This window comes from Miniopterus schreibersii, assembly GCF_964146895.1.
Source record: "Miniopterus schreibersii genome assembly, chromosome: 4".
NCBI classification, from domain to species: Eukaryota; Metazoa; Chordata; class Mammalia; order Chiroptera; family Miniopteridae; genus Miniopterus; species Miniopterus schreibersii.
Window position 1 is genome coordinate 64991603 of NC_138105.1, and position 130394 is coordinate 65121996.

A 130394-nucleotide genomic window follows, 5' to 3' on the forward strand; every position below is an offset into this window, starting at 1 on the left:
TGCACAGAGCCAACATACATATATAGTACATATACAACATATTCACACACATATGTACACATATACAATGTATACACACAGATATAGAAATACATAGCTGGCACAGAGCCATGCTCAATTGTCATAGTCAGGTGGCTGTGTTAGTGAGGATGTCCAAACAGAATCCATGGAATGTGTGCCTGCATGTACACACATATATAGGTATGTAATACATATCCATACCTATACGTAAGTATGGGTCTGTAATATACAGTATGTATACACACATATAATATATACATACATATATACTATATATACCTGTATATTTACAAAGGTGCTGATGTATAGTATATGTACACACATACAAATGTATAGGTGTGTATACAGTATGTTTATATGTATAATATACAACACATATATAATACATATATACACATACACACTATATATGCACACACATAAATATGTGTGTATATTCGCCATGTATACACATGTACACACACTATTACACACATACATATAGAGTTTTACGTCAAGGCGTTGGCTCACCTGACTGTGCTACCATCAAGTCAGAAATCTCCAGCGCAGGGCCCCTGGAACAACCTAGGGAAGAGCTGATGTTGCAACTGGAGTCCTCAGGCCTTTGGAAGCAGAGTTCCCTCTTTCTAGGAAACTTCATTTTCAGACCTTCAACTCCTTGGACGAGGTCCACCCACATTGTGGCTGTCACAAACTTCTTTACACAAAGTCGGCTGATTTAAGTGTTAATCTCATCAGAAAAATACCTAGGGGGCCCATCTGGGATAAAGTTTTCCGAGCTTGGGGCCCAGCACAGCAGACACTAAGATTAACCATCCCGTGGCATTTATGTCACTTGCTTTATCTTCCCCCATGACCACTGTCAGTTAAACCGGCAGCTGTGTGGGCAGGGGACTTTCTCTCTTGCCAGCACTGAGTGCCCAGGGTCTGGGCCTAGCAGATGCTCAATAAGCTGCATTCTTGTTGAGGGAGTTCTATATGCTTCGAGCTGGAGCGGAGGCCTGGACTCCGACCATCGCATGCAATAAAGAATTGTGGCTTTATTTTGTGTGTGTGTGGGGGGGGGGTGTCCCCGTCTTTCAAGGGCGGGGCTCGAACCTGTCACCTCAGGCCTCCCTGGGTCCCCCAGGGTACCCGCATCATTGGGGCGGGCGAGGACAGCGGAGGACGCGCGTGCGTGCGTTCATGCGGGAGAGTCCACGGGGAGGGACGAGAGGGGAGGCGCGCGCGGCGCGGCGGGCGGGGCAGCGGGAGCGCGCCACTGCCTCGCGCCGGGCACCCCCGCGCGAGCGTGGCGAGTGGTTCGGCCCGGTTCCCGGCTCATTGTGTTCGCCTCACGCCGGCCCAAGATGGCGGCGGCGCTGGAGGCCCCCGTCCTGTGACCACAAAGAGGGAGCCGGGGGCTGGTCGGGAGCGCGGCGGCGGCGGCGGCCGAGGCCCACGCCGGGCCCCCTCCCCTCAGCCTCCCGCCCACCTGTACTCTCCGGCCCCGCCCCCGCCGGCGGCGACCCGCCCCTCCCCCAACCGCCCGACTAGCATGGTGCGGCGGCCGCGCGCGCCGACATGGGGGAGAAGCTGGAGCTGAGGCTCAAGTCGCCCGTGGGGGCCGAGCCCGCCGTCTACCCGTGGCCGCTGCCGGTCTACGTGAGTACCGCTCTCTCCTCCCCTTCCTCCGCCCCTCCCCCCCGGACCCCCGCCCTCCGCGGATCGCGTTGGGGGCCCACTGAGCAACGGCACGACTCGATTTCAGAAACCCTCTTGGGGACCCCCCTTCCTGCCTGCCGAGGGTCTCCACGGCCGGACCCCGCGCCTCCAAGAGACTCCCGAGCCCCGGTTGCCGTTGCCTGTGCGGGGCTAAGACCCCGGTACCCCGGGCTCGGGCGGCCGGCGAACTTGCCTTCCCGTGTTTCGTGTTCTGACATTCAGGGTTTCTTTCTTTCGTTCGTGTTTTTGTTTTTTTAGTAGTTTATTCTTTGAACTGTCAGTTGGCTCAGCTTTATTTTTATTTTTGAGGGCATCTTTTCCTTCTCCCTCCCCCTAGTTTTTTAAATTTTTTATTTATTTTTTTACTTTTTTAGGCAGTTTGCCCCCCTTATCTTGAGTGGCAGGACTAGCCGGACCAGAATGAGGCATTCTGTCCAGTAATCTTAAGTGGGTGGGCTGGCCAGCCCATTGGAAACGAGGCATTCTATCTCCCCAGTCGTGAGTGGGTGGGCTAGCCGGACCCTTGGAAATGAGGCAGTCTGTCCAGTAATCTTGAGTGGGTGAGCCGGCCGGACCCTTGAAAACGAAGCTTTCTGTCCCCAATCTCAAGTGCCCTTGGAAAATGACAGGCCGAGCGGAAATTTACAGAGTTGTCCCCTGGGTGATTCTAGAAATGCAGGGCGCGGGGTGGGCGTCTCGGCCTCTTGCCCTTGAGTGCAGCGTGATGTGTGTCGGTGTCCCTACGTCCACGCTCCGGCCGGACAGTGTGCCGTTGGGAGGGAAAGCGCAGCAGGCGCCATCGGCGGGCGCCTTTGGGGCGCCCTTTCGCGCGCAAGTCTTGGGGGGCGAAAGGGGGAGGCGGGGGCGGGGCCTCCAGGGGACACAGCGGGGAAGCCCGCGCGCCCCGCCCCTGGAACGCCCTCAGTGTGTGTCAGTTTTTGGAAACGTCGTGCCCGTGGCGGGTTGGGACCCAGGGACTGCCCTGGAGCTGGTGTCCTCAGAAGGGTTTCATGGTTTCCAGGCTGCCTTGCGCATGGGCGCTTTGGAGTTTTGCTCATCCAGCCCGACTCTGGCTTTTCCGGTTGGGCAACTCCCGTGTGCATGGTGTGGGCGACCTGAGCAGTGGGCCAGGCTGGAGATGTCCAAAGCGACAGGAAACAGAGTGGGAGAACCTTCAGAACTCCAACTGTTACACCAGTCCCTGTGGCTGCCCAGTGCATTATTTAAAATTTAATTATTTATCTTTAGTGGCATGTAGTATAATTCACTTTTTTTTTAAGGGTACAGTTATAGGGGTTTTTGACAGACTCATGGCAGTAAGGCTGCAGAACAATCGTCATTACTCAGTGTCCCTTCTGCTGCCCTTTGCTGCCAACTGTCCTCACCTCTGGCAATCACTGACCTCCAATCTGTCCCTATAGTTTTGCCTTTTCCAGAAAGTTAGGTTAATGGACTCAACAGTCTAGAGCCTTTGGATTCTGGCTGCTTCTGCTCAGCAAAACATACCTGAGACTCATCCATGTTGTAGTGGGTATAAAAAGTAACTCCTTGTTCTTGCTGTGTATCCCAGTTTTCCATTGATCCATTAGGCTGCTGGTGGCAGGACACTTGGGATATTTCCAGTTTGGGGGGATTACAAATAAAGCTGCTGTGAACATCCTCGGACAGGTTTTTATGTGAACTTGAGTTTCATTTGGGAAATGCTTAGGGGGGGCCTGTGCTGAGTATATAATTAACAACATATGTGCACCTTACAAAGTGGTATTTTTGAGCATGGGAAGAGTTAAAACCACTGTGACCCAGCTTCCAGGCATTTTTATACTAAGGTGAAAATTTACTCAGAGACACTCATGTTGTTTCTGTCACCTGCTTTTATTCCCGTAGAGCAAGGCCATAGGTATTTGTAACCCTAAGGCCTCCTGGGTTAGAACCTGGCTTTCTAGTGGTGGTTAGTTCTGAACTACAGAGCATCTTTCCCTTGCCGACCCTGGCCTCACTTGACAGGGGATGGCGGTGTGCTGCCCACCTGGCCTGGTGTGCTGCCTGATGTCAGCAGGTCCCTTTATGGTGTGGCTGTCCCACTGCCAGGCCAGCCCAGTGAAATTCTCAGCTAGCTGCCAGGGCTTGCAACAACCTTACTTTGCAGTGACGTCTCTCAATCTTTCATTTCCCCACTGAGGAATTTTGCTTTTCAAATGAGGGGGCAGTACTTACAGAGTTCATATTTTATGATGACTCGATGATAAATACATGAAGAAAATGGGCTACTTCAGAAACTTCAGCTCGTGAAAGGTCAGATTACTCATGTGACCACACATTTGAAATGACTGAGCTTACTTGTTCACTGATTCATTCCTTCTTAGCACCTCCTGAAAATTTGTAGCATTCCCAGGGGCCACAGAGGACAGTAGACAATGTTCTTATTCTCAAGAAACTTACATATGAAGGAAGGTGGGTGACGCATAAACACAAAAGTTAGCAGAGTTATAGTGCCCATGTATATAGGGTCAGCTGAGGTTCCATCGGGAGGAGTTGCCACTCTTGCCCTGGAGGAGGTGTGGGTGGCTTCTCTGAAGAGGGGCATCAGTAGGAGGAAATGCAAACAGCCACAAGAGCCACACTCAGAAGTGTCCAGCCTCAGAAACCGGCTTTTGTGCAATTGGCAAACATGAAGGGGAGGCTGGGCACATTCTGTTCCTTCAGTGACTGAGTTTCTGATACCCACTTGCAGTTCACAGTGGCATCATTTCTAAAGCAGGATGGCCTTTCTTTGGTTCGGGAAACTAGGTCTCAACTCAGAAGGGAGTAAATGGCATCTTGGGTTGCTGATGGCAGGACAAGAATCTTAGAGAGGAAGACATGCAGGGGTCCTTTACCTGGGTGACTTCGCAAGGCTGTAGGTGGGGGAACAGCCTCAGGGTGACTATCTCCACCCTCAGCTTCCTACCCAGAGCCCACAGCTTTCTGATGAGTGCCCTCTGAGCAGTCATGCCCTTAATGCTGGCAGTGAGTAATAGCTGAGTGGGCAGGCCAAGTGAGCCAGCCATCCTGTGACTCAGAAGATATTTTCTGATCTGACCTCTGCCTGTGTGAGTGCTGCCTAATCTCAATTCAGGTAGAAGGCAGTTTAACCCTTCCATGGCTTCATGTGGATGAAGTAGCTGATTTAAAAAGGGAAGGGATGATCAAAAAAAGTCTAGTGTTCTATATGTAGCTGTTAGTTTTCATACTCTGGTCTCTAAAATCCACATGTCTACTGCAAACTCTGGTCCTGATGGGTGGGAGTTGGAGGGAGTTGGAGGGGCCCCGGAAACTTTGGACATTCAGTAGAGAGGAGGAGGCAGCTACAGGGCACCCACCCACCCAGTCTCCCTCTGGGAACTCCATCCTTTTCTTTTTAAAAAAATATTTTTATTGATTTTTTGAGAGGGAGAGGATGAGAGAAACTGATTTGAGAGTGAAACATCGATTGGCTGCCTCCTACACGCCCCGTACCAGGGATCAAGCCCTGACCAGGACACATGCCCTCACCAGGAATTGAACCAGCGACCTCTTGGTGCATGGGTTGATGCTCAACCACTGAGCACACCGGCTAGGCTGTCCTTTTTTTTCTTAATTAAACTTTTTGTTTTGAGATAATCATGGATTCTTGTGCGGCCATAAGAAATAACACACAGACATCCCATGTTCTCTTTACCCAGTTTCCCTCAATAATGATGTCTTACAAAACTAGAGAATAATATGTAATTATATTCATCTAATTCCAGAAACCCTGTCTCTATCAGCAGCCACTCCCACCTGCCTCCCCAGCCCCCAGCAACCTCTAACCCCATTCCCATCTCTGGACTTGCCTATTCTGGACATTTCACATAAATGGAATATGGCTTCTCTCAATGAGCATCATGTTCCAGTTTTATCCACGTAGCGAGTGTTGGTGCTTCACTCCTTTTCATGGCTGAGTAATATCCCCTTCAAAGACAGGCCAAGTTGTGGGTTTTTGAGGCCCTGGTGAGGCATTCATTTGGCCCTCATCCTGGGGGTGGGGATGACTCCAAATAAACTGGTGTGCTAATAGTGACCACTTGCTGGAGATAGAAATATTTGGAATTTTGGGGGGCACAATATAGCTTGGCTTTTCAGATCCTGGAGTCTGTGCCCACCACTTGGTGGCAGGGCCTGGACCAGTTCTCCTGGTCAGAGAGGCCTCATCAGTCCTTGTGCTGTCTCTCTTCCCCTCATATACTTGGCTTCAGGCTGGAGTGGTCTGTGGTGATAAAACATTTTCTCTGATGAGGGCAAGAAAATTCTGGGGATGAAATTTTGCTCATTGTGTCCCACGGTCCCACCAGTGTCATTTCATGACAACCACTCTGTGAAAACCTCCATTATCTGGTTGCTGGGCACTTGGAGAGGAGCTTCTTTAGAGGCTGGGCACCTTGGACTGTTACTGATGGGCTAGTTTTTATTAAAGCAACTGAAGGTTTTTTTGTGTTTTTTTTAACTGTTTCATAAATGTGTATGTTTTGTATACAAACATATGAAGAACAGAAAAGGGAAGCCCATTTTAAGTTTTCAGAGTTATAGAAGACTTTAAGGAATACACTAATCTTGGAGTTTATATGATAGCTAGATGAAGGGGTGATAAATAGGTATTTTTGGAGTAACTGAAGTTTTCTTATTAAACCACTTTTGGTCTAAGCTCTGTCCCCTGGGGCTATAGGTGGCACTTCTCCTCCTGTGGAGATCTAACTCCCTTTTCTATACCTTTCCTGACCTGAGAAAAATCCTGCCCAGAGCACAGGGCATTCCATGCCTGGTCTCAGCTCTGCAAGGACCCAGGCCCTCCATGGACCTCGTGTTCAGGGTCAAACCTAAAAATGCTCCCACCAATTACAGAGGTGGAATGAGGTACATGAGGTGACCCCTGGTGGGACTAGCACATTTGCCATATGTGCGATTTCAGCATTTCTTGTAGCCACATTAAAAATGTCAAAAGAAGCAGGTGAGAGAAGTTTTCATAATATATTTTATTTAACTATGACCAAAATCCTATCATTTCAACATGTAATTAAAAAGTTAAGAACAACTTTTTTTGGTATGTATTCTAAGTCTTTGAAATTAGTGTGTTTTGTACTTTGAGCACAGCATGGCCAAGACCAGCCCATTTCAAGTGCCTCATAACCCTGGGTCACCTGTGACTGCCATGGGGATGGCATGCCTCTAGATCTCTCTTCCTCATGTGGGCTTCTTCCTCCTGACCACAGAGCTTAGCATGCAGGACTGTGAGACTGTGTTTGCACAGTGGGTGCCACTACCTGAATGAGGTCCAGCGGCCTAGCTGCTCACTTGCTCAACAGGGTGGGCGTTCATGAAAATTAGTGGTGCTGGGATGGTGTTGGGTGGAGCTTCCTTGTCCCATGGATTTAGGGGATGTGGGGACTGCAGGGCTGGTGGGCAGGGTGTGTATAGATGTAGCTCTGTTCTCCAGCCAGCCTTGTTTGTCACCTGGCTTGTATAGGTCAGAGTTGGCATTGGGCATCGGTTGCTGGGGCAGTGTGGCTCAGCAGGAGATGAGCCCTCCATCCTGGTAAGTCACTGCTGGCCGTTCTCTCAGCTCTGTCTTTTGTCTGAGCAGAAGACATTCCCTGACAGTGGGAGGAAGTGCAGGTCATGGCTGGACCAGCCCAGTGACAGTGCTGACTCAGCACCTTCCTCCCCCCAAAGAGCAGCATCAGCTACCCCTTTTTATCCCCTTTTGCAACATGACACTGTGTTGGGGGCCATGTAAGCATAGTTTTTAAAACTAGTGAGCTCAAAAGCAGTGATTGGGTGAACTGAACTTTTTCTGCAGCTTTGGAGAATGCATTCACAGCGATTGAGATCTCTTACCTCACTGTCCCTTCTCTCCTTGTGCTGCCCCCTGTCCCAGATGGTAGACCCAGGGCCCTGGTATTCATTGCTCTGTGAGCGTGAGCACTGTAAGCCTGGGGATCATCTCCACGGGGCAGATCTCTCCCTGGGTGGGTATGTGAGAGCAGAGGTCTGGCAGCAGGACTGGGACAGACAGGAGGGCTTTCCAAACAAATGCATCCCCACAGGGTCCAGTGTACATATGGGAGAACTATGTGCAGGGGCTGTATGACCTGTCAGATCCATTTCTAGAAGCAGCACTATTGGATTCAAACTCCAGTCCTACCTGCAAACCTCTCTGCAGAAGGGTCTCGATTGGTTAACGCTCTGCAGTTGTTGCCTTGAACTTGCTAACCATTTTTGAATGAGGCACCTGCATTTTCCTCTTGACTTGCCCCCCGCAAATCTGGCCACCCTTGGCCCATCTGACCCACCATCTTTGCCCTGGGCACCATGGCAGCCTGGGTTTTGATCCCAAAGACCTGACCTCTAACTGCCCATCCTACATCCCATCAGTACCTGCTCTCTGCCTGTTCCTCCTCTGCTACGGCCATTTGCCAGTTGTTTTTTGCTCTTAATTTGTTGGGCCATGTGGCCTCTGTTTTTGGGGTCCTCCTTATTTTGAACTAGTTAGAGTGCTATCTATCATGATCAATTCTTGAATTGACCATATAAAGAATAAACTATAAACTTACTACTTTTGCTCCCCCCTGAGCAGCAGAGGGCCTCAGGCCCAATTAATGCACTTAGCCTAATCTGTGAGCCTGCTGCCCAACACGGAGGGTACCTGCACACCCGGAAGTGGGGAGTGGAGTGATGAAGAAAAGGGCCAGTGTGAGACAGACCCCTGCAGGGCTTGGCGTGTACACCCCCCCCCCCCCTCGCCTCATCCCATCTCACTCCTCCAGCCAGATCTCTGCTCATCAAAACCCTACCATTAAAACACCCAGAGAGTCCCGCTGGCATGGCTCAGTGGTTGAGCATCAACCTAGGATCCAGGAGATCACGGTTCTATTCCCAGTCAGGGCATGTGCTCGGGTTGAGGGCTTGATCCCCAGTAGGGGGTGTGCAGGAGGCAACCAATCAATGACTTTCATCAGTGATGTTTTTTTTTGTTGTTGTTTTTTTAATATATCTTTGTTGATTTCAGAGAGAGGAAAGGAGAGGGAGAGAGAGAGAGAGAAACATCAATGATGAGAGAGTCATTGATCGGCTGCAGCCCACAACCCGGGCATGTGCCCTGACCGGGAATCGAACCCTGATCTTCTGGATCCTAGGTCGATGCTTAACCGCTGAGCCACGCCCGGCCAGGCCATCAGTGATGTTTCTATCTCTCTCTCTCCCTCTCCCTTCCTCTCTCTGAAATCAATAAAGACATATTTAAAAAACACCTAGAGATGCCAAGGTTGTAGGTTTGATTCCGGTCGGGGCACATAGAAGAATCAGCCAATGAATGCATAAATAAGTGCAACAACAAATCACTCTTTCTCTCTCTCCCTTCCTCTCTCTCTCTCAAATCAATAAATTAAAAAACAAAACAAAAAACAGCCAGAGACCTCTCCTGCATGTGCTTTCAGCCCTCTAACATCTCATCTGTCCCCTTTGTTCTCCATGTTTTAAAATTTTCTTCACACATCATATTCTTCATGTCTGTTCATAGCATTGGTCTACCCTGATGCTTGCCCCAGCTGGTCCCATTGTGTCCACGTAGCACCCATGAGTTGGCCTCCTATGCAGCGGCTGCTCATGGGCCAGCCAGCAATGGCCTATCCTGAGTCCAAGTACGTGATCTTCACCAGGAACCACTTTGTTTAACTTGCTTTGGCTTCAGGGACCATGTGTGATGGAAGCGACCTGGCACCCCTACCCCAGGGCACCAGTGTCGTGTGGAGCCACCGGAAAAGAAGGCAGCACCCAGAGAGAGCAGGAAGTGGGTGCCCTCACTGCAGGACACTGTGCTTTCACCCCTCCTTTAACATCTCTCCTGCTAGGGTAGTCCGCCTGATTGTCTTGGGGGTATTTTCAATCAGTTATCTTCACTTCCCTAGGGAGAGAAAGGAGAACGCTTTTCCCACCTTCCAGTATAAGCTTTTCCTCCATCAAAGGGGGTTCCCTAGGAACTTGTTAGGAGTGTGATTTCTGGACCTCCAGGCCTATTAAATCTGACACTTGGGGGGGGGGGCACAGGCATCTCACTCATGAGTCCTGCACAGTATTTAAAAATTTAATGTTGAGAGTATTACAGATGTGCCCCATTTTTCCTCCTTTGCCCCCTTCCACCCATCTCCTACCCCATCCCAGGCCTTCACCTGTCTATTGTCTGTGTCCATACGTTATGCCTAATTTGTACTTCTAAATGCCTTCACCTTTTTCACCCATCTTCCCAACCCGCCTCCCATCTGGCAGCCGTCAAAATGTTATTTGTATCCATGAGTCTGTTTCTGTTCTGCTTGTTGGTTTATTTTGATTTTTAGATTTAGTTGTTGATAGATATGTATTTATTGCTATTTCAGTGTTCATATTCTGGATCTTTTTTTTCCTTCTTCTTAAAGAAGACCCTTTAACATTTCATGTAACGCTAGTTTGGTGGTGATGAACTTTAGCTTTTCCTTATCTGGGAAGCTCTTTATCTGACCTTCAATTCTAAATGATAGCTTTGCTGGGTAGAGTAATCTTGGTTGTAGGTCCTTGCTTTTCATCACTTTGAATATTTCTTGCCACTCCCTTCTGGCCTGCAAAAGTTTCTGTTGAGAAATCAACTGACAGTCATATGGGTGCTCCCTTGTAGGTAACTAACTGCTTCTCTCTTGCTGCTTTTAAGATTTTCTCTTTGTCTTTAACCTTTGGCGTTTTAATTATGATATATCGTGGTATGGGCCTTTTTGGGTTCATCTTGTTTGGGACTCTCTGTGCTTCCTGGACTTGTATGTCTGTTTCTTTCCCCAGGTAGGGGAAGTTTTCTGTCATTATTTTTTCAAATAGGTTTTCAATTTCTTGCTCCCTCTTTTCTTCTTATGCCACTCACTCCCATGATGCAAATGTTGGTACACTTGAAGTTGTACCAGAAACTCCTAACACTATCTTCATTTTTTTGGATTCTTTTTTCTGTTCTGATTGGGTATTATTTGCTTCCTTATATTCCAAATTCTTGATTTGATTCTCGGCATCCTCTACTGTTGATCCCCTGTAAGTTATTATTTTTAAATCCTTACCCGAGGATATTTTTTCCATTACTTTTCAGAAAGAGTGGAAGGGGGAGAGAGAGAGAAACAACAATGTGAGAGAGACACATCAATTGATTGTTTCCTTCATGCGCCCCAACTGGGGCCAGGAATTGAGCCTGCAACCGAGGTATGTGCCCTTGGCCGGAATTGAACCTGGGACCCTTCAGTCCGCAGGCTGATGCTCTAACCACTGAGCAAAACCATCTAGGGCTTTAAATTATTCTTTATTTCACTTAGTGTATCCTTTATATCTGACTGGTCTTTTTTTATATTGTTGAAATTCTCACTGAGTTTCTTGAAGTTATCATTAAGTTTCTTGAGCATCCTTGTAACCATTGTTTTGAACTCTGTATCTGCTAGTCCTTTTGCTTCCATTTTATTTAGTTCTTTTTCTGGAGCTTTCTCGTTTTTTCATTTGTGACGTGTTTCTTTGTCTCCACATTTTGGCTGCTTCCCTGTGTTTGTTTCTATGTATTAGATAGATCTGCTATGTCTCCAGGACTTGGTAGAGTTGCCTTGTGTAGTAGGTGTCCTGTAGGGCCCAGTGGCTCAGCCTTCCCAGTCACCTGAGCTGAGCATTCCAGGTGCACCCCTGTATGAGCTGCGTGCACTGTCCTATTGTAGTTGAGCCTTGATTGATGTCGGCGTTACTGGGAGGGATTGACCCCAGGCCAATCTGTTGTGAAGATAGGCTGTGACTACCGTGGATGAGCTGCTGTGCTGGAGCCAACCCTGTAGAGGAGGACTTGCGTCAGTCGGGCTTTGGTGCTCACCGAGTCTGCCCTTTGAGTGTGTCACTCGTGGAGGTGGTAGGGTTGTAATCTGGCATGGCAAAGATGACCACCAGGTGCACTGACTCTGGGGCCTTCTAAGAGGTGCAAAGTCAGCCTCTGCCTGTGCCCTGCCCGGGGCCACACAGCATGAGCTACAAAGCAGTCTAGAGATGGCTGCTACTTGTGTTGATCTTGGAGGTGCCCAGGAGAGACCAAGCTGTAAACCATGGCAGGCTGCCACTAGGCCAGCCGTGGGGCCACTTATTGAGAGAGATGGGCACACTAATGCCAGCTGCTTCTTGTTTGAGAAATTTTAGGAAAGTCCGAAGCATGAGGCAAGAGAGGCCAGTTGTATGGAAATAGCTTGGATGAGCCTGCAAGTAGAGAGGGGCGGGGTCTCAGGGAATCACCAGTGTGTGGCAAAAAGTGTGAGCCAGGTTGATGGAGATTCAGATATGGAGCCTACCTCTCAGCTCTCTGGCAGAGAGGGCTCAGCAAAGGAACACTGACCTCTGCCAGCACTTCTGTCTGGGAGAAAGCTGCCCTTCCATCTCTCGCCCTGATTATAGACAAGTTAGCTCTTCCCTAAATGTCTTAATTTCGTTTCAAGCTGCCGCCCCAGTGCTGGAGCTCAGAGGGAGTGAGTCCACGCACGGGCCCTTTAAGGGGAATTGCCTGGGACTCCAGCAGCCTCTGTGTAACTCAGCCACAATCCCTGATGGTTTTTACAGCCAGAAGTTGTGGGGACTTCTCTTTCTGGTACTGGAACCCTGGGCTGGGGCGCCTGGTGTGGGGCTGTGACCCATCACTCCCCAGGGAAACCCCCACAGCCAAGATATCCCTCCCAATTTTAAATCGCCGCATGTGGGTGTGGGACCAGTTGGTTTTGAGATTCCACCCCTCATCTCTGCCTCTCCTACCAGTATCAAAGTGCTTCTTCTTTAATTCCCTAGTTGTAGGACTTCTGTTCAGCTAGATTTCAGGTTTCTGAATGATGGTTGTTCTGTATTTTAGTTGTAATTTTGATGTGGTTGTGGGAGGGGTCTAGTACTGTGTTTACTTCTGCACAAGATTTTGATGCTGGTCACCATGTGAGGACCCTGGGTTCCTACTCTCTATCTGTAAGTGATCCTGCAGAACCTGGGGCACTTCCCGAGTATCATTTTCCTGTTGCCAACGGGAATGAGGAGAGTGAACTTGGCAATGGGTCCAATGCAGCAGTGTGTCTATAGTGCCCACTGTGGGCCCCTAGTGTACACGCCCCTTTGTTGATCTCTTGTTTCTGCCTCTTGTCTTGTATACTCTGGGCACACAGACTCCAGAAGTCATGTGGACTTGGGATGAACGGGATATAAATGCTTAGAATGGTGGGCTCATGCCCTTGCAGGGGGATCTGAGAGACCCTCCTATTCAAACTTCTCAGAGGGAGTTGAGGGGACAAGCTGGTGGCAGAGCTGGAGCCATATCCCCACCTGTGAGTTCTTGTCGTGGGTGCTGTTCTCAAATTTGTCCTCCTGGTTAAGGAGGAAGTCGGCACCTGCTGAAAGTGACAGCTGGGTTCCCCACACCCACCCGCCCTCCCTCTGTGAATGGCCCCCTCCACATAATCCCTGAGCACGTGAGCGTAAGCGTCTGGAAGAATAAGCTACAGGCCTGCCGCCTGAGTTGGGGAGGTGAGTGGCACCATAAGGGACAGTTTGGTGTTATCTCGGGGCATGATGACTGCCTCCTATGCAGTATGCAGTTTAAGATGGAACAGTTGCACTTACTGTGGACCTTTTCATGTGATCCTCAAAGTGGGGGACCTAGTGAACCCCGGGTACCCACCACTCAGCTTTCCCAGCTGCCAGCATTTCACTAGACAGATTTTTATTGGAAGGACCTCTCTCAGCTGCTTCTTTTGGGTGCTTTGGTACAAGTAGTGAGAAGAGTGTGGGGTCAGTCTCTAATGCAGCAAATAGGACTTCTTGTCATGGGCCACGCTGGGCTGGGAACACGGGCAGTGAAGGAGGCAACGTGGGGGTGTCCCTGTGTAATGAGGAGAGGACTGGGCTGTCAATGAAATGCAGGAGGGAATATGAGGAGGTGTCCTTGCATAATGAGACAACGGCTGGGCCATCAATCGGGGTCAAGGGTTCCTGTGATGGAAAAGGGAGTGTGAGGGGGTGTTCCTGCATAACAAGATGAGGACTGGACTAGCAATGCAGGGTTCCTTGGGACTGTTCCCAGTCTGACCTTTCCTGGTTGGGGCCTGACATCCCTCTACTCTGAAGGTCTGTGGAGAAGTAACTAGAGGCCATGGCCAGGGCGTCATGAGAACTTCTGAATCATTGATAGTGACCAGGGCTTCCAAAGTTACACTTCTCAGGACTGTGGGTAGAAACTGGCCTGGCCCTAAGGATCACTCTGACACCTTAGAGGGCGCAGTAGTCAGCTTCTTTCTCGCTTTATTTTGGTTTTAAAGCTGAGAAAGCACATGTTCATCCCATCACAGAAGAGACCAAATTCCAGGCCCCTGTGCCTTTGCAGGCCTGTGTGCATATTTGGGCCAATACTGTTAATGCAGTGAAGGCCGTGGCCTGGTAATAACTGCCAACTGCATTGCACTCTTGGCGATTGTGAATCATGCTGCTGTGAACATTCATGTAAGACTTTCTGTGTAGACATATATTCTTATCCTGTCTCTGCCTTGTTTAAGTGATACCAGTTTAAGTAGTAGTTGTTGCTTGATTCTTAGTAAATGGGAGGACATTATTCTGAGCACTAGACGGATGGTTTTTCCTGTGCCTTAAAAAATAAGGCATTACACAAAAGGCCACGTAGTATGTGATCCCATTTATGTGAAATGTCCAGAACAGGCAAATCCACGGAGGCAGGAAGTGGGTTAGTGATTGTCAGGGGCTGGGAGGGGGCTGGGAAATGACTGCTGATGGGGATGGGGCTCTCTTTTGTGGTGATGGAATATTCTGGAATTAGTGCAGTGGTTGCACAACACTGAACGTACTAAGAACCACTGAACTGTGTACTTGAAACAAGTGAGCTCCGTTCTATCTGAATTATATCTCAATAGAGCTATTATTTTAAAAAATAAGGCTTAAGACTCAAAAGTATGTAAAGAGCTGTTTTGATTTTGTTATTGAATGTGAAGCATTACCCGTGGTTTCTGTCCTCCTGTTGTAAAGCAGTGGAAATGGTGGCCTGGGCTAAGAGGCGTTGTTACTGTCATGGAGCGGCTGTTGGTAGGCCTCTCCCTCTGAGCCCATCCTCTTTGCTGACCCCCTGCACTCACTACCGTACTAATTCTCACCATGATGTGGAAAATGTAGTGCTTATGTGAGAGAAGGACAGAGTCAGAGGGGACCACTCGGTGCATCCTGATCCTAGTTTCTTTGAGGTTTTGGGTTAGCTTGCTGTCCACACCCTAGTGAAAGGCCTGGAGTGGTCCCTGAGCTTCCTTTTGAGGAAGAATACATGATGAACCCCAACACAGTGGGCACAGTCCTGGCCAGCAGTAGAAGTGGGAGGTGTCTTCGTCCAGGTGGGAGAATGGCCACATGTGTTCTCATGGTGGTTATTATTTGCATTTCCCATTTTACAGATGGGGAAATGGAGATCCAGGAGGTTCAGTAACTCAAAGCCAGGCCTGTAGCATACAGGCAGTGGGAGTGCCTGGGAGAAGTGCCAGTGGGCACTGGCAGGTTGGGGACAGGAGGGTCAGGGGCATAAACTTCATCCCTCCCCTTCCCCACTGCCTGCTGGGGAGAGAGCACTCCAGGAACAGGCCCTCCCCTAGGCCAGCATGTCCCAAGTGGGCAGGCGTCCCAGGACAGCACGCTAGTGCCTCAGCAGGGCTCTCTGGGAGGTCCTGCCTGGGTGAGGGGCTTGGGAGCTTAGTGGGTATGGAAATGCAGAGATGGGAAAGCCCAGGGGCTGCAGTGCCCCCATATGTAGTCCCTGGGCCCTGAGATGGCCAAGCAGCCATCAGTGGAGTGTAGAGGGACTGCTCACTCAGCTCTAAACCCTGTCATTTTATCTTTCAGGACAAACACCATGATGCTGCTCATGAAATCATCGAGACCATCCGGTGAGTGTGGCACCTGCAGGGGTGGGTCTAGCTCGGGACCAGGGCCTGTTCCTGTCTTTCTAGCGCACCCACCTTCCCCCAGCCCAGTCTCTCTTGTGCTCCCTGTCAGCATCTTGAGAAGACTTGAGAAGTGGGTATCAGAGCTTGGTCAGAGGAGTCCAGATTGTCTGGGTGTCGCCTGGACAGGTCCTGGTGCCTCTATGAGCTTTGGCTTCCCATGGAAGGTGATGGACAAGGGAACTCCCCCTCCCTTTTCCCCTTGTTTTACTCTCTCTTCTATCTCTGTCTCCTTCCTATTGGATTTGGTGCTGATTCAGCTACTGACCCTTAGTAAGCTGATTTTTCCTCTGTACCCTCAGCAGCCCTCCAAGAGCTCAGTCTGTGAGAGTGCAGGGAAGAACACAGGGTGTGTCAGTGATGACCTTGACAGAACCAAGAGGAAAGCGCTCTTCGCTCTGTGTCTAGCAGGCCTTCTCCCAATGTGGAACTTGAGGGTCTGGAGCCAGAAGGGAGGCCCCCTCCACTCTGTCTCTAATGGGCCTTTTCCCCATGCTGGATTGAGGGTCTGGAATAAACTTGAACGATGACAGTGGCTCCTTTCTGCTTTGAATATCCCATGCTTGGAAACCCTGTTCTTTTGTCAGTTCCCTCGGTAAACCCGCATATATATTTACTCGCATCTCACTGTGTTGTTCCTTAACGTCCTTAGTCATGTAGCCACTACCTGGGCCACGCACCATGATATCCACATGAGCCTGCAGTGGCCCGTGGCAGGGCCAGGCTGTGTTGACTGTGGAAGAGTCAGAATGGGCGTCTCCACCCTGCCACCTGGGAGATGGTGACCTAACAGGTCCTGCAGCTCCCCCCGCTGATTTGGTTTGCTTTGGGGGCTGATCAGAGCCTCCTTGCAAGATTGTTTCAAGGATTGAGTGGAATGATTTGTGTGGATCTAGTAGGGTGGGCCTGATCTGGCACCATTGTTGAGATTTGGGATTTTTTTTTTTTTAATATATCTTTATCGATTTCAGAGAGAGGAAAGGAGAGGGAGGGAGAGAGAGAGATGGAGACATCAATGATGAGAAGAGACATCAATGATGAGAGAGTCATTGATCGAGCCCACAACCCGGGCATGTGCCCTGACCGGCAATCGAACCCCGATCGCCTGGATCCTAGGTCCACACTCAACCGCTGAGCCACGCCCGGCCAGGCTACTTTTTTTCCTAATGTAATCTGTAAACCACTCGGTGGAGCAGTGTTACTGGTTGCTTGGTTTTGGTTTATTTATTTAAAATATGTTTTTACTGATTTTAGAGAGAGAGGAAAGGAAAAGGAGAGAGAGAGAGAAAAATGTCGATGAGAAAGAGAAACATTGATCTGCTGCCTCCTGCACACCCTCCACTGGACATTGAGCCCACAACCCAGGCATGTGCCCTGACTGGGAATCAAGCTGGTGACCACACTGGCAAGGGCTGATTTATTTATTTTTAAGAGGCTGCTGGTTAGGTGGTGGGAGTGTTGTAGTTGAGAGAAGGAGGGCTCTGAGAAGGCAGCCTGGTTCTCATCTACTCCCCAAGGATACTCTGTGGTGGCCGGCCTTTCCACTGGGTTTTCCTCTTTGAAGTAGGGTATCTTCCTGTCCTGCAGTGTGGGGTGTCAGCCCAGTTCGAAGCTGTGGAGCCAGCCTTTTGTTTGAAATCTCCATTTGGCCTGATACTCTTCTGGGCTGGCAGTGGCTGCTGACCTCCAGGCCTGAGCCTCATGTTCTGGGTCTCAGAACAACTTGACCTTCTTCCCTCTTTGTCCACACTGATGAGTTTTGTTCATTGGCAGAGATAGGCAGTTACCTCATTTTGGTTTTTTTCTCTCCTTTTACTTTTTATAATGGAGGACTTCAACATATACAGAGGTAGTTGAGGGTGCTGTTTCCCATATCACTACTTTTAAAAATGCAACTGAGATACAATTAAAGCACATAAACTGCACACGTGTGAAGTGTGCAGTCTGAGTGGGGTGGCTATACATATGTCTATGCAGATCAGTCACAGCAACAGACATCTCTATCCCCAACAGTTCCTCATGTCCCCTGTAATCCATCTACCCCTTCACTCTTGTCCCTGGCAACCCTGATCTCCTTTCTGGCACCATGGGTTAGTTTGCATTTTCTAAAATTTTACCTACATGGAATCATATAGCACATACTGAGCACACAGTTTTGAGATTCTCTGGTTGTGTGTACCGGTAGCTTTTCCTTTTTATTACTGAGCAGTGTGCCATTGTAGGAGGGACCACAGTTTCTTCATCCTGTTCACCTGTCCACCACAAGATGGATGTGTTTGAATTGTTTCCAACTTTGGCTGCCCACTGAGGGGTCATCCATTTTGTCCCGTGTTCCTGTGACTTGCCCTCACCCATTCTGAGCAGAGCCTCACTTTCTGGAACCACAGGATACTCCAGAGTCATCCTGAGTTTCCCACATTGTATCCTTAGAATTAGCTACTTCTCCAGGGAGCTCTGCTTTATTTTGCTGTTTATTGAGTTGTTTGTCTCCCCTAAGTTGTAAAAATTCTTGACATATTCTGGCAGTGAGTGCCTGGTGAGGTGTAGTGTAGCTGACTGTGGTTTTAATGGCACTTCAGTGAGTGGAAGCTTTTAACTGAGTTCATTCTTTGATGGTTAGTTGTCTGGGTCACATCCAGGAAATCTTTGCCTCTCGAGTTGCAAAGATACCGCCTTTCATTTTCTTAAAGAAGCTCTGTGGTTTTAGCTTTTACGTTCAGGTTTAAAATCAGTTGTGAATTAATCTTGGCTCATGTCAAATGGTTTTTATGATTATGGGGGTGAAGAGTCAATTTTTTTCTATCTTACACTTGGTGTTCCAGCCTCATTTGTTGAAAAGACTCTATTTTCCCCATTAAGCTGCCTTGGTGCTTTTATCAAAATTTTGTGTTTATATGTTTGTCTCTCTGGATTTTGTGTTCAGTGTCACTGCTCTATTTGTTTACCTCTGTCCAGTACCACATACTCCTGGTTACTGCAGATTTATAGTAAGTCCCGAAAGAAGATAGTGTAAGTCCTTCAACAGTGCTGTTATTTTTAAAGATTATTTTGGCTGTTCTAGGTTCTCTGCCTTGTGTCAATTTTAGAATCAGTTTGTCTGTTTCTCCAAAAAAGCCTGCTGGGCTTTTTATAGGGATTACTTTGAGGTGGAGTCTAGTTTGAGGAGGAGGTTTAACAATATTGAGCCTTGGATCCCATGAACATTGTTTGTTTATCTTGCCTTTAACTTTTCTCAGCATGTTTTTGTATTTTCAGTAGAGCTCTTATAAATCTTTCATTAAAATGATTTCTAAGTATTTATGTGTTTTTTTTAAGGATTTTCTTAATAGATTTTATTTTTAGAGAGGGAGGAAGAGGGAGAGAGAGAGAAAGATTGATGTGAGAGAGCTACATCAATCAGTTGCCTCCCGTAGGTGCCCCAACCTGGGATTGAACCTGCAACCCAGGTATATGCCCTTCCTGGAATCGAACCCAAGACCTTCCGGTGCATGGGATGACTCTCCAACTAGCAGCGACACTGGCCAGAGCCTAAGTGTTTATGTTTTAATGTTATTTTAAGTGACATTTAAAATTTCTCTTTTTTTTAAATTCTTTGTTGCTGGTATATATAAATATAGCTCATCTTTGCATGTTGACCATGTGTCCTGAGACCATGCTGAATCCATGTCTTGAGTATGAGAAGCTTTTCTGTAAATTCTGTAGGCTGAACTACTCACTGAATCATGTGTCTGTGAATAGAGATATTTTTGCTTCTTCCTTTCCAGTAAAGACCGTCCATTTGTTTATCTTGCCATGTGGCACTGGCCAGGACCTCTATCTATCTAGTACAGTGTTGACGGGAAGTGGGGCCCACAGGCTTCCTCACCTGTCTCCACCCTACTGGGAGTGTGAGTCTTGCACCCAGTTTGGTGTTAGCTGCAGGATTATGATCTCCTGCCCAAAACCACGTGTGCTGCTAACTAGAGGATTCCCCGTCAGAAGGTGCTCACTGGGAGTAAAGAGGCTCGTTCTGTAAGCAAAGGAGGATAGAGCACTAGTGTAGCCCAGAGACAATGTCTCAGGGACCCTTGGGTCTGGGGAGCAGTCAGGAGGTGACACGTGGACTGCCTAGCCGGCCCTGGTGACTATGAGTTTGTAATGGGTCTTGAGGGGAGGGCACCCAGACTTCTGAGATAGGAGTGTGGTCTGTGCATGTGTTTGGGGGGTCCCGGGGTGGAGGGCATGATAAAGAAAACTGCTAGCTGGATTCAGCCGCTGTTACGAGAAGTAATACTTCATTCAGGGTGAGGAAGTCTTGCTAGATGACACAGGGACCCAGGGGGAGAGCTGTTCCTTATTCCTTCTCAGGTCTCCTTGCGTCCCCCACCCCACCTGCCATCCCCTGCAGAGCCCAGAACGGAGCCAGCAGGCAAAGTGGAGCTGAGGATGGTTTCTTGCCCAGAGACAATAGCCTCAAATCTGAGCCCATGACTTTTATCGGGCTGAGGATAGCTCTCCTCATTTCTAATTTCCTGCGAGTTTCATCATGAGTAGGGATTCAATTCTGTCATGCGCACTTTCTGCATCTGTTGAGATGACCGTACTATTTTTTTCTCCTTTATTCTATTAATGAGGTGAATTGCAGTGATTAATTTTAGTGTTAAAGAGCTCTTCATTCCTGGAATAAACCTCCATTGATAAAGGTGTGTTGCTGAATTCATTTGACTATTATTTGTGAAGGATTTTTGTGTCTGTTGACAAGGGATACTGGTCTGTATATTTTCTTCTTGTAATATCTTTACAATGCTTTGTCTTCCTCTGGTTTTGGCATCAGGCTAATGTAAGCCTCATAAAACTGGAAACATTTTGGTAGAATTGGTGCTCTTTCTTCTCAAACATCTGATATGATTCACCAGTGAAGCCATCTGGCCTAGCGTTTTCTCTGTGGGAAAGTGTTTGATTAGGAAATCAGGTTCTTTAATTGGATAGGGCTATTTAGATGTTCTGTTTCTTCTCATTGACAGTTTGGTAATTTGTGTCTTTCAAGGAATTTGTTCATTTCCTCTAAGTTAGTTGAGTTTATTGGCACACCATTTTTCATCATACTCCTGATTTGCCTTTTATTCTCTGTATGATCTGTAGTGATGACTCCTCTTTTGTGATGTTTTGTTTTTAAAGATTGTATCAGGATCCAGTAAGGGTTATATCTTGGGATTGGCTGACATATTTTTCTCTTTTAATCTGTAGGTTCTCCCTTCATCTTCTTTTTTCTTGCAATGTGTCTATTGAAGAAGCCCTATTGTCCTCGGTTAGTTAATTCTTCAATAATAGTTCTCTTTCATTTCTGATCAACACATTGCTTTTCAAGCTGTCTGGTTTGAGCTGATTGATTTCTTTCACTCTGTAACATGTAAATCCACGTAGCTCCCAAGCCAACATTGTCTGAACTTGAAGCTACATAAAATTTGCATAATTCGGTCTGGCTAGCGTGGCTCAGTGGTTGGGCATCGACTTATAAACCAGGAGATTACGGGTTTGATTCCCTGTGAGGGCACATGCCCAGGTTGCAGGCTTGATTCCCAGTAGGGGCATGCAGGAAGCAGCCAATCAATGACTATCCCATCATTGAAGTTTCTAGCTCTTTCTCCCTCTCCCTTCCTCTCTCTGAAATCAATTAAAAAAATTTATTTTATTTTATTTTTTTTTGCTTAACTCAGCCTCATCCTAACTTGACAGCATTTATTTTGAAGCAGTGTCTTCCTTTTCTTTCACAATGTGAGTTGAGTAATGAGGATGTTTTCTTTTTATATTTGGGAGTAAACATTGTGTTTAAGAAAGTTGAGAGTGAAATGTTGAGCCTGAATAATCAACTTCATTGTTGTTTTTGCTTTTGGATTTCAGGTGGGTCTGTGAAGAAATCCCAGACCTCAAGCTCGCTATGGAGAATTATGTCCTAATCGACTACGACACCAAAAGGTAAGTGGGCTTCTCTCTGAGTTGCTTCTCTGCTGGCTGAACACACGATGGGGACACAGCCTATAATTAGTTCTTCTACAATGGTGCAGGCTGATCTGAAATTTCCTTTCAGAGTTGGCTGTAGTCTCTGTAGAGCTATTTTGGTAGGAAATTTTTATCAGATATTGGAAGAGGCTGTCAGAGTGAGGACATAATTGAGAATGCCACATTGTGGCAACAGGATTTGGTCTGTGTGAAATCACCCCAAGTTAGTAGTCGATGTTTTCATAGCAGGCCACTCCAGCAGCAAACCTTTCTACCCAGGAGCTGCTGGTGGCCTGGCCTCTGGAACCCTGGGCCCTGGTCAGTCCTGGTCCAACTCTTAGTAACTGTGCCCAGCCCTTTGGCCTCATTCAGCAGTTTCCTGCAGGCACATCCTGATCTCAGAGGAGAGTCCTGTGGGTGGAGAAGGGAGAGGCCAGCTCTGGAATGTCTGCCTGGAATTTTTTTATTTTTCTTTGAGAAAGAAAGATGACATTCTAGGCTCATGTCCATTTTAGCTCTTGGCAGGCTCAAAATTGGCACCAGCAGAGGTTGGTGCCGTCTGTGGGCTTAGATAGCTCACTCTTGACGAAGAACATGGCCCAGAGAAGCCTAGGAGCTCCCACACAGGACCCAGCACTCAGGCATTCCTCACTTGATCTCACTTTTGTGTTTGGAGACCTTCTTGGTTCGTGAGAAATGCTGACCCTGATTCTGTCCTCTCACTTCTCGCCTTCCTCCCCATCTAATAATTGTTACCTGGCGTTGTAAAAAGAAGGGAACAGGCCCTAGCCAGTGTGGCTCAGTTGCTTGGAGTGTCATCCTGTACACCGAAAGGTGTTGGGTTCAGTTCCTGGTCGGGGCTCATACCCAGGTGGTGGGTTTGATCCCCAGTCGGGGTGCATACGGGAGGCAATCAATTGATGTTTCTCTCTTTCTCTTTCTCTCTGTCTCTCTCTCTCGCTCCCCCCCTCTCTAAAATCAGTGAAAACATATCCTTGGGTGAGGATTGGAAAAAATAAAATAAAAGGGAACTGCACTCTCCTCACCCTGGGCACCAGCCATGCTGTGGACCCTGTGACATAGTCATCTTGCCCCTGGGGTGAGGATATGTAGGGGCGCTGGTCCTTGCATGTCAGTCCACGTAGTCGGTGCAACACATCTTTTATAAGGGGGCATCTGCTGTGTGTGGGACCTACAGCAGCTGAAGTTTTAGAGGCACTTTTGCTACAGGATGCTCGCAGTGGGTGTTTGATGTTCTTCCCTTCATGTTTAGTTTGCTTAGAAAAGACTGGAAGGATGTCAGAGTTGGCAGAGAGCAGTGGGGTCAGTCTGATGGCATCCCTCAAGGGACTGGTGTGATCTTGGGGTCAGGCGAGCAATGGGACCGTTTCTCTCTTAAGCAAGGGGAGAGCAGGGCCAGCCCATGGGACTGATCTTAGCCTGTTGGGGTGGCTTCCCATCTGGGGCTAGGGTGCATGGATAGCCCAAGTGCTCTGAGCTCTCGTGTCCACTCATCCTTGCAGAAGAATGTCTCCTGTGAGTGGTCTCCGTTGTCGAGTTGAAGGGGTAATGTGAAAGTTGGAGCACAGGAACTAAAATGCGGAGTAGTGAATAGTGCAGTGGCTTCTCCTTGTGGCCACAGAAAGTTTGAACCAGAGCCCTGGATCTGCTGCTAAGTCATCCTCCCATCTGCTAGGTGGACTCAGGGCCAGAAGGCCAGGAGGGCCTCTGTCCACTGTGAGCCTGCTCACCCCCTCATACCCTTTGTCACTTCCATCCTGTGTGTGCAGTTAGTTCTCTGGAATGTGCTGTAGCTCATCTCTCCTAGGTTACTGACTCATTGCATCAGCCTGCTCTGATGTTTCTGGTCACTGTCACTGTCCTTTGTGAGAACTCTTCAGGCTTTGGTGGTGACTGCTCTGTCCTGCCCTTGAACTCTCTAGCTTTTTCAATGGCATCTGCCATCCAAGGAAGTTGTGAACTTGTCATGTGGGCACTGGTCTTAGTTGAATTTGTTACTTCTGTTAGGAAGGAAAGTGCCTGTAAACTCGGTAAATTTAGGGCTGAGAACAAGGGGTGGGATGGGTATCTAAGATGCATGTGGGGAGTAGTGGTTCTGTGTCCTGTGTGCAGAGGAGCCCATTACTCAGCTGGTGTCACTGAGCATCTCCCAGGTGTAGAGAGAGCCCAGGGATGCTCCTTTCATACAGCACAGAAACTTGTTGCATGTCTCTCCCACTATGGCACTGTGAACATCAGGGCTGGGTCACTTTCTGTGGGGCCATCTTGGGCACTGTGGGGTACTGAGCAGCATCCCTGGCTCCCACTTACTCAGTGACAGGAGCACCCCCAGTTATGACAACCACAGGTGTCCCCAGATATCACCCAGTATTCCCGGGGGGTATGACCACCCCAGGTGAGAACCCTGGATTAGGGGATTTCATTGAAAATTAACACCGGAAATAAAATTGATCATGTTTGGGAGAATTTAGTTTCTTAAAAAAGTCACCCAAACTTTCTCATTAGGTTTCTAACACATGCTGTTTATATTTTTGAAAGTGTTGGAAACTTTTTAAAAGTTTTAGTAAACAGAAGTGATACTAGTGTGAAGGAGGGAAGTGCTGCCCTCCTTTTTGTCTAGTCAGGGTGTTGGGTGTGGTCCAGCAGAACCAGTTGCCCTTTATGCCTGCAGGTGCTCTCAGCACCCATTCAAGTCAGGGCCCAGGGCAGGAGGCCTGTGAGATCCAGCCAAGGAAAGAAAGCCCACCTGGCTGGGTTGGGAGTGAGGGCCTGCTCTGGGTCCCACTCCCCATGGGGCTCTAGGAATGGCTGTGTGGACCCCTTTTCTGACCTAAGGCCTGCTGGGCACACCGTTGACCTTGGGTTTCGCCTGTGAGCACAAGATACAGCCTTGTAGCCATGACTACCTCAGCTCAAAACTCTTGGCCCAGCCTTGTTACCCATGTGGGGTACTTCTCAGTGCCCCGTGACCTCTGGGTGGGAGCCAATCTCTGCCTGACCCTGTGACATCTGTCCACGTGCCATCCCCTCCTGGTGTCCTGTTCTGAGCTTGGCAGTAACCAGTGCCTTCCTATTGCCTTTTTCAGCTTTGAAAGCATGCAGAGGCTCTGTGACAAGTACAACCGGGCCATTGACAGCATCCACCAGTTGGTAGGTGGCCTTGCCCTTCCCTCAGGCCTTCTCTTCATCTAGACCCCAACTGTGGTTCTCAACCCCATTGTCCTTCACGTTATCAGATCCCAAGAGGGGAAGGCTGAGGCTGAGGGGCTCCGGCTCTCTGCAGCTCTGGGCCTATTTCTTTTCCCAGGAAGATTTTCAGAAAGACAGCCATTCTGAGGTCAGGGCCTGGGGTCAACAGGCTAACAACTCTGTTGTTTAATGAGGCAGCATAGCAGCACCAGGGCCCAGGCAGTGAGCATTGTGTGCACTGTAGGCCTCGCTGCTTGCCAGTACTCTCACACATGCACACACACACACATGCATGCATGTACACACCTATACACATATTTGTCTACACACACAGGCTCATACACACACTCGCATACACACATGCACACTTTCTTCAATAGGGAGCAGTAACCTGGTATTGGGGTGTGAAGGTCATAGGGTACATTTTCCCGTGTGACACGTTCCAGTGCTTTCCTTGATTTCCACAGTGGAAGGGAACCACACAGCCCATGAAGCTGAACACGCGGCCATCCAATGGGCTCCTGCGGCACATCCTGCAGCAGGTTTACAACCACTCAGTGACAGACCCTGAGAAACTCAACAACTATGAGCCCTTCTCCCCGGAGGTATACGGGGAGACCTCCTTTGACCTGGTCGCACAGATGATTGACGAGATCAAGATGACGGAGGACGACCTGTTCGTGGACCTGGGAAGTGGTGAGTGTGGGACAGGTTCCCCTGGGCCATGCTCCAAGTCCCCACACTTCCATGAAAAGTTCAGAGTGTGGGGTTGCTGGAGGGGGCAGGCCCTGCCTCAGACCCACTGCCCCAGCTGACCTTCCTGCAGAGCCCCTTGCTTCCCCATAGATGGAGGAAACAGCTTCATCCCAACAAGTTCCAATTAAGCCCTTTCTCTCCTGATTCTCAACACCTGTGGGTGGGGGGGGTCCCAGCTCTCTCCAGCCCCAACAGCCCCCTACTTCTTTTTTAGGGGACATCCTTAGCACCATTGGAGGCTCCTGGGTGCAGGGCCTGTCTTAGCAGGACATCCAGAGGGGCCTGACAGGTGTGCTGAGGATGAGCTTTTAAAAAAAATTTTTTAATCCTCTCCCATGAATATTTCTTCCATTGCTTTTCAGAGAGAGTGGGAGAGAGAGAAAAAGAGAGACATCTATGTGAGAGGGACACATCAATTGGTTGCCTCCCATACATGCCCTGACCAGGGCCAGGTATCAAGCCTGCAACCGAGGTATGTGTGTCCTCGATGCTTCGGGACAAGATGACTTTTTAGTGGCGTCATCCTTAGCTTAAGCCCCTTTCAAGCACACAATTCATATTTTAATTGGAATGCACGTGGTTCAAAAGCCAGTTATTATTCTCTCATATTGAAAGAGTGATGATTTTTGAAAACCACCAGTTTTGTGCCTGGCTCTCACCACCTTCCCTGCCCCTGGTAGAGACCCTCACAACCTCAATCTGTGGGCCTTTACTTACCTGTTTCTAAACAGTGTGCTTATTTTTATTATTTGAATACATTCTCTTCAAAATGGAAAATTGAGGGGCTCCTAACAAACACATTATTTGAAATGCAAAGCTGACCTCGTGGGAGGAGAGGTTTCTGGCTAAGGTCCATGGTGCTGTGCACTGGAAGGCAGTGCCCCTCTTTCCTGGACTTGGATGACCTGTCTGTCAGCTGTTTGGCCTGCTTGTTGGGCTGTGCAGCGATGCCACCAATGACAGTGGTTTGGAGACTCCATTTCTGTTCTGTGGGGGGCTCTCCTGCCACCTCCAATCCTGCTTTAAATCCAGTTGATGACAAGCACTGATGGTGTTCTCAAGACGATATCAGATCTGGTGAGCCTTGCTGTGCTGTGGTGGCAGTGTAGTGTGGATTTGAGGTAGATAGGAGCCTTACCCTGAGGCATCAGTCTCGTGGGGCTGTGTCTGTATCTAGATGGTTCAGGCTACATCTGGTCTTAGACCAAGAACAAGTCCAGTTGTGGGAGCCAAAATGTGACAGCCATCTTCTAGTGAGCGCTCATGCCTTCATAGAGAGTCTGGGGCTCTTCCTGTTACCCTCCTGGCCACTGCCCATCTGGCCTCCCCCCCATTCCCCATCACCGTGCTGTATCTGTGACGGCCCCTCCCCCCACCTCTCTGAAGGAGTGGGCCAGGTCGTGCTACAGGTTGCCGCGGCCACCAACTGCAAACATCACTACGGAGTCGAGAAAGCTGATATCCCAGCCAAGTACGCGGAGGTGAGCTACTTTGGGGACTCGGCCATGTGTTTGTACCTCTTTTTCTTTCTCACATTTGTTTGCCCCCATCCACAGGTGGCAGGGGAGGTGTGTATGGGGACATGGGGAGGGTGGGTCATCCAGGCAGGGGCTCTGGGGGCTCCTTGGTGTCCATCATGAGTTTGGGCCCCTATTGGTATGTTTCTGTTCCTCTAATAGCTACAGCCTCCTTGCTCCCAGGGTGGGGTCAGCTGGTAACACGGGAGTGGATGGGTCTAAGCATCATCTTGTCCCACAGAAAGTTTATGGTTTGGACTATGGTGGCCTCTAGTTCCCTGGAGGTTGGGAACTATCACAGGCCCCCCAGTCTGCCATCCATGGGACCCCCAGAATCCTCCTGGAGCTGTTGCTCATGGGTTGTATGGGTGGAGGGGGCAGACTTGCAGTCTCAGCTTGAGCCGTCAGAGCAGGAGAGGGACCAAGGGGTGGATGGGTTTCAAGGAGCCACAGGCTGCCCGCCAAAGTGTGTGGAGGGGGCCTCCTCTGCCTCCTTGGCTGTCCTGGGTTTCTGATAGGCTGTCTGATTTTGTTCCCTTGCAGACCATGGACCGAGAGTTCAGGAAGTGGATGAAATGGTATGGAAAAAAGCATGCAGAATACACAGTGAGTGCCATCGCTCCATGCCCCCTCAGCTAATGAGTCCCCTCTGCTTCTTCCTCCTTCTGGACCCGCCGTTCATCTCCTCCTGTGGGATCCAGCTCATCCCCACTGGGCCGCTCCTTCTCACCCATCCTTGCCCTGGCCTGGCCTGAGCTGGGCATGTGGTGTTGCTGAAAGAAGGCATGCTTAACTCCCTCCAGGAGGCCCTTGGATGGGGCAGCTGACACGACCCGGAAGTTCTCCCTCTTTTTCACCCTTTCTTGGCCATGCTCATCTTCCTTTTTCAGGGGCCACCTTGGGGGAGGTGGTTCTAGCTCCTCCTCCACGCTCTCAGAGAACAGAGGTGGCATGTTGTGGCATCTTTCTCAGCCCTTTGGCTGCACAAAGGTAATCGCTTGCACTCTGTGTGTCTCCAGGCATTGATAAGTTTTCAGGGAGCACTTGGGGCTCCTTCTGAGGCAGCCCCTCCTTCCATGTCATGCATATGTGTGTATAGTGTAGCTGGTGTGAAATGGGTAATAGGATGTGGAGGAAACAGCCTTTTCCCCCATCCACTTGCTGGCTGAGTGACATTTTTCTCTTGCTGCCTTCCCAGCAGCATGTGATCCAGCCCACAAGCCCCTTTCCTTGGCTAGGCTGGGATTAGGGGCAGCATTCTCTACGGCTCTCTAGGCTGCCCCTCAGTCTTCATCACTCAGCCTAGCCTTTTGACACCAAGGTTCCTCAGGCCCTGGCCTGGATCCTCTGGTCTCACTGCTCCTTCTGCCCAGGGCATCTACATCCACATCTTGAAATGCATTTCTGTGCTCAAGACTCCCTGTTCATCTTTCTACCAGGGTTTCTTCTGCTGCCCGAGGACACACAGCTGCCATGCAGTCTCTATCCATTTGGCATGGGTCGAGAACCAGATCTTTAACAGGTCCTTCTCTTCCCAACTCAGTTTATTACCCACCACATACCCAGCTGTTGAGGTCAAAACCACTTAGATTCTACTAGTTCCACCGGCTTGTCCTGTGACTGTTCCCTCCCAAATAGCTCTCACAACTGTTTAGTCCTCTCTCCATTGTCACCAGCCTAGAGCAGGCTGTCCTGTGGGGTGCTGACTGTTGAGCTGGAATGGATGTTCCTTACACATTAGGGAAATGGAATAAATAATAGAATCATAGTTTGGGGATCGATTGGGGGTACGGGAGAATGGGGAAGAAGATAATTCCTGCTCCTTAGATGCAGTATAACAGCTTCTTCTTTCGTGGATCATGCTTATGGTGTATTTAAGACTCCTTGCTAAACCTAAGGTCACCTAGGTTTACCCTCACAGTATCTTATAGGAGTTTTAGTTTTGTGTTTTACATTTAAGTCTGTGATCTATTTAATTTTTGTGGAGGATGTAAGGTCTTTGTCTTGATTCATTTCTTTGTATGTGGAGATCAAGTTGTTCCAGCACCATTTGTTGTGAAGACCTCTTTGCTCCTTTGTCAAAGATCAGTTGGCTGTGTTTGTGGGGGTCTGTTTCTGGGCTCTTCTGTTCCGTTGATCTATGTTTCTGTTCCGTCATCAGTACATGCTGGGTTTTTCTGTTTTTGTTTTTAATCCTCTCCCTAGGATATTTTTTCCAGTGATTTTTAGAGAGAGTGGAAGGGGGGGAGAGTGAGGGAGAGAGAGAGAAGCATCAATGTGAGAGAGTCATACGTATTGGTTGCCTCCCGCATGCCCCGACCAGGGCTGGAGATTGAATCTGCAACCCAGGTACATGCCCCTGACTGTGAATCAAACCTGTGACCCTTTGGTGCCCAGTCCAATGCTCTTACCATGGAGCCACACCAGCCAGAGCAATACATGCTGTCTTGATTACTGCTTTAGAGTAAGTCTTGAAATTGAGTAGCATCAGTCCTCTTTGTTCTTCTTCAATATTGTGTTCCTATTGTGGACCTTTTGCCTCCATGTAAACTTTAGAATCAGTGTGTCAATATCCACACAACTTGCTGGGATTCTGATTGGGATTGCGATGAATTTGTAGGTCAAGTTGGGAAAAACTGGCATTGACAATATTGATTCTTCTCATTCATGAACATTGACTATGTCTCCATTCATCTAGTTCTTTGACTTCTTTCATCAGAGTTTTGTAGTTTTCCTCATATAGATCTTATACATATTTTGTCAGATTTATACTTAAGTATTTCTCTTCTTTTATGTGATGCTGATAAGTGGGGTTGTCATTTTAATTTCAAATTCTTTTTGTTCATTGCTGATTTATAAGACAGCAACTGACCTTTACATATTATATATTAATATATAATAATACCTTTATCCTGTAACCTTGCTATAATTGCATGTTCCAGTTTTTTGTTAATTCTTTCAGATTTTCTGCATAGATGATCGTATCACCTGTGCACAGACAGTTTTATTTCTTCCCAATCTGTATACCTTGCCTTTATTTTTCTTGTCTCATTGCATTAGCTAGGACTTCCAGTGCGGTGTTGAAAAGCGGGGATGAGGGAACATCCCGCCTGGTTCCTAATCTTTGTGAGAAAACCTTAAGTTTCTCAACATGGAGTATGATACTTGCTGTAGGTGTTTTGTGGATGTTCTTTATCAAGTTGACAGAGTTCCCCACTATTCTTATTTTGCTGAGAATCATCATGAAAAAGTTTTGGATTTTGCTACGCATTTTTTGCATTTGTTGATATATATTCATGTCGTTTTCTCTTTGTAGCCTCTTGACATGATAGAGGTTTGTTGAGCTGACCATCCATACCCAGGGTAAATCCCACTGGCTTGTGGTGTGTGTTCTCACACATTGTTGGGTTTTTTGTTTGTTCCTATCTTGTTGAGGATTTTTGCATCTATGTCCTAGTAGGTGGTTTCCCTTTCTTGTACCATCTTTGGTTTTGGTGTTGGGTGATGCTGGCCTTGTCCAGTGAGTTTGGAAGCGCTCCCTCCGCTGCTGTTCTGCTTTTCTGGGGCTAGGACTTGCACATCCAGGGCATGGGCCTAGCTTTCCTTCCTTTTTTCTTGGTGGAATGTCTTCCAGAATTTTCTCGGCACAATGAAAGGTGAGGAGTCATATCCTTTGACCTCTCCTGTTTCTAACATTCTCCACATCTAACATTCTCTGGCATTTGTCCTGCAGGCTGATTGGGTAGTAAATCCAGCTGCTCTTTGTTCTCAGGAAACTTCTTCCTGCCTGATTGTCTTATCCACTGGCTGAGCGTTCCTAACCATTTTCCTAAGACTTAGTGACTTCCTTAAAACACGAGGGTTTTTTTTGTGTGTTTTTAAAAAGATTTTTTATTAATTTTTGGAGAGAGAGGAAGGAGGAGGAGAGAGAGAAAGAAACATCGATGTGTCAGTGAAACATCGATTGGCTGCCTTCCACACACTTCCACCGGGGATCGAGCCTGCAACCCCGGCATGCCCTGACCGAGAATTGAACTTGCAATCTTTTGGTGCACAGGACAACGTTCAACCAACTGAGCCACACTGGCTAGGGCAAAACACAGGTTTTTTAGTTAAAAAAATACTTCCTGCTTCTGGTGAGTGAGCCCAATAGTTCCAAGCACTCAATATAAGAGTTTTTATTAACCTGGTTCCCAGAAAGCACTGATCAATCCACATGTGGCCTTTGGCACTCTTTTGGGAGTGCAATTTGGAGGAGGCTGGGAGTGGGGAGTGCCCTGGGCACATCATTTATCCTTTCTTCCTCCTCTGTCAGCATCAAGTGGCAGTGCCTAGCCCTGTGGGTGTTCGGGGGTCAGTGACATGTCTGAACATTGTGCTGCATCATTGGGCACACAGGAGAGGCTCCCTACATGGAAACTCTCATTCTTTGGGTCTCCTGGGGCTTCGGGTGCTCATTAGCCCCATGTGGCCCCTGCAAAGTGACAGGGAGCAGAATTTGACTAAAAGGACACTTGGTTCCAGCCTCAATGAGGTCTGGAACAAGCTGGCAGCAGGCTCAGCAGCCATCTGTGCCTTTAGTGTCCTCTCACTTACTTTCCAAGTTCTGTCTGATCGCTGGATGCCTGGATTTGGCAGAAACATGTGTCCTGGGTCTTGAGAAACTTTCCAGCAGCTTTCTGTGGCTTTGACCAGGCGCTGGGTTGGTAAATGGAGTCCTGCCTTCTATTACTTAAGAACTGGAGAGGAAACAAAGGCAACAGTAGCCTAAAAATAGTCCAGTGTACTTTTCTAGCTCCAGAGCCTGCCTCTTAGGGCCAAGGATCCCTAGTGGCCCTCTTCCTCCTCTGTTTCCCTCTCCACCTGCAGAGACACCACCCAGCCAGGCAAGGCCAGCCTCTGCCCCTGATCCTCCCTGTCCTGCAGCCCAGCAGTTCCCAGGTGTCTAGGCCCTTCCTGCCCACTCATATTTCTCCTTCCATTGGAGCCCTATCTGCTCCTTCTACTTGGATTCTGTCTGCTCATCTGTCATACTTCAGGGCACCGTCTCGACCTGACAGATGCTTCATCCAGCTCTCTGCCCAGGCAGATGTCCAGAACTCCCGCAGCACCTCAGTCGTCTGCTCATAGCCTGACCGTGTGCTCTTGGTTCCCAGTGATGGGCCTGGCACACAGGTTTCACTAGTACAGTGTGTGGCACCTTGGGCAGCTGTTGCCTCATAGAAGTGCTGCGTGGGAAAGGTGCCCAGCAGCTGTGGACCTGCCTGTGTCCCTGGGGACAGGTGTCCCTCCAGGAAGTGTCTTGGGGCCTCCACCTGGGTAAGAGCTGCTCCCTTCAGGCTTGTCCATGTTAGGACGGCCTGGTGCTACTGACAGGCAGACCCAGAAGGTACAGAGCTGCCGGGCACTGGAATGCTGGCTGCTTTGTCCTTGAGAAAGTCATCTGGTTCTGCATGCATTCTAGAGGTATCTGCACACGTTTACTCTGTTCCTGCTCTGTGTTGAGTCAGTCAGTTCAGATGGGCATCTTCTGTAGATCTGTGACTGCTCCTGGGCAGGTTTGCAGAACGACAAAGCCTAGGGCCTCCTGTCAGTGGGTCTTGCTAACCTGGCTTTGGGTGGGGCCTGCCTTGGTCTCCCCATTGGAGTGGATACTTCATACAGGCCATGCTCTTTTTCCTGGATTTTGAGAGCATGTGAGTGTCGTGCAGGTATGGGTGGTGGCTCCCAGGAGGTTGCCTGTGGTGAGGTGGAGCTGGTTGGGTCAGGGGTGTGATCGCCCTGAGTCAGACTCTAGACCTGCCTGCTGACTTGGAACACATGGAAAGGACGATGTATGTGCTGGACACTCCTCCCATCTCTTTTTCCTCTCATACATGTCTCCACAGATGGGAGAAATAGGAGAACTCAGTGATGTTGGGGCCAGTCACAGGGTTTTTGCTGGGAACGTGCACATCTTTCTGGCCAGAGTTAACTCAGGCATGTTGACCTCAGTAACAGAGAGCCAGCCACTTAGCCAGTCACTCCTTGGATGGTCATGGCCCAAGAGTGGTGGGGCTTGGCAGGCAGAGGCGAGAACTCTGGCTGTTTCCTTGCCTTGAATATGAGGTCAGAGTGAGCAGTGGTGTTGTGGTTTGAAACAGTGTGGCCAAGATTGGGGAGCCTCCAGGGAGAGAGAGGACACACTGGGAGGAGCCTTAAAGTCACCTGCATCAGGGTCCTCAAGACTGCCCTCAGGTTTAGGGATTTACAGGGAAGACCCCAGGACAAAGCAGATAGTCATCCTCATGGCAGTGGTTTATACAGAGATAGGACAGAAGATAGATGTTAGGGCTGCTCTGAGAGCTTTGTTTTGCATAGCACCAGTGAAAACTTTGGCCTTGAGTCACTTCCCCATATCCTGGCTGGGCTGTTCACAGGTATTGATGGCAAATTCAGAAGGTTCCTCAGGTGGGGAGAGGATTCAGAGACGGGATACAACCAGGATGTGGGAAGACCCTCCCTCAGCACCTGAGTGTTTTAGAACGGACCACTTCCTCATGCCCTGTGCGGTGACATCACATCATGTCACAAGATATCGTGGATGGTTTCCCTATGTACACTGGAGGACATAGGGTTTACAGCTCTTCCTGCCCCAGGCCCATGGTCTCACTGCATTGTGGTAGTAGCACCCATAGGACACTCTGCTCAGGGTCCTCCTTCTGTCCTCTCCTGAGAGAGATGCAGTTCCCATCAGGCTCCTGCTGTCTTCTTAAGGAGAAGGGGTTCCTGTTCATTTCACAGCATTTGTGATGGTATGGATGAGGGCCCATCAGCAGTCACTTCTGGCCTGTGACAACCACTAACCCAGTTCCTCTCTCTGTGGATTTTTATTCTGGACATTTCATATGTATGGAATCACATACTCGGTGGCCCTTTGTGTCTGGCTTCTCTCACTGAGCATCATGTTTTAAAGGTTCATCCACATTGTAGTGAGTGTCAGTGCTTCACTCCATTTCATGGTTGAGTGATGCTCCAGTGTATGAATAGGTCACTTTTGTTTATCTGTCCATCTGTGGTTGGGCATTTGGGTTGTTCCCACCTTTGGGCTGCTGTGAATCCTTCTGTTTGGACATCCAAGTACAGGTTTTTGGGTGGACATGTTTTCAGCTCAGAACAGTTCAGTTATTTATTTATTTATATTATTATTTTTTAAAATGTATATTTATTGGTTTCAGAGAGAGGAAGGGAGAGGGAGAGAGAGAGTTGAACCATCAATGATGAGAGTCATTGATCAGCTGCCTCGTCCACGCCCCCAACTGGGGATTGAGCCCGCAACCCGGGCATGTGCCCTGACAGGGAATCGAACCATGATCTCCCAGATCCCAGGTCGATGCTCAACAGCTGAGCCACGCCTGGCCGGGCCAGTTCAGTTATTTGGAACTGTGTCCTCTTGGACAGACTTTGTCCTTGAGGCAGAATGACAGTCTGCTTTTAGTAAAAGTAGCACAGAGAGCGGGTTTTGAAGGTCCAGGTAGCACTGTTCCTCAGGTAAAGCAAGTCAGAGAGCCACAGTACAGGTGTGTTCCATGTCACAGAAAGAAGCCTAGCCTATGCCAACTCGCCATGCAGGCCTCTCTCATGGTCAGTAGTCTGTGTCCTGGACACTCCCGTGAGTACCCAATGCAGGTTTCTTATAGCCCTTGCCAACTCATCCTCTGTCCATCCCAGCTGGTGGAGCTATGACCGTCCTTGCTCTGCAGGCTATGTGTTGGGGGCTCCCCCTGCTGGCAGTGAGTGAACATGACATCATGACTTCCAGGCACATTCTCTATTGTCTTCATTGCTCTGTGCGTTGGCCCATGGGATGGGTGCTCTAGCACTAGTCGGGGTACCCCCTCTGGTGACTCATGGTGACCCACACTTGCAGTGTGTGCTCTCGGCTTATCGTCAACTGTCCCCTCTCCCTGTGGAGCTGCCTGCAGCCACGCCTCAGTCTTTCCTTGAGGTCTGCCCACTTTAGCGATTTTGTGCTCATTTCATCTGTTCCTCGCTAGGTGGGAGGATGGCTCAGGGGCCAAGCAAGACCCGTGATGAGTCCTTGTCCCTGTTTTCTTGTTTTCAGCTGGAAAGAGGTGATTTCCTCTCAGAGGAGTGGAGAGAGCGGATCGCTAACACAAGGTATGGCGGGTTTGGGAGTCACCACTCAACGGCTCAGTGAGGACAGCACTGGGGCCTGGCTGGGCAGGGCACCCCCAGGGAGGATATCGCTTTCACAAGTCCCTGTGTGGCGGCCATGGCTGCTGGGCATGGCTGCCTCTCCCAAAGCAGAGCTAGATGGAAGAGACAGAGCTTCTCTTCTCTTCCTTTCCCTTCTGGTTCAGGCTGCCAAGGATCACTGTCTGGAACTGTTAGCAGGACAGGTGGTCAGTGACCAGCCCACGGCCAGTGTGACTGGCCCCTTGCAGCCTGTCAGAAACTGCCCTTTCCTACTTTTGCAGCCAAGGAGGGAAAGCTGCCTGGAGATCTTGGCCCTGAGCTCAGCTCTCACTGTGTCTGCACTTGGATACTGTGCTCTCTGCCTGGTGGGGAGAGGCTATTTCTCTGCACTCCCTGTGGGGTGAGTGTAGTATGGGTGTGAGCAGCCTGTCCTAGCTGGAAACATCCTGAGCTCTGCCTGCGTGGTCCTTTGATAAGAGGCCGTTTCAGAGCCCTCCTGGCTTCAGCAGGCCCTTCAACCTTAGGGCTTGACATGTGACCTCCATGTCCACCAGTTCCTATAGCTGTGTTTGTAGTTCTTGCCTGCCCTCTCTCTTGTTATTTTCACTTTGTCTTTCCTCTGGCTTCAGGCCAGGGTTAAGATATGCAAGGCTGGATTGCTGTGCTCTCCCCCTCACGTCTAGCATAGCTGTAGATTTGATGGACCTTGTTGAGTGAGCAAGAGGAAAGGTCCGAGTGTGAGGGTCTTGTGTGGATCAGCCGGAGGTAACCAGGACCTTGGTGACTCTGTGAGGCCACGTTGCACACTCTGGAGTACTCTTCTTGGGGAGTGGTAGGCCGGCCTTGCTGGGGTGGATCATAGGCTTTCAGTCTGACCTGCTGTCCTGTCCTTCTCTCCCTGTCCTTCTGGGTGCACCTACTGCCGGTTGCCCTGTGTCTCCCACTGTGCTATTCTTAAGGCAGCGAGGCTTTGCCTCTCTTATAGAAGTGTCTTCTTTTTTTGCTTCTTGTTAGCCACTGTTTCTCAATGACCCGGTCTTCCCCATCTTCTTGAGAGAATCATGATGACTCCATGGATGTCCTCATCGAACAGGGTCTGGGGCTATGCTGCCATTGTAGTGGGCTGAGCAGAGTCCAAGTGCTGCGCGGGACCTCTCCAGTGGGGAGAACCCCACACTCACCAAGCACTGTCCAACAACAGCCAGAATGCAGTGTCCTGTCTTCTGGGCATCCCAGGAATGTGAGAGCTTCCTGAGCACACACTGCACCCTGGGCCTCTTCTGCTCATCAGCCACCTGGTCTGGGATGGTCCCGCAGGCTTTACTCTTCATTTCCTCCTTCCTGTGTACTGACCTGGTGATTGGAGAGAGTGGCAAAGCCCCAAGGTTGGGCTCTGCTTGCATGCCCTGGATGTCCCCCAGGCACTCTGCTTTCTGTCAAAAGTGTCCCCTCCCCTCCTGTGCTTTGGTTATCAGGGGTGACCCCTGCCTCAGTTTTCTGGTTTCCTTGGGTCTGAATGTGAGAGGACAGGAATGTCTGATGTCTCCTTCTTCACTCAGCAATCCCCAGAGGCCTTTCTGGTTCTGCCCTCTCGTCACGGTCACCTTGAGACTCTGGAGTCCAGCCTTCCCAAGCTCAGTTCCGAGTGGGAGCACCACCTGACTTGGTTCACCTGTCCTCCTTATGCTCTGCCCATTGGCATCTGGGGTGCCCCCATCCCACTTTAAATCTCACTATCTTCTCTGTTTCTCTGTCTGGTTGAGCAGGGAGAGGGTGCTGGCCTTTATTTACGCCTTCAAGTGTCCTTCCCACCAGTCTGCCCTTGCTATCAGTGCCTGTCCTTGCATGTGTCAGGCCTTCTGTTACTGTTCCTTCATTTGTGAAGGGTTGAGATTTCTTGATTTTAAAGCTATTGAGACGATTAAAATAGGCAGCATGGAGATGACAGCTCACTGCATTTTCTGTCATGTTCAAAAGAGGAAGTGGTCCCCTATCTGCAGTTCTGTCTGTGGCCCAGTTTCTGCTGTGGCAGTTTTAATCTGGAGGCACTTATAGCAGAGGAGAGCCACATGACTCTTAAGTATGAAACTGTCTGTCTTGTCTTTGCGTCTTCACGTGAACCATCTGCGCGGATGTTTCTAGCATTTAGCCATTCAGAGAGTTCCTATTAAGTTGGCAAGGGCTAGGCTGGGTGGGTGAGGGAGCAGGCATGGGAAAGCCTCCTTATTCCCAGTGGGTGCAGCAGTCTCCTCAACTGTCCTAGCAGACATCTGCAGACTGAAGTTCCTTTGATCATCTGGTGCCAGAGAACATTTGAAAAAGTGAGACAGGCTGAGTTATACCCTCCCTTGGAAGAGCTTTGCTCTGGTCCCAAGGATCCTTGAGTGTCACATTCAGATGCAGCTTGACTCTATCATGCTACCTTCCTGTCTGGGTATTTGGTTATCCTCACACCCCTGCCCCAGGTGACAGTTGTGCTGCCTGCATTCCAGCCCAGAAATGTCTAAAGGGCAGACAGGACCACCAACCTTTCAGGGCAGGTTGATCTGGGGTCACCTTGGCCTGCACACATCCATCTTAGTTTTTCCAGAGAAGCCAGCAATGTGGTGGTCATGAAAATTTCTGAATTGTATGTTAGCAACAAATTCGGGCTGCTGTTACACCCTGTGGGCCCTGGAGCCCGTACCCTGGGCCGGGTGGAAGTGGTGCGGGCAGAGCCTGGGGAGGCCTCACAATGGAACTGGCAGTGGAAAGTAGTAGGCATCGTACACACTGGCGCTGTATACACATGTGAAAATGGAACCTTCATTTTACTCAACTGGAATATTATTTTGCAGTGTTATATTTGTGAATAACTTTGCCTTTGGTCCTGAGGTGGATCACCAGCTGAAGGAGCGATTTGCAAACATGAAGGAAGGTAACGTACTTCCCCCTTAACCCCATCCTTATGTGGCTGCCGTGTGCTCGCCGTGCTTCTCAAGCTACCACCCACTCGGTCTGGCTAGATCTGACAGAGATTGCAGGTGTGGAAGTTCTTCTAAGTTTTCATATCCATCCGTTTCAGGCCCAATCAAAAGGCCTCAGGCAGCAGGGATGCCCTCACTGTGGATCTCACTGTTACCTGAAGTGCCAGGCCCAGGTGCCTCCTTGCTTGGTGTCTGGAGTGGCATAGACTTGATCTCTACCCCACTGCTCAGCCAGCCCAAGAGACTTGGGGTGGGTGGCCAGATTAGCAAGTAAGACACAGGCTATTCGTTTAAATGTGAATTACCCATAGACAACAAATAGCTTCTTAGTATAAGGATGCCTCAGCTTTTACTAAAGGAATATCATAAGTATCTGAAATTCGTACTTGACCAGCATCCCTATTTGTCTAGCAACCCTAACCTGGGGTATCCAGCCCAGGCCCTTCTGCATTTTCTGGGCCTTTCTTGTTTGGAACTGCGCCAGCCTGGCCAGAGCCACCCTACTGCTTCCTTCTGCCTCCGTTTCCTCCATCCCAAGTCAGATAGCAGCCCAGACCAGACTGGGTGGGGGAGGGGGGAGGTCATAGACCCAGATAGCTTTCATCTGCCTTCAACACCACCAGTTTCATGTGGGTATGTGAGCATGTGTGTTCCCATGTCTGTGTATAGGTGAGCATGCATGGTTGTTTTTAATTATTTGTAAGAGTGAGTGGCCACTGTCCACTGCACTCTGCACATACCCCATCTCCTGAGCCTTCAGGCCCCTCCCTCAGCACCTGTATCCCCCAAGGAGAGAAGAGGACTGGGATTCCTGTGGCCTTTGGGTCCAATCCCACCTTGATCTTTCCCAGTGGTCCAGAGCTCCTCTTTTGTTTTTTCCTATCTCTCCAGCCAATAGTCACAAGTGGCCTTCGGGCCTTAGGCTATTGTGGGGTTTTGTTAGAAAATGGCCCTTGCATCTTTCTGGCAATGTCCACGTAGTATCTGGGCTCATTGACCTGTGGGATGTCATTCATTCTGGATTCACTCCTCATAGTGACTTTGACCTTGCCCCTCTGAGCCCAGTTTCCTGCAGGTCTCAGTGCTTGGTTGTCACACATGGGCTGGCTCAAGGGCAGAACTGCCTGCTAAGCCCTCTAGTCACCAGCGATCTATTGTCCTATAATGTCTTGCTCTTAGAAGTTCCCTCGTGCAAGTATCGTCATGTGAGCATTGCAGGATGGCAGATTCCTAGTGAAAGCGGTCTGTCGACCCTTGGGTTTTATTTCGTTGTATCCCACACACTTAAATGTGCCCATGACTGTGAATACCTCGCATGGTCTCCAGCTCCTGCTCATTCCCTGGCACAGCAAGGATCCCACCTAACCCTGCACCATCCCAGCCCTGGGACCCATCCTCTCCTCTTCCTAATGAGGGTGGTACTCCAGAACAATCTGGGCACTGGGGAGCTCCTCTGACTGGGGTGTTATGGGGCTGTGTTTGTGGGTATGGGTGAGGGTGTGCTTGTGCATGCATGTGTGTGTGTGCGTGCGTGCGCGCGCGTGTGCCTTAAATGGATTTATCCTGACTTTTCCTATTTCAATGAAACATTGTTTTCTTGGACTTTTATGTTTGGCCTTTTTTTCACACTGCAAAGTATAGCATTATCATGTTTACTTTGGTGTGTTTTTCAGTCCATGTGGAATGTTGTTGTAATCATAACTTGAGCAGCACTGCTCACATATGCTCACCATGGCAGGTGTGACAGTCCATTTCCTCTGTGGAACAACTACACTAACATGGGGCATTAATGTAATAACTGTTTTCTGTGTGGCAGTTCCTGACCTGACACACAAGTCAGGTTGTTTCCATCTGGGTGGGTGTAAGGGCTGCTGGTGCCTCCCAGTGTGGGACATGGGACACATCTATGCAGGTGGGGGTCACTGGGTCAGGTCAGCATCTGTGGGATTTCAAGAGGCCCTGGGCAAGTTTCTATAGGAAAGTTATTAGTAGGTCAGGCCTAAGCAAACTTTAATTTTGCTTTTACTTGTAGGAAATGGAAAGGACTCATGGTCCCTGGCTGCTTGTGTGCTCAGTGTGCACATTTCTTCCTTCGTAGCTTCCCCTCCTCTGCTCTGACTTCCATCATCCTTTTGTTATTTTGTGTATGACTGTTTTCCCCATTGTGTTTCAGGTGGCAGAATTGTGTCCTCGAAGCCCTTTGCACCTCTGAACTTCAGAATAAACAGTAGAAACTTGAGTGGTAAGAAACTCTCATGTTGCCAAATTCTTAGTATTTATGATCTTAAGCATACGATACGTGTTAGCACAGGGTCCCTCTTCTGCTCTGCTCACTTCAGGGCTGGGTCATCTCTAGGGGCTTGCTGGGAACCCACTTGATGCCAGGAGCACCCCCATCTTGACCACCACAGATGTCTTTAGACATTCCCCAGTTTCCCTTGGGGACAGAACCACCCAGGTTGAAACCCCACACCTTTGACACAAAGTTATGAAGACTCAGTGGTTTACAAGTTGCTTTGCTCTCACATCTGATTGGCCTGAGGGGCAAATGGCTGGTGTGTGCCATGGGCTCCAGGTGTAGGGGCCTTCAGCAGGAGGAGCTGACCTCTGGCCTCCTGGGGAAGAGCTATGTTGCTCTGTGGCACCTGGCCTTGGGGTCATAATTTCTCGGGTGCTGGGCATCTTAGTAGCTGTGTTCTTTCCAAGTGGTCCTCAAGTGCTTTTCCATCCCACCCAGTCAGGCTTATTGCTGTTTTCCTTGGACAAGCACCTGGGTTAGCGGGGATCATTGTGCATGCTGCACACCGCCCTGAGCTGCCAGTGTGCTGATATCTAGGCACCTCACCAGCCTGGAGAGTGGGATGGCTGGTGATGAGGTTGCGCAGTTTTGCTCCCTGCCTTGCCTGAGTCATTCCCCCAGGTGCACAAGGCCCTAACTTATGCCCGTTGTTGCAGACATTGGCACCATCATGCGCGTCGTGGAGCTCTCGCCCCTGAAGGGCTCAGTGTCATGGACGGGGAAGCCTGTCTCCTACTACCTGCACACCATCGATCGCACCATAGTAAGTGTCCCTGTGGGTGATGCCCAGGCCCTCCTGGAAAGCCTCCTCCCCATTCCCTCCCCCCCATGGCACTCTCTCTGGAGGATCTGTGACACTCTTTTCCCACAGCATGAGTGGGAACTAGGGACTCTTTGTCTTCCCTTTTTGCTCCCAGTCTTTATATGAGGCAGATGTTGTCACTACTGATGTGATGATAATGGACTTGGCCTCAGTGTCTGAGGCTTCTGGTGTCCTGGGAGCCCCTGAACTGGCCAGCCTGGTTCCCACCCAGCTTGCTTCATGTGAGATGGCCCTGCAGGCCTGCACAGCCCCTGAGAGTGGGAGCCTGTATGGGGTGGGTCTTTGGGCATCCCTATGAAAGCTCCGCGGACATCTCATGTTGGCATGTCTCAGGTGTTGCTCTTGTCCTGACAGGGTTTGGGACTGGTGTCTAATAAGATTTTTTCCTTTCTTTTTCCATTTTTAGCTTGAAAACTATTTTTCTAGTCTGAAAAATCCAAAACTCAGGGTAAGTATGTTTTCCTCATTGAACATCATGGGTATGCTGCTTGATGAGCTTGATGGAACTCTAAGCGGTAGATGGAGAGTGCTGGTTTGGGGATGGGGGTCATGGGTCCTGCAGGGCCATACTTCCTGTCAGCAGTCTTTTGGGAACTAGGTTGAGTGAGTATTGACCTTTGAACAATGTTGTGGTAGCTTGGTGAAGTGTGCAGAGTGTGGAATTGAGGGAGCTGCTCGCAGCACACTGACCCACCACGTCTGGAACTCAAGATGTTCCTCTCTGTAAACAGCCACCTGCTTCTAAGTGGTGTGCCACACTTGCTAAAGAGCAGTGGCCTAGATTCCAACATTTTGGTTCTGCTGCTGGTCCCAGTGTCCCTGCAATGCCCAGTCCTCAAACGTGCCTCCTCCAGACCTCAGAGTACATCTGTCCAAATGTCTGTTTCTGGAGACTCAGACAAGCATCTAAGCAGGAAAAAGCCCTCACTACTTGGAGTCCTGTGTCATTCCTGCCATATCTGGGGTATCTGGGTCTTAATGAGGTTCCCTACCTCTAGCACAGAGAACAAGCTAAGTCAGCCAGCACCATCCTCTCCTTTTCCCAAAGCCTTTCCAGTAACCTTCACTTAACAGAGATGTACTTCACTGTGGGGGCCTCTGTACTCTCTGTGAGAGAGAGGACTGTCAGGCAGCTTCTTTGTGGTGCACCCAGAGCCTTTTTGTCTTTGATTTTATTTCCTCACACAGGTCAGAAAGCCATGAGTCTAGGGGTGTCCACACCCATGCAGTAAACACACCCATGGCTTGGGGCTGGCTAAGGGGCTGGGGATGGCTCTTGGGCTTCTCTGTGCCTCAGTTTCCTCCACTGTACAGCAGGCAGAGGAGTTGACATGAGCAAAGCCGGGCCAAGTAGCCCACCTTGGTGGCTCTGACGAAGCTGGCACTTTTGGGTAATGCCCATACTTTGGGGGACACATCTGGCACTTGTTTTCCAGGAGGAACAAGAGGCAGCTCGGCGCCGGCAGCAGCGAGAAAACAAGAGTAATACGACTACCCCCACGAAGGTGCCCGAAAGCAAGGTGGCTATGCCTGCAGACACCTCTGTTGTAAGTGCCCACCCACCCTGGGCTCAGGGCTCCACATGGCTATCACTGGTCGCCCTGCCCTTATAGAGGGAGGGACTCTTCCAACCAGAGAGGTGGTGGTCAGTGCACATGTTGGTTGGCACTGATTACCAGGCTGGAGGAGGGGGGCTGTTCCTGGGGTGAGGGACACCTCTGTTCAGTTGCTCTCCTGGAGCCTGTGTTGTGACTCTATTAATGGGGGGAGGGGTGGGGCATTGCTCTCTCACTGACCTCTGTCCACTAGGATTCTGGTGCTGAGGAAGAGAAAGCAGCGACTACCGCTATCAAAAAGCCTTCCCCCTCCAAGGCGCGGAAGAAGAAGCTGAACAAGAAGGGCCGGAAGCTGGCTGGCCGGAAGCGTGGACGTCCCAAGAAGATGAGCACTGCGAACCCTGAGCGTAAGCCCAAGAAGAACCCTACTGCACTGGACCTGCTGCATGCCCAGACTGTGTCCCAGACAGCAGCACCCTCACCGCAAGGTGAGCCAGGCCTTAGAGCCCTCCCTAGGGCCCTTTAGCTTGCTGCTCAGGCTATATGTATCATGCTCACGAGGACACCTCAGGATGTCCTCAGGGTTCGCTGGGCATTGCTTCACCCTGATAGTCTGCCAAGAGCAAGTCCTGGTGGAGTCTTTCCTATCACATCCTGCCAGCCAGGGCTTTGGTAACGTCAACAGCTGTGGCAGAAATGACACTGCTCACAGAAATTTCTTAGATTATGAAGGCATTTGTCACAGCTTCTAGAATTGCTGAGATGGACTGTAGGAGCTGTGTTGAGTCTTACCTTTAAAAAAACTGGAGAAGTTCCATAGAACAGTCTGTAATTCCTTGGAAGGGTGTGCCAGTCAGTGTTGACACGTGAATGTTGCTGTCTCCCGCAGATGCATACAAGTCACCTCACAGCCCCTTTTATCAGCTACCTCCCAGCGTGCAGCGGCACCCCCCTGACCAGCTGTTGCTGGCACCCACCCCACCCGCACTGCAGAAGCTGCTAGGTGAGCCAGCTCCAAGAACGCTGTGGGTACATGTGCGGATTCTGACTTAACAGCTCTGTGAGGAAGGGGCGGGGTCTGAGGTTCTGCTTCTCTGATGAGCCCCCTGTGATACCTGCAGCAGGCTGACCACACTAGAGTCCCAAGGGCTCAGGGTCAGTCCTGCCAGGTTGCGCCCGGGCTTCCAGGCCAGCAGGGTCTGTGTGGTTGTCTTATGCCGAAGTTCTGTCCCCACCGGACACTGGGCCATGCCTGGAGACATCTGCTGTTGTCACACTGGGGGTGCTCCTGTATAGAGTAGGGGGCAGGGATGCTGCTCAGTTCCCCATAGTACCTGGGACAGCTCCACAGAGGGTAACCCAGCCCCAGTGTTCTTAAAAGTGTGGGAAGGGCCTGTTCAGGGATGAGCTGGGGCTGTGAGGGAGCTGGCCCTGTTTGAGCTGAGGAACTACTCACCTTGTGGGGCTTGACAGAAAGGCCTCTCATCTCTTTAAAGACTGGGTGAAGGAAACCCCTTTGAATTGTGGGAGCCATCAGTTTCCCCAGTTCAACATCAATAGCGTGTGTTTACTGGGAAAATTGACAGATTTGGTCACAGAAACTTACAGTCTTGAGGAAAAAGAAAATGTGGCTGGTGATAGAAGGAGCTGCAAAGGGCTCTATGGGGATACTAGCCATACATGCCGGTGGTGTGGTGATACCAAGGCAGTGTGGGGACCAAAGGTGCTGGCAATGTGACAGGCAGTTTTCAGCAGCATCTGACGACAGGGTTGGGGGAGCTCCCAGAGAAATACGAGCGCCCCCATCCTCCCCACCACCACCACCACCACAGCCTTCAGCCTCAGCCAGATGGCTTCTGCACTGAGACCTTGTCCCCGGCTCTCCTAGAGTCCTTCAAGATTCAGTACCTTCAGTTCCTGGCGTACACGAAGACCCCTCAGTATAAGGCCAGCCTACAGCAGCTGCTGGACCAGGAGAAGGTAAGGGGTGCCTGCTTCTGTGTTCCCAGCACTCTGCAGAGGGGTTAGCCAGGTGAACCCCCAGCCTGCTGCCCCTGACAGCCCCCAGTCTGCCTAGAATATGCCCTGCTTCCTGTCACGTCTCCTTGTCCCTGCTCAGAGGACCTGCTGCTGCCCATGCTGAGAAGTATCTGTAACCCCCAGGTAGTAACTCAAATAGCCACTGAGTTGGTGCCACTTTCCAAAGAAGTCCCAGATGGAGGGCCAGCTGGTGTCCCTAGTGTATGCATGCATTGCCACATCTGAGCATAGGGAGGTGGTAGCTTTCGCACTTCATGGAACGGACGGTGTTCTTTATCAGTGAAATGGACTGAGATGTGTCACATCAGTGCTTCTCCTTGGAGCCTGTTTGAGGGAAGGGATGGTGTGGGCCGGGCTCACACTCACCAGCCTTCTGTCGCCTGCAGGAGAAGAATGCCCGGTTGCTGGGTGCTGCACAACAGCTGTTTGGTCACTGCCAGGCCCAAAAAGAAGAAATAAAGAGGCTCTTCCAGCAGAAACTGGATGAGGTAGAGCCACTCGAGGCCATGATGACATAAATATAGGATTGGGAGGTGGGCAGGGGCTAGGCGGGGAGCGCAGCCCAGGACAGCTGAGATACGGAACAACTGTTTCCTTTCTGGTGTTTTTTCTGGTGGTCTAGGACCTGAGCTCTGGTCAGAGTACTGCTCCCAGTAGCCCCTCATAGGGCCTGCACAGACTTGTATCATGGTGTCACCCCCTTGTTCCCCTCTCTGAGGGACTGTACCTCCTCTCTCCTGTGTGTGACCAGCACAGTGCCACCCCAGTCTTTGCTGGGCATAAGCCAGTCCCATCCCCTTCCCACCATGACTTCACTTCCCTGCAAACCCAGCCTTGCTGTTGTATGTCCACAGTTGGGAGTAAAGGCACTGACCTACAGTGACCTGATCCAAGCACAGAAAGAGATCTCAGCTCACAACCAGCAGCTGCGAGAGCAGACAGAGCAGCTGGAGAAGGACAACAGGGAACTGAGAAGCCAGAGCCTGCAACTGGTATGTGCCTGGAGACGGTGGCAGTTCCAACACATTCCATAGTGAGCAGAAGCCTTAGACCCCAGACCAGGCGAAGGGCCGGGTGTCCCTCCGTTGATGGGCCTAGAGGCCCATGTCTTGATGTGCGTCCCAAGACAGATGACCTGAGGGTGCCTGGGGTGCCCAGCATGTTCTTCCAAGGACAAGTTTCCCATGACCCCATTAGTCTGAGTGGGAGGACCAGTGCCCCTCCCCACTCTCTGTCCTAGTTCATTCTAGGAATGCTGGCATAGCTTTACTTGGCTCTCAGAGCACATGAGCACAAGCTGAGCCTGGCCCAGAATGTGGCTTCTTAAATTCCTGTCAGAGGCATCCCGAAGGCTCATGATTTCACTGGATGGGCCTTTTTTTTTTTTTTAAACCCTCACCTGAGGATATGGTTTTCATTGATTTTAGAGAGAGAGAGAAACATCAATGTGAGAAGAAAACATTGATTGGTTGCCTCACGTACATGCCCTGACCAGAGATCAAATCTGCCACCTTTCAGTGTATGGGACAACACTCCAACCAACTGAGCCACACTGGCCAGGGCCTAGACAGACCTTTCAAGGGCGTCTGGATTTCCTGGTTCTCACTCCTGGGGACCCCCTGTGCACCTAGCACTGGACGTGCAGGGGCCTCCCTTCTAATAGGCACCCCTGTTCTATCCCATGAGACCCCTTACCATACTCCTGTGGGCATTTTCAATGAGGATCCTGGTCTCCTTGGGCTGCCTCTGCAGCCTGGCCTTCCAGAAGTAGGAGGGAGAGAGGGACTGGCCCCCAGGGACAGCTGCCTAGACGCCTGTCCTGTCTCCCCCCAGAGCCCAGTGTCAGGGTGGAAAGCAGGTCCCAGGGGGGCCGTTCATCTTCCCTAAGCCGTGCACATGCTCATGACCTTGACCGCCCTGTTCCCACAGCTGAAGGCTAGGTGTGAGGAGCTGAAGCTAGACTGGTCCACACTGTCCCTGGAGAACCTGCTGAAGGAGAAGCAGGCACTGAAGAGCCAGATATCTGAGAAACAGAGGCACTGCCTGGAACTGCAGGTAGGGGGCAAGGAATGGGGTTGCATTGGCCTCTCTGGGCTTCAACCATGGTGTTAGGAACATGGCAGACCCACCAAAGCCATCCTCCCAAAGACGGTATTAGTTCCAGTGTCATATTAACAACAGCCTAATACCCATTGTCAACCCTAGAGGGGAACAAGAAGTAGGGCAGGTGAGCGCCCTGCTCTATCCCATGGCATCTCATCTGCTTCCAGACCTAAAGGGTGCATGAGTGCCTCCTGGCGAAGCATTTCTGACACAGTTGCTGAACAGACCTGTGTTTGCACATTAATATAAAACAGCTTGTGTTTTTTCTGATGGGGTAACTTGTTTATCGAGATCAGCTAGGAAAAAGTGCTGATCTTGATAACATAACATAGAGGCCATGGCTGAGTTCCTGAGTACAGAACTTCTAAGTAACAGGAAAGTAAAGGGAGACATGCAGCGTGAGCATTGCCATTATGAAAGCTCCATGTGTACAGACTATAGCCTCTACTCCATCTACTCAGCCCCACTTCAACTTCATAACATGTAGAACATTGCCAGTCGCTAGACCCTTGAGGCTCTTTCAAGTGCTTTTTTACTATAAAATGAAACTGCAATGAATTTCTCTATACCATGGCTCATTTTAAGGATATTTCCTTAAAGACATAGTCCCCAAAGTAGATCTGTGAGCAGTTTAAGGTCCTGTGATACATAGCCCCGGTGTATCTTGCCCATCAAGTCAGCAGTGTGTGTCATAGTCATAGAAAGAGGTTTGCTGACTGCTGCCAAAGCCAGGCCTTGATTCCATGGATGTACCTGCAAGAGAAGTCTCCACAGGGCATATATTTGATTTCTGGCTCTTCTGTGTAATAGAGAAATATGTGTTTGTATAGAGGAAGAAAACCTAACAGTGTAAGAAAAAAAATGCCCTGTGACCTGATCCCTGGAAGGAAACTCTATTTTAGGGTTTTCCCCAATGTTGTATACTCGTGGGAGTGCTGTGTCCTCTATTCCTTGCTTTCCTGGGGACATCTTTCCATGTCAGCAGATGTGCATCTGCAGAGCCACTCTTGACACTCATGTGCTGTCTTGTCCGTCCACCTAGAGTGTCCTGACTGGGTTTGGGTGGTTGGCTGTTCTGGCCTCCCCGTCACACACAAAGCTAGTCTGTCTCCTTGCAGTTACTTTAGGTGGGCATCCTTCTTCTCTCCTGGGATGGTCCCCTCTGATGGGCTGCTGGGTGAGGCTGGGCCAGCCTCTGTTCTGGGGCCTTCGGTGGGTATGCAGAAACCTCACCCTGAGCAAGCTGTGGGCCTGACATCTTGGTCTTCTAGATCAGCATCGTGGAGCTGGAAAAGAGCCAGCGACAGCAGGAGCTCCTGCAGCTCAAGTCCTGTGTGCCACCTGATGACGCTGTGTCCCTGCACCTGCGAGGGAAAGGTGGCCTGGGCCGGGAACTGGAGGCAGAGCCCAGCCGGCTGCACCTCGAGCTGGACTGCTCCAAGTTCTCACTGCCCCACTTCAGTAGCATGAGCCCAGAGCTCTCCATGAATGGCCACGTGGCAGGCTACGAGCTCTGCAACACGCTGAGTCGGCCCTCATCCAAGCAGAACACCCCCCAGTACCTGGCCTCCCCGCTGGACCAGGAGGTTGTGCCAAGTACCCCCAGCCACAGCAGCCGGTCCCGGCTTGAAAAGCTGTCTGGCTTGGCCTTGCCAGACTACACCAGGCTCTCCCCAGCCAAGCTGGTGCTAAGACGCCACCTGAGCCAGGACCACACTGCCAGTGGCAAGACATCCGTTGGCGAGCTACACCCACGGTGAGTCTGTGGGCCAGCAGGTCTGCCCCTGGTGCCCTTGCGCTGTTCTGGGGTCTTAGAATGGGTTGTTCATCAGTTTGGAAGGGTTTGCTAGGCCCAGGCTATCAGCTCTGAACACAAAGCTTCAGCCACAGGGTCTCCACAGAGAGTGACCTAGGTATGTGTCTCATTCCAGAGCTGAGCACGCCAAGGAGAATGGCCTTCCATACCAGAGCCCAGGCCTCACCAACGGCATCAAGCTGAGTCCTCAGGACCCACGGCCATCATCCCCTGTGGCCTTACAGATGACAGGAGAAAAAGGCAGTGAGAAGGTACAGGCAATCACCAGGAAGAAGGGTCCCTTGGGGTGGGGGGTCTTCTCACCTGCGCCTGATCCACGGCAGTGAGGGGCACTCAGTGGGCATCCTGAGCGGGCCTGTTAGAAGAGGGCATCCAGGTGAGGGCTATGGAACCAAGAAAATATGGGGCAGGGGTGGAGGGTTAGGGCTTCATCAGTCCGGTCCCCACCCTCAGTTGTGTCACCATTCTCAGGGATGAGTCTAGGAAAGTGACAAGATAGTAGAATCCCCTTAGGGGAGCGTTGCCAGAAGGCAGCTCTATCTCTGTTCTGGTGGCAAGTTTGAGAAACATTAGGAGGTCAGAGTGTGAGGACCTGGTGATTGGTGGCCATTGGGGTGACAGGTCAGGGTCTAGAAGGTCAGGAGAAGCAGTTGGAGTTGAAGGGGTAGGTGTTAGTGGGTTGAGGGGACCGACCATCTGCTACAGAGGTCCCTTGTCCATTGCTGGGGGTTACTGTGTCCTTTGGGTGGTGCTTGTGGCCTGGGGTTCACTGGTCAGCAGCAGCAGGCAGTCTGCTGTGTCTTCAGGGTCTGAAGGAGCGCGCCTATGCCAGCAGCGGGGAGGCCATCACCAGCCTACCAGTCAGCATACCGCTTAGCACTGTGCAGCCGAGCAAGCTGCCCGTCAGCATCCCCCTGGCCAGCGTGGTGTTACCCAACCGTGCCGAGAAGGTAGTGGGCACCATGGTGGGGGCTGGGGGGGGTGGACAGTCCAGTGCTGTGCTGCTCCAAGAGTGTCAGCACAGGCAGAGGGGACTTTTGTCTGGTGTTTGCCCCACAAGACCTGGTTCCTTTTTGTTAGGTTGCATGTTGTTAAAGTTCGAGAAAAATAGAGCATCCAAAATCCAGTTTTAAGTACATTAACGTCTTGCGGGGGGGGGGGGGGGGCTGTTTAATCCTCATCCGAGGATATTTTTTCCATTAATTTTTAGAGAGAGTGTAGGGAGGGGGAGGGGGAGGGGAGAGAGAGGGGAAAAAAAACATTGATGTGAGAGACATACATCTGTTGGTTGCCTCCCCTACGTGCCCTGACCAGGGCCAGGGATCAAACCTGCAACCCAGGTACGTGCCCTTGACCAGGAATCGAACCCATGACCCTTCAGTGCACGGGCCTACCTTCTAACCACTGAGTCACACTGACCAGGGCACATCTTGTCATTTTTATCTTAGCTCCTTTTTTGTAGACGGTGGTGTGTGCGGGTGGAGAGGGAATAGAACTTCCTGATGTAGAAACTTGAAACCCGTCCCCTTCCTTCAGTCCACACCTGCGTTCCCCTGCCTCATGCTTGTGGACTCTTGAGTACAAAACCTTGTATAATGCAGACTTTTTTTTACTAAGTTCTAATCCACATACAATTCACCATCTAAAGTGTGCATTTCAATGACATTTAGTATGTTCACAGGGTTGTGCAGCCATCACCTCTGTCTAGTTCCAGAATGTTTTATCACCCCAAAAGGAAGTCCCATCCACATCCATAGTCGTCTCTTCCCCTACCCCCGTCCCTGACAACCACACCCACTTCCTGTCTCCCTGTTCTGGACATTTCACATAAATGGAATCACACACTGTGTGGCCTTTTTGTGTCTGGCTTCTCTCACTGAGCACCGTGTTTACAGATTCATCCATGTTTTAGTGAGTATCAGCACTTCACTCCTCTTCGTGGTTGAGTAATATTCTGGTGTGTGGGTGGACACATTTGTGTATAGCTTCATCGGTCAATGGATGTTTTTTTGTTGCCACTTTTTGGCCACTGTGAACATGTGTGTACAGGTTTTGTGTAGACAGTGTTTTCATCTCATTTCACATAGGAGAGAAATTGCTGGGTCAGATCATAACTGCAGCTGCAGCCCTCACTGCTCTCCCTGTATCTTTCATCCCCACCCTGAGCCCATTAGCCAGGGCTAAGTCAGATCCTTTAGGACCCAAGTCAGATATCTGTCCCTCCCCTGATCAGACCCTTCCTGTAGCTGCCCACTGTGATCACACGCTGAGCAGGTCACTTTCCCTTCTTAGAGCTGCTTTTCACACACTTGCTGTTCTCCCTGCTTCAGGTCCTCAGTACATCCTATGGCCTGTGACCCCTTCCCGACATTCACATGCCGGGCCCAGCTCAGCTGACAGTGTGCATTCTCTCCACAGAGAAGCACCCCCAGCCCTGTGCCTCAGACCCGAGAGTCCTCGTCCACACTTGAAAAGCAGATGGGTGCTAATGCCCATGGTGCTGGGAGCAACGCTGCTGGGAGCAAAAGCCTCACCCTGGCGCCCACAGGTGAGGGTGCTCCTCCTGCCCCTGCCCCCTTTCTAGAGGTCAGCTTCCACTTGTGCCCCCTGCCACGTCTGCAGGGGCTATGCTGGGGGTGTAAGGTGTGAACAATGGCTCTAGTGAGGCCCCCAGAGATGCCAGGCTCAGAGCCTAAACTCCTCCCATCCTTAGGGTCTGTGCTGAGTCAGGACTGTTGTCCCCCTTAACAGCAGCAGCACAGTGATCCCTGGGGGTCAGGGACTCTAGGCTGGGCCTTCAGTACATTACCTGAACCTCTGCCTGGCATCCTGATGTGGACGTGCTTGGTCTGGTTGTATTAGAACCTGGATGGTGTGGTGGCATTGTTCTTGTCAAACCACTGTGGGCTCCCGGACTGCCCAGTTTCTAGTTGGATTCTGTTCTCCTTCAGAGAGTTCTGATTTTTGACACATCTGTGTGTTGACACATGTCCCAGGGGGTGGGGGGAATTGTGGCTCTGTAGCTGAGAGGATTTTTGTCACAGCTGTTCAACTCTAGTGTGATAGTCTGTGGATAAGCAGTAGGTATGTGCCAATAAAACTGCTATAGCAATGATTGGCAACCAAACCGCCAGACCTATGGGCCAAGTTGTAGTTTGCTGACTTGTGTGAATATATGGCCTGTTTGGAAATTATTTTTCTAGGCATAAAGAATAAAATTCAGCCCTGGCCGGGTAGCTCAGTTGGTTAGATTGTTGTCCCCATACACCAAGGTTGTGGGTTCAATCCCCGGTCGGCACATACAAGAATCAGTATCTCTCTCTCCCTTCCTCATTCTCTAAAATCAGTTTAAAAAGAATAAAATGCAGAAGCCACTACTGAGACCAGTCCTTCCTTGAGCCCCAATACTCAGCAATGTGGGGGGTACTTTGTGGCTGGCAGTATGATGAGTTCTGGGTAAAAGACAAATTCTTTCTCAGTTGGATGTCACAAGGGTTTCTGAGCCTCTAGGGGAGATCCCAAGAGGGCTCAGGGTGGGGAGTGGTACACAGGGTCCAGGGCCTCCAATGATGCCACATCCAAACATGGGAACAAGTTCACCACACCTAAGCATTCTTACCTGCACTTGCACCAGCCCGAGGGTGCCTGCCTGGCCCCTTGGTGCCATCTATGGAGGCAACCACGACATGGAGGGTGCTTCTCAGAGGCTGAGTGTCCTTTCCATGTTCACCCTAGGGCAGCACCATCCTCTCCTGGGATGGGCTTCCCTGATAATCCATGTCTCTTCCTGGCAGGCTTTTCCTATGCAGGCTCAGTGGCCATCAGTGGGGCCCTGGCAGGCAGCCCAGCTCCACTCGCTCCTGGAGTTGAGCCCCCTGCCTTTGATGAGTCCTCCAGCTCGGGGAGCCTCTTCACCACCATGGGCTCCCGAAGCTCCACCCCGCAGCATCCTCAACTGCTAGGGCAGCCCCGGAACTCCAGTTCGGCCTCGCCCACTCATCAGCTCTGCGTCAGCCCCCGGCTCAGCTCTACCCAGGGCCTGCTCCCTGATGCCAGCAAAGGGGACCTTCCCTCTGAGGCTGGCTTCTCAGATCCAGAGAGCGAAGCCAAGAGGAGGATTATTTTCACCATCTCGGCTGGTGCCGGCAGTGCCAAACAGTCACCTTCCAACAAGCACAGCCCTCTGCCTGGGGGCACCCGTGGAGACAGCAGTCAGAGCCATGGGCAGGACAGCAGAAAGCGAGGCAGGAGGAAGCGGGCATCAGCAGGGACCCCCAGCCTGAGCTCAGGCGTGTCCCCCAAGCGCCGGGCTTTGCCATCCGTCGCTGGCCTCTTCGCTCAGTCTTCAGGGTCACCCCTCAACCTGAATTCTATGGTGAGGTCAGGAACAAATGACTGGGGCAGGAGGTGGTGGGGCCACCCAGTGCAGACAAGCAGGCATCTGGACATTGGGTCTCTTGTTCCCTGGGCTAGCCGAGATGGGCTGTGTCAGGAGCACAATCAGGAGCCTGGCCACATGCTGGAAGGGGGCAGCTGGCAGGCTTTGTGATTCCTCAGTAGTCCATGCCTGGGGTACCTTAGGCAGGAGGGATCAGAGCAAAGCCATTGGGCTTCATGCTGTGGGCACCCATTGACAGAGTTGTCCTGTGTCTGTGCTGGTTCCTCAGGTCAACAACATTAACCAGCCTTTGGAAATCACAGCCATCTCGTCCCCTGAGAGCTCCCTGAAGAGTTCTCCTGTACCTTACCAGGACAACGACCAGCCGCCCGTGCTCAAGAAAGAGAAGCCCCTGAGCCAGACCAATGGGGCTCACTACTCTCCTCTGACCTCTGATGAGGAGCCGGGCTCTGAGGAAGAGCAAGGCAGCACCAGGTGAGGGGCAGGGCAGGGCAGGGCAGGCATCCATCCCATCCTTGGGAGAGGGGCAAGCACCGGAAGGGTTCTGAAGGACAGGCCCTTGTCATGTGTAACCTCCCAGGGACAGGCCGCTTCCACCTGCCATTAGTTGGGGGGTGAAGGGGACCTGAATCATTTCCCATATACTTTCTCTCCCCCAGCCCCTGGCACCCACCATCTGCTTTTTGTCTCTAGGAATCTGACTTCTCTAAGAATCTCATATGTCACTGAGCATAATGTCCTCAAACTTCATCCATGTTGTAGCAGGTGTCAGAATGTCCTTCCTTTTTAAGGCTGAGTAATATTCCAATGTGGATGGACTGTGTTTTGTTTGTCCATTTATCTGTCCCATGGACACTGGGGTTGCTTCCAGTTTTTAGCTATTGTGAATGGTGCTGCTGTGAACTATCTTATACATGTATTTTGTCTGTCTCAATTTACCTCAGACCGAGTAGAATTGCTGGGTCACATAGTCATTCTATGTTTAATTTTTTGAGGAACTGCCACCCTGTTTTCCACAGTGGCCACTCCATTGTACATTTCCACCAGCTGTGCACTTGGGTTCCATTTTCCCCGCATCTTCACCAGCACTTGTTATTGTCTGATTTTGTTCTTAATATAAATTCCATTCTTATGGGTATGAAGTGGTATCTCATCATGGTCCTGACCTTCATCTCCCTGACAACTAGTTATGTTGTACATCTTCTCACATGCTGATTGGCTGTCTGTGTGTGTCCGTCCAGTGTGTTTTCCCTACCTTTAATTGGGTGTCCTTCCTTGTTGAGTTATGAGAGTTCTTTATTCTAGATACATGATCCCTTATCAGATACATATTGTGACAATGTGTCTCCTGTCTCCCTGGGTTAAATTTTGACAAAGTCCCATTTATCTGTGTGTGTGTTTTGTTGCCTATGCTTTTGGTGTCTTGTCAGAGTTATTTTATTTTGTTCCTCTTCCACATAAATATCTACGCTCTCAAAAGTTGCACTTGAGTACTCTTCTTTTCTCTCAGCCACATCGAACTTAATCATTTTCCAGATTCATTCAGAAGTTCTATGTCTCTGGAGGTCATAGTGTCCTTGGGGACAAACTATAATACACTGACACATAGAATGCACACCATTTATAATTTGGTGCTGCTATGAATTCTACCTTGCTACAGTGTACTACATCCTACGTGTCACATGCACGACATACTATAGATGACATGGCATATCACTACAAGCACGAGGGTTTTAAACAGAGCTTGAGAGAGAATGCTATCTGGGACAAGTGTGTGTTTCTGTATATGGGGAAGTGGAGTCCCTGTTCCTCTGTAGCAGCTGAGCCCTCAGTAATTGGGCCACAACACAGGCATGACAGCCATGAGTCCTCTTTGAAGGAGGTCCGAAGGCAGGCGGGCTGTGTGTCTACTGCTGCCCAACCTCCCTGGGCAATTCATTGAACACATACAGCTCTTAGTGTACACAGGAATTTCAAACAATCTTTTTTTTTCTTTTTTCTTGATAGAATTGAGAGAAAAATTGCAACTATCTCCTTAGAAAGCAAATCTCCTCCAAAAACCTTGGAAAATGGTAAGTAACAGTGCTCCATTGCATCCGTCCCCAGTGCTAGGTGGCATGCCCTGTCTTTTCTGCACAGGCGTTCCTGAGCACAGTGGTGCTGGGAAGGCCATTCCTACCGCAGGCCAGTCTTGGTGCTGCCAGGTGCCACGTCCTCGGTTGCCTGGGCAGCAGACCTATTTCCTTCCTGGTGAAATGGGCCAGAGTCTGATTTGTGTTGACTCGCCCACCCACCTGCCCTCCCTCAGAAGCACTTCTTTATCTTTACCTTCTCCTATAGTCCCACACAGAGGACTAACCTTTTCTGGGTGGAAGGGCGTCCATCATTCTGAGCTATGGTGGTCTGAGCCCATGCAGCTTCCTCCCAGACCCCCTTGGAGACCTTGCACCACAGCTCCCACCCCACTTGGCCCCTCAGAGGCACCCAGGCCTCAGCCCCTGCCTCTCCTCATCAGGTGGCAGCCTGGTAGGAAGGAAGCCGATACCCTCCAGCGAGCCCATCAACAGCAGCAAGTGGAAGTCCACCTTCTCACCCATCGCCGACCTCAGCCTGGCCAAGGCTGCTGACAGCCCACTACAGGCCAGCTCCGCTCTGAGCCAGAACTCCCTGTTCACTTTTCGGCCAACCCTAGAGGAGCTTGGCTCGGTTGATGCCAAGCTGGCTGCCCACCCCAGGAAGAGCTTTCCAGGTTCACTGTCGGGGGCCGGCGGGCTGAGCCCCATCAGCAACCCTCCCAATGGCTTCACCTTCAGTGGGAGCCTGGCTGCCGATCTCAGTTTACACAGCTTCAGTGATGGTGCTTCTCTCTCCCACAAGGCCCCTGAAGTGGCCAGCCTGGGTGCCCCCCTGAGCTTTTCTGCCCCAAGGGGTAAGGAGGGCAGTGCAGAACCCTGCCCCTTTGTGAACAAGAGGCAGCTGGATGGACTGGGTGGCCCAAAGGGCGAGGGGGTCAAGGGCAGGGAGGCAGAGGTCAGCCTGCCTGTGTGCACGCCCTCAGACAAGGCCTCATCGCATGGCAAGGTGGGCAAGAGCCGGGACCGTGAGCCTGACTTCAAAAACGGCCACAATCTCTTCATTTCTGCCGCTGCTGTGCCTCCTGGGGGCCTCCTCAGCAGTCCAGGCCTCACCACAGCAGTGTCCTCAGCAGGTGGCACGGCCCCCTCCTCCCAGACACACCGGCCCTTCCTGGGCACTTTCACACCTGGCCCACAGTTCGCCTTGGGCTCCATGTCCCTGCAGGCCAACCTAGGCTCTTCTGTGCTACAGTCCTTGTTCAGCTCCGTGCCAGCTGCTGCTGGCCTAGTACATGTCTCATCCGCCGCAACCAGACTGACCAACTCGCACGCCATGGGCAGCTTTTCCTCCGGTGTGGCAGGTGGCGCAGTTGGAGGTAGGCAGAAGCGCGTCTCTCCTGTCTGACTCTCAGGTCCCACAGGATGTGCTCTGGGGTCTGAGAGGCCAAGCCATCGAGGAAGCCTCCTGGACCACTGCATTTAATCACAACTGCTTTACAGGTTTCCTTCCAGAGCCCCCTAAGGGGTGAGAGGCTGTGCCCGCGTGTCCCTTTGTGTCCACTTTGCACCCGCCACCTCGTTCCTTTTCACGAAACGCAGATATGACTCACATGGGCAGAGCACTCACGCGTGAGTTGGCCTGTCAGGCTTTCCAGTTGTGACAATGTCTCTCGTACCTTCAGGAGAGCTGGCGCCGTGACTAGAGCTTTTCTGCCTCCCCATGGAGGTCACCTTCAGACCTGACATAGCCCATGGCTCTGGGCACCCTTGGGGACTGGCAGTGCAAGAGAGTGACCACAGCGCCTACTGCACTGTGGCTCTGTGTAGGGTGGAGTGGAGCCATAGGGTGGGCCCTCTTCGGTCCCAGACCTCCACAGATGGCTCCTTGCTGGGCAAAGGTGGGAAATATGCCCCCAGTTGGCAGCCTAGGTGGGCGTGCTGAGGGGGGTATGGCCTGGGGCCATCCTGCAGGTAAGTCTCACTTGGTGACCTGCACTCCTGCTGCCTGCTGCTTTGTCCCTGCACCTGCGTGCACTCAGAGCTGCGGCTGCTTGTCTGCTTCCCCTTTTTTGCGTGTGTCTCTTCGCTTGCCTGGAGAATGCCCGCCTGTTGAAGCTGAGTTTTTCTCTCCTGTTTGCAGGTATCTTTAACCACACGGTGCCTTCCGCCTCCACTCATCCGTTTGGAGCCAGTTTCGGCAGCGGGGCTGCTTGTCGCAGCACCACGCTGAGCTTAACCCCCATGCAGGCGGTGGCCAGTACCCCCGCCTCTTCCTTTCAGGCCCTGTCCTCTGTGGAGACGAGGCAGCCCCCACCCCAGCCTCCTTTGCCCCTGGGTCGGCCCCCTGCGGGGCCACCAGCACTTCATGCACCCCCCCCTCCTAACGCTACCTTGCCTCCTGCTCCCGCACTGCTCCCTGCTAACTCTGAGCCCGTGCTCCTGCAGAATCTTGCGCCCCTCCCAACTAACCAAGCTTTCTTACCTGCTTCCTCTGCTGCCTCTCTGCCTCCTGCTAACGCCTCTCTGTCAATCAAGCTCGCCTCCCTCCCACACAAGGTCTCCCGCCCCTCCTTCATGGTGCACCACCAGCCCCTGCCTGGGCTAGCCCTGGCCCAGGCCTCGCCCTTGATCCAGCAGGCCAGCTCCACTGGGCCATCTGCCGTATGGGTTTCCCTTGGCATGCCGCCTCCTTATGCCGCGCGCCTTGCGGGGGTTAAGCCGCGATAAAGACCTTGGTTAGCTAGCCGTTCTGTTCTGTAAGGTAAGGCTAGAGCCCAACCAGGTGGCCCGTACAAGAAACTCACCTGTCCTTTCTTCCACAGAGAGTGGACGGGCCCACAGGGCTCTTCAGAGGAGCCTGGGACTGTCAGTTCTGAGAGGCACCAAGGAAAAATAAGCACAGGGTGGGAAGGGAGACCATGGCACCATGCACATTGGCCTCTGATTGCTGCCTGAGCTCCACCACAGAACTCGGGAGGGGAGTAACCAGCCCCTGATGCCCACTGGACCTTCCCACCAGTGCTCCAGCCCAAAGAGGCAGCAGATCAGGGAGGCCCTGCAGGCTGGGCAGGCAGGGTACTGCATTAAGTCCTGCATGGAGGGGACCAGGAGGTGGTGGATGAGGCCAGGGCCCTGGCCTGTGCAACCTAGCTTCATCTTGTTGCCACCATCCAGCTGCATGTCTGCAGTGGTCAGGGACCCAGGCAGCCCCAGTGTGGGGCTGTGGGGGCAACTCTGAATCTCAGCGCTGCCGTTTGCCCACTCTTCGGCTTCTCTCATCCTGTTTTGTTGAATGTACCTCATGGTTTTAGGGAAATTTTATACATTTGAGGCTCCTGGTACTTAGGCCTTTAGAAAACCGTGGTTGTGCATAGAGCTACCTAGCTAGCCTGCAGGCCCCAACCCACATGCACCAGAGGCCGATGGATAATGGGGTGAGCATGGCACAGCCACAGGAAGGGCTGCTTGGACAGGTGATCAGTGCTCCTCTGGCCTCCAAGGAATTGGGTCCATGCATTTTGGATGTTAGTGTGGTCAGAGGTGAACAGTGTGGGAAGGGCCTGATGTTGAAAATGGGATGAGAAAGGTGGCTGTGAGGCCTTCAGGAAGGCCATCTGCTCCTTTGCTGGCTGTGAGGGTGTTAGACAGCTGGACCCCTGGAGCAGCTGATCTGGCCACTGCTGGTGGGGCAAAGGGCCTTCCTGGGCGAGTCCACAGCCTACGGGGTGAGTACCCCAGGATCAAGCTGGGTGCTAACTGGGAACCAGGGACCAGGTGAGGTCTGCCTGCTGTCCTTGGCCATCTGCATGTGTTTAAATGGAAACAGACCTGAGGCTGCAGGAGTCTGAGAGTCTTCTGGTAGTGGCTCAGGTCTGGGGATGGGCTGTGTCTAGTCCTGGTGGAAAAGCCTAGAAGGTGGGGTGGCTCCAGTTCACAGTAGCCTCATGCTGTCAGAGAAGGCACTGTGGCTGGGACCGGCTTGAAGAAGTCAGAGATGTGTATGTGGAGGCATCTGGGTGTCAGGCTCCATGTCCTGACCCATCTTGGACACCTGCCTTCCATCCTATCCCGGGACCATTACAGGTGGTCTCCCTAGACTGGACAGTGATGACTTTACTTCTGGGGCGTGCAGGCCTGTCAGTGGGGTTGCCCATAGGCGTGCGTCCCCCCGTCCCAATGAGCTGGCATGTGGTGAGCAGGGAGGGTCTTGGTTCCAAGGCTCTGAGGGAGGTGGGGAGGCTGGGACCCAGTGCCCCATGAAGGGCCTTGGGATGGTGACCTCCCACCTCTGATTGGGCCAGGGCAGTGTTTACAACTAAGTTCCTTCTGTCCGTCTATTGGCTTTGGTTCCCAGCCCGGGGATGTGTGGGCTTCTCAGAGTGAGACACTAACGCTGTGCTGCCTTTCCTCCTGCGCTGGTCTCTGCAGGTAACTAGGATTTCTACCTCAACCTCGAGACCTGTGCAAGGACAGGTGAGCTGCAGGGCTGGTGGCCGACCAGATGGCAGGACGGACCGAGGACGAGGCTCTGCTTTGAGTCCATGCTGCGCAGACCTGCAGGAGATGCTGGGCCTGGCTCCAGCTTATACTGTCGATAGTTTTAGATAAAGTATTTATCGTTTTTTAAAAAGTATAAACAATTTTGACTTATTCCACCGAAGTCATAAAGGCAACCTATTAAGAGATGTAAATACTATATATGAGAGGATCTATATAAAGACATCAACCCGACGGACTGGCCCGCCAGCGGAGACGCCAATAGCCGGGCCCGGTGCTATCTCATCGCCAGGCCTTGCCATCTCCACGTTCTCTTGGTGCTGACTCGAGGTTGACCAACGCCAAAACCAGTCCTTGATGCGCCTGCCCAGTCATCCCTAAGCTCTCCCATACCAAAGGCATGCCTATCTCCTGGTCAAGGGTGGTTCGCTTGGTTCTTAATGCCCCTCAGAAAAGGCCCTCTCCCCTACCCCATCACTGTGAATGCTCCAGCCAGACTGTCAGCCCTGGTACCTGGGATGGCACCTTTGGCATAGGAAGGGCCAGTGGGCAGCCTCTGGATGCTGCACAGAGGAGGGCTGTGTGTGGTGCTCATGGGGCAGGTCTGGTACTTGACTCCAACGTGGGGCTGCTGGGGAGCAAGTGCTTTACTTTTGTATGTCTGTACTGTCTTGGGCTTGCAGTCCAGTGAGGCACTGGCCGGGGCGTGGGGCAGGTTAGCCATGGGTGCCTGGTGTGTCTGTATAGAAGAGAGTCACGCTGATGAGTGACAGTATTTTATAGAGATGTGATGAAAATTTATAAATTTCATAGACTTGATTTCATTTATTTTTAGATTGTATAATGCACAGTAAATGTAAAAAAAAAAAAAAGGAAAAGTGAGGGGAAAAAACTTATTTATTCAAGTGCACGCAAGTGGCGTTGTCCCAGGGCTAGAGCACCTCACATCCCCCTGGTCAGCCTGTACCACTGCTCCACTGCTTCAATCCCACAGCTGGGGTGACACCTACCCCCATGCTGGAGCAGCCTCCATGGTGCTTGGGAATGAATGCACCATGGATGAGCAATGATGGCAAAGGCTGGCTTAACGGGAAGGCAAGAGAGCTGTTCTGATGTTTCCAGAGGTTGCCAACAGGATTCTCCAGTCCCTTCAGAGCAGCAGTCTCTAACAGTCCTGGGTCTCTCAGTTGAGCAGTGTTTGTGCATTATTCCTGAAAGGGTGTGTCCAGAAGCCTTCTTCAAGGTTCTCCTAAAGGGCAATCAGTCAAAGGTCCTGGCTGGTAGGGGGGCCTGGACCCCCAGGGGGGCACTTCAGGCCTGGCTCTTCTGACACTTGTCCCCATGAGGTAGCACCAAGGAACATGGGAACTCAAGCCTCATGTTCCTGCTTTTCCCAGCCTGGCTAGCATAGCCTATCCCTCCAGATATGGTTAGCAGGGGCCCTCTGCCTGCCTGGGTGGGTCAATGTGGCAGGGCTGGAGTAGGCCTTTCTTGGGGGTGGACAGTAGTCTTATGGAACACAGGCCCAAAAGGGTGCAGAGCACACCTGTCTGTTGACTCCCTCACTTCCTTGGGTGTGTCCTGGTGGAGCTCTGCCTCCCGTTTGCCCTGGGGTGATGCCTGGCCCAGAGCAATAGTGAGGCTGAAGATGGTGCTTAGACAGGTTCTTCTAACTAGCTGTCCTGTAATTGCTGCCCTGGCTCCCTTACCTCCAGGTCTGTGCTCTTGGCATACGAAGGTGCTGTGTTCACCCCACATCCCGCAATCCTGTCCTCCAGCACAGGGCACCCTAAAAAAGCTGCAGGGCTAACAGTAGCAAAGTTGCAGCATGTAGCGAGTCCCTGGTCTGGAATCAAGCAACCCTGTAAACACTGCATCACTTTTGTGATGACTGTGCCACTGTGCAGGACCTCCTACTGATGTGTCATCTGTGCTCCCCACACAACCATGTCTGCCTGAGGGCTGTGGTCTCCTTTTTGTGTCCACCCTCCAGCCCTCCTGACTGTGAGATTGATCAGCCGCTGTTGGTATTGAGGGCAGCAGGGCCCACCTCCCTGTGGAGAATAGGTTCTAGTCTCTGGGCAGAGACCAGTCTGCTCTATGGGCAACTTCAGGGAAGCCCAGGGCTGTGAGGGCGCTTTGCTCAGGAAAATCTAACTCTGAAGACCCTCCCCGTCAGGCACCAGCCTTCCCTTTCAGCTATGATGTGATTTATTTAAGACCTGCTTGCCTTTTTATTTATCCGCACCTCCTGCAGGAGACTGTTCACCCATTGCCCGCCCCATTTCATTCCCATGGTCCATGCATGCTGGCTTGTGTCTTGTGTCTCAGGCCAGCCCTGCTTTGTTGTTCTGGTAGGCCATGTTTCAGTTGGGGGTGCTGGCATGGCCCATCCCTATGGGTTGCTGGCTTGACCCTCTTTTCCTAAGGGAACCCCACCGCACTCTGATTTCCATCTCCAGACTGTAATAAAATGTTTGTTTTCACTTGAACCTGGTCTGCTGGCATTTCTCCCTGGTTACCACATGGTGAGACCTTAGCCTTGAGGGACCCATGTTGGGGAGGACCATCACACCCAGAGAGGCCCCACATACCCCTGAAAGCAGCTGTTGTGACTGAGACAGACTGAGTTCCCATCTGGGGAAGGCCTAGCCACCCTAGGGCTTACATCAGACTAAGTCAGGCCTCCCTACCCCACTCCCAAGGATGGCACTTTTTTGCTTGTTTTTGTTAATCCTCACCCAAGGATATTTTGTCCCATTGATTTTTAGAAAGAGGGAGGGAGAGGGGAGAGAGATATCGATTGGTCACCTCCCACACAACCCTGGACCTGGGCAGGGATTGAACCTGGAACCAACCCAGGTACATGCCCTTGACTAGGAATCCAACCCGCAGGCCCTTGGTGTGCAGGCTGACACTCTTAACTGCTAAGCTACACTGGCCAGACCAAGGACAGCACTTTTTTTTTTTTCTTCATCCTCACCTCCAAGGGTATTTTTTCCATTGCTTCTCAGACAGTGGAAGAGAAACATCTATGTGAAAGAGACACATCAATTGGTTCTCTCTCGTACCAGCCTTGACCTGGGATCCAGTCTGCAACTGAGGTACCTGCTCTTGTCCAGAATCGAACCCAAGACCCTTCAGTCCTTGGGCTGGGCTCTATCCACTGAGCCAAACCGGCTAGAGCAAGGATGGCACTTTTGGTGAACTAAAACTAAACCCTTCCCAAGGTCTTGTCTGCACTCAAGGGGTTGGCTTGTGACCAAAGGTGGGATCATGGGCCTAAGGATCCCATCACCCCACCCCACCCATTCTCCCTCAGGGTCCTTGAGCTGGGCTCCCAGCCTCCCTGCCTTTCTAGGCTCTATGTTCTGGGTCTCCTCCCCTCATTTTGGGTGGCCTAGCTAGCCCCTTCCTCCCAGGAACCCCACTTCCCTCGGGAACCAGCTCCACCAGCCTGTGGAGCATACATGTCCCTCTTTGCATTCACTGCACCGTCCCGTGTGAAAAAGAGGTACCTTTATTTGACCAGAACAAGCATGCCAGCCCCAGGGCAAATGCTTCCAACTCTGCTGAGAGGTGTTGGCCAGGCCCCAGCCCTCAGCAGAATTCACAGCAGTCCAGAAGGCACAGCCCCAAGCCCTTCACAGCATTATCTAGCTTCGTACATTCAGCCTGCATGGGGCAAGAAAGCTGCGCCAGCCTCACGCACCCGCCAGGCCCCAGATGGACAAGCACAGCTCCTGGGAGTGGACACTTGTCCCCTAGCAGCAGCATGTGGCACTGAGAGGTGCTGGACTAGTCTGATGGGTCCCAAGGCACACAGCCTCTGCCCACACTCACCAGCCTTGGGCTACTTGAAGTCTTTAAGCCAAAACACCTTACTCTGAAAATCCAGGCTTGGCCAGGAAACCCAGGGCCCAATGAGGGTGGGGAGGGCTCCTTTGTGCCCCAATGAGTCAAGCTGAGGAGGCCAAGCCCAACCCCAGATTCATGCCTTCAAGCCACTCAGCTGGAACCGGGCCTCCTCTGATATGCCGAACTGTTCCAGGGGATCCTGTGTGGTGGACAGGTGGCATGAGCCCTGGCCCAAGAGCTCCCCCCACCTCCCATGCCCCATGCACACCTTGCCGGTCATCTTCTGAATCTCGTTCCTGTAGAAGATGAGGCTCCTGCGCATGAACTCATAGCTGGGAAGGGAAGTGGCCTGTGCTCAGAGCCTGGCTCTGCCCCTGCCCCTGCCCCAGGCCCCCAGGCCCGGATACACCCCACACCCCACCTGGCTCGTCGCAGAGCTCCCATCCACTCCTGACACTGCTCCTCGCTGCAGCACTCAAAGTGATATTTTCTCTCTGGGTCCTCGATGAAGCCTGCAAAGGAAGGGACCCCATCTGTCCCTGCTCACTCCCATAACCACCCATGCTGGCCACAGGCCTCAGCTGCCTGTTGCCACTGTCCACAACTATCCCCTCCTCTAAACCCAGCTTGGGCCCATCACTTCCCACAGGCTGTGGGTTGAATTGTATCCCCAAAAGGGTGTATTCAAAACCTAGCTCCTGGAACTTGGGAACAGGGCCTATTTAGGTATAAAGTCGTTGCAGGTGTAATTAGTTAAGGTGAGATCACACTGGAGTAGGATGGGACTAGTGTCCTTATAAAAAGGAGAAACCTGGACACAGACACACAGGGAAAAGGCCGTGGGACTACGGAGGCAGAGATCAGGGTGAAGCTTCTACAAGCCGAGGAACACCAAAGACTGCCAATGGCCTCCAGAAATTGGGAGAGCATGGCACAGATTCTCCCTCAGAAGGAACCAGTCCTGCAGACACCCCAACCTCGAACTTCTACCCTCCAGCACTGGGAGAAATAAATTTTTGCTGTTGAAGTCCCATAGTCTGTGGCACCACGTAAAGGCCACTACAGGAAACGAAAAGCTCCGCCTTTCCCTGCAGGCTGGATCCTCTTAAGGTGACCCAAGAGAATCCAACAGGGTCCCCAGCACAAAGCCGGACACTGAGAACCAGTGCTCCTCAGTTCTCACTGGAGGCACCCCGAGAGGGCAGCGCTCGCCAACAGGAGTGAAAACGCTGGTGGCCGTGGCGGTGGCACAGGGGCGGACCTCAGCCCAGCCCCAGATGGGGAATTTTGTTTCTGGGGAGGGGCAGAGCGGAGCTGGGGTCCCCGCCTGCCTAGTCCCCGCCCCCCGCACTCACAGATGGAGAAGCCGCTGGGCTCTTCCTGGGTGACTCTGCAATGCTCCAGCAGTAGAGCTCCGACGGGCTGGGGGCAGACGAGCCGGATGGGCGGGCCATCCGGGGACCCCAGCTTCCCGACCCCAGCCCAGGGCCCGCCTTCCCGCCGCCCTACCTCTGCCTCGTCGGTCCGGAAGTAGAAGAGGAAATTGACTACCAGCTTCACCAGCCGCCGTTTCACCACTGTGGACACAGGGCGGGCTCTCGCGGGCTCAGCGACCGCCCATCCCGACCCGACCCGCACTCCCGCCGGCCCGGTCTCCGGCCCACAGCCCTTGCCCCACTCACCGCTGCCCTTCTTGGGACCCCGCATGCCCAGCTCGGCCGCCAGCTCGGCTGGCTGCCGGGACAGCGCCTGGAGCTCTTTCTCGTTGTAGCGCATGGCGCCTCAGGACCCAGAACACCAAGCACCGGCCGCAGTTTCCTGGCAGCCGTCCCCGCTCGCGCCAAAAAAGTTCCACGGCGCCCTCCGGAAGTGCTACTGAAGCTATTACGCCTGCGCGTCTCGGCCTGTCAATCATAAATGGGCATTTCCTCCCGGGGGGGGGGCCACAGAGTGGAGCCTTCGTGGACGTAGAGGATAGCGGACAACACAGAGGCTCATTATATGTAACCACACAATAAGTTGGACGCGGGTTGGAAAGAAAGCACCCCTACTGAAATGGACAAGAACAGGCGGAGGAGGGCGAGTCACAACCCTCCTTCCCGCGACAACAGGCCTGGCGCGAGTTAGACTGAGGTGTGTTTTTTTGAGAGCCTGGTGGGCATGCGCACTTCGGACTCCTGGCCTCATTCTAAGCCCCGCCCCCTTCCCTCCAGCCTCTGGAGTGTCTTGACCGCGCTCCTGGGCGGGCTGAACTTGCGTACAGGGAGGTTCCGCCCCTTTTGCCTCCGGAAGTGCTTCCTTAGTCCGCGGCACTTGTGCGCAGGACGAAGTCGTAGTGGCCGTGGAGGCTGAAAAGGCGACGAGGGAATCGCGGCCTTGGGTGTAGGTGAGGAGCGAGGCTAGAACGGCGGCCACGGTGCCCGGAGTTCCCTGGAAGGGAGCAAACGTGGGCGAGGGGCGCCTGCGGTGCGGCAGAGGGTAGCGGATGCGTTGCCCACTCGATAATGTAGGGCCTCTGTGTCCCCGGCGCCCCACCGCTCGCTTGGAACTATCCAAAGATCTGCTGAGATCGTGTGACGGTCGCAGCTCACGTGGCGCCTTCCGTGTAACCGAGGGCCTCTGAGCACTAATTTGCGTCCGTTAGTCAAGGCTCCGCTGAGCCTCAGTTTCTATACCTAGAATGGGGGTAATGGCGATTACGGGTTCTAGGCCAACTAAATAATAAGTAAGGTCCTGGTGACAGAGTGCCCCCACCGCGCCGAAGGCCACCAGAGCCTGTTAGCTGGCCCCATTTCTCCAGCGAAGCCTCGAAGTTAAATGGCTTTCCCACCGGCCAGATCGCGATGCCCAGACCATTTTTTCCTATACCCTTTGGCTACGCAGAACGAGGGAGTGAAGCTCGCGATAATCTGTTTGCCAGTTCATAAAAAGCTGTCATTCATCCCTGCACCCTCCTTGGCCCCAGGGACTGCCTCTGCTCAATGTTTAATGCTGGTCTTTACCTTTATAAATAACATTTCTTTCTGGATGTGTCGGTTTTGGACGGGGCCTTCTGACTTCCTACTGTGATTGATGAGGTCGTATTTCTGCCACCTACCCACTCCACCTTCACCCCCCCATACCTGGATGTGTTTATGTCATGAGCATTAGTCAAATCATTAGTTATGTGTGTTTTTTTAATGATGTTTTTCTTTTTTATTGATTTGAGAGAGGAAAAAACCACATTGATTTGTTGTTCCACTTAGTTATGCATTTATTGGTTGATTCTTGTATGTGCCCTGATGAGGGATTGAATTCACAGCCCTGGTTTATCAGACAATGCTCTAACCAACTGAGCTACCCAGCCAGGGCCAGTTCTGTTTTCTGAGACTGAAAATATTGTTTACTGTTAAGGCAGTAACATGTTCATCTGTGCTGCTTTTCCTGTACTGTTTTCCTCCAAAGCTAATTAATTTCTTCATTTTTCCTGTTAACTTGATTTCCTTTTTATTTATTGATTTGAGAGAGACTTTGATTTGTTGTTTCACTTATTTATGCATTCATTGGTTGCTTCTTGTACATGCCCTAACCAGGGATCAAACCTGGTGTATAGGGATGGCATTCTAAACAACTGATCTACCCCGCCAGGAGCCTGATTTTCTTTGCCCGCTGTTAATTTTTTCCACAAAGCTTCAGCATTTCACACAGTGATAGGTTATATTTTTCCACAGGTTTAAACAAATTGATCCTTTTTTTTCCTTTTTCCCCAGATCCTGGGGTTCTGCTCCACTTGGTTCTAGTTGCTCACCTTATGGCGAAGCAGCTGTCCTAGAGCTTTGTTAGTGCTCTCCTGGGTTGGCTTCTGTTTTCAATCTGTTTTCTTCTCTTCCTTCTATAAGCTCATCCTCTGGTAGTTTTTGAAGAAATCAGTCGATCAATTGATTGATTTTTGAATCCTTGGTTATTTGAGAATGGCTTTATTTACCTTCACAGTTTGGGTATAAAATTAAAGTTCTGGCTTGAAGATCCACATTGAGACGTGTGAAAGTGTTGCTCCTCTTATGGATTCAGTGCTGTTCTGAAAGGTCTGGCCCCATTCTGCTTTCTGACCTATTATTTCTTTATCTAGTAGAAACAGGGTTTTCCTCAGGGTGCAAAGTTTCATGAGCCATTTATTAAAGGTCTTTTTGTTTCTATGGGAAGAATTAGGTCATTTTAGTTCTGGGGCGTTTTCTTTTATTTCTTTGGTAATGTCTTTCTTTAATAATATTGTTTCTTTCTGTTCTCACTCTGGAATTCCATCTAGGTTTTTGCTCTGCTCCTCCCTTTTCTTTTTTTCTCCTTTATGGGAGATTGACTCCTACCTTCAAGTGCGTGCATTCCATTGTTTGGGTCATCCAGTCTCTACTTACCAAGATTCACCAGGCTGACCTTTGGCATCCTGTTCAGGTTTCATGGTATAGTAACTTCTCTGGTAATTAAGGAGGGTGTTACCATCTTCTGTTGAGGGTTCCGGCAGGTTTCTTTTTCCTGGGGTGTGTTGTGGTTCTTTGTGTCTGTTATGTGAAGTTACCAGCTCTGTGAGTGAGAGCCATGCTTTTTATCTTGTGGTTCTCACTGCTCAGTGGGCCTGGCAAGGAACTGGTGTTTTCTTTGGGGTATGGGGGACCCCCCAACTGTCAGTGTCTGAGAATACTTTCCCTTATGTCCTTTTCCCAGAAAAGTCTCCTGAAGTGCCCCTGGGCTGCAGGCCTCCAGGCTAGGCTGCCTGCCTTCTGGACATGGCATGGGGAGGGGTAGTCTGCCTGCTGGTCAGTAGCAGATTTTGATGGACTCCCCTTTTCAACCTGACCCTCACCCCTAGCCTCTCGTGCCTGCCTCTCTCAGCTGAGAGGCCCCTCATAATGATCCAGTTTTTCTGAATATAAAACTAATCTGTCTGGGGAGCTGCAGTTACTTGGGCAGGGACCTTCCTCTCAGGGTGTGAGTTCTGTTTCATTTGGGATGCAGGTGCTGCCAGGGGAGGGATGACATGTGTGCCATGGGCTATGAGTAACCAACAGTTTGGTTTCCTATAGTTACTGGTTTTTACTCTGATTTGGTGAGCGGTTAAGTATTTGCTTGGTTTTCGATTTCCCTGACCCAATCAGATTCAGCAGGTACTTTTCTCAGCATCAGCCTGCCGCTACAGATTTAGGACCTTATTCTGGCCATTTAGGAAAGAACCGGCTTATTCCAATCCCAGGAAGACTGAAGACTGGACCCATGGGGGTTTTTAGATGTCGTGTGGGGATGGGGGGGCAGGAGTGAGGGGTGAGAAATGGGTGGGGTGAGGGTATGTTGTCTTCATCTGCTCCCCCTGCTAGGCTTGAGTCCCCCAGGCCTGGGGAGGTCCCAGTGACAGCTGGCCATGTTTGACAAGCCTACCACCTCTCCCCTTTGCCCTACCCCCCAGATATTTTTCCAGTTCAGTAAAGCCCCAGGGCTCTCACCATGGACTTCCAGCATCGCCCCGGGGGCAAGACCGGGAGTGGGGGCGTCGCCTCCTCTTCTGAGAGCAACCGTGACCGTAGGGAGCGCCTCCGGCAGCTGGCCCTGGAGACCATTGATATCAACAAGGTGAGTTAGGGCCAGAGGGGTTGGTCCCCACAGCCTCCCTCTCACAATCGAGCCATGCTCTGAATTCTTGCACCTGTGCGCTTGAGCAGTTGCCTGGCTCTGTGGGCCTTGTGCGCCTCCTCTGTGAAAAAGGGAACTGGCAGAGGGGGGTGGAGGGGTTATTGCGGGGGAAAAGGGGAGCATCTGTAATTTTTTTTTTGTATTATGTCTTTATTGATTTTAGAGGAAGGGAGAGAGAGAAACATCAGTGATGAGTCATTGATCCAATGCCTCCTGCACGCTCCCCACTGGGAATCGAACCTCTGTCTCCTGGATCATAAGTCGATGCTCAATTGCTGAGCCACACCAGCTGGGCACATCTGTAATACTTTCAACAATAAAGATAAATTTTTATTTTTTAAATATATCTTTATTTATTTCAGAGAGTGGAAAGGAGAGGGAGAGAGATAGAAACATCAGTGATGAGGGAGTCATTGATTAGCTGCCTCCTGCACGCCCCCAGCTGGGGATTGAGCCTGCAACCCAGGCATGTACCCTGACTGGGAATCGAACCCTGATCGCCTGGATCCTAGGTTGATGCTCAACCGCTGAGCCATGCCCGGCTGGGCCATAAAGATAAATTTAAATTTTAAAAAATAAAAAAAGGAACTTGATCTAGAGCAGCATGTCTCCACTGCCCACCCAAGACTGTCTGCCTTTAGTGACCCCATGTCTGAAGGGTTTTTTACTATGTGAGTCATTTTGGTTTTCATTTAATAAGCCAGTGGCATGAAGAATCTCTAGTGGGGAGGGCCACGATGGCAGCACATAAATTGATGTAATTCCAGCCATAGGCAGTGAAGGGCAACATTTTAGTTTAGCCACAGAGCTGTTGGTGGACCAGTTCTTCCCATGGGCACTGCTGACGTTAGTCTGTGAGGGGTGTTCCTGGGCACTATAGGATGTCAAGCAGCATCCCTCCCCCCACTCAATGCCAGGAGCACCCCCCAGTCATAATGATCACAGATGTCTCCAGGTATGTCACCCAGTGTCCCCTGGGGCAGAGTGGCCCAGGTGAGAGCCTGACGGTCCTTGTATGGTTCACCATAGACTTTGAAAACCCCTGAGGTGTGTGAGGCCCTTACATGTGCCAGGTACCCCCAGAGCCCCTCAGAGGCCTCACTGGTGAGGTCAGTTCTATTACTGTCCCATTTTCCAGATGATGAAACAGTTGGGAAATGCGGGGATGTGGCGTGGGGGTGTCATTGTCAAAGATAACACGACCCCGGGGTTGTGGAGTTAGGATTTAAACGCTACAGGTCTGCTTCGCATCTGTTGTGAGCAGGACTGTCATGCTGCCCTGGTTTATGGAAAGTGACCTGTCCAGCACATAGGACTTGAAGAGATATAAGTCTCCATGGCCTTTCTCTTAACCCTCTTGCTTGTTATCCTCTGCCTGTGTCTGCCTTGTGCTGTAACATTTGGAAGGCTGGTGGAGTTTATAGCCAGATCCCTGCCCCAGCCCAGGAAATGGATGACCAGCAGTGCTCTTTGGGCTCTGCATCCTTCCAGACTCAAAACTGCCACCAGTGTGGGGCCAGGGCCTCCCTGGAGAACCCTTCTGCTCAGAGGGGGGGCCAGGGACCATCAGTGTCCACCCCTGCCCCAGGCTCTTGTTGCAGATGTAGAGTCAATACCCAGCCCTGCCAAGTAGACTCGGGTGGTCCTGCAGTACTGCCCTAGAAGGCTCTTGCCAAGCTGGCCCCAGGCTTCTAGTCCTTCATCCCAGAACATTTGCCCCAGAGGACAACAGCCACCTCTCCCTTGCCAGCCATGGGAGAGCCCTGCTTCTCAGGCATTGCTCACGACTGGCAGGGCTCATGGTGCCATCTCCCTCGATCTAATGGACTATGCCTGCCTCCCAGGACCCTTATTTCATGAAGAACCACCTGGGCTCATATGAATGCAAGCTGTGCCTGACACTCCACAACAATGAGGTGAGTCCTCAGTGCCCACTCCCTGCATGTCCACTCCCCACCCCTGTGGATAAGATCGCTGCTAGGATGCGCTGTTCCCACCCATCCTCCAGGCTTTTGCCTTGTTAACCTGTTGTTCATAACTTGGCCAAGGGCGAAGGAGCTGATTGAGGCCCGCCACTCACACCTGACCACTTACTCACTGAGCGCAGCTTTAAACACGTCTTTCTAGGAGAAACACTGGTCATTCCAGATGAAGACCTAGACCTCTCTGTCCCCAGCCTTCGTCCTTCAATCCCGGCCCCCAAAGGCCACCAGTGGCGTGGATTTGCTACTTGTCCATTTTCCTTTAATACTATGGGTGCCATTGTTACACAGAGATGTACATCTGTGAGCATGGGCATATCTTGGGACATTTGACATTGGGTTTTGAGGTCTACTGGTGTGGCTCCAGTTCATTTCCTTTAACGACTGTGAGATTATATAATAGTTTGACGAGTTCTCACATTGGGCTCACCATGCAGCAATGAACAGGTCCTGTTTATCCTTTCCTTTCTGCATGTTGTCGAACATTCTTTGTTTTTAAGTGTGTTCACAACCACGGACAATGTGCCATTGAACAGCCTTGTATGTCAGGGTCTCGCCCTTCTGCACTGTGGATATTGGGGCCCTGCTCCCAGCAGGCAGAAGGCAGAGCAGGCCTGGTTGAGGCGGCATCCAGGCCCCATCCCTGCTTACTTTGTCCTACTCTAGGGGAGCTACCTCGCACACACCCAGGGGAAAAAGCACCAGACCAACTTGTGAGTATGTCATCTCTACTCCCAAATCGAAGCCTTGGGCCCCAGGGTCAGGAGCTAGCACTTCTATGACATCTCTGAGCCACACCAGACAATGGTGCAGAGGTGGTCTGGGGCCAGCTCATTTTATGATCAGGATGTTGAGACCTGCCCATTATGGGTGGATGGGTAGGTGGGTATGGCTACCCCAGTGTGAGCGGAGGAACAGGACGTGCTCCTTACCTAGCAAGTAGAGAGATGTGGGGTTCTTGGAAGGCCTCCCTAGTAAGGGACACTGGGAAATGTAACAAGAAGAGAAAGGTGCCTGTGCCTGTCCCATCCATTTCCATTCAGACCTTGGGACACCCATCCAACCCTGCCCCTCCCAACCCCCTCACCTAGCAGAGGCTCTCCAAGGTCGATGCGGGGGCAGGATGGCTCTTAGCGCCTGGGCCTGTGGCCTTGGCGGCGTGTGTGTGTGTGTGTGTGTGTGTGTGTGTGTGTGTGTGTGTGTGTGTGAGGCGGGGGGCGGGGAGAGAAGGGGCTGCAGTGCTGTGTCCGTCCCGCCTGCAGGGCTCGGCGAGCAGCCAAGGAGGCCAAGGAGGCCCCTGCCCAGCCGGCACCAGAAAAGGTCAAGGTGGAAGTGAAGAAGTTTGTGAAGATCGGCCGCCCAGGCTATAAAGGTAAGCCTGTCTGGGGATAGGCTGGCCCACAGCTGGTGCAGGAAGGAGTGAGCCTTTTGGCCAGGACCCTGGTCCCGTCCCTGAGCCATACACACACTGCTATTCACTGGCCTTCATTTGCATCCACCTTTCCCTGCTTTCAGAGACCACCACCACAGCCCACCCCCGGTCCCCACCTTTTCAATATGAACTCAAACATGACTTTGTGGATGCCACTCCCCTGTGCACCTGTCAGGGTATCCTGAGAGCTCGTAGTTCTTTGCACTCCTAGTAAAGATGAGTGATGTGTAGGAGGAGCAGCAAGCCTGGTATGTCCATTTCCTGTGAGCTTGGAACCAGGTCCTAGCTCCTCAACCTAAAGAAAAAGTGGAGTGAGAGGATAATGGTCTGTGTTAGTGGCAGCTTACTCAGCAGGACCATTAGCAGGGAAGAGGGCTCTGGGTACCTAGTTCAGAAAGCTGGCTACATGACCCAGTTGAAACATAAGGGACTGTGTTCTAACAAAATGTTGGAGGGTCCTGTGTGTGACTGGCATTGCAGACAGGACACAGCCTACAAAGGCCCTGGAACAGGCCTGCTTATGAACCAGGGCTACAATGGCAGGATCCACCTTTTGGCTGTGATAGGCCCTCTGTCTCTGTCGTGAGTGTAGTGGGGAGAAGCTGGAGGTCTTATGGGGGAGTTTGACATACCTGGGAGCTGTGTGGAGAACAGCCTGAAAGCCACAAGACTCTAATGCGAAGGGCACCCTCTCCTGGAGGCGAGGGTGCAGGCATCACTTGCTGTAAACACCCGGTGCCTCCTATCCTCAGTTCCTGCTCAGTGCTGTCCAAGGCCTCGGATCAGGGTAACAGAGCCATTCTCCTGCCACCACCTGTGTGGTCTTGGGCAAGTAGCACCTATAGCACAGAGCTCTCCCAGGCCTGGTTGGTGCCCTACAACCAGGTAACCTCCCATGGTGTCCCACCCTCTGGGGTCCTGAGTTTTGACAGGGTTACCAGCTGGCCTAGACCTGATACCCTTGTGTGTTGCAGTGACCAAGCAGAGGGACACAGAGATGGGCCAGCAAAGCCTCCTCTTCCAGGTGAGATGAGGCCCAGGGCCCTGTCATGAGGGGAGGGTCTCCTGGAAAGCAGTGCTTCCACTTGACTGTGTTCCCGCAGATTGACTATCCTGAGATTGCCGACGGTATCATGCCACGCCACCGCTTCATGTCTGCCTATGAGCAGAGGATCGAGCCCCCAGACCGGCGCTGGCAGTACCTGCTGATGGCTGCTGAGCCCTATGAGACTATCGCCTTCAAGGTAGCTTCTGCTGCCCATTCCAGGGGTGCCCTTCCCAACTGAGCCTTTTTTGGGTGGGAAAGGGCATCCTGAGGTAGTGCCCCCACCAAGAGCAGAGCCCCCGCATGTCTAGCAGTGACATGCCTCTGTGCCAGGCTGGTCACCGATTTCTCGGCTGTGTCGTGTGCCCTGACTTATACTGGTGAACACAGTAGTGTAAACCATGACTTCACTAAGGTGATGGGGTCATTAAGAAACAGAGCTAGAATGTAAGCTGTGTCTGGTACCTCCAAACTAAGCCCTGTTCCCTCATGAGGGCCTCCCCGGTCTGGGCCTGCTCTAACACTGAGGTGCAGTCCCTGCCTAAACCTGGGCCCTGGGATCCCTAAGGCCCATTTCCACCCCCTCGCCCTTGCAGGTGCCAAGCAGAGAGATTGACAAGGCTGAGGGCAAGTTTTGGACTCACTGGAACCGGGAAACCAAACAGGTAAGTCGCTCTAGGTCCAGGCAATTCAAGGACCTTCTGGCAGCTGCCCTGGCTGTCTGTCTCCCCACCCAAGGCCCCAAGGGACTCCACTCAGGTTTTCTATTTTCTTCCAGTTCTTTCTTCAGTTCCACTTTAAGATGGAAAAGCCGCCTGCCCCACCAAGCCTCCCCGCTGGGCCTCCTGGAGTGAAGCGGCCACCACCCCCACTGATGAATGGTTTGCCCCCACGGCCACCACTGCCTGAATCTTTGCCTCCACCTCCACCAGGAGGCCTGCCTCTGCCCCCCATGCCACCCAGTGGGCCTACACCTGCAGGGCCCCCAGGCCCTCCCCAGCTGCCCCCCCCAGCTCCCGGAGTCCACCCTCCGGCACCAGTGGTCCACCCACCAACATCTGGGGTCCACCCTCCAGCTCCTGGGGTCCATCCTCCAACACCGGTAGTCCACCCACCAACCTCTGGGGTTCATCCCCCTGCTCCTGGGGTTCACCCTCCAGCCCCAGGAGTCCATCCACCAGCCCCAGGTGTCCACCCTCCCCCATCTGCTGGAGTCCACCCCCAGGCACCAGGGGTGCACCCACCAGCTTCTTCGGTCCACCCCCAGGCCCCAGGGGTCCACCCCCCAGCCCCTGGGATCCACCCTCAGCCTCCTGGAGTCCACCCCCCTCCTCCTGGAGTTCATCCTCCAGCTCCTGGGGTTCACCCCCAGCCTCCTGGAGTTCACCCCTCCAATCCTGGAGTCCATCCTCCAGCTCCCATGCCCCCGATGCTGAGACCCCCACTGCCCTCCGAGGGCCCTGGAAACATTCCACCCCCTCCCCCAGCCAACTGAAAAGCTGCCCCTGTCAATGCAAGTCCACTTTGCTGTTTTCCTGTTTTTTCTCTCTGATAGAAATTAGTTTTTGTACAGGGCTATGCCGTGCCCCCAGATCTCATTAAACAGCCTTCTCAGGCACATGGGTGCACTGTTATATCAGTGGGTGGGCCGGACACTGTGAGGTGGCCCCTCCACCATATATGGGAGTGATTCAGGGTCAGACTTCAAGACACTGTGACCCACCAGCAGACTGGTTGATGGCCCAACATGTCAGCTGTGTCCTGAAAACTGCAGGGTGGAGGACAGGCATTGCCAGCCAGCCAGCAGTGGGTCTGGGGTGCAGCCTGTGGGAGGAGAACAAAGCAGAGGGTGCTCTTTGTCCTTGAGGTCTCTAAGCTAAGATGCTTGTCTTCCTGTTGTTTCTTGGTCCCCGGAGCCAGGTGAGTGGGCAGGAGACTTGAGGAGCACCAGCTGAGTCTGGAGACCACCCACTTCCAGCCCACCCACCTGGTGGTCTTAACAAACCCAGACAACTGGTTTCTTTTGGGTCCTCGGGGAGGGGGCTCTTCCCCTCTGCCCTCCTCCAGGCCCAACCCCACAGCTGTTGATGTTTGGCCCATCTGGGCTGGTCACTCCCTGCTCACATTCCCACTTCTGTCTCCAGAGGAAAAAACTCAAGGACAGTTGGACAAATCGGTCACAGGCCACACTTTCTATCACTGGTGGGAAGGAGATAGGCAGCGGCAGGGCCAGAACAGAAGGGGCTTTGAAGAGGTCCAGGCTTGCAGTGGAGCTCAGGCACTGGCCCCCAAGGTCACCTCCTGGGAGGCGATAGGGGTTGTCCTCCAGCACAAACACCCTGGGCTCTCCCATATAAGCAGGGTGGCCCAGCCCCTTACAATTCCCAGGATGTTGGCTGCACCTCTCTCCCTGTTGGTCTTGCTGCTATGGGCAATGGGGACTGTGCTGGGGGCCGGGACCCCTGGAGAAGAGGCCTTGCCTGGGGAACCCACTATAGGCACCGGGGGTCTCATCTTCCACCAAGACTGGGACTGGCCAGCCCCCCGGGTCTGGTCTCCAAGCAACCAGCAAGACTCCCTGTGCCTGGTGACTCTGGGTGGAGGCAGAAACAGCAGCAGCTCCCCCTTACAGGTGGTGGGAGTCCTGAGGGGCTATGAGCAGGCCTTCTTGGAGGCTGTGCATCAGGCCCACTGGGGGCCTCGTGACCTGGCCATCTTTGGCGTCTGCACCCCAGGCCACAAGCATGCTGCCCTGCCCCCTCTGAGGTGGCTTCGAGCATGGCTGGGAGAGCCTCAGGGGCAGCGGCTGGTGGTCCTGCACCTGGAGGAAGGTATGTGGGGGCCCATGGCTAAGGCTTGGCAGGATACCCTGCTGTGGTCCCCCGGCCATCATTCCCATTATAGGATGACCATTATTCTCCCAAGTAAGACCTCAGGGCCCTTCTCTGGCCGCCTGGGGAGGTTGAAGCCTATGGCCCTGCTCACTTGAGCTGGGCTGTGAGTCTGCGGCCTGGGAGGTATATGCCCTTATTTTTGCCACATTTGGGGCTGGAAGTCCCAAGTGAATACCTGGCTCCCAGACCACCCCTCCTGCACTGCCTGGGAAAGTTCCCACTTCAGGAAGGAGCCAATGGGGTTGGGGCCAGCAATCCTAAATATCCAGTGGGGGAGTGCCTGCTTACACAGCAGGCAGCCTGGAGTAAGAGGTGGCCCGTGTCCAGCGGCCACTGACTGCAGGTACACTTAGGGGAAGGGGCTGCCCAGGTGACACATGGGCCTCCACCCAGGAGATCCCCAAACGGAGACCTCAGGTTCAGGGATGACAGGCAGCAACCCCACTACCCACCCTGAGTTCTCCCACCCATGTCCCGGCAAGATCCTACACCTGGTGTTCAGGGTTGTCAACCCCCCACTAGTGTCCCAAGGCTCCCAGTTGGGGTGGAGTGCGCTCTCCCTGCAGGACAGGCTTGGGCAAGGGGCTCAGGCCTCAGTGGTTCAGCTGTCCCCCTTCCCCATTATCCTGGTGGCAGTGACGTGGGAACCAACACCCTCGCTGAGGTTCCAGGAGCCTCCACCTGGAGAAATGAGCCCCCCTGAGCTGGCGCTGCTGGTGCTGTACCCAGGGCCTGGCCCAGAGGTCACTGTAACTGGGGCCGGGCTGCTGGGCGCCCAGGTACCAGGGTTGATTTGGGCATTCCCCACTCCCAGGAGCCCTCACCCATAGCAAGAGGTGGGGGTGGGGGGAGTTAAACTGTCTTGGCCTCGGGGAAAGGCTCCAGGTGTCCATGTTCAGGGTAGAACCTGGAAGGGGTGGTAAGGGCAGCTGGCAGAGCAGCGCTGGCATCCTGGGCCCCTGCCCAGCCAGGCTGAGCTCGCATCTCCTCAGAATCTCTGCCTATCCCGGAACACCGGCTACCTGGTGCTGGCGGTGGACCATCCCGCGGGGGCCTGGCACGGCCGGGGTCTCGCCCTAACCCTTCGGCACCGCGGAGATGGTAGGCAGGGTGGAGAGGAAGTGGGCGGGGGCCTCTGCCCTGGGTCCCAGCCCCTGACTCAGCCTGGAGCCTTTCCCTCAGGTGCCGCCCTGAGCACCGCCCAGCTGCAGGCATTGCTGTTCGGAGCTGACCCCCGCTGCTTCACGCGGATGACCCCAGCCCTGCTCCTGTTGCCACGGCCAGGGTCCACGCCCATGCCCATGCCCGCGCACGGTCGGCTGGATACAGTGCCTTTCCCATCACCCAGGTGCGCCTGGGCCCAGCCCAGAGGCGCGGGGAGGTGGGGACAGCTTAGCCTCTCGCCCACACCCCGTCTCCCTCGCCTTCCAGTCCGACCCCGGAACCCGAGGAGCTGCTGCCCAGCACCGACCCCTTCCTGGAGACGCTCACGCGCCTGGTGCGCGCGCTGCGGGGGCCCCAAGCCCGGGCTTCGCCACCCCGCCTGGCCCTGGACCCTGCAGCCCTAGCCGGATTCCCGCAGGGCCTGGTCAACCTGTCTGACCCTGCGGCGTTGGAGCGCCTGCTAGACGGCGAGGAGCCCCTGCTGCTCCTTCTGCCGCCTGCCGCTACCACAGCCGGGGACTCCACGCCGCTGCAGGGCTCAGGGTCCTCGCCGTGGGCGGCGGACCTAGTGCGCCGCGTGGCCGTAGAGCTGCAGGCAGCTGCGGCTGAGCTGCGCGGCCTCCCAGGGCTGCCGCCAGCTGCCCCGCCGCTGCTGGCGCGCCTGCTTGCACTGTGTCCCGAGGACTCGTGGGACCCAGGCAGCCCTGGCGGTCCGCTGCGCGCGCTGCTACTACTAAAGGCACTTCAGGGCCTGCGCGCCGAGTGGCGCCGGCGGGAGTGGAGTGGGCCGGCGCGGGCACAGCGCAGCGCGGGGGCCGGGACCGCTGACGCGCCGTGCGCACTGCGCGAGCTGAGCGTGGACCTGCGTGCCGAACGCTCGGTTCTCATCCCGGAGACGTACCAGGCCAACAACTGCCAGGGCTCGTGCGGCTGGCCGCAGTCCGACCGCAACCCGCACTACGGTAACCACGTGGTGCTGCTGCTCAAGATGCAGGCCCGCGGGGCGGCTCTGGCGCGCCCACCCTGCTGCGTGCCCACGGCCTACGTGGGCAAGCTGCTCATCACCCTGTCGGAGGAGCGCATTAGCGCGCACCACGTGCCCAACATGGTGGCCACCGAGTGTGGCTGCCGGTAACCCCGCGCCCCGCCCCCAGTGGCACCCCTGTCCATATTTATTCGGACCCCAATCATAACCCCAATAAAGACCACAAGCACGCTGGGGTGTCTGTGCGTGTTTGAGGGCAGGCGGGGCCTCCTTCAGCCAACTCTTTGCGCGCAGGGCAGAGTCATCTCCGTTGGCCCTGCCTCCTCCCTTCGCAGCCCCACCGCTGTCTGAAGTTCCCATCCCTGTTATTCAGGCCCCGGGCCAGTTGCGAGGGCGAGGTGCAAAGGAGCAGGCGGGGGAGGGGGGGCAGCGCTTGCTTTATTTTCCTAGAACCCGGGGCTACCGAGAAGAGGTCCTGTAATTCCAGCTCAAGACCCAGGCCCGGCTCAGTCCCGCCCCTTCCCCGCGCGGTGTTTCTGGCGGCCTGGAGGCCAGTCCTCCGCGTTGGGGCGCCGTGGGGAGGCCCAGGCCTGCCTCTTCCTGTGCTCAGGATCTCTGGAGTCCTGTACCCACGGCCGATGGCCCCCATCGCGTGCCTTCCAGCGCCGGGGTAAGGATTCCCCGGACTCCCTGGCAGGCCGTGGCTTCTCGGGCTTCCGTGGTTTCTCTTCCGTCCTCTGTCTCTCCTTTCGCGGCCTCTCCTTCCGCGGCCTCTCTTTCTGCAGCCTCTCCTTGGGGCCTTCGTGGGCAAGGGAAGCGCGCTCCTCTCCAGCGGCCTTCTCAGGGTCCCCTTCCTCCTTTTCTTCAGCCTCCGCACTCCTGGGAACTTCGGTCCTCTTCTCTGCCTGCACCTGGGGCTCAGAGGGTCCCGATGGGGGGGTCCAGGCCGCAGGCTTCGGCTGCAACGCAGACAGTACGGGTTGATGGGTTCAGTGCAAACCCACCCCACAGGCACAGGCCCCTTCCTCCGAATGAGGGTCCAGCCGCCCGCAGTCGTGGAAAGAAACGCTTACCGAGGGCGACGCTGGCTTCTTTGGTGCCGAGTTCGGTGGGACCCATGGCTCAGGGACAGGTGCAGGGGCGTCCACCTCCCCAACCACGACGTCTGGGAAGGGATGGGAGGGGTGCGAATCAGCCTGCGCTGAGCCAGGCCACACGGTCCACCCCAGCCCTCACCGCTGTACAGCTCCCTCTCCCCGGGGACAGGGCTGGGCCGGATTCCTCCGAGCCCTTGGAAAGAGTTCCTGTCCCCGCTACTGCGCGCGTCCTGTTCCCTCCAAATCTGCCTCACTCCGGTTGCAAAAGGACAGGCCGTATTTCTCTGCGGGCTGCAGGAGCGCCCTAGCGCAGGAGGAAGGCTCACCACCAACAGGGAGCGCGCGGCCCATCTTGGGCGTGCAAGGACCATAGAGGGCGGACGGAAGGAGGCACGCAAAGCCAACCTGGAGACAGGCGTCCATACCGGACCCTAGAGGTGCACGGTCGGTGCCTAAACAGGGAGTGCACAAGGGGAGAAGGGAGAGGAGGACTCCGCACAAGGTCCACGCTAGGGGAACGGGGCCGCGCAAGGCGGGCCTGGGGAGGGACGTGGGCCTCTCCATCGGGGTGGGGGAATGTGCAAGACCCAGACCCTGGGGGCGCAGGCTCACCCCGACACAGCTGGAAGGCCGAGCCCAGCAGTGCCACCAGCGAGGCGAGCACCAGGCACTTGTTGAGCGACATGTCTCCCCACGGTAGCTCCTCGCTCAGGGCCAGAGGTGGAGGCGACCGCTGCGGGGGTGGTGCGGCCTGCGCCTTCTTGCGCGCGGGACTCCTCGGGGCTTCGGAAGCAAATGTGGGACTGGGCGCGGCTCCAAGGGGCGGCCCTGCACCCTAAACTGGCTCAGCTCTGCCTGCTGTGTGGCCCTAAGCAGGGGAACTAAGTTTCGCAGCTTTACCGGTATGCCGAGAATATTCTTGATAATTAGCTGAAGCTTAATAGCACCTTAGCTGGTGTTATCATGAATTAGCAGAAGCTCCTAGACCTTTTAGTTACTGCCTGCGACACCTGGTCACCACTCAGCCAGGAGCCAACATCACAGCACCCTGTCTCCCCCCCCTCCCCATCCAACGACCCATCCCAGGTTTACTCCCCATGTCCATACCCACCCTCCACTTCACCCCTGCCTCCTGCAAACCTACTTGCTCCTGCTTTCAGCCTGTCCTTGCTGGGTCCTGGGGCCACTTTGGCCACAGACTCCTTTTCTGTCTTCTTGGGCCTGGTATCCACTCTGCCTGAAGAGCTACCCTCAGCCTCTGACTCCTGAGAATCCTGTGGGGAGTCACCAGTCATCCTGGGTATTTCCTTCCTGCCTTTCCTCTGAGGGAGCCCAAGCCCTTCCCATGGGCTGTAGAAACCCACCCTCTTTGGCCAGTGTGTCCCCCGACTCCAGGGGAGTCCTGGGATGAAACCCAAGGGCCCCAGCTACTCACATGGGGCCAGCTGCTGGAGTTGGCCAGCCTGGGTGTCACTGTTAGTGGGAAAAGAGGAATAGTCAAGGTCCTGGGGATCCTCAGGCCAATCCCACCATTCCCCAGGCTCTGCTGGGTGAGAGGCAGGTGATTGCTCCCACTTTACAGATTGGAAAGCAGACAGGCTCAGAGGCAGCCTTACCCAAAGGCACATAGCACTTCCCTGGCAGGCTGGGATTAGAAACCCAACCTGTGTGGCCCAGCCCCTCTTTTTGGGGGGTGCTTCTCATAGACCCCTGAAGCACCAATGGACCAGAGGTGGGAAATGGGAGCACAGTTTAAGCCAGTGTAAGGGTCCAAGTCCTGGTCTCTGAAGGTGAGCCACCTTGCTTCATGGGAGAATGGGGGGCGTGGGCTTCATCCTGCTAGCACCCCCAAGGATATCTCAAGCCCTGTTTCCCTGGGACCTTCCTGAGCAGAGATCAGCCAGTGCAGAGAGGTCCTCACCCGCCTGGCAGCTGCCCAAGCCTCCATCAGGCTCCTCCAAGGCCATGGTTGTCATGGAGATATCTGAGAAGCAGTGGGTTCAGTTCAGACTCCAGCTGTGAAGTGGTGGGGGGATGGGAAAGAGGGATCTTGCATTTACAGAGCCCCTGCTGTGGGCCTGGGCCTGAGCTGGGTAGGGAGGACTCTGAGTGCACATATTACCCAGCCTCTGCCTCCCCCGAGGCCTGAATGACTTTCTGTGTGGAGCACCCTTCACTTGGCAAATTCATACTCAGGGCATGGTCCAGGCACACTCCCTGACCCTCCAGGCCTGCCTTGGGACCCCTCCCCATTACCCAGCCCCTCTGGGACCCCGGCTTCCCTGAGCACACAGCAGAGGCTGCTGTGGTCCAGAAAAGGCTAGGACCCACCCAAAGTCACAAAGAGATGAGCAAAGAGCCCAAACAAGAACCCCGAGCTTCAGGGTTGGCTCATGTTCTCTGAGACCAGGGACTATTTTTATCCGGTGCCCAAGAGCCATGGGGCAGGCCAGCTTGTGGCCCATCCCCTTCCAGGCCTTTGCCCCCAAGGGGTCCCCCTCTAGACCATTCTCATCTGCTATACCTGGCACCCAGTTCCCCCTGGCCTCCTAAATCTAGGAGCTCAAGTTCCAGCAGCCAGGGCCAACCTCACTCTGGTCACAACAGGCAGGGGAAGGGTGAGGGGGTCCTGGGGGCCTATCTCAACACTGGGGTCCCTGTCTCCTCTCACTGCTTCTGCTCTCACGGGGCAGAGGAGGAAACTGAGGCTGGAATGGAGGTATTGGCCAGAGGTCGTGCAGAGTTCGAGGTCAAACCCAAGTTTGTTGGCTTCCCAAAGCCCTTTGTTTCAGGGTCCCCAGTGCTCTTGGCTGCCTGTGTTAGTGTATCCCATCCCTGGGCAGAAAGGTGACCCTTCTCTGGGGCTGGCACAGCAGTGGGGATGCCTAATGGTCAGGGATGTGCACTCCTAGGTGTGTAGGGGGCAGCCACAGAGTTGGGGACCCCCATGAATCTCAGAGATGCCCTCCCCAGACCCCCAGGGACCCCCACCTCTGCCCAGGCCTCCCCCTGCCCCACTTACTCCACAGCCGCCACGCTGGGCCCGGTGGACTGGATGGAGGGTGGCCCCTTGAAAGACAGCAACAGGTGGACAGAGGCAGCAGGGTGGGCCAATCAGCTCTGTGGCTGGAGCAGGAGGGGGAGGAGGACTGCACTCAGCTGGGGCGTCCCCCACTAGCAGGAGGGCCAGGCATTGGCCGGGGGGTGACCCACCCCCACTTCAGCATAGAATCACTGTCAGGCTGGCCATAGTGACCCTGGGAATGTTACTTCCTGTCCCTGAAAATCAGAAAAAGGGACTCTAGGGGCAAGAGCACCACAAAGGGCTGTCCTCTTGCTTTCTCTTGTGGATTCTGCCAGCAAGCCTTTATGAAGCACCGATTGTGCGCCACCCCCATAGCTGGCCTGACCTTCAGAGGCATCAGGGAGGGCTTCCTGGAAGGTACGACCACCTTGGGAAATCTGGGCTCTGCCGGCTCACCTGGAAAGTGGGGTCACTTCCTTCCAGGGTGGGAGTGAGGTCGAAATGAGTTACTCCATATTAAGTAACCACCGGATAACTGTTGGCTATATCATGCCACCTAGTCACATGTGCACACTTTTGTTCAGTGTGTCATCAAATACTTCACCACCTAGCCCAGCCTGGCAGTATGGGAAATTATTTTTGTCATTTTATTTATTTATTTAAAACAATTTTTAAATTTATCTTTATTGTTGAAAGTATTACAGATATCCCCCTTTTCCCCCCATTGATCCCCTCCACCCTGAATCCACCCCCCCCCCCAGGCCTTCACCACACTATTGTCTGTGTTCATGGGTTATGCATATATGCATATAAATTCTTTGATTGATCTCTCTCCCCTCACTCCCCCACCCCCACCTTCCCATTGAGATGCATCAGTCTGTTCCATGCTTCTATGTCTCTGGATCTATTTCGTTCCTCAGTCTATTTTGTTTATTAGAGTCTACATATGAATGAGATCATGTAAAACTGAATCAAAAAACCTGAATAGGCCAACTGATGAAATCAAAGCAGTAATAAGAAAAACTCCCAGCAAACAAAAGCCCTGATCCAGACGGCTTCACAGGAGAGCTTTCTAATTCTTTAAATTGTCGGGTTAGATAGTTTACTAAAATTTTTTCTTGCTTTTTGGGGTAGGCCTGCAGTGCTATGAACTTCCCTTTTAGGATGGTTTTCACTATGTACCATGGATTTTGGGTTGTTGTGTATTCATTTTCATTTGTTTCCAGGAGGTTTTTTATTTCTTTCTTGAGCTTATTGGTAACCCATTCATTGTTTAATAACAGGCTATTGAGCCTTCATGTGTTTGAATGTTTCTGAGTGTTTTTACTGTAGTTTATTTCTAATTTCATGCCATTGTGGCCTGAGATGCTTGATATGATTTCAATCTTCTTGGACTTGTAGAGACTTGTTTTGTGTCCTAACATGTGGTCTATCTTTGAGCATGACCCATGTGCACTTGAGAGGAATGTATATTTTGCAGCTTTGGGGTGAAATGTTCTGTAAATATCAATTAAATCTATCTGATCTAGTGTGCCATTTACAGTCACTGTTTCTGTGTTGACTTTTTGTCTGGAAGGTCTATCCAGTGAAGTCAGTGGAGTGTTAAAGTCCACAACTATGACTGTATTGCTGTTGATCTCTCCCTTAAAGTTCTTAGGGTTATTATTGATAGGTTCTTATTTATTGCCATTTAAATTCTTTATGCCTATGTTTCTCTCTCTATTTCTTTTTATTATTACAGCAATCCCTTTAACATTTCTTGCAATGCTTCTATTTCTACTATTACAACAGTCCCTTTAAAATTTCCTGCAATGCTGGTTTGGTGGCGATAAACTCCATTACCTTTTTTTGGTCTGGGAATCTCTTTATTTCACCATCTATTTTGAACGATAGCCTTGCTGGATAGAATAGTCTTGGTTTCAGATCCTTGTTTTGCATTACCTTGAAAACTTCATGCCATTCCCTTCTGGCCTATAGAGTTTCTGATGAGAAGTCAGCTGACAACATTATGGGAGCTTCTTTGTAGCTAACAGATTGCTTTTCTCTTGCTGCCTTTAATATTCTCTCTTTGTTTTGAATTTTTGGCATTTTAATTATGGTGTGTCTGGGCGTGGGCCTCTTTGGGTTCTTGCTTGGGACTCTCTGTGCCTCCTGAACTTGTGTGTTTTTTCCTTCACCAAGTTAGGGAACTTTTCTGCCATTATTTCTTCAAACATGTTCTCTAACCCTTGCTTACTTTCAAGCTCTTCTGGTACTCCTATGATGTGAATATTGTTACGTTTCACATTGTCCCACAGCTCCTATAGACTCTCCTCCTGTTTGTTTGTATGTTTTTAAAAAATATATCTTTATTGATTTCAGAGAGAGGAAGGGAGAGGGAGAGAGATAGAAACACCAATGATGAGAGAGTCGTCATTAACCAGCTACCTCCTGCACGCCCCTGACTGGGGGTCGAGCCCACAAACCTGGCATGTGCCCAGACCAGGAATTGAACTGCGATCTCCTGGATCCTAGGTTGATGTTCAACTGCTGAGCCATGCCTGGCTGGGTTGTCCTCCTCTTTTTAAATTGTTTTTTCTTTTTGGATCTCTGAGTGATTTTTTTTTTTCCTACCCTATTTTCTAATTTGCTGATCCTATCCTCAGCTTCTCTAATCTGCTGTTTATTCCTTCCAATGTGCTCTTTATTTCTGCTATGTCATTCTTCATTTCTGACTGGTCATTTTTCATAGTTTCCATATCTTTTCTCATGCTATTGAGCATCCTTACAATCGGTATTCTGAACTCTATATCTGATAGATTGCTTATCTCCATTTCATTTAGCTCTTTTTCTGGAGACTTCTCTTGTTCTTTCATTTGGGGCTTGTTTTTCTGTCTCCTCATTTTGGCTGCCTATTTGGTTTTGTTTCTATGTATTAGATAGGTCTGCTAGGACCCTCAGTCTTTTTGGAAGGTCTCTGGTGCAGGCCAATGTCAGATACTGTTTGTGACTGGCCTCGAGTACCCTGTTTGGAGCTACCAACAACCCACGGCTTGAGTTCCCCTCTGTTGGGGCTGGGTATGTTTGGACAGGACCAAGATGCACACCAAAGTCTGCTTTTCCAAGGCCTGGATCAAGAAGCAGATCAGGCAAAGACTCAAAGCACTCTGAGGTCTGCCTCTGCCTGCAGCTGATTAATCTGATTCTCTTAATGAGCCTCAGGCTGTTGAAACTCCGTGGGATAGGGTGAGAGGTTTTCCAGCAGGGTGGGGCAATTGCTTCCCCTTCAGGCAAAAGCTGCTTGGAAGGTAAATGTCTGCCTCTGAAAGACGCAGTATGGGGGAGTGACTCAGCACAGGAATCCTGAGGGGTGTCCTCGGAGCTCTAGCTCCAGAGCCCACAACCCTAGATTCTCCTCACACAGCTCCAGTCCACTCTGCCCTCCCTTTGCAGGTGTCCAAGGTGAATGGCTGCACCCGAAATTTTGTGTGTTGGCTCTTTAAGAGGGTGCCTGCATTTCCAGCCACCTCTCCCTGGCAGGTAAAAACCCTGCTGCTTTTCACAGCCAGATGTTACGTGGGCACCTTTCTCAGTTCTCGTGCTCTTGGCTGGGAAGCCCAGGCTGGGGTTTAGGTCCCAGAGCCCTCAGTGGGAACCCCCCACAGCTGAGATCCCCCTCCAGACGTTTAGCCCTGCCAGCCCTTTGCAACTCCATACTTCCTACCAGTCTCTGTGAGGTCTCCACACTTCCTTCTTGGTCATGAGGGTGCTCTCCAGCTCGTCTTCAGTTGCAGTTGATTATTCAGGATGGTTTTTCTATATTTTTGTTGTAATTCCAGTTTGGTCCCAGAAGTGTCAGTGTAGCTTCCACTCAGTCCACTGCCATCTTTAATCCTCTGTCATTTTTTAAAAAGTAACAGCTTTATTGAGATACAATTTACACATCATACAGTTAACTCTTTGAAAGTGTACAATTCAATGGTGTTTAGTACATTTGTACAGTTCTGCCACCATCACCTCTATCTAATTCCAGAGCATTCCATCATCCCAGAAAGAAACCCTGTTCCCATTAGCAGTAGCTCTACAAACCCCCATCTCCATCAGCCCCTGGCAGCCACTAACCCACTTCCTGTCCCTGTGTATTTGCCTATTCTGGACATTTCACATAAATGGAATCACACACTCTGTGTCCTTTTGTGTCTGGCTATACACACATATAAAGTATAAGCACAGATATTTAAAATATGCACAGAGAAAGCCACAGGCGTGGCTCAGCAGTTGAGCATAGACCTAGGATCCAGGAGATTGAGGTTCAATTCCCGGTCAGGGCACGTGCCTCAGTTTCAGGTTCCAAGTTAGCACTGGCCAATAATTATTTTTTAATATATCTATTGATTTCAGAGAGAGGACGGGAGCAGGAATGAGAGAGAGGTAGAAACATCAGTGATGAGAGAGTCATTGATCAGCTGCCTCCTGCATGCCTCCTGCTGGGGATGGAGCCTACAACCCGGGCATGTGCCCTGACAGGAATCAAACCACCATCACCTGGATCCTAGGTCAATGCTCAACCGCTGAGCCATGGCTGGCCAGGCGGTAGACTTATTTCTAACATTAAACAAATTTAATGTATTTGTGGAATTAGAGCTGTTGGGTTTAAAATTTTGGCCAATCAGGATTCTGGGTGATCAACATATGGACCACCCTTGAATGAGACCAATTTGTCTTTTAAATTGAAGGTCTTAATCAGTTTATTAAATAATCTCTGAATATTAAAATCAAAGAAGTTGCTTATGAGAGAATTAGGCCTTTGATAAACCAAGTAAGTGCTTAAAATAAAAATATCTTTGCATCACAGAACAGAAATATATAAAAAGATGTTAATGTTAACGGGTATTTTCAGTTTCAACTTGTTTCTTGATAAAGCTGTTAAAATATGAAAGAAAGGTACACTTAATACAGATGAATGAAATAAACTAAATGAGACACACACAGAGAGAAAAAAAGATCTGGTAAGAAACATACCCATATCTATTTAGTTTCCTCAATGAACATTCATCACTCTTATATTTAGCAACAAAAACTATAGAAACAAACATAAAACTTGGTGAAAAGAAAGGCATGGGTAATGTGGGGCAGGAAATAGCAGAAAAGTAATGTTCAGGCTCAGCCTACAAATACTCTTTTCTCTATAATGAATCTTCTGTAAAAACATTTGAAATATAGCAATGTAAAATATTGAAAAGGGTATTGAGGAGCATAAAAAATATAAATTGGATAAAAAACAGCCACCAGCTCTGGCTGGTGTGGCTCAGTTGGTAGGAGCATAGTCCAGTGCACCAAAGAGTTGTGGGTTCGATTCCCGGTCAGGGCACACACCTAGGTTGCTGGTTCGATCCCTGGTTGGGGTGCATATAGGAGGCAATCAATCTATGTTTCTCTCTCACATCGATGTTTCTCTCTCCTTCTCCCTTCCTCTCTTTCTAAAATCAATTTAAAAACAAACAAACAAAAAAACCAGCCCCCAGTTTGAGATAGGCCCTGCTAATTCTGGCACATGCCCTAGTCCTTGGTGGGTGAGTGTTTTTACAGAGCTGTCGAAACGCCATGGATACTTTATCATCTGTCGCAGATGTGTATGTGGATTTGTGGCCAAACTGCGCCAGTTTGAAACCTCCCTTGTCCCTGCTTCTCTCCACAGTTTGTTTGACACATATTAAAACTAGTCGGTTCCGTTCACTTCCCTTTTTTCTTGCTGCTTGCTCAAGTTTTTGTTGCTGAGAATGTTAGGAGAAGAGGCCAGGCTTGAAAATAACAATAAACATGGTGAAGGGTGATCCAATCAATTCTTTCTTATTGTTACTTTTTAGCATTTTAGGAAAATTTTCAGACATATAGAAAGACTGAAGGAGTTTTACAGTGAAGGCTCACATATCTGCCACTCAGATGCTTCAGGTAATATCCTGCTGTGTTTGCTCTGTTCTGCCTCCATCTGTCTGTCCATGGCTTCACCAACCCATCTCAATTTTTTTTTAATCCTCATCTGAGGATATGGGTTTTTTGTTTTTGTTTTTGTTTTTTGTTTTTAGAGACACATCCATGTGAGAGAAACATTGATCAGTTGCCTCCCATACATGACCAGGGATTGAACCAGAAACGTAGGCATGTGCCCTGACCGGGAATGGAACCCATAGCCTTTTTAGGACCCTCCAACCAACTGAGCCACCGGGCCAGGGCTCAACCCATCTCACCTTTAAAATTAGCTTTCAAAGTCAGTTGCCAGCATGGAACCACCTCAACACACATGCCATGTGCCAGAACTCAGAGCATGTTTGTGGCTTTCATGTTTGGGTGAATTTACACTGAGTGAAATGTAAAGTTTTAAGTGCACAGTCAGATGCCTTTTGTCAAATGCTCACACCAAATGCCATCCATCCAGTGAAATATTTCCACCGTCCATGTATGAGTCTCCTGCAGCTACTGTAAGAAATCACCATGAATTTAGTGGCTTGAAACAACACATTTATCATCTCGCAGTCCTGGGGTCAGGAGTCCCACACAGGGCCTCACGGGGCTAAACCCAGGTGTGGGCAGAGCTGGTCCTTGTGGAGGCTCCAGAGAGAACCATTTCGGCCCTTTTCCAGCTTCTCCAGGCACCACATCCCTGGCTCATGGCCCTTCCTCCTTCGTCACAGCCAGCAGCGCAGCCTCTTCCATCTCTGACTCTGACCCTCCTGCCTTCCTCTTATGAGAGCCTTTGATGACACTGGGCCCCCTAGTAATCCAGAGTCATTTCCATCTCAGGGCCTGGACTTAATCTTACTAGCAAAGTCCCTCTGCCACATGAACAACCACCAGTCCCACAAATTAGGAGTAGATATCTTTAGGGGTTATTATTCAGTTGACTACAGTCTGCAAATAATTTTCTTTCTTTTTTAAAAAAAAAATATTTTTATTGATTTCAGTGAGAGGAAGGGAGAGAGAGAGAGAGAGAAATGTCAATGATGAGAGAGTCATTGATCAGTTGCCTCCTGCACACCCCCTTCTGGGGATCAAGTGGGCAACCCTGGCATGTGCCCTGACTGGGAATTAAACTGCAATCTCCGGGATCATAGGTTGAAGTTTAACCTCTGAGCCAAGCCAGCCAGGCTCTTTTTTTTTTTTTTCTAATATGTTTTTACTGATTTTTTAGCGAGAACGGAATGGTGAGAGAGGGAGAGAGAGAGGGAGAGAGAGAAACATCAACGAGAGAGAAATATTAATCAGCTACCACTGGGGATTGACCTGAATTGAACCTGCCACCTCTTGGTGCATGGGACGATCCTCAGCCCACTGAACCACACTGGCCAGGCCCTGCAAATTATAATTATAATTTTTTAAAATTATAGTGAGATCCCTGGCCTCCTCCACCCACCCACACATCCAGATGCCTAACCCTTCCACACTGATTTCTGCATACCCCAGGCATTGACCCTCCATCCTTGATATGCCCTTCCTATGACCTCGGCTGTCCCATCCCAAAAGCTCAGCTCTCACCACCTCCAGGAAGCCATCCATGACTCCCTCTTCCCCCCACTGCAATCTGGGGGCCGCCTCACTTCTTGTAGACTCCTCTCTAGTAGCAGGGCACCTCCCAGCTGCCTGATTTCTCTCAGTCCCCAGTAAGCCCAGCCAAGGCTAGGCACCTGTGCTGATCCTGCACCTTTATCCACCCTTGTCTGCTGAGCATGGCTTCCCCTTTCACAGGCTCAGCATTTGTAGGTGCCCCCAGATGAGACAGAGGAAAAACAAAGTGACACTGGGGGAGGAAACTAGGAAATGTCTGAGGACATCTGTGGCTGTCACAAGTGGGGGTGCTGCTGTCATTGAGTGGGTGGGGCCAAGGATGTTGTTAACCCCCCACAGTGCCCAGGATGGCTTCACAGAGTGATCCGGCCCTGATGTGGATCGTGGGAGTTCATTTCTGCCTCAGCAACCTACTGCATGCTCAATAATCAAGATCCAACAGCAAGAAAGTCTTTCGGTGCTGGATGAAATCTGGAAGGAGATTCTGGTCTGGCTCACAATCTTAACAGTGGCAGGTACCTCAGTCCCCCATGCCCACCACCACCACGTAGGCAGCAAAGCAGACAACATACTCACTCTGCATCCTGTTCACTCCCATCTCCCTGACAGCAGGCAGAGAGAGCTGTCCCAGAACCAGAGCCCACCATCCCCACAAGGGTGACACAACACAGCTCCCTACCTCTCTGCCCAGGCTGGGAGCCCGCAGACATCCTGAATCCCTGCGGTGACTTTCCCCAACCTGCCCTACCCTGACCCCAAACACACCCCTTTCTCCTCCACCCTTGCTTTTTTGCAAACTGCTTCCGTTTGTTTTTTTTTACCAAGAGGCTACGTGTTCCCCCTTTCCACCCATGATGATTGCAAATTAAAGTGTACTTTGGCCAGAAACAGCACATGGCCTGCCAATGAAGAAAGAACCCTCCCTACCCCAAGTCTCGCTCGAATCTTGGGGTCCTGAGGCTTCTGCTGGTTCCCAGAGATCTGAAGAGGCCTTGGTGTTGCCCACATTTCATCCCCCAGGTTCTGGCCTGGCAGGTGAGGAGGAGATCTTGGAGACACCCCACTGGATCAGTCTGGCTGGGGCTGCAAGGACATAGTCCCCAGCCCACTGTGCTGGGGGTCAGCTGTGATCTCAGTCACTTTCTGGCCTCAGTCATGGGGGGTAAACATAGTGTGACCCAGTGACCAGTGGCGGCCACTGGCAGGTCCGGATCCTGGACTCTTGTCCCAGAATCGCCTGTCTGGGTAAGATACTGGAGAGCTACCAAGAGGAAAAGAAGAGATTTCGAAACCCAGGGACTCTTCCAGCCTCAAGAAAATAAAGCCTCAATAATAGCAACCATACTAATACTACAAATACGAGGATACTTAAGAAGCACCCTAGGATGGTGGGAGTGAGCCCTCCCAATATAGAAAAATTGGGAACAATTGTAAAGTTAACTGAAAAATCCATTTGCTTTATGTTTTCCCCATGAGCTGCAATCCTAAGCAATGCCATTGATTAAATATTTTTTCTCTGGGAAGATTCTTTGGTTGGCCCAACCTTAGCAACTGTTACAGTTTTTTTCTTCAGTTTTAATAATATATATTACTGTAAATTAGACATTTTTATTACTTATATTGTATAAGTAGTAGTACTGCATTCCACGTAAAAAGGAATTTGGAAACACACAGGGACTAGACAGTTTTGCAGAGTGAATTTCTATCAGTTTTGTAATCATTCAAGGTCCCTTTGGGGAAAGTTTGTTTCTAACCCAAATAAACACAGTAGATTGGGACTAGAAATGAGATAGAAATAACTGGCAGGGCTTGTAAAAACAAAGAAACAAACAGGAGTTGCTTCAGTCCCATGTAACTTTTCGAGTTTCTGTTTGTGCCTACAACATAAAACCAGGACCTTAAGTACAAAATTTAGTTCTTAGTTGAAATGTGTTTCTGAATTAACTGCCACGAGTAATATCTTTGCTTGGGGAAGATTTTAGTTGACACACGAAATATCTAAGTTTATGTGTATAGGGTAATATTTTTGTTTATGTTAAAGTCCAAACTTTAGACAAAATATTTTACTAAATCTGAATATCGTTAACATTGAAAATTCTTTTTAATTGTAAGTTGTTTTAAAACGTGAAAGACTGATTCTAGAAAGTCATCATTATGACCGATCATTCGGAGGTTATTACTGAAAATAATTTTGTCTCATTGGGGGTGGCGGCCCTGGGACCTCTTCCCCCAATACCCGGGGCCTCTGTCCCCCCGAGATGTAGGGAGAAGGGACCCCGCAGGGAGAAGTGAACCTAGTGACGGCGATGGGGACCACAGCGAAGAATGGGCCACAGCGAGAAAACCCGAAAACGGACCCAGCGCGAAGCCGCTGCCCCGCCCGGCTCGGGCCCGAGTGTGGGGGCGGGGAGGAGTAGGCGCGGGCGCGCGCCGCGTTCTCGGCGCCAAGGCGGCCACGCCCCCTCCGCGCGCCCGCAGACGTACGCCAGAGGGAGGGGGCGGAACCCTAAGCTTTTAACCCAATCCTCGGCGTGATATTGCCCCCTGCCCCCGCCTTTCGCCAATCAGACGCGAGAGGGGCGTGCGCACCTAGTCTCCCTAAGGCCCAGCCCCCTTGCGCGGCCGCGTTCCCGGCGGCGTAGGGGGCGTGGCCTGCCGTGGCGCCTATAAAAGCGGGAGGTGGCGGAGGCGCCATTTTGCGAACGGCGAGCAGCGGCGGCGGCGCGGAGAGGCGCAGCGGAGGTTTTCCTGGTTTCGGACCCCAGCGGCCGGATGGTGAAATCCTCCCTGCAGCGAATCCTCAACAGCCACTGCTTCGCCAGAGAGAAGGAGGGGAATAAACCCAGCGCCACCGTCCACACCAGCCGCACCATGCCGCTCATCAGCATACACAGCCGCGGCTGCCGCAGCAGTGAGAGGTGAGCGCCCCGCCCCTGCCCGAAGCTTCCAGAAGCGCCGCCGCGCAGGCCCGCTGGGAGCTACGGAAGTCCCGGGAGCTCGAGACCCGCCCCTTTGTCGAAGCCACTATCGCGCGGGGGGGGGGGGCGGGCAGCGGGACCAGTGTGGGGTCTCGGGCCTGGCAGGCGATTGGGGGGCACTGGGGCACTTGGTTGTGTTTAGGAGCCAGCGGGGATATGGGATCGGGTTTGGGGGAGGGCTGTAGGATCGGGGGGCGGGTTGGTCGGAGGCCGAGTCGGGCCCGTGAGTCCCATGAATCTGCACTTTGCAGGCGCGGCCGATTAGCGGTGACTGCGGGGATCGTGAGCGCTGGAGGGTGGGAACGCTCAAATAAACCGGGTCCCCCCCACCCGGCGCCCCATTGTGGCCGCCCTAGTGACCCCCAGTTTCGGCTCCAAAACGCGTTGGTCCGAGTGCGCCAGGTCTCCCGAGGTCAGGCGGAGCATGGCTACGCCACGTAGACAGCACCCGGGGCTTTTCTCTGGGTGGCTGGCGATCAGCCCCCGCGCGTGTCCTACCCCAGCCCTTCTAGCTGCCCCCTCCCGTTAGACGTTTTGGTAGAACGTGATTGTGTCTTAATTTTGGTAGGCTCGGGAGTCCGATGTGAAGTGTGCTAGTTGTAGTTGTCAGTATCTTAGATACCCACCGCCACCATTATCTCCGGAGTTTACATTAGCCCCGCGGCGGGGGATCCTGAGCTCCGAAGCACATGGGCTGGGGCTTGGGGGGCCCCAGATGGTAGCCGTGCAAAATGGAGGCGACTTTGGGACTTGTTTACACTGCGCAGCAAATGGCTGCTGGCGCTCCCGACTGCGCGATTGTGAAAATCTCCCCGGGGCGCAGGGCAGCTTTGCTGAGATGACGCAACTCAGAGTCCTGCGGGCGGGCGCGGGAGGGGCCCGTCGGCGTAGCTCGCCCTGCCCGGTTGTGGGCCAACTACAGAAGGTTTCTGGCTTCTTGAGAACGCCCTAGAATTTCCGATTTTTGCTACAGATTGCAAAATAGAAAGGGGGAAGCTGAAGCGGTCGGAGTTAGAAGTGGGAAGTAAAACTTGACGGGGAGGTAGGATTGGATTGGTGAGACTTTGTCCTTGTCTTAAGATAATTTAAGGACAAAAGACGAACTAAGTGGAATTTTGGGTTGATAACCAACATTGCCCAAGGAGGCCCATTTAAGTAATCTCTTCTTTTTTTGATTGTGAGGGTGGAGCTTTTGAGCTGCCCTCACTAGTGGCTGGTTTGGACCACTTGACTGGTATAAGGATCAGATTGGGGAGGGCAATGGCAGCATCCCAGGTGGGCACTACTCTGGCTGTGAGCCTTGGCTTTCAGTTGGTGGGGCTGAAGCTCATGGTCCTGTTAGTAAAGTCCAGCACTGCTAACCAACCCATTTTCTCCAGTTCCAGGGTCTCCCTTAACTGCTGTAGTAACCTGGGTCCAGGGCCTCAGTGGTGCTCCTGATGTCCCTCACCCACCCCTGAAGATCCCAGGTGGGCGAGGGAATAGTCAGAGGGATCACAATCTTTCAGCTAATTTATTTTACTCTGTAAGTATCTGGGTCTCTGGGCTCCCTACACATTGGGGAGGTGGGGTGGGCTGGGCTGGGCTGGGCTGGCCAGGCCAGACCTGCAGCCCCTACTTTTGAGCAGTGGAGATTTCTTGTCCACCTGCTGTGTAGTAGGAATTCTATCTGCATCATTTTATTGAATCCTCATAAACTGCGGTGCAAGCTGCATCCCAGGCCCTTCTTGAGCCACAAGTAGCCCTTGGCAAACTCCTGTTTGCACCCCAGCCTGGGGCTCCTGGCCTGAGCCACCTTCCTCAGAGGTCTGGGCTGCTCTGCATGTGGAAGACATCATTGCAGGGGGCTGGGTGACTGGTTGATTTGGTGCTTTTCTGAGTTTTCCAAATTGTGGGATCAAGGAGGAAGATCCCCAGCCTGTGAGAGTTGGTGTCTAAGGTGTGAACTAGGTGCTTTTCTTGCTAAGGATAATAGGCTGAATGTAACAGAGGAACTAACGTCTAATAACAAGACGAGAATTCTCAACGTCCAGACCAGGCTCACAGAAGCCAAACATGTTAACTGGAGAGCGGTGCTGAGCAGCAGCTGCCTCTACATCGAGATCCCAGGCGGTGCTCTGCCGGAGGGGAGCAAAGACAGGTGAGGGCCATCCTGTCGAGTCCTCACTCCCAGGGGAGGAGGAAGCGTTGGGCCAGCCATGTCATTTTGGGGGTGAAGTTTCCCTTTTTGAGTAGCGGACTAGCAATTCTTGGGATGTTCCTCCCCAGGGGACACTGAGCCATGTTTGAGGACATCTGTGGTTGTCACAACTGGGAGCACTCCTGGCATTGAGGAGATGGGGTCAGGAATGCTCAACCTTCCAACGTGCCCAGGAATACCCCCCTACAGAGAGGCCCCAGTGCCTCTAGGTCTAGACCTAGAAGGGTGGTACTCCCCATAAATCAGGCCCCCGAGAGAAGTGGGTGTGGGCTAGGCCTTTATGAGGGGCACATGAGGGTGAGGCAGATCCTGACTGTTGCACTTCAGCTTTGCAGTTCTTCTCGAGTTTGCGGAGGAGCAGCTGCATGCTGACCATGTCTTCATTTGCTTCCACAAGAACCGTGATGACAGAGGTAGGTGACACCCCCCCCCCCCCCATTGCCAGCTGCTCCTGTAGGGATGAAAGGAGAAGGCACCTACTCCCCTGGCCCTGGGGTGGAGTCCTGTGGCCCAAGGCCCTGTTGTCAAATCTTGGTGCTCAGTCCTGCTGTTCAAGGGACCATCCTCAGTCTGTTCTGCCCCCTCATTATTGCTGCAGCCCCTTGGAGGCTTCTGTTAGGGACCATCTGTGAAGGTGGGCGGGCACAGAGCCTAGAGTGCTGGAGGCCAGCCTGCTCAGATGCAGTTTCCCCCACAGCCGCTCTGCTCCGTACCTTCAGCTTTATGGGCTTTGAGATTGTGAGACCGGGGCATCCCCTTGTCCCCAAGAGACCCGACGCTTGCTTCATGGCCTACACGTTTGAGAGAGAGTCTTCTGATGAGGATGAGTAGCAGCTGCACCGCCTACGCCCCTCACCTTTGCCACCACTGACAGATCATCACAGATCGTAGCCCCTTTGTGTGTCTCGCTTTGTGCGGGTGGTGTGACCAACTGCTGCACTGGGGGGTAAATGCTAGGCCTGCTCCCTCTTCTGGGTTTGTCCGCATGTTGTAATTGTGCAAATAAATGCTCACTCCAAATTAGCGGTATATTTCTTGAAGTTTAATATTGTGTTTGTGATACTGAAGTATTTGCTTTAATTCTAAATAAAAGTTTATATTTTACTTTTTTATTGCTGGTTTTAAGGTGATACAGATTATCCTTGTACTTCAAGCAGGAGTTTCTTATTTGAAGTTTTGGAAACAGTTTTAGGTCTTAACTTGGAAAGATAGGTATTAATCTACTCTTCTATTGCTTTCAAAAATCTGAATAAAAGTGATTACATCTAAGACCTGTCTGGGCTCAGTGGTGTTGATTTGTCCTGTAGGGTCCTCAGTTACCTGGGGTGGGCTGGAGCTCTTAGCAAGTATGTCATGCATCCTGACCTGAGTGACCACCTTTGACGGGGGAAAACAGGCCTGGTGTGAGAAGCCAAGGTCTTAGTCTCTCCTCTGCCTGCAGCCAGGTTGTGGGATGTGCTGGGCAGTCCCATGACAGGTTTCAAGATCCTGGGGCCCCACCCTTCCACTTAGTTTCACCTTCCCTCAGCCAGGCATCTCCAAGGCAGCTGTGGGTGGCATCCTGCCCTGTCCCACTCATACCTTGGTCCTTCAGGCCCCCTGCCCTGTTCCCTTCCCTGGGGTGGCCAAGGCTGGAGGCTCGCCAGGTTCCTGCTCACTGAATGGCCTCACCTCTGCCCAGAGCTGTTGGGGGCCTGCTGGGACTTAACCAGGGCAAGTATGGGTATATGAATGTGGGCTCCCCCTCAGCAACTGTGCAGACTCTACATTCCAGTTGCTCCTAGGGAGGGCTTTGCAGTGCTTTTCCAGAGTAGGAGCACTTGGGGGTGGGTGGGAATTGAAGTCGCAAGATGGGCAGGATCACATCTCCACGTGCTGGCTGCATCTGGGCATCGATCAGAGATTCATATCCAGACCTTGGCTGGGAAATAGGCTGCGAAGGGAGCATCTTTGACAGAGGAGGAAAGCTGCTGGGAGACTTGCATATTTGGGAGTGGGATGGACTATTCAGCCACCTGAGTGATGGAGCCGGTTTTCAAAGGCTTGGGGGGTACAGAGCTGGACGCAGACGCTCCCAGTCAATGTGGGCAGGTCAAGGCAGAGAAAGGGCATTGGGTTAGGGCATTGAAAGATGAATAGGAGTCTGAAGCAAAGGTGTAGAGGGGAGGGTGTTTCCAGTGGAAGAAATAACTTGGGCAAGGCCTGGAGGCCAGAAAATATTTCCAAGGGTGGGCAATATGGCAGGAGAAGTTGGCTAGAGAGCTTATCAGAGCCTTTGTATGAGCCCCACTGTATTCTGAAGGGATTAGGGAGTCATGGGAGATAATTGAGCAGGAGAGGGACCTGCTCATATCTAGGAGTTAGAAAGATTCCCTTCAGGATCACCATATTAGGGGAGTAGGAGTGAGGAGGCATGACTGGAGACCCTAGGCAAGAGTATAGGACTCCTGTGTCCATTTTTCAGAGGCATAAACAGTTCCCCTTCACTCCCTCAGGTCCCCCGATGGGTCTTGCAGGCCAGTTTGTTTATCCCCCTGTGTTATTAATCACCTACTATGTGTTAAGCCTGTCCCCTTTCCTCGGGGAACTCACAACCTGGTGGGTAACAGTAAGAGATGCATAAATAATTCCAGGTGGTTTTAAGTGCTTTGGAAATGGAGGTGAAGAGCTAGAGAGGGCCCAGGAGAGGAAACTTTATTTAGAGGAGGTGAGATTGGAACAGTCTGGCAGAGGGAACAGCCCATGCAAAGGCTGGGTGACAGGACAGAATGTCAGAGGAACAGCAGAGAGGCCACGGTGGGTGGAGAGAGCTTGGGCCAAGTGGCAGGGCATGGGAAGGTGAGTTCAGATTCCCCTGGGATGGGTTGTACTGGGTCGGCCTCCCCTCCCCCCAGAGACCCCAAGCAGCTCTTGACAAGGACATTCACACTGGAGGAATCACTGGCCATGCTTGCTCAGCACCAGGGGGTGCTCAGGGACAAGGAATGCCTTCCATTCTGGCATTGGAGGGAGTGTCCACACTCTCTGCTCTTATAGAGACAGTGACCAGCACTAGAAGGGCACCCTGGCTTCTGCTGGAAGGAGTTCCACACACATTGATTGGCAGGGGGTGTCCACACCTGGAAAAGGGGTAGGTGGCCTTGGTATCAGAAATCCTCAGCTGGCCCTGGACATTAGCCCCCAGCCCTGGAAGGGGGTGCATCTGCCATCTAAGGTTGGACTTGGGCCCAAGGGAAAGGGGCAGGAATTGGAGGAGGGGTGTCCATACACCTGCACTCTCCACTAGCCTCTGGCCTCTTCTGGAAGTAGGTGTCCATCATATTGTGAAGACACTGCCACCAGCCCCAATCCCGGAAGGCGTGCCTGTCTCTTGCAGAGGCCCTGGAACAGGCAAGTCGCTCTGGGAGGGCGATGCAGCCCAGCGAGCCTTTTGTGGCCTTTGACAGGTATTCACAGCTCAGCTAGTCCTTCCAGGCTGGGCTCCTCCCCACCCGCAAGGCCCGTTCAGCCAGGTGCAGGACCAGCAGCGCGCTGCACACCCGCAGCCAGGGCCCTGCGTTGCTCTGCGGCCCTATAGCTCTGGCATGAAGCGCGCAGCACGTCAGGGCTGCAGAGGATCACGCATGGGCCAGATGGGCTGCGAGGCTCTCCAGGCCCTCGGCCAATGGAGCAGACAGCCCAGCTGCGGCGCGTGGGCAGCTAGGGGTTACGTGGGCGGCCAGGGGTCCCGAGGACCCTGGGCAGACTCAGCCAAGGTTCCAGAGCAGCAGGCACAGGGCTCTGGAGTCCGAGCAGTCCCACGACACCACCAGAGTAGGTTCTCTGGTAGCAGATCCGCTAGGAATGCGCCCAGGCCTCCAGATGCTCCAGGGCCGTGCTCAGCTGCAGTAGCAGCAGGGCCAAGGCTCAGGCGAAGTCCGCCGGCCTCTGCGGGCCTCTGCGCGCCCTCCTCCAGCCAGTGAACTCAAGCACCTCCGCCGCCAGCGCCACAGGCAGCTCCCGGGCGCCTCTCAGGCAGTTCACGCTCAGACACTAGACCGCAGAGCCCCTGGAGGTTGAAGTGCAGGGGCAGCGAGGCCTGCAGCTCCAGGACCCGCGGGTGGCGCCTCTTGGCTCCAGGCTTGGGCACCTGCAGAGCAGAGGGTGGCCGTCAGGGCCTGACTGGGAGACCCCCAAACCAGCACGGCCTGCCTTGAAGCCTTCCTGCCTACCCCAGTCTGCTCCCACTCTGGCTTTGAGTGGGGGGCAGCCTGCATGCCTCTAGGAGCAGGGGTTAAATGTTAATTTGGATGTTAGTCACCAAGATTATTTTAAGGAAAACGACACCAGACAGGATGGCGTGTAGGAGTTAAACTCTCCAGCCTAGGAATGGCGTAGGTCCTTACCATGCGGTAAAGTGTGAGGTGACAGTTAAGGTGTCAGAGCTGGGCTGTCCTGTAGAAATACAGCACTGGCCATGGTGTCATTTAAAATTTTCCATTTGCTACATTTTCGAAAAATGAAAAGAAACAAGTGAATATATTTTATTTAACCCACTATGTCCAAAATGGTGTCCATCATTCAAGAGGTCATCAATAAAAATATTGAGATATTTTACATTTATTATCTTTTTTCTTTAATATATATATGTTTTTATATATCTTTATTGATTTCAGAGAGAGGAAAGGAGAGGGAGAGAGAGAGAGATAGAAACATCAATGATGAGTCATTGATCGAGCCCGCAACCTGGGCAAGTGCCCTGACCGGGAATCGAACCCTGATCACCTGGATCCTGGGTCGATGCTCAACCGCTGAGCCACGCCCGGCCGGGCTACATTTATTATCATTTTTGATAGTCTTCAAGATCAGAGCATATCTCAGCCAAGAACAACCCCATTTCATGTGCACAGAAGTTACCCATGGCCACTGGCTGTAGTACTGGACGGCATAGCTCTTTCTAGAAGGTCAAGAGAGCATCAGGTCTGGAAATTACATTAGAATCACCTGGGGGGGCCTGTTAAAAATTATAGGTGTTGTCCTAGCTGGTTTGGCTCAGTGGTTAGAGGGTCGGCCCACACACTGAAGGGTCCTGGGTTCAATTTCTGCCAAGGGCTCATACCTCATTTGCAGGCTCAATCCCCTGCCCTGGTTGGGGCTCGTGGAAGGCAACCACTCCATGTGTCACTCTCACATTGATGTTGCTCTCTCTGTGTCTCTCTCTCTCCCTTCCGCTCTCTCTAAAAAAACGCAATGGAAAAAAATATCCTCAGATGAGGGTTAAAAAAAAAAAAATTTTTTTTTTAATTACAGGTGTTGTGGGGGGCTCTGGGGTTCTATATTTAAACAATAGCCCAGCCAGGCGTAGCTCAGCGGTTGAGCATCGACCTAGGATCCAGGCGATCGGGGTTCGATTCCCAGTCAGCGCATATGCCCGGGTTGTGGGCTTGATCAATGACTCTCTCATCATTGATTTTTCTATATCTCTCTCCCTCTCCTTTCCTCTCTCTGAAGTCAATAAAGATACATTAAAAAAATAAAAATTAAAAAAAAAAACCAATAAAGTCCCCAGGGACCTCTGAGGTAGAGTCAGGATTGAGCTATTCACTAAAGAACTCACAGTCAACAACAACTTACTCCTTCCATACTCCAGTCTGCAAAATGGGCCCATAATAACATTCTGCCAGATTGATTAGATTCCCCAGCATGGTGATGCGCCTGCTGCTCAGCGGTATGGCTTATTCAACAAGAATTTTTTTTCTTAGTGGTACATTAAACAAGCATCGTCATCTTTTTTTTAAGATAACTTTATTTTTTGTTAATCCTCACCTGAGGATTTTTCCCATTGATTTATTTTATTTTATTTTTGTTTAAAATATTACGGATGTCCTTTTTTCTCCCCAATGACCCGCTCCGCCCCGTCCCTTCCCCCTCCCCAGTCCCTCTCCCCACCATTGTCCGTGTCCTTGGGTTTTGCATATATGCATATAAATTCTTTGGTTACTCTCCCCCTCCACCCACCCGCCCTCCTCCATCCCTCTGACATTCGTCAGTCTCATCTATGCTTCCATGTCATTGAATCTATTCTGTTCATCAGTTTATTAAGTTCTTTAGATTTTCCCATTGATTTTTAGAGAGAGTGGGAGGGAGGGAGAGAGAGAGGAAAAAAAAATTAATGTGAGAGAGACACATCTATTGGTTGCCTCCTGCAGGCACCCTGACCAGGGCTGGTGATGAACCTGCAACTCAGGTATGTGCCCTTGACTAGGAATTGAACTCACCACCCTTTAGTGCACAGGCCAACGCTCTAACCACTGAGAACACTGGCCAGGGCGAAACAAAGCATCTTCTGATGAAATGTGGTTCCACTCGAATCGTAAAGTCAGAGTGAGGATTAGATGAGTAAATGAGTCCAAAAGTTATTAGAACAGCGCTGGCCAGTGTGGCTCAGTTGGTTGAATGTCATCCCATGTACCAAAAAGTTGCGGGTTCAATTCCTAGTCAGGGCATATACCCAGGTTGCAGGTTTGCTCCCTGGTCGGGGTGCGTGTTGGAGGCAACCAATCGATGTTTCTCTCTTTCTTCCCCTCCCTTCCTCTCTCTCTAAAATCAATGAAAACATTAAAAAGAAACATTTAAAAGTTCTTAGAACAGTGCAAGACACAAAGGAAGTGCCCAATACATTTTGGAGGTTGGTGATGATGATTATTATTGTTATTTAAGGTGGTGGCTGTCACCCGGCTGGGCGTGGCTCAGTAGTTGAGCATCGACCTAGGATCCAGGTGATCGGGGTTCGATTCCTGGTCAGGACGCATGCCCGGGTTGTGGGCTCAATCAATGACTCTCTCATCATTGATGTTTCTATCTCTCTCTCCCTCTCCTTTCCTCTCTCTGAAATCAATAAATATATATATTTTTAAAAATAAAAATAAAAAAATAAAGTGGTGGCTGTCAACTGGCTGTGGCTTGTGAACTGAGTGGTTTTCCAGCCAGAATCTACTGGGGAGTGAGTTTAAATGCAGATTCCTGAGTGGCGTGGGGAGGGAGTTTTAACAAGACTCCCAGGTGATGGAGAAACATGGTTCCAAGGGCTGACTGTGCTAATTTGCGTTAGTTGCAAAATAAGCAGGGATGGGTTATGCCTAGATGGAAAGTTGGGGAGCCCTTTGAGGAGGAGGGAAGATGGTGGGGTTCACCTTGGCGGCCAGAACATGACAGGCCGCCTCGTCCACCCTCACCATTCGGTAGTATAGGGCGTCCCTGCTCTGCTCTCCATACAGGTCGACCTGTTCAGGAGGTGGAAGTTGCGACCCGGGCAGCAGGGGCCAGGTGGCCCCCAGGAACTGGGCCAGGAGCCAGGCATGCATGGAGCAGAATGCCTTCCAGTTGCCAGGCCTCTGGCTGGTGTAGGTTATGGAAGGACAGGCTCAGCTCAGTGTTCAGCGAGCAGAAGGGCAGCTCTGCAGGGGACAGGTTGGCCTGGTCTGGTCATTGCCTGTTTGACTCTTGTTCACACTGCGGGACCCTAGAAGGGGCCTCTGAGGCTGCCCTGCTGGAGTAGGGCTGGGGCTGGGAGCCCTTTGGGTGGGCAGGGACCTGGTCCTGGTTAGGGTCTTCTTAGGCAGTGGGGGGTGGGGGTGGGAGAACTGTGGATCAGTTGAGGAGGACCGGGATGACACCTGTGGGGGGAGGGAAGGAGGAAGGGGGGAGGACACACAGAGTATGGGGCCCTGGATACACGACTCCACCCCTCAGCCCCATGTCCCCATCTCTGAAGTGGAAGTAATACTAACACCCAACTGCCCTGTGCTCTGTGAGGTAGGGATGACACTGTGTTACAGATGAGGAAACAGGCTCAGAGGAGTGACAGTCAGTGGCAGAGAATCCCAGAACTAGGTGACCCCCATACCCCCTTGTGTGGCTCTGAACAGCCCACTGCACTTCTCTTAACTCCAGTTTCCTCATCTTTACAAGCAGGCAAGCCTAGCTTTATTTTAAAAATAAAGGTAGTAAGAAAATGAAAACAATTGAGTTAAACTGTCTTTAGGCAGAGAGTTCCTTAAATGGTAATTAGAGATTCCATCCTTTCCCTCTGGCCACCTCAGAGGGGCCTGGTGACCTGCTGTCCCCTCCTTCCCCCAGACCAGGGCCCCTTTAGGTGGCTCACCAAGGTGGCTGCATGTGGGCTGAGTCAGCCAGGTGGGGGTGTTGGGTCTGGGGGTTTTGGTGGGTGGCTCAGGGCTGCTCATGCTGCTGATTGGGGGGTATGTGTGAGTGGGCATATATGGGGTGTCTGTGAGCGGTTGATGGTGGTAGGTGGGTATGCAAGGGACCTAGGCGAAAGCAGGGCAGTCTCACACACCTTGGCCCTCTTTCCCAGCCTTGACCCTGTTGTGCGGCCCTGGGAGGGTTTCTTGCCCTCTCTGGGCTCCTTTCTTCATCAGCAGGACAGGGATGTTGCCTATCTATTTCAGGGCGGTGGGAAGGACCCGGTACTTTTGTGATCTTGATAGAATATCCAGCCTTGGGGCTGGGCCGTCTAGGGGAAGCTGGGGGCCAGTGGCAATATTCAGGTACCTGCACTTGGGCCTCATCCCCAGAGCTCAGCCCCCCCCCCCCCCCCCCCCCCCCCCCCCCGCAAGCCAACAGCAGATTGCCCCACCCCTAGCCCTGCCCCACCCAGATTCCAGATCACCTCAACCTGGAAAAGTTGCTGCGTCTGCCCTTTCCCTGCCCCAGCACCCCTCCAGGAGCCTCCTACCTTCAGGACAGGAGTGACCTTGGGGCAGGGGGCCTTGAGGACAAACTCCTAATAGCTGCAACCCCTGGCCTCCCAGGACTGTCTGACCTGTCACAGGCAGGGAATGGGAAACAGATCAAAGGCCTGGCAAGGTGAGGAGCCTTTCTGCATCACTTCCCAGGACTAGCCACACACTCCCTCAAAGGTAGGAATAGCATTTCAGGCAGAAGAAACAGCTTGCATAAAGACCAGGAGGTGGGACCCAGGGCTGAGAGCAGGGTTAGGGCAGGTGGAAGACAGGTTGAGGTCCCAAAGGTCACTGCAGATGGACAGCAGTGGGTAGCCCAAGGAGATTAGGGGGAGTGAGATCTTTCAGGTCCCTCATCTTTGGGGAGGGCAGGGAACCCTAGCAAAGATTGTTCAGGGAGAAACCCAACCAGGGCTCTTTCTTCTGCGGCTGTCATTTCCTGGAGAACGACTTGCCCTTCTGTGGGACCATCTGAGAAACCCCCAGTGCGTAGGCCTCCACCGCCCCCCCATCCCAGGACCAGGATTGTGCTTTGGGCAGGTGCTGCTCCACTGGAGCCCAGCTCTGTTCTGACTTGCTGTGTGACCTTCGGTAAATTCCCACCACTCTGTTCAACAACAAAAAAGTGTCTCCCACTCTCCTAACAGCCACACTAGCTAGATTTTTCTTTAAAAAATTGAGCCTGGCCCTGGCTGGGTGGCTCAGTTAGTTGGAGCATCGTCCTGTGCACCAAAAAGTTGTGGATCGGTTTCCTGGTCAGGGCACATACCTAGGTTTCTGGTTTGATCCCTGGTCGGGGCATGCACGGGAGGCAACTGATCAACCTTTCTCACATCAACGTGTGTGTTTTTTCTCTCTGTCTTCCCTTTCCTCTCTCTCTAAAATTAATAAACATGTCCTCGGGTGGGGATAACAAATTTTGAATCATCTCGGCTCTGGCAGTAGCAGGCACACCTCTGGGTTGGGTGCCGATTTGACAAGATCACAGCTTCAGGAGGATAGACAGTGAGGTACAGAGAGATGGAAGGATCTCGATTGACAATCCTTATCAAGAAGATAAGCTGCCTTAAGAGGATGTTGCAATACTCTAGCGGTGCCTTGGTTTTCGAATGTCTCCGTTGCCGAACATTTCTGTTTAGGAACGCCGTAAACCCGGCAGTAAGTGCTTCGGTTTTCGAACACGCCTCGGGAGTCGAACATGCCACACGGCTTCTGCTGAGGGCAAGACCCTGAGGCCCGGCTGTCGGCTGTTGATCCCTTGGTTTTCGGACGTTTCAGAACTCGAACGGTCTTCTGGAACGGATGACATTCGAAAACTGAGGGACCACTGTACTGAATAAGCTTTCTGAACCCGAATGGAACAAAGGTGGAAACATAGACTGTAAAGAACAAGAATGAAGTGGACCAACTTGGCCTTATAGTACCTCCATGAGGACATATTCCCCATAGGAAACTTACACCTGGCTCCTTCTTCATGGACCGATTTTTAAAAATATACATAGATACAAAATGTTTTCTTTCAGTCTTCTAGTGCAAGTCTTTTAGTGACAGATCAACACAAAAACTGTATACCCACTTAGTTTGTGGCAGCCAAGTGCAATGTGGAAATGCTCACCAGAATGAGAAAGTAATTGAGATTTCTCAGAAATGAAGAATATTTGGCTCTTTGAACTTAAAGTTCTTCATTCACTAGCTTGTGTTTAAACATGTTTGGTTAAACATTTGCCTGTAACTCTAATTTTGCTTTGCTGTCAGAGTTTAACACTTCACAACTACTTATATTTATCTTTTGACAGAGATGATTGATGGTATTTTAAAAAAGGCTAAGAAAGAAGAAGTCAGCATAAGGGAACAGTAATTTCTTGTATACCCCACTTAGATAAGCAGTCGGAGTGGATGTGTACAAAGCTTGTAGGTGTAATGGATATTTAGAAGCCAATTCACTCACTGCTGGGATTCCTAAGATTCCCCATGGTGTTTTCAAACTTTGGATACATTTACAAGTTTTTAAAATCCTCACCAGAGGGCATGCTTAGAGAGAGGAAGGGAAAGAGAGGGAGAGGCATTGATGTGAGAGAGAAACATCGATCAGTTGCCTTCCAGGGACTGAACCTGCAACCCCGGCATGTGGTCTGACCGGGAATCGAACCAGCAACCTTTCAGTGCACAGGACAATGTTCAATCAGCTGAGCCACTCCGGCCGGGCTGGGTACATTTATAAATTAAAGAGTATGTCCCTCTGCTCTCCCCACCACTTCTTTTGATGCCTCTGGAAATGCTGTTTAGCTAGATGGACCACTAGTTTTTATCCAGTAATGGGATTTATTTCACACTTGGGCACCCCACGGCCCTTTGAGATATAACTGAAACACCATGGAGTCAGTATTTAGTTATACATTTGTATGAGAACTTGTATTTTGCAAAAGCACATATATTTATCTCCCGGAATTATTTGCCTTTGTTAAACCTTGCTGACTGGCCATTTTGAGCCAGGACTCACCCTTGCAGCCAGCTACTTTTCTGTCATGACTGGTCAGCAAGGTGTTTAAAATTACTTAAATTAATGTAAATGCAGGCACGAGTTATCTCGTGACCGGCTGGCAGCGTTCGGACACGGAAAGACGTGTATCCACGTGACCGGTCAGCAGGGTGTCAAGTGGTGTCTGTCTTGTTCTCCATTCACACGGTAAACTCTGTGGGAAGAGGCCCTGGCCTATACTTCTGTATCTATCACTGAAAACACTGAATAATTGAAATCTCTCTTCTCAAAAGTAAAAAAATTGAATCATCTGACTTTCTTCCCCTCACCCCACCTCAAGAATAAGACAGGATTCAGAAAACCCTGAACCTTGGGCCTGGTTTGAAACAGGGACTCAGTAGACCCCGCAGATGGAGAAACTGAGGCACATGAGGCTATTGTTTTGCTTGCCTTTGCTGCAGGAGGAATGGGGAAAATGTGGCCTGTGCCCCCCACTTTTTGGCTTCTTTGAAATCAGGCACAGAGGAGTCACCCCAAAGCACCTGGCATATCCCCATTCTGTTTCTGTGTCCTGCAGGGCAGAAAAGAAACTGTTTCCCCATGCTCAAATGGGGAAACTGAGGCCCAGAGAGTGACACTGGGATGGCAAGTGAGAGGCTGTTCTTGACCGTGGCTTCTGTTGACTACTCTGAGTTGGTTCACTTCCTTCCAGAAACAGCACAGCCTTTCAAAGGCGAGCAGGGTTTGAGCCCTGACTCCAGACTCTGTGCCTGTTTCTCCATCTCTCAGGTGGAGGTCGGAGTGCAAATGAAGTGCTTATTGGTATTACGCCCAGCACTCAGAGCTGCCTGCCTTTTCCCAGAGCCCCCAGAGACAGAAAAGTTGATGGGCCTCTGTCAGAAGAGGAAACCCCCTCCCAAGCCCCAGGTGAGGAAGCCACCAGCTCCACGGGCACAGTGGGGAGGGGGTGGGCTGTGCCTCACTTCTCCTTTCTTCCCCACTGCTGGCTCTGCCTCCAGACAAAGCTTGGGGCAGGGGGTTCCCTCACAGCCAGGTTCCACCCGCCCCTCTCAGCACCTGCTTCTCCCTAGCTGGAGACTCTGGGTAAATGCTCTCTAGCCTCTTGACACCTTGCCCATCTGTAAAATGGGATCATATCAGGATCCAGCTCACAGCGTCGTCATCAGTGTGAAAGGAGTTAATCCAGGGGAACAGCACTGGAAACAGCAAGGGTACTGAAGTTCAACCTCTGACTTTTCACCTTTCATTCTCTCTCCACAAACATCCCATGCCTCAGGGTCAGCCTTGGGGCTGGAGCCAGGCAGCTCCCCCTGGGGACCCCAGCAGCTCCTTATTCCTCATCTATACTTTCTCCTCCCCCCCATAAAAAATTTTTAAAAGCCCTAGCCGGTTTGCTTTGCGATTAGAGAGAGCATCAGCCCATGATCCGAGAGTCCCAGCCAAGGGCATGTACCTCGGTTGCAGGCTCAATCCCTGGCCCCAGTCGGGGCACGTGCAGGAGACAACCAATTGATGTGTGTGTCTCTCTCTCCTTTCCACTCTCTCTGAAACGAAATGTAAAAAATATCCTCGGGTAAGGATTTAAAATAATAAAAATAATAATAAAAGTAAAAAAACAAGCCTTGAGGTTTGTTATTAAACTGATTTCATTTTTATTGGATTCCAGTCAAATACAGCAGGATGGGGTGGGAGGCGGGGGGTGGGTGGTTGTCTTTGTTCCCGTTGGGATAGGGGAGCGGGCAGAGGGGGCTGAGAGGTCCCACTATGTGTGATGTTCTGTAAGTCCTAACACTGCCAAGAACATATCCCCTCCTTTCTTGATGATGCTAAAGGCACTTGGATGTCATTTTGAAAGGCTCTCAGGGTTGTCATGGCAACCAAGGTCAGGAGAGTACTAAGGGAAAAAAACTAGTTGGTTCTGGCCAACTCAGGTGGGGTGTGAAGCTGCTGCACACCCCCTTTGTCCCTCACTCACAAGTGGTGTTGGGATGGAGCCCCCAACCTGGCTGGCCGTGGCCAGTGGCCTACTACCCCACCATGCTGGCCAGTGTGCACATCTTGGGGGCAGGACTGGAACTTCTGACACTCCCAGCCGCAGCCCAGAGAGAACAGCCAATGTCCCCTTCTGAGTTCTGTCTGAATCCTTTGCTCAAAACCTCCAGGGTTTACCTGGCTTTCTCTCTGGCTCATCTCAGAAGATTTTGAGGGATCCAGGATTCAAGTCCACCATCAAGCTTGTCCATGGACCCAGGCTCTATATATAGTGATGGGTTTTACCGACAAGGACACTATAGTCCAGGTGGTCCTCAGTCACTGACCACGATTACACAGTGGGCAGGAACACACTGGCTTTCAGCCTTCCTATAAGGTCCTTGAGAACACTGTCCTAACCTTCTGGTTCGAGGCCAAGCTCCTTTCTGGCTGAGGTTAGGCCCCACAATGCTTCCTGTGCCCCTTCTCTACAATGATGCCCTAATGGTTGTCTGGTCGAGGTAGAGAGTGGGGGCAAGAACCAGGCTGGGGGAGGCAGGGTCATGAATGGTCCCTGTCTGGCGTCTGAATACTTCTGTAGTACCTCAGCTCCTGCTTGCTTATCCTCAATGATGGGGAACTCACTTTCTGAAGAGCAATGGGGCAGTGACCTTGGGGAAACCCTTTCTTAACCTGAGCTACAGTCTACCTATGACTCTCTACTCTTTGGACCTAGAGTTGCAGAGACCAAGGTGCCTCTGTCACCTTCTCTCAACAAACTAGGTCCAGACCTCCCTGTAGCCTGACTCCCTGTCCAGGCCTTCTCCCCATTGCTGCCCTGCAATGCACATAACAGGGAGCCTGAGAGCCCCTCACACTCTCTGGTTTCATTCCCCAGGTGAGCAATGGGACACAGGACTGGCTCAGGGGTAGTGTAGACTCAGGATTGAAGGTCACTACATCTGGCTTGCTGGAGGATGCCCCAGAAGCCATGCTCCTGGGCCAGGAAGCATGGTGTGGGCTGGATAACCAAGTGGCAGCTCTGAGGGTGGTGGAGGAACCTGGGGAAATGGCTTCTCTAGTGGCAGCCTGCCCTGCTGGGCCAGTGGGTCCTGGTAGAAGGACACTGGAGGTGAGGGTGGGGCCAGCATGTCGGGGGTCACCTAGAGTGCTGGGCACCCTCAGGGTGAGACTGACCAGCTTAACAAGACCTTAGCCCAGCCCCCAAGATACCCCCAGAGTTGGCCAGCTGAACAGGAGCTGGGTGTGTCCCAGGTGTGAGCTATTTGTGACTCAAGTGTTACCTGGGTGTGTTCCAAATGTGGGCTGCTTGTCCCACGTGTAGCTGTGTGCCCATGGTGAGCTCTGGAACCTGGGGCACCTGCTTAGTGTCAGCTGAGTGCCAGGTGTGTGTTCCATTTTAGAACTGTGTGTCTGATTGTGTCCTGGGTGTGAATATATGTGCTGGGTGTGAAGTGTGGGGTGTCCAGGTGTGAACAGTATAGGCTTTTGTGCTCCCTTCAAGCATCCTGAGTGTAGACCATCTCCCTCAAGTACGAGCTGTCAGGGGACCATGGGGGCAGCAACTGTGTGCCTCTGGGTGTGAAGTGTTAGGGGTGAGGACCCTAGGTCTCCGAGCCACCCCCCCAAAAGCAGCTCAGTGACCACTCAGGGCCAGGAAGACAGGGGAAACCTTTAGAAAATGCTTGAGAAACTGCAAAAGACACATCCTGATGAAAAAACTCCTGTGGTTGGGTCTCTACAAAAAAATGGAAGTTCTGCCAGGAGTCAGCTTGCAGCCACTCTGGAAAATGCATAGGTGTCATTGGACAGGCCAGCGCCGGGCTGGTGGGGACAGAGAATGGAATCTCCTGGCTCGGCCTAGAGCCCACAGCCCCCGCAGGGCAGCTGGAGGTTGCCCCCAGGGCCCTTCAGATCATCTTCATGTTGAACTTGCGGGAGCTTCCCTGGCCCGCACCCGCGGCTGGACCATCCACCTTGCGAAAGGAATACTCCACGGAGAAGTTGTTCTTGTGCTGCCCACGGCCCCGGCTCCACACGAACAGCAGCAGGAAGCAGAAGAGGACGACGCCCAGGAACGTGATGCAGCCCATGGCCGTGGACACCAGGATGGTGGTGAGGTCCAGTGGGAAGCGCGCAGCCGCCAGGGTCTCATTGCGGCCCTCGCCCAGGGTCCGGTTGGCAGCTGGCTCGGGCCGCACTGTCAGCGTGGCGAAGTAGGTGTCGTTGCCGCCCGCGTTGCTGGCCACGCAGGTGTAGGTGCCGCTGTCTTGCGGCCGCGAGTCCCGAATCTCCAGCGTGCCCCCGGGCAGCACGCGCGCCCGGCCGGGGCTGCTGCTGGTCACCGCGCGGTGCTGGGGTGTCACCCAAGCCACGGTGGGCGCTGGCTCGCCCTCCGCACGGCACTGGAAGCGCACGTCCTCCCCCGCGGCGGCGGTGACCTGCTGCAGCCTTCGCTCTCGAATCTTGGGTTTGCGGCACACGAAGTACTCGAAGAGCGCGGAGTCCGGCAGGTTGCGCAGAGCGTCCCCACGAACCTCGGCGGGGGTGGCGCAGACCGGCAGCCGCCCGTCGAAGTTGAGCGTCTTGCGGCGCTGCACGATCCACAGCAGGCGACAGTCACAGGCTAGCGGGTTCCCATCCACGCGCAGCGTCTCCAGCGTGTTGACGGAGTGGAAGGTGCTCTCCTCCAACGTGGACAGCAGGTTGTTGGAGAGGTTGAGCAGGCGGATCTGACGCAGCCCCAGGAAGGCCTGTGGCTCGACCACGGCCAACAGGGCCCCGGCCAGGTGCAGCTCACGCAGGCGGATCAGGTCTCGGAAAGACCCACGTGGCACCGTGCTGATGGGGTTGTGCGACAGGTTGAGGCAGGTGAGGTGGGTCTGGTGGCGCAGCGCGGCGGCTGGCACAGCAGTGATGTTGGTGTGCGTGACTGACAACGAGGTGAGGTTGAGGCCCTGCAGGCTGCCGGGGGCCACCTCCTCCAGCAGCGGCCAGTTGTCAATCTCCAGGTGCAGCAGGCCCGGGAGCCTACGGAAGTTCTGGTCCTCCAGGGCAGCGATGGCCAGGTGGCGCAGCCGCAGGGCGCCCAGGCCCCGCAGGTGGCCCAGCGACTCGCCCGACAGCGCTGTGAGGTTGCAGCGCTCCAGGGTCAGCTCCTCAAGGGCCAACAGCCCGGCGAAGGCCCGGCGCGAGATGAACACCAGGTCATTGTCGCCCACCTCCAGCTGGCGGAGGCTGCGCAGGTCCTGGAATGTGTAGTCCAGGAGAATGACCAGCTTGTTCTCGCTCAGGTCCAGCAGCGTGAGGTTGTCCAGGCGCGTGAAGACCCCCGGAGGGATGAGCTTGAGCAGGTTGCCGCGCAGGCGCAGGACGCGCAGGCGCGGCAGGTTGGCGAAGGCGCCGGGCTCCACGTGTGCGATCACGTTCTCGCTCAGGTCCAGCTCCTCCAGCAGCGGCAGGGCAGCCAGGTCGCCTGGGTTCAGGCAGCGGATGCGGTTGCGGCTGAGCTCCAGCAAGCGCGTCTCGGCCGGGATGCCGTCAGGCACGGCGGTCAGCCGGCGCCGGGGACAGGCCACCGAGCGCGTCTGCGCCGTGCACTCGCAGCGAGCGGGGCAGCCCCCCGCCGGGGGCGGGGCCGCAGGCAGGAGCAGGAGCTGCAGGCTCAGGACGCACAGCCAGCAGGTCATGGTGCGTGGCCTAGGGAGCCTCGGCTTAGGGCCCCGCCACCATCCTCGTGGGCACCTGGGGGCGGGGGCAGTATTAGCACCGTAGTCCTGACTCCCTGCCCCGCCCCGGTATACCCACGAGTGGCGTTTATCCACCGTGGGACCCGCAATCCCACTCCTGGGTATCTATTTAAGAGGACTGAGCACACGACCTCACAAAAACCTGTACACCCATGTTTACAGCAGCAGCATTCCGTTAGTCAGAAAGTGTCAACAACCCAAGTATCCAAATATGGAGAATGGATACAGACAATGTGGGCCATCCACACACTGGAATATCACTCAGCCATGAGAAGGAGGGAGGCACTGACACTCACTGCAGCATGGGTGAACCTTGGAAACACGATGCTCAGTGAGAGCAGCCAGACACAAAGGCCACCAGAGTGTGAGTCCATCTATCTGAAATGTCCAGAACAGGCAAATCCAGAGACAGAAAGTGGATTTTTGGTTGTGAGTGGCTGGGAAGGAGGATGGGGAATTTCTTTTGGGGTGATGGAATGTTCTGGAATTTGACAGTGGTTGCACAATCTTGTAAATATACTGAAACTACTGAATTCTGCACCTTAAATGGGTGAGTTTCATGTTTTGTGAATTTTTCTCCATTTAAGAAATTACAAAAGAAAGCACTTACTGAACTGGAGAAGAATCATGCAAATATAAACATTTTGGCACCAACCCCTCCTCCCCCTGCCAGTTATTGAGTGCCTGGTGTATGGCAGGCTCTGAACACACTGCAGAACAGAGCAAATGCAGATCCTGCCCTCTGGCGGCTCACATCGGTCGGGTGGGATATAGGTGGTCTACATGTTCCCTTCTCCCCCAGAGTTTTTTACCAGAGTTTTTTGTCTTCCCTGTTACCTGTCTGCACAAGTCCAACCATCATGTGAAATTATAGTGTATCTTAAAACCCTTTACGTTGTTTCTCCTCCAACTAGGTTGTAAACTCTCTAGGGTGTCTTAATCAGAGCCAAAAGTTTGCCTGAGACATGGCACCTGCTTGATGAACGTCAACACGTTTAATACACTCAGTACTTTTTTAATGGAAACAGCTTGACCAAAAATCTGTCACAGAACTTTGAGACCCATTAAAACAAAGTTTATTAAGAAAAAAACTAAACTCACAGGTAATGAGACCAGAGGATGCACTGATAGAGGCTGCGAGGGGAAGCAGCATGGATGGGTAATCATGGTGACCAGGATGGATGAAGGGGCACCTTCAGACCCAGAAAGGTGACATGTGAGCTAGGACTCTGTAGTGGGCAGAACTGGGTCTCCTCCTCAAAAGATATGTTCAAGTACTGACCCCAGTACCTACAAATGTGGCCTCATTTGGAAGTAGGGTCTTTGCAGATGTGATTAGTTGAGATGTGGTTATACTGGAGTATGGTGGCCCTAATGGAATGGCTGTTGTCCTTATAGCAAGAGGGGAATTTGGACACACGTATAGATACACAGAGAGGGAATAAAGCCACGTGAAGATGGAGGCAGAGACTGGAGTGAAGGGGTGGGAAGAGAGCTTCTGTAGCTGAGAATGTGGTCACGCCACGAGGAAATCGAGGGAACCCTGGTCTACAGGAGGTCATAGGTCTTAGTCCCTGGCTGGGGAACACAGTAGGGAGGCTGAGGGAAAGGAGCTGGTCTCTCACTGCAATTGTCCTAATCCTAACCTGGGCATTGCAAGGAACATACACCTTCAGCAAGGCAAACCTCCCTTCTGAGGCTGTTTTTCTAGATCATTCTCTCCCATGTTGTTGCCCTGGACAGCACATGGTGAGGCTGTGTCCCAGGTGGGGACAAGAGCCAGAATGGATGGTTCCCTTTTCAGTCGCCCATCTCATGCCTCTAGCAACTTCCTACCTCAAACTTGTCCCTGGCTCTGAGGTCACTCCCACTCCCCTGTTGCACCTGCTCTCTGTGGTCAAGCGGAACCGCTCCCTTGCCCAGCAATGGGGGACAGGACCTCAGTAGCCTCTCTGGAAGAATCCATACATCTCTGGCTCTGTCTCAAGGAGTAAATGGCTGATATTTTTCAGTCCCCCAAATACAAACTCCATGTGGGGCAGAGCTGCCTGGTATATTCTTTCTGCAGGAGAGAATTTCACACCCCTGGAATAAAATTTGAAGTCCTCCCCAGGGCCCACAGGTCCTGCACAACCTGCGCCGAATCTCCTTTCTGCCCTCACCTCCTTCCTCTTTCCCCTTTACTGATCCTGCTCCAGCTAAATGGGCCTTCTCACTGTTCCTCCAACATACCAGGCACCTTCCTGCCTCAGGACCTTTGCACATGCTGTGCCAAATACCTGGAACACCTTCCCTGCATGGTTCTCTCCTTGCCTTTATTTGGGTCTCACCCCCAATGTCACTGGCTATTCTCTGTACTAACATCACCACCTTAGTCTTCTTGAAATGCCATTTAAACCCTCGTTTAATGCATCATCATCACCATATGGCGAACACTTCTATATTCTTGCTCTGTGCCTTAGGCTAAGGGCTCCACTTGTATTGTACCCTTTAATTCCCACAACAACCTCATGGGGGGCTGCTGTCACCCCCACTTTACTGATGGGAATGCTGAAGCTCAAAGCAACTTAAGTCATCAGCTCAGGTTCACACAGCCCATCATAGGTGGCAGGGGGAAGTCTCAGGGCTAAGTCAGTGGTAACACTTGCTAATTTTTATTTTATTTTATTTTTTTTACAGAGCCAAGACAGAGTCCTAGCAACTCATCAAGCTAGACTTTAAAACGCAGTTCTGTTTTTGCTGGACCAAATTTTGTTGTTGTTGTTAACCCTCACCCGAAGATACTTTTTCCATTGATTTTTAGGCAGAGTGGAAGGGAGGGAGAGAGGGAGGGAGGGAGAGCGAGAGAAAAACATCGATGTGAGAGAGACATATCAATTGGTTGCCTCCCACACGCACCCCGACCAGGACCAGGGAGCAAACCCACAACCCAGGTACGTGCCCTTGACCGGGAATCGAACCCGCAACCCTTCAGCGCGCAGGCTGACACTCTTAATCGCTGAGCCACACTCGCCAGGGCTGCTGGACCCATTTTTATCATCACCTCCAGAGATACTGTAACGCTGGTGCCCCTCATGTGTCCATTCAGTTCATCAGTCAACAAACAGGTACCAAGTGCCGAGCATTTTCCAGCTGCTGGAGCCAGAGAGCACGGGGGACAGAGAGGTCAGCCTTCCGGGAGCTGATGGAGATAACACAGCCTCTCCTGCCTTGAGTGCATGAGTGGTGACAAAGAAATCCAGGAAAAGGGCCACGGCTGGTGTCGAGGGATTGCAATGATCTAATTTACTGAGAAAGGGATGTTCGTGCAAAGACTCAGCAGAGGACGGGAGCCAAGCAGATGGCAGGCGAAGGGCAGCCCGTGGAGGGCACAGCAGAGGACAACGCCGCGAGGGCGGCCGTGCAGTTCGGGCGTGGAGGCGGGGGGGCGGGTGCTGCGGTCAGAGAGATGAAGATGAACTTTTCAAACATGTTAAGTTGGAAATAATTTTTAAAATACAGTTGCCAGAGAATGTGGCTAAGGACAAACTCAGGAAGGAAGTACTCGAGTGATGACAGGTCGGGACAGCTAGGGCACAGCTACTGTTACCCAGCCACAGAGAGGCTGGCGGGAGACCTCAGTTCTAACGGGCTGCGTGACCTCTGATGAAAAGCACACCCTCTCTGGACCTGGCCTGTCAAAAGAAACGAGAACCCTTGGGGAGTTGGAGCTCCAGCTCTATAATTACTCCCAGGTTGAGAGGACAGCTGGTTCACGGGCCAGGCGGGGGGCCACTCAAGCTGTGACCCAGTTTGTCAACTCTAGCCTCTCCCTCAGGCAAGGCCCTGTCATCTCCTCTATGGGAGGTTGGGGGCCCAGGGAGGGGACTTGCAGCTGGACTAGAGCTTCTGATGCTTCCCCCTAAGGTTCTGTTCCCCCCACCTTGGGGGAATGCCTGGTTCTTGGAGAGAGAACAGTGGGGACTCGATTCTGCCTGCAGGATGCCCATTCCCTCACTTTCCCAGACACTGGCTGGCGTGGAAGTGGGAGAGCACGTGGGAGGATAGTCTCAGGTGGAGCACTGCATGGGGACTGCAGCCAAGATGCCTGAGTGCCCCTCAGGTTCTGCTCCTCTCGGATGTTAAAGGGCTGGGCACCCCAAGCAAGCAAGGGACCCTCTCTGGGTCCCTCTCTGTTTCCTCTCCCTGGAGGGCTGGGTCTTACAGTGGGGTAGAAGGCCTGGACTCCCAGCTCCTGATTAGGATCGGGGTCTGGATTCCAGTCCTGCTTCTGCAGGGCTAAGTGTTTAGGGCCCTCCACAACCCCACCCTCCCCAGAGACCTGCCACCCACCTGGGGCCTCTCCTCCTGCCCTCCCATGACTGAACACCACCATTCACTGATGACTCTTTTTTTCTCTTCCTTTTAGAAAGAGAGAGAAACTTTTATTTGCTGTTCCACTTATTTATGCGTTCATTGGTTGATTTTTGTATGTGCCCTAACCAGGGCTCGAACCCGCACCCTGGGTATATCAGGACGATGCTCTAACCAGCTGAGCTAACTGGCCAGTCTCACTAATGACTCTTAATTTTGTGTCTCAGCTACCATGTCTCCCCTGAGCTCCAGCCTCAGGACCTAGTCACGTCCCTGACCTCTCCCGGCAGGCCCCGCAGCATCCCAACCTCACCCTGGGCAACAGTAGTGGTCCCTGCTCCTCCCTTCTCTCACACAGGTTGGTATCATTGAAAGTCCTCTCACACACCCAGCCAACCAGTCACCAGGTCTCCAGGTGCCATCGGCTCCACCTCTGATACATCCCAGATCCACCCCTATTTGCATCTTCTGCCTCTATGAGGCTGCCCCACCTTCTAGCACAGGCTCCAGCTCATACCTCAGCACCCAACAGACATTTTTCCTTCCCTGCCGCCTCAGTATTGCCATTTTCAGAATGGGACTGGGGAGTTGTGAGGGTCTCTCCCCTACAGCACTGCTGGTATGGGGGCCAGGTCATTCTCTGTAGGGGGCTGTGTTGGGCACCGGGTGGTATTGAGCAGCATCCCTGGTCCCCACCCACTTGATGCCAGAAATACCCCCAGTACGACAACCACAGATGTCCCCAAACATGGTGCAATGACCTTGGGGACAGGATTGCCCCAGGTGAGACCTCGGCTGTAGAGGGGACTGGGCACTGAGCAGGCATCCCCAGAAGGAAATAGGCTGACTGTCAGCCTGTGTTATAGACAGGGAAGCAGAAGCCCAGAGAGGGGAAGTGACTTGCCCAGGGCCACATAGCTGGTGAGAAGTGAATTCAAGACTCAAACACAGAACTCTACACCTTATATTCCAGGGCTCTCCCAAGAATGGGGGACCCCTGTCCTCCATGGGACCCTGACTTCTGCTGGCTCTGCATACCCAGGAGCCTGCTCTGTGCCAGTCAGGCATAACTGTGAGGCCTCAGAGCTGCCGTTGACAGAGCAAGGCTCATTCCTCCCATGTCACAGAAAGCTATGGGGTCAGCGAGTGTGTGGTGACATGGACAAGGAGAGAGAAGCACCTGGGTTTCCTCCACCCCAGCCCACAGGGGAAGGACTGGGGTGGATAGATGACATGTGTTTCAAAAACAGAGGTTCACTACCATGCACGGCCAAGCCACAGCGGAGACCATGGAGGTCTCTGGCAGGGCATTCGTGGTCACTGTGGGCAGGTGGGGGGGCCAGTCCACGTACAGAACCTGTCACCAGCTGCACGCTGGGTCTCCACTGCTCCTTCTGTGCTGGGCCCTGAGCGCAGCGGCAACCTAGCCTTCACGGGGTGCATTTTTTCCCATTTCAAGTGTTTTTTAGTACATTCACAGATAAGTGCAACCATCACCACTATCTAGTTCCAGAACATTCCATCACCCCAAAAAGAAACCCGTCCTCATTAGCAGTCACTCTCCATTCCCCTCCCCCCGTCCGACAACCACTAACCCACTTCCTGTCCCTGTGGATGTGCCTGTTCTGGACATTTCATGCAAATGGAATCATACACTGTGTGGCCTTTTACACCTGGCTTCTTTCGGGGAGCATCGTGTCAAGTGGGAAAGCAGACAAGAATCATGCAACTACATGAAGTAGATGGTGTGAGGAACGTGGGGGTCCATTACGGCCTGATGCTTTGTCCAGCATGGTTGAGGGAGGCCAGTCTGAACTGAGACTTGAATAGTGGGAAGGAGTCCACCAGGCAAAAGTCAGGAAAACAGCGTTCCAGGTGGGGACAGCCGCCAGGCAAAGGCCTCATGATGGGAATAAGCTTGGAGCTTCAGAGGAGCAGAGAGAGAAGGAGGTTGTGGCCCAGGTGTGTCTGAGTTTAGGGGTGAGAGCTGGGGTTGGCAAGGGTGAAACCTCACAGAGCGTTACAGCTACAGTGAGGTGTTCAGACTCGCCTGCGAGAGCCAGGAGGAGCCATGGGGGGTTTTGAGTAAGAGCATGGCGTTTCTGAGTTGCAGCTTAAAGATGGTCTGGCCCTATCACCCCATGTCACCTGAGCTGGAAAGTCTTGTCTCTTCCTAGACAGTGATGTTGTGAGAACAAGGACAGCATTATTTCCTCTTTTTACCCCCAGGAAAGTGCCAAGAACCTGGTAATATCTAATGAGTGGAACAGAGAATAGGGTGAGTCTGGAGCCAGGACGAGACTCCTGGGTCCCCACCGGAGCTTGCTCCACTCCCTTGGGCAGAGATTTTTAATGCCCTGAGCCTCAGTTTCCTCTTCTGCAAAAGGGGACTCACATGACTAGTAACCACCTTCCCGGCTGATGGGTGGACAGCAAATGAGAAGTCAGCTGAGAAGGTACTTTGTATCTGGAAGTCTCCACTGGGTGCCAGATGGGGTCAGCAGCCGAGTCCTAGGCTCTGTTCTGCTCTTGGTCAAGTCTTTACCACATCCCTCCCTCCCTCCCTCCCTCCCTCCCTCCCTCCCTCCCTCCCTCCCTCCCTCCCTCCCTCCCTCCCTCCCTCCCTCCCTTCCTTCCTTCCACAAGCAATTAATGGGTGCCTGTTGTGTGCCAGGCACTGTTCAAGTTCTACCAGGAAACAGCTTTGAACAAAACAGACAAACCCCCCGTCATTCTATGGGTGAGAAACAGAAGAAAGAATTAAACAGAGGCCACATGTGGGCATTGCTCTGGAGAAAATCAACAGGGAAGGTGGGGTGTGTGGCCAGTAGAACAATAGCCCCCCAAGACACCCACGTCCTAATTCCTGGAGTCTGTGAATGTTACCTGACTTGGCAAGGGGATTAGGTTTGCTGATGAAATTAAGGATGCCAATGAGTTGACCTCCAGATGGGGGAGATGGCCCTGGATTACCCCGGAGGGCCCAGTGTCATCACAGAGTCCTCATAAGAGGGAGGCAGGAGGGTCAGAGTGAGAGATGGAAGAGGCTGCGCTGCTGTGAAGAAGGAAGAAGGGCCACGAGCCAGGGATGCGGCGCCTGTAGAAGCTGGAAAAGGCCAAAACGATTCTTCCCTGGAGCCTCCAGAAGGACCAGCCCTGCCCACACCTGGGTTTAAGACTTTGATCTCCAGAACTGTGAGATGATAGATTTGTGTTGTCTTAAGCTCTAGGTTTGTGCTGATTTGTTACAGTAGCTGCAGGAGCCACACACAGGGTCTCTGCAGTATTGAAGAGGAGGCGGGCTGTATGCCAGCTTCAGGGGCTGGGAAGGTAGAGGGGCCGAGCTCCCCATGGGGTCTGCCACCAGCATCAGCTGAAGTGAGGGGACCTACCTGGGGAGAGGCCCCCAAATCTGTCCCTCATGGCAGAATCTGGGAAATAGACGCCTCCTCTCCTCCACCCCAAGCTGTCCTAGACTAATTTGCCACGAAGCTGTGCACATAAGGGGAAGGCAGTGTGGCTGAGGGTACCTGAGCACTTCTCCTTGGACTCCAGCCCCTTCCCACCCACCTCCTCTATTCTGAGTGAGCTTGCTCCCTCACAGGCATGGGTCACAGCTTCCTGTCCCCTCCCAGGCCAGGGGGTGCTAAAGATTCCTTTGGGCAGGGCCAAACCAGGCTGGACTGGAGACAGCAGCTGGACCCACAGGGAGGGCAAGGGTGGGATGGTGAACAGATGCTGGGAGTTTGGCAGCTCTGTCCCCAGGCCACTCCTCCCTTTGCCCCTCCCCCTCATGCCATAATTGGGGCTGGAGGGAACAAGGGGAGCATGGTTTGACAGGCTCTGGTAGCATCCCTCATTCAAGCTTTAGACTTGGGAGGTGGGGGCGCTCCAAGCTCTGCTTTTAGGGACACACTGCCAATGCCCCCAAGAATGGTCATCCTGTGTCCTAGATCTGTGTTCTCATCCATGATAATTCATTAAGCCCTAATTACTCTCCCTCTGCTGTTAGTCCCTGTTAACCCTTGGAAGCCTGGGGGCCTCCAGACCCACTTTTCTTGCCAGCCTGTGGGGGGTGGGGGAGGCTATCAACCCCCCTCTGCAGGTGAGGCTTCTAGATCTGGAACCATTTTTTGGAAGCCTACTGTATATTGTGGTTATTTGCCCACTAGCCCAGCCCTAAGGGTGGGAATAATGGAACCCATTTGGAGAAAAGGAGACTGAAGGTCAGAAGGGTCCGCAGCTCACCTGGCATCACTCAGCTTGAGAGTCAACATTTGAACCTGGGTCTCATGCCAGCTCCTTTCCACTAAATACCAGAGCCCTGCTGGAGAGTGGAGGGCAGAGGGCTCTCTTCTGAGGCTCAGGCTCGACATGTGCTAGTGGGTGGCTCCCTCAGGCCCACCTGGGGCAAGCTTTGTTTGGAGAGTTCTCTACCTGGTGACTAGGTGGTGACTCAGGGGCACCCGGGAATGACAGTACTGTGGGATGAGAAATTAAGCTGCTGCCTCAGATTTGCTTTTTATTCCTACTTAGCAAGGCACTTTCAGATTCCAGGCTTAGTCTGGGGGTGGCTAGGAGCAACCACCCCCATTCTACAGATGAGCACACTGAGGCTGAGCTGCTGTAATAGTGATAATGATAATAACAGTCCCCTATTAACTGAGCATCTGGTTTATAGCAGCACCAGGCCTGAGCGTGATGTGTGGCAATTTGTCTCAGCTAGTGTGAAGTAAATCCAGTGTTCGTGTTCGTTTGAAAACTGGAGCTCAGAGAGGGGCTGTCCTTTGCCAGAAGTTACCAGCTAGGACAGGGAACAGAACAGCAGGAGGAGGAAGGCGGGGTTTAACCCTTCCAGGCCCCATCCCATGGCTAGGTGGCTCCTTCCTGCCACCCCACATAATTCAGATAGAGTGTGAGTACTGCGTCTATAGGGGAGCCCTAGGTAGGCTCACAGGGTCTTCCAGCTCAGGTCCTGTCTCACATGGCTGCTGCTTCAACACAATGAGCCCACAGCCCACCTGGGCCTAGACTCCAGACAAAGACCACCCTCCTTCCCACTGCACACCTGGTTTCTACTGCCTCATCCGCACGGAGACCTTGTGTTCTCCATCTCTGGGCACTCACACACCACAACCTTCCCACCCTCCACACCTCCCTCACAGAGCCCTCCCGGGTTGCTCCAGGTCTCAGACCTGCTGGCCCCAAAGGTCCCCCATCATCAAATCCCAGATGGTCCCTTGCCTGCTGCCATGTGATGCCAGATGCCCCCTTCCTACCACCACCACCCCCCTTCGCCAGAAGCAAGTGGTTCTCAACCATCTCTATGCACACATGAATTCACCACGGGCTGCTTGTTAAAAATGCAGGTTCTGGGGCCCAAACCCCCAAAGTTCTGATTCCTCAGAACTGGGAGGCTGGGGTATGTGAGTCTTTAGTGCCCAGGGGACATGTTGAAAAAAGCGGTTTTAAGGTGGTCTCCAAAGGGCTGCATCTGTTCTTGTGCCCAGATTGAGGCACTAGGTGCTCCCCCTGCCAACTTGTTGAATCGGGCTCAGTGGCCTCTCTAGCCAGACCCCAGAGGCCCAGCTTCAACGGATGGAGAGAAGTCCCCCAGCATCCTTGGTGCTGTTTGGACACTAGCCTACAGTGCAGGGGGCTCAGCCTTGCACCCCTAAACTCCTCATGCCAAGCTGAGCTGTCTCCAGGCCCAGGAATGGAACAGGTCCTGGTGTGGACCCCAGACTCCCCCTTCACCTTCCTGGCAGCTTGGCACCCCCACCCCCATCCTCCCGATGGAACAGACCCTGGTGAGAGACTGACAGGAAGGAGCGGGGCTGAAGCCTCCATCCCGACTGTCCCTGTTCCCCTACCGCGGCCAGTGTCCCTTCCACCCATGGAGGGGGACACATCACCTTAGGCGTCCTCACTGCCCCAAGAGACGCCCACCCGGCTCCCCGTTCCTCGGCGCCCCAGTGAAGGGGCGGGGGGACCCCAGCGTGGGCAGTGGCCCCCAAAGTTTGCAGGGGGAGCACGGGGGCCTGGCGAGGGGTGGTGTGTCCGGGTGGGAAGCGCGAGGCGAGTGCCCTCCGGGCGAGAATGGGGGCTGCGGGGCGCAGGCGGAGGGGGTCGCCGGGCCTGCGCGGCCACTCACCTGGGCGGCTCCGCCGCGGAACGGAGCGGGCTGCGGCACCGGGGCCGTCGGAGCCGACAGAGCTGCCGCCGCCGCCGCCGCCTCCCGGGCCCGCCGTGCGCACTCCCGCCGGCGCGCGCCCGCCGCCAACCTACCGGTGCTTCGGGCGGGGACGCGCGGGCTGCGCCTGGCCGTGCGCGCGGCCTGCTCTCTGGGTTACGGGTGCCCGGGCCGCAGGTGTCCGGGGCTGCGGGGCCCGCGGGGACACGTGAGCGCAGGTGCCGGGACGCGCTCCAGGGGGACCGGCAGGGCCTGGGGGTCAAGACCCGGAGGGAGCGAGCCCCAGTGCGCTCCCGGCCCGCGTCGGGGCACGTCTGAGGACCCCTGTGGCCATGGTGGGCCTGCTGAGGATGCGGTGGGGGAAACGCAGGGCTCCTGATCTGTGCCCTTCTGAGACCTACCCCCCTCCTCGATGCCCCTCAGTCCAGGCCTCCGCCACCTGGCGCTTGGACACTTGACCCAGCCTCTTCCAGACTCAGGCTAGACCTCCAGGGTCATTCCCCACGTGGGTCCCAGAGGAAGCTTAACCACGGCCTCCTGAACCAACTGTGGCTCCCTGTCGCCCTCAGGATCTCTTCTAAACTCTACCCTGCCTTACTACGTCCCCTCATTCTGGTGACAATGCAGATCCTCCCGCTCTTTCTCAAACATGTCACACTCTTTCCAAGCTCAGGGCCTTTGAACCAGCAGATCCCTCTGCCTGGCTGGAATGCCTTTGCCTCCATGCTTCCTTGGCCAGTTTGTAATAACTTGTGTCTGTCTGACTAAGGGGGCTTTCTCACCATCACATCCTCACCAGCCTGTGCAGTATGAGGGCGCTCAAGGGCGTTTGCGGGAGAATGAGTCTTGCTTTTATAGACATCGAACAGTGTGAAGGCCCCCATGCTTGGGAACCTCACGTTAGGAGGGAGCCTGCCTTGCCTGATGAAAGCATCTTGGCGCAGACATCCTAGAATCATGGACATTGGGGTGAAGTATCCCTATTCCCTACTCTCAGGCTGGGATATGTGGCTTCTGTGTACAAAGGAGCCAGGGCAGAAATGGGACCGGGAGTGGGTGTCCTGACCCTCTAGGATGGGGCCTGCCCACCACTGGCCAGGAGCTGGGGCTGCACTATTCAGGGGACTCACACGGTGGAGTCTGGCAGGGAAGGCAGGACGTCACTGCAGGGTGTGGGGCACCAGGGCAGAGGACAAAGAGTGGGGGGCATCCCCCATCATGCTCATAACCCCAGTTATGATGGCCAAGCACTTACTGTGTGCTGGTCTCCATTCCAAACAGGGGCCCTCAGCTCCTCACTGCCATAGGTGGGCACTTTCCCCATCTCACAGATAAGCAAATTGAGGCTCAGAGGGCCATTTGACCCAAGGGAGAGGTTCAAGGCAGGCCTGGCTGTCCTGGGGGCTGTGTGCATGTAACCTTGCACTGTTCCCCCCCAGCCCTCCCTGACCACTGTGTCCTTCCAGCTGCTTTGATGGTGGCCTGGCATCAGCTCAGCCACCTGTGACTCAAGCAGGCTCTGTTCCCAGACTGTCTTGTTGGCCCAAAGCCCAGAAACTGCATCCCAGGAGGCCACAAGTCAGGCCCCCTTCAAGCTGAGGGGGGTGGTTCCATTTCTCATCCCCTGGCCTCTAGAGATGCAGAAAGAGGATGTGAGTACCCCTCCCTCATGGATCCCCATCTCCAAGGCCAGCCCAGGGCCCTGCACAGAGAAGTCATCGCTCGGACAAGTTATGTGACCTGGGATGAGCTATGTGACCTGGGACAGTCACTTCTCTTCTCTGAACTTCCCTCTCTTCCTTCTGATGCCTGCCTCCCAAGAGCTTTGGAGAAAAGCTTATTGAGCTCCTACTATGTATCAGGAGGGAGAGATGCTGTTGGGGGGGGGGTAGGGGGACAAAGGACTTGCCATGGAAGGGGAATGGAACAAATTCATGAAATAATCACAGAGTGGGGTGGAAAACGCAGAGATACCCAGGGCCTGACTTAAGCTGGGGGGTCAGGGATGCTTCCCCAAGGACGGTTTGCTGGAGATGAGTCCTATGGGGTAAGTGGGGCTAACCAACACAATGGCCTGGGTTTAAATCTTGGTCCTGCCACTTCCTGGCTGTGGGACTGTGGGAGACTCCCCTCTAGCCTCAGTTTCCACATCTGTAATATTGGGATCAGAACAATACCCATGTCCTAAGGCTACAGACTCTATCCTGATGACAGAGAGGGATACCAGGGTGCAGGTGGCTCTGCCCAACTTGTGGTCATTGCTCTGGATGCCTGGCTGAAGGGCATGGTGAGGCCAAGGGCACATGCCACCTCAGGACTTTGGCACGGCTGTTCCCACTGCCTGCACCAGCCTTCCCCCAGACATCTGCCCAGATCTCCTTTGATTCCTTTCTGACTCACATCTTTCCCCCTTGCCTCATTCTGTCCCATCCTTACGTCCTTACCACTTTTCCCAGTTAAGATACTCTGTAATTTACTGATTTATCCTGTTTATCATGTGTCCTTTTTTAAAATTGCTGTGGCTCCAATAGGCACACAATAGGTGTGCGATGAACATTGATTGAATGAGTCAGTGACACAGTGACATTGAGGGTGGTAGATTTTGCTCCCAGAGGTGGGGTTTCTGGCGGCCTGAGGGGGGAAGTGGCACCCTGTTTCCCTCAAAGGGTCTTCTGTTGTCTGAAACCACTGCTTGTCTTCTCCTTTCTGTCCTTGGCCAGCGTCTTCCTACAACTTGTCCCTAGTGTGAGCCCACTGAGGGAAGGGACCACTCCTGTCTTGCTCACTTCTGTGTCCCTGGAGCACATAGTAGGTGCTCAGCAAATGGCTAGAATGTGAACCTTGGCATTCAGAAGGAGAGGGAGGTGGCTCAGCTGCTGGGTGGCCTCTCTGGGCTCAGCACCCCCAGTGGGATGCTGCCATGGGGAGCAAGGGGAGTGTGGGAAGAGGGTGCAGCTAGGAGTTAGAGCCTCCCAGGCAGTGGGGCTGCAAGGTTACCTGGTTGCCAAGGTTACAACCACCTGTGATGGGGATGTTGCCATGGAGATGGACTGCCTGGCAGAAGCCAGATGAGGAAGCCTTGGAGGGGCTGGTGGGAGGGATGCAGCCACCTGCCCAGGGGGCTTCCTAAGTCCCTCTGGGGAGGGGGATGCAGCAGGGGCTATGGGCTCTCCCCATCCTGCATCCTCGTGTCTGGGCAGCAGGAGCCCTTATGTGGCCATAATTATTTCTAAAATTAAAAGCCCTCCTCCTCTGGTCCTCTTTCTCCAGCAACATGTGCAGGATTAGCTGTTTCAGCCTGTGGAGGGAGGCTGTGGGGGTAGGAGCCTCAGGTGTGGCCCCAGACAAATGGCGTCCCCTCTGTAATTGGGTATGGAACCGTCAAGTGCTGAGTGGCAAAAGTGCATGCAGAGTGATTGAGGCTTTGGGCTCCAGATCCAGATCTCTGGGGTTGTGCTGGGTCCCTGCTGTGTGACCCAAAGCTAGTGACAGAAACTCTCTGAGCCCCAGTCACCCCATCTATAACATAGAGATAATACTAATCCCTCTAGGTTGTATAGCGCACCAGGAAGGTTGTTTTGTGCCTCCAGATCTTCATTCCTGGGTGATTTCTGACCCCTGCTGGCCCTGGTCAGCATGGCATGGCCCAGACTGGTGGGCAGGAGCTGGCAAGGTGGGTAAAGGAACCCCAGGTTGCTGACCTGGGTCCTGAATGGAGGTAGAAAGCTTGAAAAGACAGGAAGGCCCTCATTCAGTAGCCAACATTATTGGGCATCAGAGACCTCCCACCCTCTAGCTCCTAGTCTAATGGTTGAGTGGGACCTGTCCTGCAGACAGTGGGGGCTCTGGGCGGGCTTGGAACTGGGGAGGGATATGTTGAGAGCAGTGGGGAGTAGGGGGTCCATATGGAGGGGTGTCCTCACTCTCTCAGCCTGGGCTGACCCTGAGCTCAAACCAACATCCCTGTGAATCCAAGAACCCGCCCCACCACACACATATTTGCAGTTTCCCATTCACAGAGCCCTCTTCCTCTTACTTCCACATCCCTGCCTGAGTCCAAGCAGAACTGGATTTCTCTTGTTTCACAAATCAGGAACCCAGGATCCAGAAACAGACAGCAACATGCCCAGATGCTGTGGGGGTGCTTCTAGGCTCTGTGGCAAAGGGTCCCAGGCTACAGGCATTGTCCAGTCCTTTCCCTGGAGCTGGGGGACTGCAAAGAGGTCTCCCCTTGGCTGTTGGTGGCAGGAATGGACCTGCAGTGTGAGAGCGAGGGCACCTGCTCCCTCCCAGCTCCTGACTGGGGCCAGGGCCATGGGCAGGGATCCTTCCCTTCTGTTTGCCCCCCACCACATGTAATCCCCCACCCATTCAGCTTTGGGCTTCAGTTTCTGCACCCATGAGACAGTCAGCTTTGGTGGCTTTACAGCACAGGAGGTAGGGGGCAGAAGGTGTAAGAGGCTGTGTGACCCTTAAAAAGTTGCTGAACCTCTCTGGACCTCAGCTTCCTTATCTGTGAACAGGGATAGTGAGAGGGTTTGGGCTAAGTGAACTAGAAAGGGTGGTTAGCCCATCCTTTACAAAAGCTGTTTTGGGGACGAAGCAGCTGGGGGAGGGAGCAGGGCTGACCATCACCAATGTCAAGATCCTGTCCACTTTTCAGAGGCTCCAGAATCTGTAATTGGGGTGGTGTTGTGGGGCTCTCTAGCTGGTCTGAGCTCAAGCCAGTGTCTGCCCCTCTCTGCCCATCTGCTGGGGGCTCTAGTGACGTCTCCAAGAACAGGGCCTCGGCAGACAACACGCAAAGTCTCTCAGCCAGCACTGGAAGCCATGGGCTGTGGTGACCATCTGCATGTGCAGTAGGGCTGGCTCCTGGTCTGGTGGCCAAAGCCCCTGCCCAGTGTTCTGAGGCCTGCAAGGACTGTGGGCTGGGAGCTGGAAGGATGAAACCAGGCAGGGGTCAGATGGCATTATGGGCTGGCTGCTGGCTATGAGGGCTGGGGACTTACACTGGGTCCAGGAGGGCAGGGAGGGTGGGCATCCAGTTTCGCTGGCCAGGTGGCCATGTCTTCATTTCTCTCCCTCTTGCTGCCTTGTATCTGCCTCTGCCACCCTCTTTATAAATCTGTCTCTGCATCTCCCCATGTACTTCTGCCCTTCTCTTTCTCTGACTTCTTGTAAATTATTAAAATTTTCATATAATATTCAGTCTTTCCTTGTGAAATATTAAAATGAGAATAGGCTAACAGGCTCCTTTGATCACTATCTTCAATCCCAGGTCAGCACCAGTCCTTCCAGATCTTTCTCTACACATTAAAAGCACAGAAACATCAGATATTTTAAAAATTTATTATTTTAAATAAATGATATTGTACAATATATATCAGTATGATAAACTTGTGTTTCCCTGTGCAATCTGTCATAGGCCTCAGTGAGCAAGTCTTAGTGACCTGTCACTGCATAACAAACGTCCCTCAAGCTTAGGGACATAAAACAATTTATTATTTCTCGTGATTCTGTGGGTTGGCTGCAAAGTTCCTCCTGGGTTAACTCGGGAGGCCCCAGACGGCAAAGTCCACCAGTTCTGAGACGCTCACTAGTGCACAGGCACTTGGTGCTGGCTATTGGCTGGGGGGGCCTCAGTGCTCCTCCACAGGGCCTCCCGGCCTCCAGGAGGCTGGCAGGGCTTCCTTATGTCAGGGCAGCATTCCCAGAGGACAAAGGTGGAAGTCACAAGGCCCCTTTGCAAATTAGTCTGAGTTCCCACACTGTCACTTCTGCCATGTTCTCTGTGTATGTGTGTGTGTTTTTGTTAATCCTCACCTGAGGATATTTTTTCCATTAATGTTTTAGAAAGAGTGTAATGGGGTGGGGGAGAGAGAGGAGGGGGGAAGGGAGAGAGAGAGAGATGGAGGGAGGGAGGGAGGGAGGGAAGGAGGGAGGGAAACATCAATGTGAGAGAGACACATCAATTGGTTGTCTCCTGCATGTGCCCCAACTGGGGGCCAGGGATTGAACCTCCAACCGAGGCACATGCCCCTGACTGGGAATTGAACCCAAGACCCTTTGGTGCACTGGCTGATGCTCTAACCACTGAGCAATGCTGTCCAGGGCTTCTGCCATATTCTTATCAGCAAAACAAGCTCCCAGAATCCAAAGTGGGGAGAAATAAAGCCTTGCTCCCTTGCTAGGAAGAGCTGCAGAGAATTTGTGCTTATATTTAAATACCCTGCACAGAGAGATCAATGTGTGTAAAAAAGTTGCTTTGTAGTTGTTGTAGGAACCCAAGTTTGTATAGCAGATCCCCCAGAGATGGGCAGCTAGGTTACTTCCAGTCTTTTACAAACTAGGTCAAAGCAGCTCTCTAGGGCAGATACAGTTCAGTGGCAGGAGCTCATCTTTCTGGGGGGTTTTGCTTGAGCCCCCAAGAAGTCAGGGTTTCCCTCTTTTGGGCCCCCATAGCATTTTGCTCTCATCTTCAGACTTCAACACAAAGTTTTGTGCTCTTAAATAACTCCCTACACAACTGCAGCCCAGTGCCCAGCCACAGAGTGGATATGCAATGCCTTTCCTTGAACTTAAGAGAGAAGGAACTGGACGTCAGAGTGTTGGGACACTTCCTCTAAGCCACACAGCAAGTGGTGGGAGGAGATTTGAGCCCTGGACTTGGTGGCTGCTGAAAGTAGATTTTGCCCACATCAGTTTGCTGGGAGTTGAGGGGGTCAGTGGAGAGTGGTCTGGAGCCTGAGGGCTGCTTTGAAGGGCACAACTGTGGGATGGGGTGTACCAGCACAAGCCTTGCTTCCTCTGCAACAGAAGCTGGGGGCTAGGAAAACAGGTGTCCCTCTGTCCTGGCCCCCTGCTGCCCATCTCTAATGAGGTCCAAAGAGCCTGCAAGCTTGCTGCTCCCCATCCCTCCCTGGGGTCGAGCCCCTGGGCCCTCCGTCTCCATACTCTCAGGTCTCAGCCTGTGTCTTGGAGTCAGGACAGGCTAG

The 130394-nt window shown here is 52.4% G+C and overlaps 8 protein-coding genes across 18 annotated transcripts; 4 read left to right on the top strand and 4 right to left on the bottom strand.

The window, feature by feature from the left end:
- Nucleotides 1-1352: 1352 nt before the first annotated feature.
- On the top strand, nt 1353-62500 carry DOT1L (DOT1 like histone lysine methyltransferase). Of its 2 annotated transcripts, XM_081137447.1 has the most exons (29): nt 1353-1665; nt 15673-15716; nt 21654-21728; nt 24860-24923; nt 25430-25658; nt 27105-27199; nt 27779-27841; nt 35340-35395; nt 38272-38351; nt 40574-40642; nt 41356-41462; nt 41929-41970; nt 42959-43069; nt 43332-43566; nt 43968-44081; nt 44967-45058; nt 45505-45606; nt 45973-46110; nt 47048-47173; nt 48493-48977; nt 49153-49288; nt 49844-49987; nt 51456-51585; nt 52832-53412; nt 53705-53910; nt 55444-55508; nt 55952-56887; nt 57652-58272; nt 59940-60886. In XM_081137447.1, the coding sequence occupies exons 1-28, from the start codon at nt 1585-1587 to the stop codon at nt 58236-58238; spliced, it is 5193 nt and encodes a 1730-aa protein (XP_080993573.1). In that variant the 5' UTR covers nt 1353-1584; the 3' UTR covers nt 58239-58272; nt 59940-60886. The 2 variants fall into 2 exon arrangements, with proteins under 2 accessions (XP_080993573.1, XP_080993574.1); XM_081137448.1 differs by lacking the exon at nt 57652-58272 and having other exon boundaries at nt 59940-62500.
- On the bottom strand, nt 60888-65740 carry PLEKHJ1 (pleckstrin homology domain containing J1). Of its 3 annotated transcripts, XM_081137451.1 has the most exons (8): nt 65549-65740; nt 65376-65443; nt 65222-65288; nt 64288-64378; nt 64135-64198; nt 63527-64065; nt 62992-63040; nt 60888-61257 (listed from the first exon to the last, which is right to left on the bottom strand). In XM_081137451.1, the coding sequence occupies exons 1-6, from the start codon at nt 65640-65642 to the stop codon at nt 64000-64002; spliced, it is 450 nt and encodes a 149-aa protein (XP_080993577.1). In that variant the 5' UTR covers nt 65643-65740; the 3' UTR covers nt 60888-61257; nt 62992-63040; nt 63527-63999. The 3 variants fall into 3 exon arrangements, with proteins under 3 accessions (XP_080993577.1, XP_080993578.1, XP_080993576.1); XM_081137452.1 differs by lacking the exons at nt 62992-63040; nt 63527-64065; XM_081137450.1 differs by lacking the exons at nt 62992-63040; nt 63527-64065; nt 64135-64198 and having other exon boundaries at nt 60888-61254.
- Nucleotides 65741-65810: 70 nt separating this feature from the next.
- On the top strand, nt 65811-75601 carry SF3A2 (splicing factor 3a subunit 2). Its single transcript, XM_081137449.1, has 9 exons — nt 65811-66252; nt 69301-69464; nt 71369-71440; nt 72173-72219; nt 72769-72878; nt 73913-73962; nt 74042-74182; nt 74580-74648; nt 74762-75601. The coding sequence occupies exons 2-9, from the start codon at nt 69339-69341 to the stop codon at nt 75476-75478; spliced, it is 1332 nt and encodes a 443-aa protein (XP_080993575.1). The 5' UTR covers nt 65811-66252; nt 69301-69338; the 3' UTR covers nt 75479-75601.
- Nucleotides 75602-76372: 771 nt separating this feature from the next.
- Nucleotides 76373-79176, top strand: AMH (anti-Mullerian hormone; the record flags this gene model as incomplete). Its single annotated transcript, XM_081135102.1, has 5 exons — nt 76373-76814; nt 77514-77656; nt 77849-77978; nt 78060-78225; nt 78309-79176. The coding sequence occupies 5 exons, from the start codon at nt 76373-76375 to the stop codon at nt 79174-79176; spliced, it is 1749 nt and encodes a 582-aa protein (XP_080991228.1).
- An 83-nt stretch (nt 79177-79259) lies between these two features.
- On the bottom strand, nt 79260-83402 carry JSRP1 (junctional sarcoplasmic reticulum protein 1). 8 transcript variants are annotated; one of them, XM_081135104.1, is made up of 7 exons: nt 83146-83245; nt 82045-82139; nt 81559-81596; nt 81268-81397; nt 80736-80906; nt 80100-80191; nt 79260-79985 (listed from the first exon to the last, which is right to left on the bottom strand). In XM_081135104.1, exons 2-7 carry the CDS (start codon nt 82097-82099, stop codon nt 79533-79535), a joined length of 939 nt encoding a protein of 312 aa, XP_080991230.1. In that variant the 5' UTR covers nt 82100-82139; nt 83146-83245; the 3' UTR covers nt 79260-79532. The 8 variants fall into 8 exon arrangements, with proteins under 8 accessions (XP_080991230.1, XP_080991229.1, XP_080991234.1 ...); XM_081135103.1 differs by having other exon boundaries at nt 79446-79985; nt 82045-82107; nt 83146-83196; XM_081135106.1 differs by having other exon boundaries at nt 79447-79985; nt 81268-81388; nt 83146-83249.
- Nucleotides 83403-93384: 9982 nt separating this feature from the next.
- On the top strand, nt 93385-97137 carry OAZ1 (ornithine decarboxylase antizyme 1). Its single transcript, XM_081135307.1, is given in 6 exon segments — nt 93385-93608; nt 95048-95105; nt 95107-95193; nt 95636-95808; nt 96196-96281; nt 96566-97137. Coding segments are annotated over 6 exon segments (684 nt in total). The 5' UTR covers nt 93385-93462; the 3' UTR covers nt 96700-97137.
- A 1940-nt stretch (nt 97138-99077) lies between these two features.
- Nucleotides 99078-103211, bottom strand: PEAK3 (PEAK family member 3; the record flags this gene model as incomplete). The annotated part of the gene is given in 8 exon segments (XM_081135442.1): nt 99078-99329; nt 99331-99363; nt 99366-99447; nt 99579-99720; nt 99723-99774; nt 99778-99876; nt 99878-99997; nt 103041-103211. Coding segments are annotated over 8 exon segments (951 nt in total).
- Nucleotides 103212-108749: 5538 nt separating this feature from the next.
- LINGO3 (leucine rich repeat and Ig domain containing 3) lies at nt 108750-123441 on the bottom strand. Its single transcript, XM_081136046.1, has 2 exons — nt 123361-123441; nt 108750-112848 (listed from the first exon to the last, which is right to left on the bottom strand). Exon 2 carries the CDS (start codon nt 112791-112793, stop codon nt 111015-111017), a length of 1779 nt encoding a protein of 592 aa, XP_080992172.1. The 5' UTR covers nt 112794-112848; nt 123361-123441; the 3' UTR covers nt 108750-111014.
- Nucleotides 123442-130394: the final 6953 nt, after the last annotated feature.

Bases quoted from the DNA above. Each gene is read 5' to 3' on its own strand.
- DOT1L (XM_081137447.1), top strand. From the start codon at position 1,585: ATGGGGGAGAAGCTGGAGCTGAGGCTCAAGTCGCCCGTGGGGGCCGAG. The intron at 25,659-27,104 runs GTGAGTGTGGGA...ACCTCTCTGAAG, and splicing joins GTTCGTGGACCTGGGAAGTG to GAGTGGGCCAGGTCGTGCTA. The intron at 41,463-41,928 runs GTAAGTGTCCCT...TTCCATTTTTAG, and splicing joins ACACCATCGATCGCACCATA to CTTGAAAACTATTTTTCTAG.
- PLEKHJ1 (XM_081137450.1), bottom strand. From the start codon at position 65,642: ATGCGCTACAACGAGAAAGAGCTCCAGGCGCTGTCCCGGCAGCCAGCC. The intron at 65,444-65,548 runs GTGAGTGGGGCA...CTGTGTCCACAG, and splicing joins GGGTCCCAAGAAGGGCAGCG to TGGTGAAACGGCGGCTGGTG. The intron at 65,289-65,375 runs GTAGGGCGGCGG...GTCTGCCCCCAG, and splicing joins TCCGGACCGACGAGGCAGAG to CCCGTCGGAGCTCTACTGCT.
- SF3A2 (XM_081137449.1), top strand. From the start codon at position 69,339: ATGGACTTCCAGCATCGCCCCGGGGGCAAGACCGGGAGTGGGGGCGTC. The intron at 69,465-71,368 runs GTGAGTTAGGGC...CCTGCCTCCCAG, and splicing joins AGACCATTGATATCAACAAG to GACCCTTATTTCATGAAGAA. The intron at 74,183-74,579 runs GTAGCTTCTGCT...TCGCCCTTGCAG, and splicing joins ATGAGACTATCGCCTTCAAG to GTGCCAAGCAGAGAGATTGA.
- JSRP1 (XM_081135104.1), bottom strand. From the start codon at position 82,099: ATGACAACCATGGCCTTGGAGGAGCCTGATGGAGGCTTGGGCAGCTGC. The intron at 81,597-82,044 runs GTGAGGACCTCT...TCCCACTAACAG, and splicing joins CTTGGGCAGCTGCCAGGCGG to TGACACCCAGGCTGGCCAAC. The intron at 80,907-81,267 runs GTAGGTTTGCAG...TTGCTTCCGAAG, and splicing joins CAGGCTGAAAGCAGGAGCAA to CCCCGAGGAGTCCCGCGCGC.
- LINGO3 (XM_081136046.1), bottom strand. From the start codon at position 112,793: ATGACCTGCTGGCTGTGCGTCCTGAGCCTGCAGCTCCTGCTCCTGCCT.